This window comes from Rhinichthys klamathensis, unplaced genomic scaffold, assembly GCF_029890125.1.
Source record: "Rhinichthys klamathensis goyatoka isolate OS25496 unplaced genomic scaffold, OSU_Roscu_1.1 h1tg000907l_1, whole genome shotgun sequence".
Lineage (NCBI taxonomy): Eukaryota > Metazoa > Chordata > Actinopteri > Cypriniformes > Leuciscidae > Rhinichthys > Rhinichthys klamathensis.
This window is the reverse complement of record NW_026607253.1, coordinates 33,845-178,023: the sequence shown is the minus strand read 5'-3', so window position 1 is coordinate 178,023 and position 144,179 is coordinate 33,845. Positions and strand designations below refer to the sequence as shown.

General features: G+C 41.8%; 1 protein-coding gene across 3 annotated transcripts; it reads left to right on the top strand.

Moving 5' to 3' along the window:
• Positions 1-39,211: 39,211 nt before the first annotated feature.
• draxina (dorsal inhibitory axon guidance protein a) lies at positions 39,212-101,728 on the top strand. 3 transcript variants are annotated; one of them, XM_056244082.1, is made up of 7 exons: positions 39,212-39,353; positions 67,562-68,054; positions 71,361-71,596; positions 94,547-94,667; positions 94,933-95,025; positions 96,363-96,452; positions 101,534-101,728. In XM_056244082.1, the coding sequence occupies exons 2-7, from the start codon at positions 67,580-67,582 to the stop codon at positions 101,644-101,646; spliced, it is 1,128 nt and encodes a 375-aa protein (XP_056100057.1). In that variant the 5' UTR covers positions 39,212-39,353; positions 67,562-67,579; the 3' UTR covers positions 101,647-101,728. The 3 variants fall into 3 exon arrangements, with proteins under 3 accessions (XP_056100057.1, XP_056100058.1, XP_056100059.1); XM_056244083.1 differs by having other exon boundaries at positions 67,559-68,054; XM_056244084.1 differs by having other exon boundaries at positions 39,213-39,353; positions 71,361-71,560.
• The last annotated feature ends 42,451 nt before the right edge of the window (positions 101,729-144,179 follow it).

Here is a 144,179-nt window from a genome sequence, read left to right as displayed (position 1 = left end):
TTGTTTAATGAGACACTGAAGTAACGCACTACCACACACTGCTGCTTTACCGAAGCGACAGCTGTGCTCTCGTCGATTACCAGTGAATACGGAGCCTCTCCAATATCTTTTAGCAAGTCTTTAAACATGCAGGGGGCTATGACATTGCTGATAAGTGCTGTACATTTTGTACGATGGATGCTCACGTCCTTTTCAAAGGCTGAATTTACCAATTCACCCTAGTGATCAACTGAACTAACTGCTGTGTGGCAAGCTATATAGCTTGCTAGCTGAAGCTCAGCCATTTGATTTGTAGTCGAAGGTTTTGACACTGATGTCTGTTAGACGTGTTGAGGAAAATGGTTTGGCATTCCGCTTGTGTTTTTCTGTGCTTACATGTTGTAGGAGGTCTCCATGGTGAGCACAAATCTCCGTTTTACAGTACCTGCACATCGCTTTACTCTGATCACCAACCACTTGACCTATACAGTCTTTAAGTTGTTTATCCTTTTCCCAGTCTTTGTTGTACTTTTTGCCATACTTGGACCACTTCGTTGGAGGCATTGTTTGTAGAAATTTAAATATGTGTATTTACGTCTATCATAGCTTGGATTACAGCGTCGTTCGCGCCTGCCTGCACGTTGAACGGGATTTTTCTTCAATGAGGGGGAAAAGGGGGAGGATTCAGCGGACTGTTGTGATGAATTACGCCACAGCACTTACAGGTCCTTCTCAAAAAATTAGCATATTGTGATAAAGTTAATTATTTTCCATAATGTAATGATAAAAATTTAACTTTCATATATTTTAGATTCATTGCACACCAACTGAAATATTTCAGGTCTTTTATTGTTTTAATACTGATGATTTTGGCATACAGCTCATGAAAACCCAAAATTCCTGTCTCAAAAAATTAGCATATTTCATCCGACCAATAAAAGAAGTGTTTTTAATACAAAAAAAAAAACGTCAACCTTCAAATAATTATGTTCAGTTATGCACTCAATAGTCAGTACTTGGTCGGGAATCCTTTTGCAGAAATGACTGCTTCAATGCGGCGTGGCATGGAGGCAATCAGCCTGTGGCACTGCTGAGGTGTTATGGAGGCCCAGGATGCTTCGATAGCGGCCTTAAGCTCATCCAGAGTGTTGGGTCTTGCGTCTCTCAACTTTCTCTTCACAATATCCCACAGATTCTCTATGGGGTTCAGGTCAGGAGAGCTGGCAGGCCAATTGAGCACAGTAACACCATGGTCAGTAAACCATTTACCAGTGGTTTTGGCACTGTGAGCAGGTGCCAGGTCGTGCTGAAAAATGAAATCTTCATCTCCATAAAGCTTTTCAGCAGATGGAAGCATGAAGTGCTACAAAATCTCCTGATAGCTAGCTGCATTGACCCTGCCCTTGATAAAACACAGTGCACCAACACCAGCAGCTGACATGGCAGCCCAGACCATCACTGACTGTGGGTACTTGACACTGGACTTCAGGCATTTTGGCATTTCCTTCTCCCCAGTCTTCCTCCAGACTCTGGCACCTTGATTTCCGAATGACATGCAAAACTGAGCAACAGTCCAGTGCTGCTTCTCTGTAGCCCAGGTCAGGCGCTTCTGCCGCTGTTTCTGGTTCAAAAGTGGCTTGACCTGGGGAATGCGGCACCTGTAGCCCATTTCCTGCACACGCCTGTGCACGGTGGCTCTGGATGTTTCTACTCCAGACTCAGTCCACTGCTTCCGCAGGTCCCCCAAGGTCTGGAATCGGTCCTTCTCCACAATCTTCCTCAGGGTACGGTCACCTCTTCTCGTTGTGCAGCGTTTTTTGCCACACTTTTTCCTTCCCACAGACTTCCCACTGAGGTGCCTTGATACAGCACTCTGGGAACAGCCTATTTGTTCAGAAATTTCTTTCTGTCTTACCCTCTTGCTTGAGGGTGTCAGCAGTCAGGTCGGCAGTCTTACCCATGATTGCGGTTTTGAGTAATGAAACAGGCTGGGAGTTTTTAAAAGCCTCAGGAATCTTTTGCAGGTGTTTAGAGTTAATTAGTTGATTCAGATGATTAGGTTAATAGCTCGTTTAGAGACCCTTTTCATGATATGCTAATTTTTTGAGACAGGAATTTTGGGTTTTCATGAGCTGTATGCCAAAATCATCAGTATTAAAACAATAAAAGACCTGAAATATTTCAGTTGGTGTGCAATGAATCTAAAATATATGAAAGTTTAATTTTTATCATTGCATTATGGAAAATAATGAACTTTATCACAATATGCTAATTTTTTGAGAAGGACCTGTATATGATTGCACTGATTGGCTATAGCTGTGAGCAGACAGTGTCAATCAATGTATTGGAGATTGAGAAAACGGCAACCGTGAGATGTAAAAAAACAAAGTTGCTTGTCAGATTTTACTAACAAGCAACCATATTTTTTTCAATAAGCCCAAAAAAACGCAACCCGCAACCCGTGCTGTTTTAACGTGACTTACTAAAAAAAAAGCCTAAAGTTGCGTATTATAAGCGGACGTGGCAAATATGGCCACATCCCTCATGAAATACTGAATTGGACTTGATGAGCTTGAGGAACTCTGTTCTTGAATGTAGGGTGTCGTTATCTTTTTACTGAATTCCTGCTGCATTCTCTGTAACTCTTATTTAGTTTAGATGGATGCAGTCTCTGATAGGCATAGGATAAAGGGAAAAAAGCTCAAATTAGACAGAAAAAAACATTTTAAATGACATACTTTTAAATTATATTATGCAAGACAGAAATATATAAGCCTACTATTATAATACAACTGCAATACAACATAAAGGAATGTTTCAAAGTATATTTATTTTCACTTTATACTAAGGTAGTTAAATGTAAATACTTGTCTTAATTTCTTCACTTGAAAGGATTAAACACTTGAGCTTTTATTTTGGCGGAAAACTGTGACGAGACCTTTACGTTTCTATGACATTAAAAACGCTTTCATATTACAAATCGAGTGAAATGCTGTAATTATCTGGCTGCCTACACAAATGTTGGAAGTTATGTGAACATTAAACAGCATAACGGGCATTTGATTTAAGCCCAAATGCCAGGCAGCGCTCGTGCCCATAAGCGGAATCAATCCGTCTACTGCACCCAGAAATACACGGGCGAGACATCTTTAAAAAGACGTGCCTTGTGCAGCTCTTTTAGAGAGGAAAAAGCTCAACAGCAGTGCTGAAGCACCCAGGGAGAAAACACACACTGTTGGCAGATAACTGCACAGACCAGCAGCAGGAATGAGATCTCGCTGGAACACGCCGTAACACCAACACCACTGAAGAGTCCCTCGTCTCATCTTTCTAACTCGTAGACAGCTTTGCAGTGGAAAGAAGTGAAACAACACTCGGCTTCGAAGCAGAAACACAATGAGTGATTGCACGCGCAGCTTCTTTTATACCCACGAGGTGGGGCGGAGTTGCGCTATGCAAATACTGCAGACCTAAGGGATTGTTGTGCCATTGGCTCGTTTTGTAGAACTCGAAGGTGATAGGCTTCTAAGTGAAACCCCCATTTCGTCAGTCACTGACGTAACTCGTAGTAACTGACTGAAAGGGAACTGTAGCCGGTAGATATACGCCCCAGGCAGTTTTACGCCCCTGTTGTTCCTGATGCGTCCAGTAGAGGGAGAAGGATATACGGCGAAATAACATCATTAAATCGACGCTCGAAACTTACACATTAATAACCGTCCCGTCCATAGACTATGACTAATTTAATGTTTTTTGCTCATTTAAATATAAACATTACAGTGTATACAGTATAACGATAGACCGTGGAATGATCTGCACTACGGATTAAAATATCTGTAGATATTCAGATATTCAAATAAAAATACATCATCATCATGGCTTGGCTTGGCGAACGAAGATTTAGGAAGGACATCCACGTTTTCTACAGGCACGCTTGGTGGCTGACAAGGTTCTTCCTTCTTCTCCTTTTGTCCTCCATACTGGCCCTGCGGGTATCTTCAAAGAGGGAGGTGGCCTGATGGACTGTGCGCCACCAGGAGTCGCGATCAGCTGCTTGTGTTGCCCAATGACGGTGATCGATGCAGCAAGCAGTGAGGGACTTCTTCATGGAGTCTTTGTACCGCTTTCGTTGCAGTAGCCAGAGGACAATTCCCCGTACAGTACGATCTTAGGTAGGCGATGGTTCTCCATCCTGGAGACGTGCCCTGCCCAGCGAAGTTGTACCTTGAGGACCATAGCCTCGATGCTAGTGACCTCCGCTGACTCGAGGACTTCAGTGTTGGCGACGATGTCACTCCAACGAATGTTGAGGATTGTTCGGAGGCAGCGCTGATGGAAGCGCTCGAGGAGTCTCAGGTGATGGCGGTACGTGACCCAGGACGCCATACAGGAGAGTGGTCAGCACAACAGCTTTGTATACACTGACCTTCGTGTCTTTTTTGAGGTTGTTGTTGTTCCATATACATCCGTATAGTCTGCTGAATGCTCTGTTTGCCTTGGCCAGCCTGTTGTCAACTTCTTTGTCGATCTTGGCGTCAGACGAGATCACGCACCCCAAGTAGCTGAAATGGTGGACAGCCTTCAGTTCTGTTTGTTCGATGGAGATGCTTGGTGGATTCAGTGCCGCTGCTAGCCATTTTGGTGCCCTAAGCATAATTCCTTTATGATGCACCCCCCCCCCCCCCCCCCCCTAAAAAAAAACATTTTCATTTAGTATTTTCATTTAGGGGGGGCTAAGCCCCATGAGGGTATGATTTATAAAAAAATTAAAAAGCTAAAAAGTAACACTTTAGATTAGGGTCTAATGCTTACTATTAACTAGTTTCATTACCATGCAATGGCATGGTTTTATAATCACTGGGATCCCGAATTTGAGGCAGGTTAGTTAGGGGTGTTCGGGGGAAATTTTGGATTTTTCTGAACTACAGATGTGCATTTTAAGATGTTGTGAAGGCAAAAAAAAAAAAAAAAAAAAAATTCGATAACAACAGCTTTAAAACCATGTCAGTGGGCAGCTGATTATTTTTCTCTCCTCATCAGCATCACACTCTTTTTCTCTTTGTTTTTCTCTTGCCCTGTCTCTTCCCCTCCTAAAGTTGGCTTTTTTAATTTACTAAAGGTTACAATTTGTATTTTATTCTCAATATGTACACATTCATTATAAATCCTGTGCCTAACATGATGAAAACGGCTTTGTTCATGTTTCTTGTCCCCTCACAATGACAGTAGCCTAAACTATTACACTAGGCTACATGTTACATAGGCCTATTTTCAGTTAAAAATGGCGAAATTAGACAAAACTATATTAGTTTGCCTAATTATTTTTTGTCATTCGTTTAACATTTATGACCTAAAAAAAACTGTCAAATAAAGTTGTTTAGCTACTTACATCTTATCTCGCACTTGACCGTACACTGAAGCGTAGAGTTGCACTGTTAAAATTCGCGCTCAGCGTCTGTGAACATAAAGCCCGCCTACTTTGATTTGATTGGTCATCTCAAATATTCTGACATTGACGAGCAGTGACAGACCAATGAGGCTCAGAAGAACACACACATGAACACACACACACACCCTGTCCTGTGTTTCTGACGTGCTCTCTGTCTCTGCTCGGCGCCGCTGCGGAATGAAGAGGAAGAACGCGCTGAATCTGATTATAACAAAAAGTTTGATGATTGGTTTTTCATTAGGCTATTTTTGGTGCCCCCTCAGCACTTGGTGCCCTACGCACAGCGCGTGATGCGCGTGGTGGGAGCGGCGGCGCTGGGTGGATTGTACTCTTTTTGTGGTGTGGGCTGATGCAGAACTTCAGGCTTCTTCAAGCTGACTTCAAGACCGAAGATCTGAGCAGTTTTTGCGAATCAGGACTTGATTCGCTGCATAACTCCTGCAGCTTTTTCACTCTTCAGCTGTTAAATGGCTTCCTCAGTCTCTTGTAGTCTTGGTGCCACATCCAATTCAGTTTTCACTGGTTGTTGTGGGATGCGGTCAATCGTTGGTTCTTGGACTAGCATTGAAAAGGTTGTAAAAGTGTTCAGACTAGCGCTTCAGGATAGAGTCCTTTTCTGTGAGCAGTTTTTTTTCGTCTACACTCCGCAGGGGGCTCAGGATTTGGTACGAGGGACCATATACCACTTTTAGAGCTTCTTAGAAACCCCTGTAGTCATTAGTATCAGTGCAAAGCTGAGTTCTTAATGCGAGGTTGGTCCAAAAAAGTCCGTTGGTGCTTCAGTGACTACTTCGCACAGAGAACATGTCAATCACAACTGTCAATCATGATGTCACAGCGCCGTTTTTATAGCATCAAATAACTAACTAAAAACAATCTTATTTTAAAAACTAACACTTGAAATTACATCAACGTGATAAAAACTACAGTTAATGACAGAAACTATCTTTGGAAAAACCATATGTGAAGTGTAATTTAATTGTTTAGTTGGTGTCACGTCCCGTTGAATAACATGGGGAGGCGGGGTTTATACCTATACACGTTTTGGCTTCACTTTTGAGGGCTTGTGCGGCACGCTTGGTCTCTGTAAGTCGTTTATTTACTAGACAAGCTATTGGTTTGGAATGCAGTTAAAAAAAGAGATGGGTGTTTATAGTTTATACAAGTTTAGAGAGAGAGAGATTTTTTTATTACCTTAACCCTCTGGGGACGGCAAACGCGCCGACGCGTTTTGCTGTTTTTTTTCACATAGCAGCAACATAGACTTAAAATACTCCATCATTTATGGTCATATAAATAAAATCAATACATGATTATAAACTATAGAGGGTCTTCTTTTTTTGTGTACACTCACATTAAAGGCCATGGTGCAGGTTTTTTTTTTTTTTGCCAGTTTTCTAGTTGGTAATAAACATTTAAACAGTTATCCATGGTATTTTATGTTGTAGGGGATTACAAAAAAGAAATATAATACGGAAAAGTCGGTGATGTGTTAGCATTTACCAATAGCCTAGCGAGGATTCTAATTTCTCCCACAATGCATTGCATGACGTCACATGAGGTACTCGCTGTTGGACAACAGACGAAAGCCCGCGAGTAACGTTAGTAGCTAACGGTAGCTAGTGAAAGAGTGACAGTGTCAGATAAGTAAATATATCGAGATAGATAGATAGATATCATAAGCATAACATAGATAGATAGTGAGAGATAGCATAGCATAACAGCTTAGAGATAGAGAAGAGTAAGCTAGATAATAAGTAGACAAAATGGTTTATTACTGTGTTTGTGGCGGGTGCAAAACTTTATCAAAACTGGACATAGGGTCCATTGTTTCCCCAAGGTCAAAGGGATCTTCCGAAACTGGGTGCAATTTGTCAAGATTAGGCGAGCAGATTTTTCAGCTAAGTTAGCTCTGTCGCCGCCTACTCGAGAATATGCAGCGCGCATTTTTTAAAGAGGAGGATTAATTTACCACGCAGGGGATGCCAAGATGGTCTCACTTAGTTTAAAGAGTGAGAGGATGGCTAAGTTACTTCCTACCGCCGTGCCGTCTCTGAATGCAAACCTCTCTGCCTGCCCTGTCCCGAGGTCGAGAGACACCGTCTGCCGCAAGCGAGATATTGCCACGGTAAGTTCATGCTAACGTTAATGTTTACAAGCTGCGTGTTAGCTAGCTCTGTGTGTATTTTGTATAGCTACCGTGTTCCCTTTGACACAGCCTCCACTACAAGGACGATCACTCTGACATTAGAAGAGCATTTTTCGTGATTCACGAATTTGAGCCAAAACAAAATTGCCCTGAAGTAAAAGTCCATATCGTCATGAAAGCTTCATGGCTAGTGTTTGGATCAGTGGTGATGATCATCAAGCGGCTTTCGCAATCGTGTGTTTGCTTTTTGTGTTAGACTGCTACGGTTCTCTTTCACATTTGACCGTGACCGTGTCGTCAGGGCTGTAGTGGAGGCTAAACGCAGTTTACCCACCGCTGAAATTATGTCAGAAACAGTTTATCCACTTCTCACTTCAGAGTTTAGCTACCTCTCAGTAAATTCACTACCTCGTAGAGTTTATGTAACTTTACCACATGTATTACCACTAGTATTGGTGTAAACATTTAATAGTAACATTCAAATCATCAAATATGTTCTGAATTTCTTTTATGTATTTTTTAAAACATTTAGTAGCGCATATCAGGGTCCACTGTACTGTAATCTCCCTGGCAATCTCGTAACATTCTGTTTACTGTTTATGTTTGCTATAATTCATATGCAGGACAATTTCATGTGTTTCCATTAGTGGCAATGATCTTTATAAAGTATTATTATTATGTCTGCAGGTTATGCAACATCATTAATGAAGGCCCTTCGGGAAAGCTACACCAATCCACCTGCAGCTCTTCGAGAGGTTAGCGCCAGTTTGTCCTGATGCACTCGCCCCCATCGCCACATCCTTCAAACAGGTTCCTGAGGAGGCCGTCAGCCTCTACCTAGCCCGGCAGTCACACTACAAGAACCTAATTTCACATTATTTTCTTTCCACAGACAAGTCCAATGATTTAGTTGTAAGTATTCATTTAGTGGTGGTTTCCTGCATTCTGCATGTTTTTTTTTTCTTTGTGTGCTGTTGCTTTGGTTTTACTTTGCACAAAATCATTACTTTTTTTCTTAGGCTATTGATTCCCGTGATCTTGCTTATAAATTCCGATTCCGCCATTAGCCTACCTTCGTGATCACGCAAAGAGGTCTGGAGAGGCGGTCCGTTCAGAATTACAACCAACATAAAATATAAGTGCATGTACAAATTTGCAGTAATGTTCGGTAAATATAAACTCTATATATATATATATATACACACATACACAATTCATTTATTTAAATGGGTTAGGGTTATGTGTGTATATATGCATAGGCGTACAAACATACATACATGCATATATATTATAAATAATATAATATATACTTCAGGTTACCAGAAGTTAGCTAACTTTAATGAAGAGTTGGTCATGTGAGCTATAGCTAGCTGCAAGTAACCCATTATCTTCCAAATAAGCATTAACTAAAACTGGCTACATAAAATATACTGACTAGATTCACGATAGGTCGGCTAATGTGTGTAAAAGTAAAAAAAAACCCCAGTAATTTCATTAATTTACCAGCGAGCGTACTTCGGAAGCACTGAAAATGAATGGGGTTCAATGCTGGAACTATCAGTGTTTGGAACTATCGGCTGCTCCACGACACGCGTTACTTGCGCATTTTTAAGTTCCTATGGCGGTCTATGGGAGTGTCGCAACTCTCTCTCTCTATGGCTCTGGACCACACTATTGCAGGCAAAAGAAACAATGTGCAAACGTTTCAGGTCTAGCCCTTCATCAGTGGGCTTTTTTTTATATAGATTTGTTTACTTGCAACCTGTGTCTTTGTTCAGTAATCTTTGTCCTTGTTCAGTAAATGTTTAGTAACCATTACAAGCAATGCCAATAAACAGTTTTTTTTTCTTATAGAAATTCATGTGTTCTGTGTACTTTATAACATTTTGAGGGCAAATTGGGCGATCACAACAGAATAAGCAATTATTATTTTTATACATTTTCATCCAAACGAGGCGATTGAAAGCCCTGATAGGTCTGGTCACGACTTTGGAATTGTTGTCTGATGGTTGAAACCACACGAGAGGCTTCTTATACTCCTGCCTAAAACTCCATAAGCCCAGGCCAGCGTATAGCCTGCCTGTACGCAGTGTACCGGTATTGCCTAGGGATAAGTAGGAAAGATTCTTAAGTTTTAAACTCTGTAAGTAGGTTGGAAACGTCTCTGATGCATGTTTATTGTGTATGCAACACATCTCCTGTCACCTATAGCTGTTGTTCAAAGGACTCGGTGTAAAAAATAAAAAGGTAAAGTAAACATAAACCATGAACATACTCGTGCGTGCTGGCTTGAAGGGGACCAGTATCCTGCATGAAGTGTGAGTATGCTATGTGTAGCACAAACGGATTCAGGCATTATGCCTCATATCCAGGATGCTGCGTTAGGCACGTTACAACTGCTGGCCGCGGGGTGAGGTCCTCGACCAGCAACCAAAACGCGCTCACCTCCCTACAACACAAGCTCTCCACCACAGTTTCCATGGGACGACACCGCCCGCAACTCACTCCCTCTCCCGGTAAGCCTGACGGTGTCAATGACAGTCACGAGGAAAACTAGTTAGCACTATCAACAATAATCACACTGACTGAAGACATGACCAGCCTACTCGTCGTCAGCTACGTTTGCAAACAACATTTTCACTGGAGATAGAGGTGAAAGCAGGACACTCGGCCTGGCAAACAGATACTCAAATTATACTCGAAATTTACTCAATGATGCCTTATTAATTTCAGTATATTTAAAGTAGCCTATGCCTCCTCTGTAGAAAATGGTTATATTACAAGACACAAATTCATATAGCCTTCTCAGAGCCTGTTTTATTAAAGGTTTGAATGAATGAAATGTCTCTTCTGTATTAGAAAAATAAATATATAATTATTACAGGTTTGAATGAATGAAATAATGTCTCTTCTGTATTAGAAAAATAAATATATAAATAAGAAATAACTAAAAGAAATAACTCCAAATTTAACAAAAATAGCTCTCACAAGCTTACAAAAACAAACTAACAAAATGTCTCTTCAGTCTTCCTCTTTATCCTGTTTTTCTTCCTCATCCTCCTTGTTTGCCCATCTATGTTTTGCTTTAGAGCTGATCTTTCCCAGAAGTTTTGAAAACCAGGAAATTTTCATAATTTAAAAAAAAAAAAACAGCCAGGACAGGACGTGAAAACAGGACTGTTGGTCACCCTAACCTAGTCTAAAGTCTAGGTCTAGCGCGTACATTCAGATGCTATTTTAAGCGCGCATGCTTGGCCATACAGAATGAACAACGCGCATACACTGTAGATGATTCTCTCATCTACACAGATGGATTTTACTTTTTGCAAATGATACATTATTATAAGGAAAACTATTTAAACACGAGTGAAATCATTGTTGTGTTCATGACGATAGGAAAAATAGGCATAAAGCGTACAGATTTACCCAAATTATTATGTGCATGTTTAACCGAAGCTAATTTGGGTGGGTTTGTCCCATCCCCGGCCCAATGTCACTTCTCTTTATTTTACGGCCCTGACGAGAACATCGATCTCCTCGGCTGTGAACCATCAGAACTGTAACTAAACCAAGCGCGCCGCTGCCTGCGTCTACCTCATGTGACGTCATCGCCGAGTCGCGTAAAAAAATAACCGTTACTAACCAAAAACGTCAAAAACTGGACTTTAACACCATTTTGGAGACATTTCTAACTTTATATACATATCTTAACTGCTTTATGTACCCATTAATCGACAGTGGTGTTTAACCTGCACCATGGCCTTTAACATCAAAACCTTGTGTTTTTTTTTAAATAAATAAAAATAAACAGGGTGCGCTTTCAGCTCACTCTGTCTCCGCAAAAATCTTTCTGAAACATGTCTGGAAAATGAACTGAAACTCAGCTAATACTTATCACACAAACATGAAACATACGTCTAAAGAACGCTTTAAATTTCTACTTTTAAATAAAACAATTCACATTTAAAACAAATATTCTCCTGCAATGTAATTGTATGAAACTAAAGAGAAGTGCAGTTTCTCCTGTCTCAGCTCATTATCGTTAATTTGTTCACACCCACTCGCAGAGTGCGCTATTCATAAGATAATGTGTTGAGGCCATATGCAAAATAGATAAACGCCCCCAGGCAAATGCTGTAAACTCTGTAAACACACTATATTTTTTAGTCAGATTAAGATTCGTCTTGCGCGGCTATGATGAGGAATAATCCTGGGACATTTACCACAGAACAAGTGCTGATTTATTTTCACTTCGAGGAGGAGCAACAGATTCAGCTGAGAAGTGTAAGTGTTTTATGCTTGTGCTTTGTTCTAATCGCGATATAGAATAACGTTAGTGTCTGTAAACGGAAAAATAGCATACTGTTTAAATGTGAATCATGTTTCTGTGTGTGTGTGTGTGTGTGAATGAATGAATGAATGAACGAACGCACAGATACGCACTGTTACAGACGAAATAATTTGGATAAAGTTTTTCAAATCAAATAAGCATCAAATAAGCTTCAAATAAGCTTCAAATAAGCTTCAAAATAAAGACATCAAATAAGCTTTTGTTAGGAGTTTCTGCTCATATGTTAAATATATAGTATGTTTTGTCAATAAACTAATCAACTAAGATGTTTGTTCCAATGCAAGCTATATCAAAATAATGAATCCTCAACTTTGAAATATGTATGATCAAACTAAGACATTTATGGAAAAAGACAATTTTCTTTTCAAGATGTTTCCAACTCTAACTTTGAACTTTGAACTGAAATAAAACCATGTCTATATGGTGAAAGGTGTGTGATAGAAGTGTCCAGACGTATGCACCCTGTATTTTAAAGAAGAACATTTAATTATTTGCGATACATTATTCATTCACAAAGAATTCAGGGACATTATTCATGTCCCTAAAGGTTGGAGTTTTCCTCATTTTTTAAATTAAGGCATTAAGATTTTTTATTCCTCTTTTTAGTCAACTTTAGCATGGGTGTGTTCACTTATTCTAAGCAGTGTGTGTGTGTGTGTGTGTATACATAATTAAAAAGCAATTTTAACCAGAAACCAGTCCTTTGTTGTGTATCTTTGGATTATGTTGTGTTGTAAATAAATCCAAACAATCTAAAAGCCATTCTTTTTTAAATCTCCTCATTCTTTGTGCAAGGCTCCTCATAATGATATGGCCTGATAGCACCTAATAGGGCCATTATGGGAGGGTCTTTGTCTTTCTCAGGTGTGAAATGCATACATATTAATGAGAGATCACGCCTCCTCGCATAAAGCTTTCTCAAACAAAACACTTCATACACATTCTAAAAGACTTTATTGACTTATCTGAATGAGTAGTCAGGATGATTCTCACATAGTTTTGGAGCAAATATTCTAGACTATGTGATACAATTTTCAAAAGTCTTGTGAAGAAATAATCAATATGTGTTTTGTGGCCTTATTTCAGAAACTTTTATTTTTAAGTTTTTCAATAACCATGCATAAATAATATTCTCTCAAAAATACAAACATGTACATACATGTTGCTCACATATTATGGTAGCCGCGTTTGTGCTATATAGAGGGAATTTACACCTTTGCCATTAACATGTTTATAAATAACTGAAAAAAGCACAAATGTCAGAGCATGTCAAAACTTCCCAAGGGCCCCAAAAAACCCTTGGTCCCCAGAGGGTTAAGTACTGTAGCTAAAGCAAACACACACCTTTATGAGAGGTGTGCGATCAGAGCGATAAAACAAACATTAAGTGCACATAAATTTGAGTCCAGATCAGTAAGCTATTTTAAGAAAATTGTATAGATATAAATTAGATAATAAGATCATCTCATTTATAAGAAACAACTCAAATCAAAATCTACAGTACATTCAAACCATACGGGAGCAAAGTTTTTAATGTGGGTTTTATCATGACGTCGGAAATAATAAAAATATGTGAGTGAGTGTGCAGTTCAACTCTTTACTTAGAGAGAGAGAGAGAGAGAGAGAGACAAACATATTGTACATACATATATGCGTATTATTATAAAAGTGTCTTTTGTGTGTTCACACCAAAAAAACAAGTTCCAATATCTACTATAATGTTGCTCCAGAAACCATGTGGAGTATGTTTTAATGCAAGGAACAAACAGGGTCTTACCAGAAGAGGCAATCTCACGCAAGCTAAAGACAGACAACAAAATAAAATTAAAAATATAATTAATTTTGAGAGTGAGACAGAGCAGGTAAAGAGAAGACTAGGGGCAGCTAAACCTACACGGTTTGAGCCAGACAGAACATCAAGCTGACCATCATGTATTTTTATTGTCTTTCGAAATAAATAATAGAACCATCTATTGACATATAGAAATGAATTGATATCTACCCTTAGCTAATCGTTTATAAATAATAAATGTTGCATCATTGCTAAACAACAAGTTAATTATTTAACATACCTCAATTCGTGTCGTTTGTACTGCCTCCCCCTACTGGACGCATCAGGAACAACAGGGGCGCAAAACTGCCTGGGGCGTAAAACTGCCTGGGGTGTATATCTACCGGCTCCAGGTCTGCAGCCTCCAATATAGGATGGGTGTGTCGAACTTGAATTATCAACCCACTTCTGTACGTCAGTGAACCGTAAGCCGCAAGATGCGTGATTAAACAACAGGTGGCGGTAATGCACAAATTTAGCTTGTAATCTAATCGAGCTCCGGACGTCAGGTGACCCGTTTATATCGCCAGATTGGCAGACAGGGGACAGCAGAGAGCGAATATGTAATTAATGACGGCAGCACGAGTTTCAAGGCAACAGAGTTCACTGTGCACTTTAATTCAAAAGACATAGACCTGTACATAGCAAAAATTAATAGATTAAACATAACAGATCCCTATAATGCCACAAACTGTTGAATGGGTTACTGCTGAAGCTGATGACTTTGCTACTTGCTCTATTCTTTGGAGTTTGCTCTTCTGTCTTCTGTTAAACACATCTAACTTCCACCTTCTTCCTATCTTCTCCAGGGATGGAACATGGTTGAAGATAGATGGGATGTAGTCGGGTGAAAGAGGGTTGTCACTCTTTTTCCCTAAACATTAGTAAACGGAAAATAGCAACAATTTAAGCATCTTTTAGGCTAGCTACATTAACATATATTCATTTATCTGACACTTTAATCCATAGCGACTTACTACTAACTAAGTACTAACATTGGTGACTAAGTACTAACATTGAAGTTACACAGCAATGAACTTTAGTTAACAGAAAAGAATACCAACTAGAGATCACTATCAGTTAAAGAAATCAGCTTGACTGAGAGATAAAAGCGCTCAAGCGCTCAGTCAGAGTATTCAGCGAGTGAAAATATATCTAAACTTATACGTTACTTAGCCTCTAACACACACACACACACACACACACACACACACACACACACACACACACACACACACACACACACACACACACACACGGGCGTGTAAAATCTAAGAATTTATTAGCCAATGGCTAATGATAGACATTATCTAGTTGCCCAGAGTTAAGATTTAGTCGCATATGCAAGTGATTCACTCGCATTGTAGAGGGTTGGAAACTTAAACTTAATGGCATTACAATCGTCAGAAACCATTTTAAACATGTTAGCTAGCCAAATTATATTAGAAAGAACATACCTGATATGAAGTGATCACTGCACAAGTGAAATACACTGCACAGCAGCTGTCCACCATGTTGAAATTATAAGGTTTAAACAGTCTGGTTTTAAATTATCATTCGACCACTATCGATCATGCTATTGATACCAATGCTACAGCCGCTCTGGCGCTCTCCTGATTGCCTGCCAAAATGCCGGAGTTTAGATTGTGTGACGTCAGCCTCCGGAGCTCTATAATAAGAAGCTGCGCTGCTTCAATGCATCGCAGGCTCGACAAAACGCAATGTAGCTTTTGCTCGCGCTACCCTGCTACTTGCTGCAAAACGTAGTTAGCTACTGGAAAAGCTACACTGTTTAAAAAGCAACTGAGCTACTGCCAAGCTACTGAAAATGTAGTTAAGTTAGTAGCGTTGCTACTTGTAGTTAACTACTCCCCAACACAGTAAAGCATGGTGGTGGTAGCATTATGCTTTGGGGCTGCTTTTCTTCCACAAGTAAGGGTGAAGAGAATCATGAATAGCTTAGAGTTAAGCAGCTATCACCCTGTAGACCAAGACCGGTTGCCCTCTAAAGCTAAGCAGAGTTGAGCCTGGTCAGTACCTTGATGTGAGACCTCCTAGGTTGCTGCTGGAAGAGGTGTTAGTGAGGCCAGCAGGGGGCGCTCACCCTGTGGTCTGTGTGGGTCCTGACGCCCCAGCAGGGCCGGAGTGGGGCCACTTTTCAGCCCGGGAGTTTCAGGCCCAAGACCGGCCCACTTTTTCCATGATGGTGGAAATTGGATAAATGAAGCAACAGTTCAGCTCTTACTATTGTGTAGTTTTTATTAATACCATGGTTCAACAATAATGTAAAGGTTAAATAATAACTCACTTAAACTGAGAAGTTAACAAAAAATATCATGGTCATTATCATTTTTCTGCATGGGTATCAAATTGTGGTAATTTACTCCTTTACACTTTACTACACCCACTTCTGAACAAACAATACATTTTGGTTTATCATGTACCGGCATATACTGCTCTTTCTTAAAATTACAGAGGGATTTATGGATATCTACTGTTATCCTGTAAATCAGAATATACTGTCAATAGCCTTAAAAAAATGATTTTCACCTTGTTTTTTTGGAATAAAATGTTATATAAATCAGACTACGAATAATACATTTACAAATCCCTCGGTAAATGTCTTCATAATATAACTAGGAAAATTTGGTGTATATAGGTGCTACTGAAGTGGAGATTTCAGACTTGGAGTATGAGAGAAAGGTCATTTTGAGAAAATGGGCTTTAAAGATTTAGCAGCAGCCAATGAGATTGCGCATTCAGAGTTAAATCCCCCCCTTTTACTTTCACGATTGGTTGCTGATAAAAAGGAAATGACCATATTTGGATCCGCAATTGTACAGGAGAGAGAGAGAGCTTTCTAACGGTGTGTGTGATGACAGGGTGCAGACAGCGATCGCGGAGCAGCGGGATGATTTAGATCGCCAACTTTTGATGAATTTATGAGAAATCTACAGACGCAAACAGACAAAGTGTAGTAAGATAAAGACCTAAATGTGTATTTCTGAATTTTTTTCACCACAAGTCTGAAAGAAGACAAATATCCCAAAATCTCAAAATTGACCAGAAAAAAAACGATATTTTTGCCTGCCGTGTCTCGCCTTAATTACATTTAATATTTTGCTTGTGAATAGGTTGACAACGCTACAATGGTATTTGGCGAATAATTACGTTGCAGCGTTGCTAATGCTAATCATTACTAGGCCTATCTCTCTTTACCTGTTGCCACTTGTGTTTGTCCTCTTGAAAATAAATCTGTAAGCTTGGCACATTTGGCAGCATCCTCCTCCAATGCCTTTCTTTTTTTCAACCTGGCTTTTTCAGCCCCTCCTGGCCTCTTCCTCCCATCCATCCTCCCTGACGCGTACAGTTACGGTAGGGCCGGCCCAGCTATCGGTAGCCTACTACCCGAGAAAACGTTTTGAAAAAGACGGGCTATGGACCCAACCAACTCTATTTGGAAGAGGAGGGGAGAACTCCCTTACATGGTACAACCCATGCAGAGGCTGCGCGCTGCGGTGTTAGAATGCGGAACGTGTGTAGCCTTTAAGAGAAGATAGACAACGTGACAAATGTAAAAAAAAAAAAAAATCCTCGACCGTCCCAAAAGTGAAGCGGCCCACCGGGAATTCTCCCGATGCTCCCGATTACCCACCCCGGGCCTGCACCCCAGTATAATGATGGGGACACTATAGGCTACTGTCGAAAAAATCACTGTCCTTCGGATGAGACGTTAAAAAAGAGTCTCGAAAAAGAGTAGGGGTGTAACAGCATCCTGGCCAAATGTGCCCAATGGCCTCTGGCCTCATCCCTATATGAATACTGATTGACTTAACCACTCTGTCTGCTCTTCACCAATAACCTAGTGTGTGGCGTTCTCTGCGCAGTATTTCCCCTTCCATATGTAAAGCGCTTTGAGGGCTGATGTAACCGGTGGCTCGCGACACCAGTTATAAAAACACTTGTCTGCGTTGTGTAGCGTTGTGGAGACAGACACGGGACAACAGGCGGCGGTTTCACTGGATTTACTGATATAAAAAACAAACAAGAGCAGTCTCTGAGTAAATCGCCCTTATATTACTCTCTTCTGGGGTGGTGATGGCGCAGTGGATAAGACACATGCCTTTGGTGTGAGAGACCGGGTTCGAATCCACTGTGAGACACCAATGTGTCCCTGAGCAAGACACTTAACCCCTAGTTGCTCCAGAGGCGTGCGACCTCTGACATATATAGCAATTGTAAGTCGCTTTGGATAAAAGTGTCAGCTAAATGAATAAATGTAAATGTCTTCAGTGCATTAACAATGCCAAGAGGAAGGGGAGGACACAAAACAGGAAATTGTGTAGGCTCATGATGACATCACAGCAACTTCTACACATTTTGTAGCTATAACCAAAGTGCCCATTACACTTTGAAAAACTCAGACCAGGTACATAAACAGGATCAATATACACAATAAAATACAGAAAATTACACTCACTATTACCCGAGACTGTGCAATACAATACACAAACCTATACATGAATAACAGGAGATACAGAATCCACACCAAGTAAGGTTTCGAGTTGAACCATTGACTCAATCAGCATAGAGTTCTCAACGGGTCGGGTCGGCCCGACAAACCCGACGGGACCCGTGGGTTCGGGTCGAAAATATAAGCAAATGACTAGGGTCGGGTCGGACCTCGGGCTTAATCTTTTCCGCTCAGTGAAAAAAAAACATTGCTGCTGTTCACCGTAAAGAAAGTCTGGCTGCTGCGTGCAACGTGCATCGTGGGTGGCTGGCCGTACCATTGAAGAGAGGAGAGCACACCTCAGTCCATCCACTGTGCACGCACTACTGTTCCTCCACGATGCCTTATAAGCATACGATTATGTTTGTAGGCTAGGCCTATTTTGTTTCAAAACTGTTAAAAGACGTGAACATTAAAGGTTGATTTGAATTCCCGTCTGCTGGTCATGATAATACGTGTATGAGAAAAAAAAAGAGAACGCAGTGGCGTCGGGCGTCGGGCCGGGTTCGGGCAGATAATTCATGTTGATGTGTCGGGTTACATCGGGTCCGGGCTTTAAAAGCCACGGGCCGGGTCGGGTCGGGTTGTAATTTTCAGGCCCGTTGAGAACTCTAAATCAGCCTAGGAACAGGTTAAGTACTCTACCAAACCTGGTAGTGTAACGATTGTTATTGTCAAACATAGGGTCAGGTGAACTGTTAGGAACAGGAACAGTAGGGGAAGAAGCACTAGCTACAGTGTCATGGTCAACAGGTAAGTCATCTTGTGCTTCAGAAACATCTTGAGAAGAATGGGATGAAACCCAAGAAGCAGTACGATCATCATCACAAACAGCTATGTGAGAAATGACAGACAGAGACTGCATGTGACAAATCATCATTGAGAGGTAATGTTGACTCAGCTACATCACATACAGATTGAGATGGTGTGGAACAAGGACCACCACACTTTCACCAAGAAAAATCCATTGAGGGCAAAGGGAGAAAGTTAACTGGCAACAATAGATTCCGATGTACCACTTTCTCATGACCAGTTTTGTCACAGATCTTATAAATGTGCAGGGAAGGTTTGGAGGCAACAACGGAATACATGGTGGGTTCCCATTTATCGGCAAGCTTCCGTTTACCTCTACAGCCTTGGCAACGAGAACATGATCACCAACTGACAGAGGCAATCCTTTGACTCTCTTACCTACTGATCAGACTTATGTTTTTGTTCTGCAGTAGAGTTCTTTTGAGCCACCGCCATAGAAGACTGTAGATCACTAACAAGAGATTGAACAGTCAACAAAGTGTGAGCATCCTTGATCTTCTTTGCATTAAGCCAGCAAAAGTCAGTACAAACTCTGAGAGATCCATTCTTCTTTCATACCATTACCAAAGGAGATGCATACTCGCTGACGGATTTGTTAATGATGCCCTTCTCTTCCATTTCAGAAAGTACCTCTCTCAACTTTTGGTAGTGGGCGGGAGGGGTTCGGCGATAGGGCAGGTGAAACGGACGCTCATCCGGGTCACGGTACCACGTGTAACTGGTGGCTCGTGACACCAGTTATAAAAACACTTGTCTGCGTTGTGTAGCGTTGTGGGACACGGGACAACAGGCGGTGGTTTCACTGGATTTACTGATATACAAAACAAACAAGAGCAGCCTCTGAGTAAATCGCCCTTATATTGCTCTCTTCAGTTCATTAACAATGCCAAGAGGAAAAGGAGGAGACAAAACAGGAAATTGTGTAGGCTCATGATGACATCACAGCAATTAAAGGGGAAAAATGCTCATTCTTCAGGCAAGTATACCAGATATATGAAATAAACCATTTTGTGTAAATTATAATAAACAATACATACGTTTTAACAGTACACTTTCTGTACCTGTTACACTGAGAAAAGCACTATATAAATGTAACAAATTATTATTATTAGGAGTTCAAGTGTGTAGTGTCACCAAGGCCCGCCCTGATCGGCCTGACGGGGGCGCTACAGCTGTGAAAAGTGTGAAATCGCTAATAAATCCTAAACCGTTAGGCGTAGGCTCAATTGTCTTATATCGTTGGAATCCTTGGCTCAAAATGGCCACAATGGATGCCTTAGATTTTGGCCCGATCGGAACCAAAACAGTGCAGCAATAATGATAATAAAAAAAAGTTGAAATTTCGATTCATGGTCTCTAAGTTCTAAGAGGGAGGAGCGACTTTTACTAAAATGGCTATAACTCGTGAACGGATAGGTGAATGGAACAGATATTTTCACCAAACTCTGCGCACCTATATAAGAGTTCATTCTGTGGTAGTGTGAAAAATGTTGAACTTTGGCCTTTGGATAGCTATAGCTGGGTCATTTAGAAAATATCATTCCTAAACGAAAACTCGAAACTTCACGAAAATAGGTTAGAAGTGAGAACATGATGATGCGACATATGATTCTAAACATGCATGCAAACTTTTATGGAGATCGGCCCATAGATGGGTCTATGGCAAATCCCATGAAATGGCTGAAAATGGCCCTCTTCATGCCTGATTTGCATAGAACTGCACAAAATTGTCTGTGCACATGCACCACATGATTCTAAAGAAGCATGGAATCTTTTATGGACATCAGGCCATAGGTGGCACTTTAAATGTTATAAAGGTGAGAAAAAACGCCATATTTGTTACGTGGATGAAAGGAGATGAACCCAAAACAGACAGAGTGCAACGAACAGGGGGTTTATTGGAACAAAACAGGAAAACAAAGCCCACGAGGGGGCAAAACACGACAAGGAATGGATGGCAGACTAGACTAGACAATGACTGTACAATAAACTGACAATACTTCAAATAAACGTTCACAAAGACAAGACTCTACACTAAGTACTCACGGTAAGAAATGGCAAGGTATCGCAACATAGACAGATTCGACAACATTCAGCATACGTTAGGCAATGAACCGACACAAGACAGCAAACACAAGGGGATTAAATACCAAGAAACTAACGAGGGGAACAGGTGACGCTGACAAGGCAATAATGACTAAACACGGATAACAAGGGGGCGGGGTTACAAGACAACACAAGCACATGGCCAAACAATTGGCCATGCGCTTGTACACAAAACATTGGTTCTGTCATGATCCAGCCACAAGCCTAAGAATAATCAATAACATGATGGCAGAATCATGACAGAACCCCCACTTTAAGGAGCGGCTACCAGACGCTCCTCAAAGAGACACTAAGCACAAGACAAGACGGAACGAGACATTGACAAAAACCAACAAAACATGGAAAACACTAATAACGGCATACAAGAATAAACAATAACAGGGTTGGGATGGAACAATAAAAACATCAAGCATGGCAGGGGAGGTGGAGGAATAACAGAGTTCATGGGGGGTGGTCCAGGGAGGATGGGTGTGCTGGGGTTCTTAGGTCCATGGGGTAATGGCAAGGAACGAGGAATCCGGGCAGGCTTGGAGGAAGACAAACGAGGATGGGACTTGGGCGAAACAGTCCGGGGTTTAGTGGTGACAAGGGGAACAGTCCGGGGACCAGTGGCGACAGAGGGAACAGTACGGGAACAAATGGCGACAGGGACGAACGGGGAAACAGTCCGGGGATGAGACGTGACAGAGGAGACAGGGGAAACAAACGGATGACCGGAGACAGCGGGGACTGCAGCAGCAGGAAGTGGAACGGAGACAAGGGGATTATCAGGTGGTAGGGGGGTGGGAACAGGAACAGAGCTCCCAGAGGTAGACCCAGAATCAACGCTCCAGAACTCTGATTCAGTGACCGCCATAGGCTCTGAAACTGTACCCTCAGCGGCAGGCTCGGGTGCAGCGCTCTCGGCGGCAGGCTCGGGTGCAGCGCTCTCGGCGGCAGGCTCGGGTGCAGCGCTCTCGGCGGCAGGTGCGGGGACTGAGGGCGAGACAGGACGGACAGGGACTTCGAGGATCTTGGCTAGACACGACAAATACTCAGACAGGGTCCTGGCAGCTATGATGACAGGCATCTCATGTTGAGACGAAACAGACTGTAAAACTGCACCAGCCGCTCGATCGGCCGCGGCTCTCACGGCAGGCTTCACTGGAGGCTTGGGCGGTTCGGACGCAGTCTTCACTGGAGGCTTGGGCTGTTCGCCGGCAGGCTTCACTGGAGGCTTGTGCTGTTCAGACGCTGGCTTCACTGGATCAGACCTCGCCCTCTCAACCGCGGGCTCAGGAATCACGCTTCCAGCAGCAGACACAGGACAAGCGCTCACAGATGCCACCTCAGAAACAGTGGTCACAGCTGCAGACTTCGGAACAGTGCCTAGAGCTGCAGCTTCCGGAACAGCGGTGGCGGCTGCAGATACAGGAACATTACCTACTGTTGCAGCTTCATTAAAAACACTCGCCGCGGCAGACTCAGGAGAAGACGGCGACGGGGAACAGGAAGCTCCCTTCTTTCTCCTCTTCTTCTTTGGCCGCGGGACAATGGTCACAGCAAGGCTCGCGACCGGCTGGCCGGGCTCAACAGAAGACGAAACGGGAACAGGGAAGACCACTTCTGGTTGGGTGAGCTCAGATGACGATGACTCCGAGGGGGAATCCCAAGAAACCCGTCTCCCTCGTTTACCACGGAGGTCAGCGGGTGTGGAAGACACCTCTGGAGTCGAAACGAGGTGAGCCTGGTTCTCCTTCGTGACCACCGCTAATATGCGACCCTCCGGGATTACTGGCAGCGCAGTAGAAGTAGGTCTCGTGGAAGGAGCCTGCACCTCTTCCCGAGAAAAACGATCCCAGAGTTGGGCGTAGTTCCTCAGGATCCACTCACCCTGGGGAGGCAAAGGAAGCTCGCCCCTCTCACTGTTGGTGGGAGCCGACAACCAGCATTGTCTTCGGAACTCCGACTGTCACTTGAGCAGGGAGGACGCACTGTCTGCTGGGTTCAGTTTTGGTCAGTTCATTCTGTTACGTGGATGAAAGGAGATGAACCCAAAACAGACAGAGTGCAACGAACAGGGGGTTTATTGGAACAAAACAGGAAAACAAAACCCACGAGGGGGCAAAACACGACTAGGACAAGGAATGGATGGCAGACTAGACTAGACAATGACTGTACAATAAACTGACAACACTCCAAATAAACGTTCACAAAGACAAGACTCTACACTAAGTACTCACGGGTAAGAAATGGCCAGGTATAGCAACATAGACAGATTCGACAACATTCAGCATTCGTTAGGCAATGAACCGACACAAGACAGCAAACACAAGGGGATTAAATACCAAGAAACTAACGAGGGGAACAGGTGACGCTGACAAGGCAATAATGACTAAACACGGATAACAAGGGGGCGGGGTTACAAGACGAGACAACACAAGCACATGGCCAAACAATTGGCCATGCGCTTGTACACAAAACATTGGTTCTGTCATGATCCAGCCACAAGACTAAGAATAATCAATAACATGATGGCAGAATCATGACAATATTTTCCTATGCGAAGTACTGAAAAATGCTCTACATAGAACTTCCCAAAATTATGTGAGCATATTCGCCATATGATTCTGAAGAAGCCTGCAAACTTTTACAGAGATCGGACCATAAGTAGAGCTATTAAACTTTAAATGGAAAAAATAAATAAAACATAAAACACTATACTTCAGTGATAAATGGTCTGATGTAGCCTATGTGTATTCAGGTGAATTCAGACAAAAACTAGACGAACATTAGGTAACCTCCCCCACCCATCAGGAGGATTAACAAGAAACTGCAGTATATATAATAATAATAATAATTATTGTAAGGATTCAGGGCGGATCTAATCCGTGGGGAATTTGCATATCATAATTAATAATTGGTAATTAATAATTATTCATACATGTTTGGATTAGATCAGTCTTACATTAAATTTAATCTCCCTCTAAGGGAGGATCTGTCATTTTACCTGCATGCATACGTGTGAATCCCGGAAATTAACCACAAGTTGATTGTAGTTAATTACACGGACCATGTTTCACAAACAGGTAAAATGAATTAGCTCAATTGTCAGGATAATATTTGTGGGATCCACAATATCATCTTACTTTATAGGATTTCAGGAAACGCAATTCTCTGGCCAGAAGAATTGGGTTTCCCGCCCTATAAACACAACACATTCTCTTTAAGGTATTTTTTAATTTTAGTAAGCATGTAGCATAAGACCTTTTGCACTTAAGGGACTTGAAATTGAGCAAAGAGACAGCACATCAATCAAAATGAATATATAATTAATTTAATAGAGGCATGACTACTTATGTATTTACTACGGTTACACGGGATATAGGTATTTACAAACACATAGACATCAATGAACAATACAGTAAGACATCAATGAACGAGAAATGCGTCAAGTTTGGACAATGGATAACTTAAACGCGTGAGCGAGTAAGAGAGAGAGAGGAAAGGGGATGGGGAGAGAGAGAACAGAGAAAATTGGGAGAATTTCATTGGCAGGAAGACATTCACCTCTCCGATAACAACACGGAACATCATCTTAAAACTTCTTAGAAGCTCTATAAAGAGATATACTTGCTCAAGTTTCTTGGTCTCTCTTTATCGCGGCAATCCTGCGCGGCCTTGTCTGGCCGTGTGCGTGAGAGGATTCCTTGGTGTGTGAGGAAGCATCACGTGGGCTGCTTGGCGCGCGTGTTGAACAGAGGTTTAAAATCTTGGAGGTAACATTACCAAAGAAAATGGATCGGCTAAGTTCGCCTCCTTTCCTGGGAGGTGAACTTGGTAGGACACTTAAGAAAAAGACGAAACTTTTAGACGAAACAAAAAAACAAAAAGGGATTTCCCGAGGGGAAATCGAGTCAACGACTACATTGTTCAGCAGACGAGGAGACCAGCGGAGTAAGAGAGCGAGCGAAGGGGAGAAGCGTCATTTATCACTTTTGGAGAAATCCAGCCTCTTCCTGTTGGCTTGGCCAATTAGAGGGTTGGAATTTTACAGGCGGGACTTTGGGTTTATGGCCCTTTGTCTCCAGAGAGAGACATCTGAAACCCTAATTTCGTCGGTTGTTTAAGAGAAGAATCTTCACAATTCTTATAATACTAATGTGTCACAAAGTTTAGCAAAATGTAATGTCAATTAACAAATGGGGAACGAAGATTGGAGTTTATCGAGACCAAACTTGCCACAAATGGATTTGGTTAAACATTAGTTGGCAAAGTTTGAAACATTATCCAATTAGAATTGTCGAGAAACATAGACCAAACCACAGAAAGGCAACTCATGAAATAGGGAACTTAGATGCATTGTTCATACAATTCTCAAGTGGATATATAATAGCATATATATATGAATACAGGATTCATTTCTCCTCCTTGGTTAGAATTCAGAGAGAGAGAGAGACATACTTCTCTGACATTCCTGGTGCGGTCGTAAATGCTGTTATCTAAGAACCCCAGGCTCTGACAGTATGTTAAGTTTTGGTTCTTACTGTCCCAAAAAGCTGGTGCACATAGAATCATAACTTTTACTGTAATTTCTTGTATCTGATTAATTCCGCTGGATCATGAGAATTAAAACAAGACCAAGAACGATGTATAACAATACTGGGAATAGACAGTTAAATGTAAAAATGCATAATGATAAAGTCACAGTTATTCCAATGTGACATGGGCAAATGGACACACATAAAAAACACATCAAATATATCTGGTTGAATGTCTTTTAAAGAAAAGAAGTTCCTTTGGGACATTCCAAAAATGTCATAAAATGTCTTAATGTCTTGTAAGCGGACACCACGCTCTGTCCTGAGTGTGGGTGTCAGCTGTGGGGGAGGTGTGTGTGTGTGTGTGTGTGTGTGTTTGTGTGTGTTTTTTCAAGTTCCAGGCCTTTTGGGGCTAAAGGCTTTGGGATTTTAGCACGAAGGTATTTAGTTATTCAGATTCACCCTGGCCCAGTCCTTACAGTCCCCCTTTTTGTCTGATGAAGTCCCTGTGTGGACTTAATCGGACAACAATCATCACAATGGACGGATGGCAGGTGAATCATGACTCATGCAGCAGGTGGTTATTAGGGCTGAGGATTCAGCTCTATGAGGTTCGAAGCTGCCTCTGGCCTGGTCTCTGACTTGGCACCCCCTTTTTGCGGGTTTCGTCCGAAACCTTTCGTGAGCTTGGCTGAAGATGTTTGTATCTCGTTGAGTCTCCTGTATAGGATGAAGGTCAAGCCCAGTGTCAGGGTGTGTCTGACTACCATAGAGGTACACCGTGCAGTGTCGGCTGCGGTCCAGGCTTGGACAACAGGTGAGGTAGTCAGAATGGGTAGTCGAGACAAAGCTTGGAGAGCTGGGTCGATAGGAGCAATGTCAATTAGCTGGGATCACCCCCCTTTCGCAAACCACAACTCCCGTTCTGGAGTTAGGGTGAAAGTGTGGTACCTGGAGAAGGATGGGATTTCCAGTTTTAATTTGTACTCTTTGCATGGAAGATGGTACCATGCCAGGTCGTCAAGGTGAAGGATGGCACTTTCCGGTGCTTGGATTCACAGGCTCTAGTGGAGCGAGGTGACACAGGTGTCGGTGTCATTCTGGTCGTAAGTGAGTGCAGCTGTGCGCACAGGAGTGTTAGCGAGCCGCCTGTCACTTACACTCTCTGCTTGGGTCTTGATGCCTTGAGTGCGTAGCTTGGCTTCGGCAGGGCAGCGGGTGTCGCTGATCTTCAGCCCGCAGATTCCGTCAGTGTTGTCTCTGAGGAGAGGCTTGTTAGGGCAGAGATAGTGAATTTCTTTGGTCAATGTGCACACGTACGGGTTCGGAGCTTAGGACGGCTTTGTGTTGCCGTCGTTGCAGTCAACCCCGTCCGGCGTGTGGATCTTGATGTGAATGTTACTTTTCAAAATCTGACCTTGACAATGTTCTTGAGCCGGTAGATTCGGCTTGACTCTATGATGGGCAAGTTCAAGAGAAAACCCCCCAACTTCTCTGCTTGTAGTCGACGCAGAGAGGGATGGCACTACCCAGAGAGTAGGAAAGGTGTATTTGTAAAGAGTCAGTTGGCGTGGTGATGGCGGACGCCAGCACGGTTTTCACGAGGCTTAAGGGTATCAGGTGCGGTGGAATTCTACCCCTGGCGAGGCTGTCGATGGAGGAGTTCACCCCCTGCAGCAGGTTTGTCATCAGGGCTGTTACCAGCTGAGTTTGAGCAAAGTCATTCACAGTTCCCTTCAGTGTCTTGTCGATGGTCTGCAGGGATGCACTCTGTTGTGAGTGCTCTTTTATCTGTGGAATCTCAGTCTGAATTTCGGCTACATGCCGTCCCACGTTGGCGAGGTTTGCTGCATTCATGCTGGACATACAAGTGTTAAACAGAGTTCTGACGGCAGTGCGGCGGTGGTTGTGGCCACCTGGCTCCGCTAGCGTGACAGTCATTTTCTCAAGTTGCTTGAGCATGTGTTCAACCATGGTCTCAGCGTGAGTGCGGGAGTCCTTTGTCCATCGGCACCTACCCAGCTGTATTGTGTTGTTACGCTGGGGTAGTGTGTTCTGTAGGCGTTGTGAGGATCAGGTGGCACATTCACTTTCTGAGTGCGGGTCCGGGTGCCAGACCTGGTGAGATGTCCGATTGCGGTTGCCCTCTGGTTGTCTGGAGGCACAGCGGCATCCTGGTAAAAGTGAAAGGGAGAGAGAAAGAGAGAAAGGGAGGAAAAATTTCAGCGAGTCTCGTCCTTTTGGCTAGGACAGTTTTTTTTCACTTTGAGAACGCCGGTATGCCACTTGCTTCGGTGTCTTGCAAGTGTCTCTGGTGCTGCGGCGTGCAGCGGCATACATTGGCATTACCCCCCTTTTGCACCGTGGCATCACAAGCTGTGGCGCGGTGATGGCATCAGGTGCAGAACGCTGAATGTTGTTTAGTGCACGCAGCATGTGCTTGTTGACGTAGGTTGTCTGGGGCACCGGTTGTCGGTTTGTGCAGACGGCGTCCGTGGGTGGTTGGAGGGGTTAGAGGTGGTTTCTCATAGTGTCCATTGTTTTGTCATAGTCTTTGGTAAGCTGAAAGGTTAAGGTCAGGTGAAGCAGGGGCTCTGTGACTTTTGTCACACTTGTGGGGAGAGACTAATCCATTACCCTAAAAGTTCAGAACCACGGTTTAACGGGTTCACTAGGTATGTAGCATAAAGCTAGGTGTTTCACGTGTGGCTAGCTAGTGAAGTGTGTCTTGTATCCTTATCTTAGCTGTGGATGTTAGGAGGCCAAGACTTTATGTGGTTCCGAGAGTATATCCTGAAAAGGGCATAGTCATGGTTCACTACGGCTTGACGAAGTGAATGATAGGGGGAAAAAGGACAGCTGTCCTATTTGAATAATGCTTATTATCAATTCTCTGGACTATAGTTGTGCCCTAGTAAAGTGCTGAAATACTTGTGTTTCAGGGTCACAAAAATGAGTGCGCTTGTTGAAAATAAACACAATCACAAGTATAGGTGTCTCTGTTTCCTTTCTGGGCCCTATGGGGACTGGAACCACATTTGAATAAGAGAGGAAATAAAAGTAAATCATATAGATGATCGAATAGCCAAGGGAATAGCTGAGTGCTATTATTTTTAAAGTCAAAGAAATTAAAGAATTAACGAAGAGCAAAAAAAAAAATTAAAAGCGAAAAGAAATAAAAGTGATCAAAACTACGGGAATGATCTTAAGGCGAGAATAATCAGTGGCCTTAGTGACTAAACTTTGGATTTACCTGGGTCACCACTTCATAGTGGGTTACGGCGATTGCGTGTTCCAGACCACACCGTGTGTGCCCCATCGAAGGGTTAGTCACCTGCCAATGAAAATCCCTATTGCTATATGAATTCTTCTCTAGCTACACAGTTTACATGTAGTTAAACTTAAGTTTAATTAACAGGTCATCTGCGAAGTTATCCTCCGACAGTTAGGAAGGACCATGCCTGAACTAGGGAAGATAAACTTTAGCTAAGAGGAATTGCAAACACGGAAAGTGAATAATTAGAAACCCTAACCGATGTTAAGGAAAGTATTTTAGAATACGTTACATTGTGTGAACACAAGCGGTGATTAAGGGTTCAAGTAAATGATGCTAACTGCTAACTGTAGAAGTTATTATTTAGCTTAGCATAAGCTGGATGGACGCCAGGTTAGGTTAGCGTAGCGTGAGCTAGCTGGATGCTAGGTTAGTTTAGCTTAGCGTAAGCTGGAGGGATGCTAGGTTAACGTAGCCACCTAGGCTGGTTTGTTTACAAAGTGACATCACAAGTTAGCACTTCCTGTGACAAGTCGGTGTCATGGGAACCATAGCATGTCAGACAATTCAACAGTCCCTAACGAATGTATGTACATTTTTCATGAATTATGCATGTTTAAACGGGTTAACAGGATGCACCTATATTTTAAGTCTTTCTAGGACTCGGTGTTACATTAAGTAAAATGCAGATGTGTTTTGGCATTAGCTAATTTTACTCATGGAACTCTTCTCTTTATCTTACGCAACTTATTCTATTTGTTTACAGAGTAAGGTAATAGATTTCCTGTAAGTCAAAGCTTGTCTAAGCAAATATAGTTACGTCCCTCTCGTGCACGAATGCTGACTTTTCAGCGAGTAAACAGTTTTGATCGCTAGGTAGCTCTCGGCTTGTAGATGCAGCTAAAATTTAGGTGAATTACATCAATCTAACAATAATTTGTAAGGCCTTTACAGTTGTAGACAGGGGAGCGTCACCCAGGTCTACCTAGATATAACTCTGTCCTGAGCTTTCTTTGTTAGACACAGGTTTAGTCATACTACAATTTGGATTTCTTTTAAGCAAAGCAGAATAGATATCGGTACAGTCTACAAGCTGCTGAGATGAGGTTTCTTTGTCAAACAGACTTACGCTTTACTGCTGAACATGCTACTTTTAGTTGGAAATCTAAGGCTTTTTACTTAAAGTAGAGATGTCAATTCCAGCTATCGTTTTATCTGCATGTGGACAAGCCAGCGATCAAAATGCGCATCGCACGTTGTGTTCTGGTTGGATCGCAACGACCAAAAGCACGCCTGTAGGTTAACAGTAATGTAAAACTGGGGTAGTTTTCCTACACTCTGGCGTTACAGGGGACGTATGCTCAATTTGGAGTTAGTGTTTCTCGTAACCCTTCATTGTCATGGAAACTAATGTTTAGCAGTGTCATTTCAACCAGCATGTCGCAAATGTTTGTTTAAAAAAAAAAAAAAAAAAAAAAATCGTGCATAGTCTTTTTGCAGGTGAGGCTCACACGTCTATTCGAGATTTTCTTTAAATCAATAAAGGTCTAATTTTTCCTATTGCAGAGTCTTGTGTCTCTTTGAGCACACATTTTCGTCTATTCATAAAAGTTCTATGTCCTTATGCTGATCAGGGACCCTTTAGAAGAGTCTTGCACTGTGTTTGTGCAGTTCAAAGTCAGTGGGGTTTTAGGAAGTCTTTGTGAGGAGGCCTTCTGCATTAGGTCACGCATCGTTGAGTGGGCATTGCGTGGTATTTGGCGAGCTGGAAGGTGCAGGGTCGCGAACTTGAACCTTGACTTGGTGCTGAGGCTGTGTATTCCTGGATGGCTGCTGGAGTTCCTGGGAACTCTGTGACCTTGGAGTCTGGCTTTGGTGACCTGTGTGACTGGAGGGGCGGGGTTCTTGAACTTGGGCCCAGACGGTCAGGTGTTTGAAGTCTAATCAAAGCTCAGAGCATTCTAGCAGGTCTTTGCCCATCGGAAAGGGGTACATGTCCATTTGTGAGATGTGCACCGGGTGGGTAGGCCTCAACGGACCAATTGTCAGGTAAGTGTGAGCTCTCTGTTCGAGCCGGAGGTCGTTCTGGCTGTACGACTGCACATTCAGCTCACATAGTTGGGGTATAAGAGTTCGATCTTCGCTCTTAGCTTTAGCACTGAGTTTTTTCAAAGAGTTGAGCTGACATTAGAGTGAGGTTTGAGCCGGTGTCTACCCGTGTTTCAAGGCTCACCTCATTGTCTAGAGTGATGGGTAGGCAGAGTTTCCGGGCCCACCCCCCCCTTTTGATCAGGTCTTTTGGGGTTTCGGACCCAGCTGTGGGAAACTGTGCTGTCTCGCTCAGGCTGTGCAGCTGTCAGCTGTGGTGGCTGTGTGCTGCTGTAGGTATGACGCTCAGCCATAGGATGTAAGGCTCGTACCTCTTGAATTTTTGGAAAGTCTTTTGTGAAGAAGCTTTTCAGCGACTCCAGTGTCTCGGCTGTCTGAGACGTGGCGGCACTGTGTTTGTCTGATGTGTGCTCAGACTTGTGCTTACCAGTGGCATGTTGAGAGGGGTACCGCTCCAGGCTGGAATGGTCTTGGCTCTCTGTAAACAGGGCGATGGTTTGGTGGGGCGCCCTCGAGAGGCAGCTCTGAGTAGTGTTCAGAGACAGAGTAGATTGTGTTTTTTTTTTTTTTTAAAGTCTTTTCGGATTCTGGATCAGAGAATTCTTTAATGAAGGCCTGCCGCAGCGGCTGGTGATGTTTTGAACAGTGGGCTTTCAACCCCTCTTTACAGCTCTGGGTTCTTGGCTGAAGGGTGCAGACCAGTCAGGGGAAACTTGTGGTGTGTGTTTCCCCTTTTCCGGTCATGCTGCAGTCTATAAGAGTGTTTCAACTCGGTGTGGACAAATGTTAAGTTTGTCTTTGAGATCGTGTCTCTATTGAGCAGGTTCATGGATTTCAGCTCGGCCCGTGCGTAAGTGTTTAAAGGCCTTGGCTTTAGTGTCTCTTTCTTTTAGTTCAGTCTCTGCTGAACGAGCTTGTGGGTTGTGGCCCGGGCCTCTTGCGAGTTTCTTTCGCAGGCTGTGGCTTACGAGTCTCTTTAAGTTCAGTCTCTGCTCTTTGCAAGGGGCGTCACTTTGTCGGAGTTTCTCGTTGATTTCCTCTCTGGTTCTTTTCTCTGACTGCTCTCTTCGGTCTGTGTGTCGACGAAGATCAGACAGGGCAGTTTGAAGTCTTTCCACTTCCTTCTTGTAGCTAGGGGTCGTTGTCATCCTCGGCTTGCATCCTTAGCGTTGCAACTTTGTGCTCCAGGGCGATGCGGCTCCTTTCGTGGAGACGTTCTTGTGTGATGAGCTGGCAAGTGAGGTTGACGTGTATGACCGGTCTTTGTCGTGGGAGCTTTGGCTTGGTTTGTGCGCCGTCAGCTTGTCCACGTCTGCGATGCTCTTGGCTCGAGGCTCTGAGTCACTAGCGTCCTCGGGCAGGAAGTTAGCCATCATGGCCGTCAGCCATGTGTCGAGGTTGTCCCAGCGGGTTGTGGGACTGTAGGACCGGAACAAACTGGCTTCACTGTGGGCGAGAGGAACACAACACACGCAGAGAGACCAGTGCAATTTCGTTCTACGTTTAACGAGCTATAATACGGGCTATGCCGTGTATGAAAATTTTGGTTAACTGATGCAGACAGTTAAATCATTCGGTGGGACAATTTAGGTAGGTCAATATGGGCCTGAATAAAATTTAACAGGGCGGTAGCTTAGTGGTCACCTGTTGATGCTAACGGCTTGGTTTGTCAAACTATTATTCAGCGTTCCTTGTTGTCTCAGATAGGCTCTGTCTTCTAGGTGAACTGAAAGGAACAGAGCACAACAGAAAAGAGCAGTGGCAAGATAGCAAAGTTTGAAGTAACATGCAACCATCAAAGATGGAAAGGTCTGTAATGAAATGGCGTCAATAGTACAAGTGTTACAAGGGAAGAGGAGGCCTAAGCCTGCGGTTTGTGGCTCGGAGAGGAGAAGGGAGCCACACGCTTCAATGACCGGGGGAATTCATAGATTCTGTGGCCAATACTAAGTGGATGGGTTTAATACCTTTTTCTAGTTTGCCTGGGGTGAAATGAGGTCATTCGGGTTGGAGTCAGCATTGTGGTTGGTCTTCCTGTCATCCCCAAACACTTGACAGCAGTGTCCCGGGCCCTTCCGTATATCTGTACCGATGTGCGCCCTCTCACGCAACCGGCAGTGCCAAATTGGTAATGTGTTGCGGGCCGCACCAACGGAGAGATACGGGAAAGTCCGAGACTCGCGCTCAGTCAGCGCTGGTGACGCAGGTCAGACGAACCCGCTTGCTGGACCCCAAGCAGAGATGACTGTCAAATCACCACAGCACGAGAGAAATTTCTACCTACAAACACAAAACAGGATGAAGGACAAGTGAACCTCAACGTGAATTAAAGCTCTCTTTATCTCAATCAAATTGAGTGTCTATTTATTGTAGAAAAAAAAAATCGAAGGCAGCGGCTTTACTAAAATTATGGTACAAACAAAAAGGAAATTATGACGATGTTAATTATCGGAACAACCTAGCCTCCATTCAGAGAAGAGATTAAGTGCAGCAGGAAGAGCACAGGAGGAAGCAAGCTGCAGTGGCGTGTTTGGGCCACTAAGGGTTTGGGCCACTTAGGGTTTGGGCCACTTCCTCCTAGTGGTCAATCTGGCTGACAGAGACCTTGATTTAAATTGCATTCAAACTGGTTTAACTACAATTCAAATCAAGCATATGCATAGATGTTAAGTAACTTCTAGAAAGTAAGGATACAGTTGTCATAACGTATCGAATCAAAATTACTAAAAATAATTTGAAAAAGGAAATATAGAAATAAAGCCATAAAACCATTCCCGACAGGAACGGAGACTTCCTTCAAATTAATTTGAAATTTGTTTGTTTCAAACCAAATTTGAATAAGTGTAGGAAATTGAAGGTTGGCATTATATTTGATTAGTCATCAGAAACTGCTAATACCTACTTTTGAATTTTAAATTCAAACGTGGTTTGAACTAAATTCAAAATAAATGTACACAGTCAGTAGTGAAATCATGTTATTAAAACTGGAACTTGCACATGCATTGAAAGTTAGAAACACAATTTCAGGAATTCACTGGAACAATCTGAAATGGTGCTGAGAGAAAATTATTTAGGAAAGGATGACCTTGTTACCATTGTCCACACGATGGCGACATCTCGCTCATGGAGGGTAAAGTCAGGACGTGGAGGCCGTCTGATACTGGGAAACTCAAGGGCGCGCCCTAGCGTTTGGCAGTAGCATTGCAACCCGCCTGCTTTCACATGTGACTGTCTCAGAGGACGTGCAAAGAATTACACGCCTCAATTGCTGCATCAATCCGAAATAGTGCGGAATTTAAATATCGACGGATTTCTTTCCGGTTCTATATTTCACAAAACGGCGTGGCAGGATTTTTCCTACACACACACATAGGGACAACAGGAATTACACGTCTGTCGTTCGGATACAAATACATTTATCAAATAGCATTTTATGATTTAAAATGTTTTTTAGGTTTTGGATTTTTTTCGATGCTATATTTCACACAAGTGTGTGGCAGGATTTCTTCGCTGCACTACACGTAAATTGTGGACAACAGGAATTAGGCATCTGTTTTTCGGATCCAAATAACATTTATCAAATAGCATATATGATGAAAAATGTTTTCAGTGTTGGATTTTTTTTTTTCTCGGTGCTATGTTTTACAAGCACATCTAGCAGGATTCGTCGCTGCGTTGTGCGAGAGAAAACAGAAATTATTCATCTGTTTTTCGACTCCCATAACATATATCAAATAGCACCTATGATTAAATATGCTTTAGGTTTTTACAATTGAGTAGCTACGTCAATGTTTTAACCAGGAGTTTATCGTTAATCTAGCGATTATAAAATAAGGCCTTTTTAAGAATAGTGAAAGAGCATCGATTCACTAAATCTTGTCTTCACCCTGACAGAAGAACATCGTTCGGACAGGGGAGTTTAACATTAAAAATGTCGTCGTTCAAAAGAGGTTTCTTCGTCTTTTGTGGGACAAATTTAATACTATGAACTGCAGTTTACTTTTAGTTATTAACAATGGCAAACGGAATGTCAGACATTATTTTGCAGTGGTGAGTTCGCATTGCGTTCGCTCACTCGAGGCGCACGTACAATATTAAATCACAATATAGACATAGATTGAAAACTGATTTTGCTCATAAAACAAGTTTAAAATGTGCTTAGCATTTTTCTCCACCATTTTTGTAAGGATTCAGGGCGGATCTAATCCGTGGGGAATTTGCATATCATAATTAATAATTGGTAATTAATAATTATTCATACATGTTTGGATTAGATCAGTCTTACATTAAATTTAATCTCCCTCTAAGGGAGGATCTGTCATTTTACCTGCATGCATACGTGTGAATCCCGGAAATTAACCACAAGTTGATTGTAGTTAATTACACGGACCATGTTTCACAAACAGGTAAAATAAATTAGCTCAATTGTCAGGATAATATTTGTGGGATCCACAATATCATCTTACTTTATAGGATTTCAGGAAACGCAATTCTCTGGCCAGAAGAATTGGGTTTCCCGCCCTATAAACACAACACATTCTCTTTAAGGTATTTTTAATTTTAGTAAGCATGTAGCATAAGACCTTTTGCACTTAAGGGACTTGAAATTGAGCAAAGAGACAGCACATCAATCAAAATGAATATATAATTAATTTAATAGAGGCATGACTACTTATGTATTTACTACGGTTACACGGGATATAGGTATTTACAAACACATAGACATCAATGAACAATACAGTAAGACATCAATGAACGAGAAATGCGTCAAGTTTGGACAATGGATAACTTACACGCGTGAGCGAGTAAGAGAGAGAGAGGAAAGGGGATGGGGAGAGAGAGAACAGAGAAAATTGGGAGAATTTCATTGGCAGGAAGACATTCACCTCTCCGATAACAACACGGAACATCATCTTAAAACTTCTTAGAAGCTCTATAAAGAGATATACTTGCTCAAGTTTCTTGGTCTCTCTGTATCGCGGCAATCCTGCGCGGCCTTGTCTGGCCGCGTGCGTGAGAGGATTCCTTGGTGTGTGAGGAAGCATCACGTGGGCTGCTTGGCGCGCGTGTTGAACAGAGGTTTAAAATCTTGGAGGTAACATTACCAAAGAAAATAGATCGGCTAAGTTCGCCTCCTTTCCTGGGAGGTGAACTTGGTAGGACACTTAAGAAAAAGACGAAACTTTTAGACGAAACAAAAAAACAAAAAGGGATTTCCCGAGGGGAAATCGAGTCAACGACTACATTGTTCAGCAGACGAGGAGACCAGCGGAGTAAGAGAGCGAGCGAAGGGGAGAAGCGTCATTTATCACTTTTGGAGAAATCCAGCCTCTTCCTGTTGGCTTGGCCAATTAGAGGGTTGGAATTTTACAGGCGGGACTTTGGGTTTATGGCCCTTTGTCTCCAGAGAGAGACATCTGAAACCCTAATTTCGTCGGTTGTTTAAGAGAAGAATCTTCACAATTCTTATAATACTAATGTGTCACAAAGTTTAGCAAAATGTAATGTCAATTAACAAATGGGGAACGAAGATTGGAGTTTATCGAGACCAAACTTGCCACAAATGGATTTGGTTAAACATTAGTTGGCAAAGTTTGAAACATTATCCAATTAGAATTGTCGATAAACATAGACCAAACCACAGAAAGGCAACTCATGAAATAGGGAACTTAGATACATCGTTCATACAATTCTCAAGTGGATATATAATAGCATATATATATGAATACAGGATTCATTTCTCCTCCTTGGTTAGAATTCAGAGAGAGAGAGAGAGAGACATACTTCTCTGACATTCCTGGTGCGGTCGTAAATGCTGTTATCTAAGAACCCCAGGCTCTGACAGTATGTTAAGTTTTGGTTCTTACTGTCCCAAAAAGCTGGTGCACATAGAATCATAACTTTTACTGTAATTTCTTGTATCTGATTAATTCCGCTGGATCATGAGAATTAAAACAAGACCAAGAACGATGTATAACAATACTGGGAATAGACAGTTAAATGTAAAAATGCATAATGATAAAGTCACAGTTATTCCAATGTGACATGGGCAAATGGACACACATAAAAAACACATCAAATATATCTGGTTGAATGTCTTTTAAAGAAAAGAAGTTCCTTTGGGACATTCCAAAAATGTCATAAAATGTCTTAATGTCTTGTAAGCGGACACCACGCTCTGTCCTGAGTGTGGGTGTCAGCTGTGGGGGAGGTGTGTGTGTGTGTGTGTTTGTGTGTGTTTTTTCAAGTTCCAGGCCTTTTGGGGCTAAAGGCTTTGGGATTTTAGCACGAAGGTATTTAGTTATTCAGATTCACCCTGGCCCAGTCCTTACATTATAATATATGAAATGTATAATAATCTATAAAATGTATATAATAATAATAGTCAAGTCAAGTCATCTTCATTTATATAGCGCTTTTAACAATACAGATTGTTCCAAAGCGGCTTTATAGTGATACTAATAAATTAAAGTAACCAGATTGTCATGTTTTAGCTCTAAGACTATGTGCCATATTACTAGAGAGAAGAGCAGCACCATCCCAGGAGGGATGAATACCATCTCTTTTCAACAGGTCAGGTCTGCCCCAAAAACTTTTCCAATTGTCTATGAATTCTATATTATTTTGCGGACACCACTTCGACAGCCAGCCATTGAGTGAGGACAGTCTACTAACTATCTCATCACTCCTGCGAACAGGAAGGGGGCCAGAGCAAATTATAGTGCCTGACATCGTACTTGCGAATTCACACACCTCTTTAACGTTAATTTTGGTGAACTCCGACTGCCGGAGTCGAACATCATTAGTGCCAACGTGAATAATAATCTTAGAGAATTAACGATTAGCATTAGCCAACACTTTTAAATTTGCTTTGATGTCAGGCGCTCTGGCTCCCGGCAAACATGTGACTATGGTGGCTGGTGTCTCTATTTTCACGCTCCACGTTTCACATTAATAATAAAAAAAGAAAGTGCATACATGCAAAACATATAAATATACATACATAAGTATACATACATGCATGCACACACAACCATAGTACTGTAAATGCAAACATGCTCACGCACTATACAAACTTAATCAGAATCTAGCGAGCAACATAACATAACATCAACAATAAGTGCTTTTGAAGTAAGGGATCGAATATTCAGCAACCCAAGCTTTATCATTTGCTCATTTGTATCATAACATAACATAACATAACATAACATAACATAACATAACATAACATAACATAACATAACATAACATAACATAACTTCTCCGTGAGAGATACGAGACCAGTGCAGCACAGGTGACGCTCATTATCAAACACGCCCTTGCCACAACCTGAATAAGCCTGTTGTATGTAAATTACATTAGGATATAAGGTCATTGAATGTAGAAAAATAATTATCAATTAAAAGAAAAACAAACAATGCCTTTATCACTCCATCTTTTAAAAGTGTGATCAATAAAAACAAGTATATTGTTGTATTCACAAAGAAAAGAATGTTATCGGTCACAATTAGACGTGAATTTGGAATTTTTTTCCCTGCAATCAAATATTGGGGCTTAAGACTGCATGTTCTTGTGATGGATAAACAAACCAGTCTTATCATGATGTATTTTTCCTACAGCACAACAGTAGCCAGATCATTAACAGCTGAGGTGATTGGCTGAAAACAACCTGGCATCAGAACTGAGCTGCCATGAGTAAGATGGCAGGTTTCAAATAGTGTACTAAAATTATTATTATTATTATTATTATTATTTTTTGCGCCAGTCAAATGCTTTTAAAGTGACGAATAAGAATGCTACCATATGAAGCTGTTTTAGCAGAATTTTTGGACAGGAAGGAGACAGTAGCTACTAGCCTATACCTAAATATTTTACTTTCTCGCCGTGTTATTCTTTTCTCTTTCATTTATGCCAAATTACATCATTTTACTTCCAGATATACATTTTAAAGCAGATACACTTATAACTATGCCTAATAAAAAAAAGAAAAAATGATAAATGCTTGCCGTGTTACCATATGAATGAGGGCTTTTCTGAGGAGACATGTGAGGAAGCCTGTTTGTGAGAAATTCTGCTTAATTTTCGTCCTTTTTCCTGAGGGATAAATATGTGGTGAACTTCGGTGATTTTCTCTCATCATCACTGACATCAGCCTTCCCAGCGGCGCGCATCAGGGAGCGCGCTCGACAATCAGTGCCCGAGACAGTTCATCTATGATCTGCTTCTTCACTCAGCTCCCTTTCAACGGATTAATACACGGTAAGAGTCCTGCTCTTATACTCATTCTTATGCTTTAAAGAATGTCATATCGTTTTGTTTGATTTTGTCAAATCTTTTGATTCGAACATGTGAAGCTTTTTAGTCGCTCGGGGGTTCATTTATTATTTACTATTAGAGCAAAAAAGACACAACTTTTGCCTCTTTTCTATTCTTATTATTCTCATTATCAGTATGGTTTTTCGCCCGTTTGTATTATTTTCAAAGCGCAAAATTAGGTTTGTCAGAAAGATGATATGGATAACAGTTTTGTTTTAAAACTAACCAAGATCAGCATTTCCACGTTTTTCTAATCAGGATACACCCTATACAATCGCCTTCTCTTCTTAATATAGACTACTTCATTGATTTATAAGAGCAAATATGTTTATTTTCAATTTATCAATTTAATTTGCGTACTATTTTATTTTCCATAGGCCTGTATATTTTATAGACCTCATTATTTTAAAGATAATGAATATAATATGTAAGAAAGTGCGTCTGTGTGCGCACAGAGACCCCAAGCTTGATAATATCTTTATGTTCATAATTGTAATAATAATAATAATAAGTTTAATTTATATAGCGCCTTTCCAGAGCTCAAAGTGCTTTAACTACAAATAAAAACATGAACGCAACGAAAAGAAGAAGTAATTGTGTGACTTGATTTGAGTGGGCAGCTGAGTTTGAAAGCATGCAATTACATGTGAATTTTAATTAGACTCCAAATAAGGATCTACCAAATAAGGATCTTTTGCACACATCATTATACAAACTTGATCCATCTTTGTGACTTTAATGATCGATGGAATACCTTTGGTCTGTCTGATGTAGAAATAATAATGTAGCAGATAATATAAATAAGTAATACAATTAAAACAAAAATGAAAAAGAATGTAAAATGATATAGTAAAAACCATGTAGTGTTAAACAGTAAATTGATAAAAAAAAAGTATTACGTAATTTTACTGTAAAAAAATAAAATTTGAAATAAGTTATTTTCAGAAAATTGAGGTTTAACAAGTCACTATTGATAAAGTTATGTTTTTATAATTATTAATTTATTTGCCTTCATGGCAACAGTTGCTGAACTAAATTTACAAACTAGGAACAGGTCTTCTACTGTGTTATTATTATCAACAGATTTGAATAGCTCAAATATTATATTAACATTATATAATTGAATGACATGTACATTTAGGAACTGCAACATTTAAAAAAATGATGTCCTTTAATACTTGTAACAACAACCTCAGCTGCCAGTTTTTATATCTTAAGTTTTACAACCACAAAAACTTGATTCTTTGACTTCTGGACATTGTTTTAGATGCATTGTTTTCTGGCATCAATAAATGCTGGAATTTCAGGTGTGCTGTATAGTCATATTTGCAGAGTTGCAAAGCTTAGAAATGGTGCCGAAAAGCGTGATTGTCTTGTTTCTTTGTGGTCATTCTCTTGCTGCCGTTGTTTGGAACTTTTTTTTTTTTTACTTAAATGGCTTCAATATTGCTTGGTAATTGTGTGCTCCAAATGTGCATTCTTCTTACAGAGCCACACTTCTAATCAATAAATGTTTTAAAAGATCACATCATGTCATGCCATGCAGTGGTATCAAGATATCGACTGTACAATGCTGACTGAATATCAAAGAACTCATCAATACTATGATCGAATGACCTTCTGCTGATTCTAGCTAGAGTGTGATTGTTAAGATAGAACAGATGCTCCAAATGTAGGCCACCCCTAAAACACTTCCAATCGCTTCAGCAATTAAGAGACCCCAAAGCAGATCAATAAAGACCTTTGTGTGATTTATTCTCCAGCGTCAATGTCCTGCTGGCTAACTGGGAATTAGTCTTTGTTGGACACTGGAGACAGCTGGTCTATTGCTTAACAAATGAGACACTGTCCCTCTCTCCCACTTATCTTATACAGAAGCTACTTTGATTCAACAGAGATGTTTCCATGTAGACTAGTTTTATGGTTGATCATATGGCGTGGATCTCCACGTTGCCTTCTTTTTGTTGTCTTCACGCCTCACAACGTGCCAATAATGACTGCAGAGTGTGTGTGGTTGTGCATCTGTCTGTTTTTTGGGACAGGATGAAGGAGGTTTCCCTGCTGTGAGGATGAGGAGCATTCTGCCAGGATGCTTAGCTAGAAGATAACGGGACACATTGCAGGGAGCCAGTTGTGATATCACTCTCTCACTTTTCCTGAGCTCTCTTGGCACCAGATGGATTCTCTTTATGGCAATTTTAACACTTAGCCTGTTGTTATGCGCTTTGTATCCTTGACACTTTTAGAGCTGCCAAAACGAACAATGTGAGGTGTGAAATTGCTGAAACTGTTTGTTAAGGGATGGCTGCTCTCATTTGTGTAGATGCGTTTATTTCCCTCTTTTGAAGCATTCTTTTGTTTGATTTTATTTTATTTTAGGAGGCTGTGTTTGAAATCTTAAGGTTTCTGTCAACCTTATCTCAGATTCTCGGAAGGATGAAATTTGCAAATTTGCAAAGCTAGTCACGTTTTTTTGTGTGTGTGTGTTTTTTTAAATTATCTTGATCTTAGTCACATATTATGTGCTTATACAGACCAGCAGCAAAATATCTGACAAGAATTTTAAATAAATTATGTGATAAAGCAATACTCTTTTCCTGCTTGAAGTATGAAATTGTACTTATGACATAATTGTTACAGGGATATTATTGGTTTTATTATAGACTGTGGCTTTGGGTTTTATTATAAAATTTTTGCTTTGGTACAATATCAGCCCCTGTCACCTCAGTATTGATACTAAATCAATACATCAATACAAAGAACAGTAGGTAGACCCTTGAATGTGTAATAGACCTAATAATCAATATTAATAAAATCATCACAAGGTGCATATATATACAGTATATACTGTATATATATATATATATATATATATATATATATATATATATATATATATATATATATATATATATATAACTTTGTAATCATATGGGCTTCTACTAGGTTATTATTATCAGTCCATTTTATGGTAAGACAGAATTGAATAGCTCAAATATTATATTAACATTATATAATTGAATGACATATACATTTAGGAACTGGACAATTCTGGACAATGTTTTAGATGCATATTTTTCTGGCATCAATAAATGTTGGAATTTCACGTGCACTGTAGTCATATTTGCAGAGTTGCAAAGCTTAGAAATGGTGCTGAAAAGTGTGATTTTCTTGTGTCTTTGTGGTCATTCACAGTGCTCCTCAGGCAAAGAACATATATATATATACACACACACATGTTCTCTGCCTGAGGAGCACTGTTTCTAAGACAGACATAGCTGGCTATTGCATTCCAAATCCGTCACTTGAGGCTCCATTTCACTGGGGATGCTATGTAGGCAGACAGCGAGAAAGCTTACTAGTTTTGTAGCAGAATATTATTGAGGCTCTTCAAAAGTGCCACCCTTTCTTGATGACTTCTCTTGTCTTCACGGTCTGGGAGATTTAGTGGGTGTGAAAACCTGTGGGTGTGAATCTGCCATGGGCAGCATCCCCTCATGTCATTTAGAGTCCAAGCAACTGCTTCTACACATCAAATATGACCCAATCCACACACAAACTCAAGCAAACCCTTACTGAGGTAGACCTACATATACTTCCCAGAATAGAAAACAATTAAAGTTAGCTAGTAACGACTAAGAAAATATTCTCTGTGTCCCGTATGTGGTCTATATCCGCCTCATTCAGTATCAGACAACTCTCAAAAAGTTGTAACTTTCTTAGATCTTCCAGTTGAGGAAGTATAGAGAAAAAGCTTCAACCTTTCATCTCTTTGAAAAGCTTTTTTTCTCCTGCTTTGGGTAGCAGGGGTGCAGCAGATGGCTTATGGAGCCCCAGATCTCAGCAGGAGGAGATGTTGAAGACCTCACAGTGGAAGCTCTCTCCCTCCTCTTGAAATGTCACTGAGTTCATTAGTGAGCTTCACATTCCTTTCAAACTTTTGCACAATATCATCCAAGTCGCTTGTGGAGGCTTTTATCAGTTATTCACACAGTGGTAGGATCTGAACACCATGTTGTGCTCACACATATTCTCTGTGGTTACTCCACCCCCCTTGCTGTTTTTCTTTCTGTTTTTCTTTCATTCTCTTTCTGGTTGTGGGTCTCGTTGTCTTTCACTGAATTTCCAGCACCATCCCAGGCTCCATGCTGTGACCCTTTGCTGAATATCTTATATAATCTAAACTTGTCTGCCGTTGCTCTACAGACTACTGAAGTACTACTGCATGAATCCACTGAGATCTCTGATTGTTGTGGCTATACTTCTATGTCTTGTATTTCATATGAATGTGTCTGACATTGAAGCATGTGTTTGTGATTTGTTTCTTGTGTTACTGCAGAGGACTAGGTTACTGGAATGCTTTTCCATAGGATATATATATACACTCACCGGCCACTTTATTAGGTACACCTGTCCAACTGCTCGTTAACACTTAATTTCTAAGCAGCCAATCACATGGCGGCAACTCAGTGCATTTAGGCATGTAGACATGGTCAAGACAATCTCCTGCAGTTCAAACCAAGCATCAGTATGGGGAAGAAAGTTGATTTGAGTGACTTTGAACGTGGCATGATTGTTGGTGCCAGAAGGGCTGGTCTGAGTATTTCAGAAACTGCTAATCTACTGGGATTTTCACGCACAACCATCTCTAGGGTTTATAGAGAATGGTCCGAAAAAGAAAAAACATCCAGTGAGCGGCAGTTCTGTGGGCGGAAATGCCTTGTTGATGCCAGAGGTCAGAGGAGAATGGCCAGACTGGTTCGAGCTGATAGAAGGGCAACAGTGACTGAAATAACCACTCGTTACAACCGAGGTATGCAGCAAAGCATCTGTGAAGCCACAACACGCACAACCTTGAGGCGGATGGGCTACAACAGCAGAAGACTCCACCGGGTACCACTCATCTCCACTACAAATAGGAAAAAGAGGCTACAATTTGCAAGAGCTCACCAAAATTGAACAGTTGAAGACTGGAAAAATGTTGCCTGGTCTGATGAGTCTCGATTTCTGTTGAGACATTCAGATGTTAGAGTCAGAATTTGGCGTAAACAGAATGAGAACATGGAACCATCATGCCTTGTTACCACTGTGCAGGCTGGTGGTGGTGGTGTAATGGTGTGGGGGATGTTTTCCTGGCACACTTTAGGCCCCTTAGTGCCAATTGGGCATCGTTTAAATGCCACGGCCTACCTGAGCATTGTTTCTGACCATGTCCATCCCTTTATGGCCACCATGTACCCATCCTCTGATGGCTACTTCCACCATGTCACAAAGCTCTAATCATTTCAAATTGGTTTCTTGAACATGACAATGAGTTCACTGTACTAAAATGGCCTCCACAGTCACCAGATCTCAACCCAATAGAGCATCTTTGGGATGTGGTGGAACGGGAGATTCGCATCATGGATGTGCAGCCGACAAATCTGCGGCAACTGTGTGATGCCATCATGTCAATATGGACCAAACTCCCTGAGGAATGCTTCCAGCACCTTGTTGAATCTATGCCACGAAGAATTGAGGCAGTTCTGAAGGCAAAAGGGGGTCCAACCCGTTACTAGCATGGGGTACCTAATAAAGTGGCCGGTGAGTGTATATATATATGATTATTTCAGTCAGATAGATTATTAAAAATATGAACATTTTCAAGATATACTAGAATAATTATTTTGGTTGATGACCAGTGCTATTTTAGCAAAATGCATACACTATTATAGTTACATGTAAACATTTTTTAATTAGTTTTTATTAGTAAAATGTTTTTTTATCCATTTTTAGATTTTTTAAACTAATTTTTGTTTTTTGTTAACTATAATAACCCTGCTGATGACAAATTTGACTATTGAATGTATTCTTGTTTCCCCAAGCCAGGGATTCCCAAACGTTTTTGTCAGCCGAATACCTTATATTGACCGCAATATTTATTTGTAGTAATTTAACAACATATTCACATGGTCAAGATTTTCTGATGTCAGTTGATGGTCACATGACATGCAGGTAAACAAGTAAAATATTTAATCTTTTTTAGTGTTTTATTTTAATAATAAGTTTTTATGATTAAATCATAAATCATTAATGAATTATTAGCTTTTCATCAACTCACACCATCACTATTATTATTAAACATCACTATTATCATTGGTCATACTAGGGTCAGTGAAGTATTATGCTCAGGTAATTACTAACTTGCTTACTTGGACAACATCTCAAATTCTGCAGCATTTTGAGAACAGGTGTGTTATTACACCCACACACCCACACACACCCACACACACACACACACACATATATATATATATACTGTATATATATATATATTTATATTTATAACCATATATTTCATTAATATATAATATTAATTTACCAATCTACTTGAAGCTTTGAAACTTAAAGTACCACTATTTTTTATATTGTACTGATGACCACCATAAGACTCAACACAGGTTCATAGGAAAAACATGCCTTTACCTACAGAATCAGAAAGAGCTTTATTGCTAAATGTGCTTGCACAAACAAGGAATTTACTTTGGTAGGCTATTGAAGCTTCCAGTATACAGTAAATATAACAAGACACATAATAACATTCAAGAATAACAAATATAAAAAAGTTTAGTCAGAATAAACATTTACACACTAAAAAATGCTGGGTTGTTTCAACCCAAATGTGGGTCAAATATGGACAAACCCAGCCGTTGGGTTAAATCTTTCAATTTAATTTTTTAACCCAACGCTTGGGTTCGTCCATATTTGACCCAAATTATAGAGATTATACAGATAATGAACATATTTACAGTATTGTGGATAATAATATGAATAAATGAATTTACAAGGATATTGAAAAAAAAAAAAAGAAAAAAGGGGGGTATTGCACTTGTAAGGCATTTAACTGTTCAAGAGGGAAATAGCCTCTGGGAAGAAACTGTTCCTGTGCCTAGATGTTCTAGTGCCTATGATCTGAGGTGCCTTCCGGACGGTAACAGTTCAAACAGGTGTCCAGGGTGTGTGGAGTCTGTGATTATTACAGAGTACAGGTCCTGAGTGTGGGCACCAATAATCAAATAATACCAATAATACAAAATACAAAATTGTACAAATTAAAATAACTGTTTTCTATTTGAATACATTTAAAAATTTTATTTGTTTCTGTGATGCAAAGCTACATTTTCACCAGTCATTACTCTAGTCTTCAGTGTAACGTGTTACGATGAGTGTTTCAGAAACGAGGAAGAGGATCCAAGTGCAGTATTAACAAAATAAGAGAAAATCCTGGCAATGGGTACCCCAGGCAAAAACAGAGGAAAATACAAAACATGGTAATCCAAATAGGGCAAACACAGAACTGGAAACCAACTCACACGATACATCCAAATTGGGCAACACCAGACAAAGAACAAGATAACTGGGGTATTTATACATAAGGGCTGATTGGCAAAGAAGACACACATGGGAACAATCAGGAACTAATCAACAAGAAAATCTATATAGGACTACAAAACATGGCGCAAAACAGGAAATAACATAAAAATGCACCTTTTAAGTTGGTTTGCCAACCGCCAATAAATCCTTGAAGAAGAAGAAGAAGAAGAAGAAGAAGAAGAAGAAGAAGAAGAAGAAGAAGAAGAAATAACATAAAAGTCCACACAAGACCAGCGGAAGACAAAACACGTCTCAAAACAGAACCATTTGGTGCTCAGGTAACATTTCAATGTTATCAATGTTAAAAGCGGTTGTGCTGCTAAACATTTTTGTGGAAATGGTGATACTTTTTTCAAGGTTCTTTGATGAATAGAAAGTTCATTGATCAGCATTTATTTGCTTTTTTAAAAATGTATTTATTACATTTGTTAAATCATTTATTAAATAGAAATCTTTTGTAACACTAGAAAGGTCTTCACTTTGATCAATTGAATGCATCCTTGATGAATAAAAGGATCAATTTATCTCTCTTTCCTTTTTTTTTTTTACCTCAAATGTTTGAATCGTATCATTGTTTCCACAAAAACTGTTTTCAACATTGATAATGATGATTATAATAATTATAATAATAATAATAATAAATGTTTCTTGAACAGAAAATCAGCATATCAGAATGATTTCTGAAGGATCATGTGAGTAATGATGCTGAAAATTCAGCTTTGTCATTACAGGAATAAAACAAAAAAAATAATTTATGAAAAAAAATAGAAAACAATTATTTTAAATTGTAATATTTCACAATATTACTGTTTTTACTGTATAATCACATTATGAAAGAAATGTTTTTCTCCAAAACACGTTGGCCACAATTATTGGTACCCCTAGAATTTTTTACGAGTAAAATATCTCTGAAGTATATTCCCATTAATGTTTACCTTTTTTAGCACACCAGGGTGACTAGGAACATGATATTGTCCAGCCATGACTTCTTGTTTCACAGGAGTTTAAATATGAGGAAACACAAAGGCCAAATTCCCTTAATCATCCATCACAATGAGTAAAACCAAAGAATATAGTTCTGATGTGCATCAAAAGATTGTTGAGCATCACAAAATAGAAAGTGGCACGTTCATAAATTTTACTTCAATTTAAGGTTAGATTTTTGGCAATTTTTTGAATGAAAGATCAAAAGGATAAACGATGCAGATTTATTTTTTACAGCCAGTTTTGATCATATTTACCAGGGGTACCATTAATTCTGAGCACGACTGTACAGTATATACCTGTCAGTACCTGCATATACAGTCATGGTCAGAATTATTGGCACCCTTGGTAAAAATGATCAAAGATGGCTGTAAAAATAAATCTGCATTGCTTATCCTTTTGATCTTTCATTAAAATGTTTTGCAAAAATCTAACCTTTCATTGAAGTAAAATAATTAAAAATGTGGGAACAGTCTCTTTATGAAATACATGTTTTTCTCCAAAACACGTTGGCCATAGTTGTTTGCACTCTTTTTTAAAAATAATTTGAGTCTGCGGAATTTGCATAGTGTAACTCCGCCCCACCTCGTGGGTGTATAAGGAACAGTGGCGATTTCTTTAAGACTGCAAGGGAAGCTCAGCCTCCCCTATAATGTCAAAAAATTTATGGTCAAATGTGTACTATTGTGTTAACATTTTATTGACTAAAAATGCGTTAGAACCCGGTCATCTCGAAGACGAGTTCGTTCAGAATCAGCTACATATGGCAGGTCGGCTGACTCGATCTCCTTCTCATACATTCCCGTAACGCGTCACAGTGCATTTCCCTATGGCATTTCCCCGTTGAAGCTCAGCGTCCATTGACCATTTTTTAGAGTGTGTAAATGTTTATTCTGACTAAACTTTTTTATATTTGTTATTCTTGAATGTTATTATGTGTCTTGTTATATTTACTCCATATGTGTGTACTGGAAGCTTCAATAGCCTACCAAAGTAAATTCCTTGTTTGTGCAAAAGTACATTTTTTCAGTGCTTCGAAACTAGACGGTCATTGGATAAATGCTGCGATTGTGTCCTGCTCACGGACGCTCGGCATCTCTGGGGTGAATAGGGAAGTGGGCTGGCCTGGAGTCTGGGCGTCTGCGTGATGATTGGAGGACTGCATCTCCTTTTGATTGACAGCGATTTCGCACAATAAAAAGTCGCTGATGCGGAAGCTATTCGAGATTTCGAGCTCAGTCTCATCGCGGATTTTGCAAGTGTACTCGAAAGACGAACTGCTGTAACATATTTTTTGGTATTTGCAATTTTCATCATACATTTCACAGTTTAACCTAATTCCCACATTTCCTCCGTCGATGTCAGGTGCCTTGTCACATGTGCGGGCGTGGTGTTTGAATCACGGCACATCTGTCTAGTTTGGTTTCGGTTTTGTGTCGGGATTCGGACATGCATGCTCTGCGTTTTTTTTCTTCTGTTGTGAGTGCACAGGATGAGCTTATGGTGGTTCTCGTGCATAATGTTCTGTCTTGTCGTGTTCGCGTGCGGTTTCGTGTTCGCTCTGTTCAGTGTGTTGTTTTTTGTGTAGCATGCGGTTCGTGTTTACATCGGCCGCGTGCTTTCATGTCATGTTTTGTCTTTTGCTGTGTAGCACACAGCTTGTGTTTTACACTAGCTGTGTGCTTTTATGTTGTCATGTTCTGTGGGAACACTTGGCTTATGAGTGTTCTCATTTTTCTTCATGTCTCATTTTGTGTGAGCACAATTGCTTGTAATTTGTTTTACTGGCCATGTGTTTGTGTTTTTGTCATGTTTGGTGTGAGCACATGGCTTGTCATGTGTTTTCCTTGTGCCATGTGCTCTCCTGTCGATTGTGTCGACTCCCATCTTGTTTCCTGATTATTAGTTATTTTGCCCCACCTGTCCTCCCTCGTTACCTGCCTTTTTTGCTCCCTATTTATTCTCCTTGTCCTGTGCTGGTTCGTAGTTTTTTGTTTGTATTTTTTATTTTATTATTAAAATAAAGCCCATCAACTCTGCACCTGAGTCCTCGCTCTTTTCACCATCCCCACACCTGACAGTCGAGTAAAAAAAAAAAAGAGCTTCCCCTCTTTGAAAGACCAGCAGTGATAATGAAGTACGCTGGCAACATGCAGATATGTTTTCGCTTCGGAGCCAAGTTGACACTTCACTACACAAGCCACTCTGAGATCTTCATTCTCTTCACTCTTCGAGACGAGAAGAGTGGTGTGACGGCGTTTATTCAGTGAGTTTCACATTCCTGTCTGCTGATTTGTGCAGTGGTCTACAAACAGCGTGTGTGTTTCTACCTGGGCGCTTCAGCACTGCTGTTGAGTTTTATCCTCTCTAAAAGAGCTGCACGCGGCGCGTCTTTTTGAAGATGGTTCGCCCGTGTATTTCTGGGTGCGGTAGACAGATTACTTCTGCGCCCCGGCAGATGAAATCATGTCTATCACTGCATCACAAGGTGGGCTTGAGTCATCTGGAAATGAAGACTCGACTGTGCTGCCTGTACCGCCAGCATTGCCCGAGTCTGATCCAGAACTGACTGCCATGCTTTCCCGCGATGATTGGTTTTTGGAGGCGGTGTGCACCCGCCCTTTTTTCCCGGACGTGCATGAAGAGGTCATGAGATCGTGTAAGTCTCCTTTGACTTTTCGCGACTGCTCAGTGGCCTCTTTTGCCTTCTCTGCCCTCGCTGAGGCTGCGGCCAAGGGTACACTGGGGTTCCCCCCGTGGAGTGTTCTGTGGCAACACTACTGTGTCCCCACAGCGCCTCCACCTGGTGTGGGGACACACCTAAGCACCCCTTGCTTCGACCGCTCCTACGGTTTGCTTTCGAGGGGCGGGCATACCAGTACGCGGTTTCGTAGTGCATACCAGTACGCGGGCGGGCATACTAGTATGCGGTTTCGTAGTGACTACAGAAGGGAACGTCTCGGTTACGTATGTAACCCTCGAGTAGGGAACGGAGACATTACATCTCTCTGGCACTTCCGCTGTACCGCTGAAAACGCCTGAGTTCAGTCTCGGCTCCTCAGCGAAGACATATCTGCAAGTTGCCAGCGTCCTTCCGTATATACCCACGAGGTGGGGCGGAGTTACGCTATGCAAATTCCGCAGACCCATTGCATTTCTTTGTCATTGGCTCATTTTATTTCTCGAAGGTGAGAGGCATTCTAAGCGAAACCCCATTCGTCGTCACGACGTAACGTCTCCGTTCCCTACTCAGGGAATGAGGGTTACATACGTATGAAGGTAAATCAGTAGCTAAACTCGAGAGCACGTAGATGTGAATTTGAGACTTTGTACAATAAATATTCGTACGTGTACGCGAACATTTACACTCACAGCTCCGATGTGAAAACCTGTAAAATAAAAAACTGAACTTGAACGCTGAGATTTGCACTCGCAGACTATAGTCACAAACCTGTATTCTGAATTTGAAGCTGCAGACAAGTAGTCACAAATGTGTAAAATGCCATTTACAGAAATACAATGACAGTCACTAACATGTAAAATATATTTGCACTTCTTCTAACATTCAAATTCGCAGTACAACCTCAAATTGGCACTTGCAACTTCTCAAATCTGTCACTGCAAGTTCAAATTTCGCGCCTTGACTTTTGCTACTCTTTTCGCGATATATGAGGTGCAAAACTGATTTGTGCACTTGTAACTCAGTGGCGGTGAGAGCGGAAGGGGGGCGGGAGCGGGGGTGTTCGAAGGAGCCGTTTTATTGGTTGGCGCCTAGCCAATGAAATGGGACTTCTATTGTACGCGATGATGTCACGAAACCCGCCTCCTCGTGGATGTTCTGAAACGCTAACATGTCTTAATCGTCTTAATGCATTAGACTAATTTAAAAGACATAAATGATATTATCAAACTTAGTAAACACAATAATGCATACTACAGAAAAGCAGATGAGCACAAAATATGAACGCAACACGTTAACTTAAGACAGTGGTATTAAAAGACCAAACTCAGGAAACACCATAAATAAAGCATACAGAAAAGCAATTGAGCAGAAAATGAACGGAACTCGTTTAATTGTACGTTAAGCATTTTCCTCTTATAGAAAACAAAGAAAACGCTTAATGAGGCTTAATGGACCAACAGTTATATATAAAAAAAAAAAAAAAAAAAATTCCTTATACATTATTAATAAAACACAGGCAGCTGGTTTATTTGCACTGAACACAAATTTGCTTTCTTTCGTCATATTCTGTGCTCATCTGCTTTTCTGTAGTGTGCATTATTAGTATGGTGTTAATATCACTAAGTTTGATAATATCATTTATGTCTTTTAAATTAGTCTAATGCATTAAGCCATGTTAGCGTTTCAGAACATCCACGAGGAGGCGGGTTTCGTGACATCATCACGTACAATAGAAGTCCCATTTCATTGGCTAGGCGCCAACCAATAAAACGGCTCCTTCGAACACCCCCGCTCCCGCCCCCCTTCCGCTCTCACCGCCACTGAGTTACAAGTGCACAAATCAGTTTTGCACCTCATATATCGCGAAAAGAGTAGCAAAAGTCAAGGCGCGAAATTTGAACTTGCAGTGACAGATTTGAGAAGTTGCAAGTGCCAATTTGAGGTTGTACTGCGAATTTGAATGTTAGAAGAAGTGCAAATATATTTTACATGTTTGTGACTGTCATTGTATTTCTGTGAATGGCATTTTACACATTTGTGACTGCTTGTCTGGAGCTTCAGATTCAGAATACAGGTTTGTAACTATTGTCTGCGAGTGCAAATCTCAACATTCAACTTCAGATTTTTATTTTACAGGTTTTCACATTGGAGCTGTGAGTGTAAATGTTCACATACAAGTACGAATATTTATTGTACAAGTTCTCAAATTCACATCTACGTGCTCTCGAGTTTAGCTACTGATTTACCTTCATACATACGAGATATTCCCTGAAGGAGGGAACGGAGACGTTACATCAGCGACTGACAAATTGGGATCTCGCCTGGGAGCCCAATGACCTTTGAGTGTAAACAAAATAAGCCAATGGACATTGGCAATTGAGATTTGCAGCACAAACCACGCCCCGCGGAGCGGGTATATAAGGAGGCGCGCTGCACTTGCTCATTTAAGTTTTAAGTCTAGGATTTTTTTTTTTGAGACAGTGTGTTCCGGCCGTTGAGCGGTGAAACAGCAATTTTAGCGACGGGAAATAACGTCTCCATTCTCTCCTTTAGGGAACGGGGGTTACATAAGTAACCTCGACATTATGTCCCGTTGCTAAAATTGCTGTTTCACATAACGTCTCCATTCCCTCCTTTAGGAAATGGGGGTTACATAAGTAACCTCGATGTTATGTCAGTGACTGACAATTTGGCATCCCTAATAAAACGCCACAATTGCTGCCCGTTCCAGTGCCCCCTTGTAAACAGCATAATCCCCCCGCACCTGCTGGGTCGGAGAAAGGACAGGGCTTCAATGCAGAGAGTTGATCACTGCTGTTCCTTCTTACCCACACAGTGAGACTATTTGGATAACACTGGGAAAGTATGCCTATTCTAAAAGGACGTTACGGAGACCACATCCTGCCCGTAGGGAGGTAACATGTGGAAGTGCTACATATGGAAGGTATCTGTGGTAGATCAAGCCTAGCTAGGGTGAAATCAATACCAAGCAGAGATGGCAGGGCGGGCTCTGCCATGGGAAAGACACGGGCTCGCCGTCAGGTAAGCCCTACCGTGGAAGAATACACGAGTGGGATCACCCGTAGGCGAATCACAACACATGTGGTAACTATAGTAATAACTATAAATTATGCATAATTACATGCACCTAACCCTTGACCAAATTACAGGTCTTTAGAGTAGCATGTTTACAGTATTTTTCAACAAAAAAGACAAATATTTACTTTTCTAAGTGATCAGACATACTCTTATGCCTAGCAGACTATAAAATGCGTGGGCAAAAAAATCCTAGACTTAAATAGAGGGAGGGACCCCAGCCCAGTTTTAGGACTCAGAATATTATAGAGATTTCTGGGTTGACCAGTTAGTAATGTCCTAGCAACCACCATGAACAACCACAACAACATGCTAAGAAACTATCATAATACCTTTAGTAACTACAAAACAGCATGGTATAAGCTACTAACATCTTAGCAACAACATAGAAACAGCACTCAAGGGTAACATACAATGAGGCATCTGGCATTTTCTTCAGAAAATTTGTAAATCTGCAGTAATTATTAGTACCGAATAACCGTTTATTACTGTCAAAGTCCAATTCAGCATTGAGAACTGGTATACGAATTGTATATTGTTTTGATCAAGTTCTTTTTAGAAATCTAGAAATCACATAGCAATTGTATGTAGAACAAATAGGCAACATTTTTACAGCCAATGGCCGTATTATTGATTTTGCACAGCCCAGCATCTTTATAAATCATGCATTGGATACATAAGATTCCCCACCCCCTCAACATCTCTCCTCTCTTGTCATCTCATAGTCAGCATCTTACCTTAAGGCTGAGCACTGGGCCTTTGCCATATCAGATGTTGTGTATGTTTACCATGGCTCCTATTTAATTGATGTGTGGTCTTTGTGAGTGAGGTCCTACAAAGCCCCGCAGGGTGCACGAGTCACGACCCCCACATCTCAAGACTTAATTTCATCCTTCAGCCCCCTCAGAGGTCCACCTGTTAGTCACATGACAGTGGGCAGTTTTTGTATTGGATCAGCATGAACTCACATCACCCAGACTATAAATTTGTGAGGCCCTTTCAGGAATCTGAGCAGCTTCCTGACATTTTTTTTCTTCTTTTTTTTAATGTTCGATTTCTGTTCATTTCTTTACTTATCTTTAATGTTGTTTTTGTGTGGTGGATGAGAGACTAATGAACTACTAACGAACACATTTGTCATACTAAAAAGTCTACGGGGGAGCGCTTATACTGAATAGAGACTAGCAATTGTGTGAAAACTAAAGCTCAGCAGTCGTTCCAAACCCTCTCCGGCTGTGAAAAGCACACAGTGTGTACAACTGACTAACAAAGTCCAATGCAGTCCATATGTATTCCCAAATGAAGCGCCTGCAACTCCTTTTTCTGGCTGGAGATTTGCTACCCAGCCTCATATGCAATTTCCTTCACTTAGCCTTTGTAGACGAGTTCTTAAATAGCCCACAATAAAGTCCCCTGGCTAGCAACCCTACACAACTATCTCTGCAGGGTGTGAGGTGCATTTGTGCATCTCTGGCTGATAAGGCTGGTCCAACTATCGACCCACAAAAGATCAATACCCCATCCTTATTGATTTATCATATGCCGCTGTCTTAGCAGAGCAGAATGGCTGTCTGAGCGGGGTGCCAGGTTGATGAACTACCCCTTTCCCACATTGAAGAAAGAGACACGTCTCAGAGTCTCTAAATATACTAATGCTGACATCAACACAATGTAAACACACCCCTAATCCCATTAAAGCATGCCATAAACTCAATACAAACACTAATTCATACTAATGCTAATGGTAGCACTAACACAATGCTAAAACCGATATGTACACTGCCATTAGCAACTCAAAATGAACACTACTTCTATGATTATGTCCTCTGACTTTCATTCATTCAAATAAATTCAATCTAATTGTAAACTTTAAAGTCATTTTTACATGCATCCAAAGTTTCTGCACATGTAAAGAGCATTGAAATGTTTTCAGGTCCTGTTAATGAATACGTTTACATGCACATCAAATTCTATCGGGTTGCCGCCATAATTCAAATACAACAATGTTTATGCATAAAGCCATTGGAACATTCTTGTGTAGGGTACAACGGGGCCAAAGGCGCAATTGATTTTATTCTCTTATAAAACCACTAGATGGCACAAAAATTCAGCTCAGCACTTTTCTTAACAACTGATTTTTGATGATGCACGTGGAAATTTGGCTTTTTTTAGAAAAGTTTTTTAGAAAAGCTTTTTCAGAAAGTTTATTCTGTGATATTTGATCTAATATTTGAAGTTTTTAAAAATGTTGTAGATTTATGTTGCAAATGATAATCGATAAGATTATTGACTATACTTATGATGGTGGCTGTTTCAGAGGAACGAGAGTGGGATCCAGATGCAGCAAACATTTATTCAAACAAACATAATAAAAGTAAATCCAGGCAAAACTGCTAAATGCAGACACGGGCAAGGAAGACAAATAAAACTGACAACAAGCGCACACATAACATCCATAGAAGGACAACACTAGACAAAGAACATGAGAAACACTTGGGTATATCTACACTCAAGGGGAGATTGGTTAACAAGACACACCTGGGAACAATCATGAACAAATCAAAAAGAAAAACTACAAATGACTACAAAACATGGCACAGAACAGGAAATAACATAAAAGTCCACACAAGACAAGGGGAACACAAGACAGGAATCATGACAATATTATTGATTATATCTTGTTAATGTTTTTCAGTTTTGTTTAAGGTAATTAAAGAAAAAGTTTTCCAATAATTTGGGGTAAAAGGCGCCCCTGCTGTTGGGGCGAAAGGCACAATAATTAACAAGATAATAAATGGCCTAGCTTTTCTATTTGTTGACATGATATGGTCAGATTCAGATGGTAAATATCATATTAAGTTGGTTGTCTACCTTACAGATAATCATCATATTTATAATGAAACCATCATATTATGTCACCGTCCCACAGGTGGGACGTTTGCCATTATATTTTTAAAACAATAATATCTTAGTAAAAACCTTAAGTAATATTGACAAACTATATATCATTTGAAAGCTTACAATCTCTAGTTTCCATATTTGGTGACTGATTTTCAAAATAAATTACAGAGGAGCCGTAATTTATCAATTTGCAACAAGAATATTTTCATACTCCCAAGGCGTGTTCAGACCTTTATTTTGAAATAACAATGAACATGAAAAATCATGAAAAAATGGTAGAAACCTCAGTTTGTTTTCATGCCAAGAGTTCAAAAGATAGCATCCATTCAATTATTTTAGAAAAAAAGGTCTGAAAATGTTTTAAATATAAAGAAAAAAATAATAAATTCACCATTTGTGATGTGTCAGGAAGCTATAACGCACATGCGTGTTCTTTGTGTTTCTTAGAGGTTGAATTCATATCAAAATCTGCCAAACTTCCTATACTACTTCTGAATAGGATCTCTACTTCATAAATTGTATGAAAATTGTGGAAATAATGGTTCAGATCACTCAAAACACATATGGAAATGGAGGCGCCCTTATATGGGCAGTAATGGAGTCTGGTTGTGACCTAGTGAAAAAGTTTGGTACTGCGCCCAAACAAAATCTTACCGAAAGTTAATTTTTTGAGATATCATCCTAAAATTTTAAACACAACTTGTTCAGATTTTTGGCTTTGATTTTTCTGCAGTTTTAGAGTAGCCCAGGTTTTGAAAATATATATTTTATATAAAATATAAATAATAATTTTTTTTACATTGTACATTTCCATGAACTCAAACTTCTATAACTTTGTTTCTGTTTCACTTTCTTAATTTATTTGACTTCTACAAAAATCTGCCAAATGTCTTCTTTCAAACAAGACCAATCTTACATCTATATTCCAAAGCATTCTTGAATTACAACCATTTAAGTTCGAAATGTGCATTTTCATGTCTATTCAAAAAAAGGGTGACACTTAAAGGGTTAGTTCACCCAAAAATGAAAATTCTGTCAGTAATTACTCACCCTCATGTTGTTCCAACCCCGTAAGACTTTCGTTCATCTTCGGAACACAAATTAAGATATTTTTGATGAAATCTGAGAGCTGGATCACTCCTCCATAGGCTTCTTAAGGGATCGAAACTGGCCGGCCCAAAAGTTATGAAAGACATCGTTAAAATAGTCCGAGTGACTACAGTGGCTCAATCTTAAGTTTATCAAGCGACGAGAATACTTTTTGTGCGCAAAAAACAAACAAAACGAACGACTTTATTCAACTACTCTGTAAGGCCGTGATATTTCACGTAGTGAAACTACGCAAAGCTTCTAGGTTGTACGTCACGCATCACACACATGACCAGCGTCGGCCAATAGTGAGCCTACGTGTGACGTGCAACCTAGAAGCTTTGCGTAGTTTCACTACGTGAAATATCACGGCCTTACAGAGTAGTTGAATAAAGTCGTTCGTTTTGTTTGTTTTTTGCGCACAAAAAGTATTCTCGTCGCTTGATAAACTTAAGATTGAGCCACTGTAGTCACTCGGACTATTTTAACGATGTCTTTCATAACTTTTGGGCCGGCCAGTTTCGATCCCTTAAGAAGCCTATGGAGGAGTGATCCAGCTCTCAGATTTCATCAAAAATATCTTAATTTGTGTTCCGAAGATGAACGAAAGTCTTACGGGGTTGGAACAACATGAGGGTGAGTAATTACTGACAGAATTTTCATTTTTGGGTGAACTAACCCTTTAACAGGTTAAAGACATGATATTAATCATGTCATATAATCAATTAACAAACACCATCGCACACCTGCAGGTGATAGGTGCGTAGAAAAAGAAGACCAAATAGGTAGGTCGACAAATCTGCAAATAAGGAACTATAATTAATATAATATAATTTAGAAATAAAATTTTCTTTTTTTAGCAACGTTTCGGTCTCACAACCTTCATCAGGCAGTGCCTCTCCTTCACTGCCTGATGAAGGTCATGAGAGCGAAACGTTGCTAATACATTTTTTTTATATTACTTGCAAGTACTGATAGTGTGCAGGAGTTTCATATCATATAATAAAATGTCATATTTATTGTTACTACTATAAAGCTATATTCAATTATAATAGGATCTCTTTCAGTGCTTTCAGAATCTTTACTTTTTTAAAATAATTTTGTTTCTGTATTTTTAAAAATGAACACATTTTTAATGACTGTATGTTTATTTAGCAAACATGAATTATTTTATTTATCAGAATAAACCGAAAATAGCACAACATTTGCTAAAGTGACAGTTTCTGAACAAGTATTATTCAAAAAATATTACTTTAGCTAAAGTATTTGTATAAATACTTTGTGCCTTTTGCCCCATGCTGGTGAGCCTTTTACCCACCTTGCCACCTCGTACATTTATACAATTTTTAAACAAACAAACCACTTTTATGATTTATTTTTTTACACAAAATCTGTTGCTCCATCAATGTTCAATACAAACATATGTTTTCTGCAATCATACACTGTGGGAGTAGTGAAAAGCAAATTTTTCTTAAGGTGTGCCCTTATCCCTGTTGTACGCTACATGTTGTTGTATGTAAGAATACTGAACTACATGTGCGCTGTTATTTCCCGGGAGATTCAAGAAAGCAACTGGTTATAATAATAATAATAATAATAATAATCTTTATTTTCTATAGCGCCTTTAAAAGTTAAATCTAAAAGCGCTTCACAAAAATAAGAAAAAAATAAAAGAGAAATACAACAATATAAAAGAAAAGCAATCATAAAAGAGAAGTACATTCAAAATATACAATACAAATATAAAATGTTATCAAAAGAGTTTCATAAGTAAATGGTATAGAAAAAAAAAGTTAAAGTAATTAAATAAATCAAATAAAAGCTACCCTAAAAAGTAAGTTTTGAGGGAAGCTTTAAAAACACTCAGAGATTCCGCTTGCCTAATCTCAGAGGGCAGAGAGTTCCATAGCAGAGAGTTCCATAGCCTAAGAGAAGGCCCTATCACCCATAGATCTTAAACGAGTTGGCGGGACAGTTAAAAGACCAGCTTCGGACCAGCTGCTTTGCAGCTTCACGCGCTGGGATGTACGGGATTAAAAGATCTGACAAATATTGAGGAGCCAGGCCATGCAAAGCCTTATAAGTAAGCATGAGAATTTTAAAATCAACACGTAACCTGACAGGGAGCCAGTGTAAGGACTCCAAAATAGGAGTGATGTGATACCTATTCCTGGTCCTAGTCAGGATTCTGGCAGCAGAATTTTGAACAAACTGTAATTTGTTTAGAGTAGCTTTTGAAACCCCGGCAAGTAGAGCGTACATTATGCATTCATTATACACTATGCTCAGTTCATAGTGAATAAACTTTTTACGATCGTCAAAGTCTGGTTCTGACCACATTGCCTTGGTCAAAACAGATTTCTATTGCTTGATAGGGGTATCAAAACTATTTCCAAAGAATGAAGGGTCCACCACTCAAACACAAATTTAAAAAGAAATCCAAGAGCATGACATATAATATTCCAGAAGGTCACCAAGCACCCCAGGGTGACAGTAAGAATATATAATGTTTTTATGCAACATAGGCTCATTGGAAAGACATGCCATTACCTATATTTTTTTGCAAAATACCAAATGCATACCAATACACAGTGCCGCTGCTAGCCATTTTGCTGCCCTAAGCATAATTCCTTTATGATGCCCCCCGCCCCCCCTAAAAAAAAAAAACATTTTTATTTAGGATTTTCATTTAGGGGGGCTAAGCCCCCAATGAGGGTATGATTTATAAAAAAATTAAAAAGCTAAAAAGTAACACTTTAGATTAGGGTCTAATGCTTACTATTAACTAGTTTCATTACCATGCACTGGCATGGTTTTATAATCACTGGGATCCCGAATTTGAGGCAGGTTAGTTAGGGGTGTTCGGGGGAAATTTGGGATTTTTCTGAACTACAGATGTGCATTTTAAAGATGTTGTGAAGGCAAAAAAAAAAAAAAATCGATAACAACAGCTTTAAAATCATGTCAGTGGGCAGCTGATTATTTTTCTCTCCTCATCAGCATCACACTCTTTTTCTCTTTGTTTTTATCTTGCCCTGTCTCTTCCCCTCCTAAAGTTGGCTTTTTTAATTTACTAAAGGTTAAAATTTGTATTTTATTCTCAATATGTACACATTCATTATAAATCCTGTGCCTAACATGATGAAAACGGCTTTGTTCATGTTTCTTGTCCCCTCACAATGACAGTAGCCTAAACTATTACACTAGGCTACATGTTACATAGGCCTATTTTCAGTTCAAAATGGCGAAATTAGACAAAACTATATTAGTTTGACTAATTATTTTTTGTCATTCGTTTAACATTTATGACCTAAAAAAAACTGTCAAATAAAGTTAAGTTTAGCTACTTACATCTTATCTCGCACTTGACCGTACACTGAAGCGTCGAGTCACACTGTTAAAATTCGCGCTCAGCTTCTGTGAACGTAAAGCCCGCCTACTTTGATTTGATTGGTCATCTCAAATATTCTGACATTGACGAGCAGTGACAGACCAATGAGGCTCAGATGAACACACACATGAACACATCACACACACGTCACACACACACACCCTGTCGTGTGTTTCTGACGTGCTCTCTGTCTCGGCTCGGCGCCGCTGTGGAATGAAGAGGAAGAACGCGCTGAATCTGATTATAACAAGAAGTTTGATGATTGGTTTTTCATTAGGCTATGTTTGGTGCCCCCTCAGCACTTGGTGCCCTACGCACAGCGCGTGATGCGCGTGGTGGGAGCGGCGGCGCTGCCAATACATAAAGTACAATTCACCGCAGCGGCAGTAAAACATCAACATATTTTCAGCTCCATATGGCATTTCTGACATAGTAAACATGTTCAGAAGCTCACCTAGTACAACATTGCACTTGCAATGTGGAGCACTCAAGTATTGTGAAACACAAGTCTGATAAAAGAGCTCAAAGACCTGTGGAAGCAAGCGAAAATGGCATGGTTGCTTCAGTAAATTAATTTTTATCTTACATTTGCTTTTGTTAACACTATCGGTTAAGGTTAGGGAAGGGTTTAGTGTAGTTGGTATTTCCTAACACAGTCGAGTGCTGCAGCTGTGACGTCAAAACCCGGAGGGCTAATTTGTCAGCGGTTCCTCAAGATTTTCCTATGGGATTTTATAGTGGGGGTATTTTTCAATTTATGAGTAAAATTAGGTTTGTGGTATACATAACTTGATGATACTTGGGACGTTTCGTACTTAAACATAAACTGCACACACTTACACCCCAAACATTCTTATCTATTTATTTATTAGAAACATTTTTTAAAATAAACATAGCTTATTGGATAAAATTCGGAAAAAAATTCGATATGTGTGTCATTTACAGTATGTTGTAGAGCAAAATGTCCAAGTATCATCAAGTTATGTTTACCACAGTCCTTACTTTACTTATAAATTGAAAAACTCATAATAAAAACCCTTACTGGCAAATTAGTCTTCAGGGTTTTGACGTCACGGCTGCAGTACTCTATAGAACCTTTTAGTGCCACTCTTTAAATGTCGTGACAGGCACATTTTTCCAATGAGCCTGTGTTGTTTTTATGCTGTTTTATAGTTATATTACTTAAATAAATGTCTAATCAATATATAGGCCAAATATGTGGAGCAATACAGGGTTCTAGTGCCACTGACTGTAGCTCCTAAAATAATTATCTATGGATGAGAGTACATGGCAAAGATTGGTGGGAGAAAGTTGTCCTAAACCCTGCTGTGTGTGCAAGACATATAGGGCAATATATAGTGCAATATAGTGCAAAACTCAGCTGCTAGACTCCTCACTGGGACTCGTACGTTTGAGCCAGTAACTCCTATTTTATCTGCACTGCACTGGCTACCTGTCAAATAAAGAATTGATTTTAAAATTCTACAATGTTTATAAAGCACTTAATAATTTGGCCCCTCAGTACCTAACTGATCGCTCCGTCTGTACACTCATTCTAGAACTCTGAGATCCAGTGATCTCTGCTTACTCATCGTGTATAGATCCAGGCTTTAATAACGAGGCCATCGCGCTTTTGTTTTCTCTTGATATTTATTTTCTCTTGCTTTCAATACTCCTTGACCATAGGTTGGATTATTGTTTTACTATTGTTGTGTGCTTTTTAAAAAACACATCTCTTTAACCTAGCATACACATAATACATTATAGACTTCGATAATTCAATGTTAGGCTGCATAGATTAGGTCAGCCGGAACTGGGAACACTTCCCTTAAATCCAGATGTACTCGTTACATCATAAGAAGAATGGCATCTACGCTAACTTTAGTGTCTTTGTTTATCCCGAGGCTTTCCTGCAGCCTGCCGGATCCAGGCCGTATCCAGATCTGACGAAGGAGATTCGCCTGGACCCGATGACAATGCAGTGCTGAAGTGTCAACTATCCTCTCCCTATGGAGGATCCCTTTCCCACTCTACAGATAAAGCGTTCTTGAAAATCCGGTTCGCGTACCGCGAAGTGATAAAATAAAATTCTGTATCAAATTTATAGGCAAGACAAGTAGTTTGTTTAGGCATGGTTTGTTGGGAAATTACAAACCTGCGCACACATATTCAAACGAATTTAACTATAGAATCAATTTTTAATGCGCATGTGAACGCCATCAGGTCACAGGTTCGCATTTAAAGTCTGTTTAGAGAGAACGCCGTTGTCTTAGTGGCCCCTAATGTAATAACAAATGATAATTTTGCTGGAAGTGAATCAATCAAAACCAACTTTAGCTGGAAATAACATTATTCAAAAAACGCTATAAAGCCAAAACAATCTCTGTTACCGTAAATTCTGTAAAAATGAAATATATAAATTCTATAAATTCTGTAAATTCCGTAAAAATGTTTATCTCTGTAAAGCTGCTTTGAAACAATCTCCATTGTTAAAAGCGCTATATAAATGAAGATGACTTGACTTGACTTGACTTTAATTTTGGTAGTTTTATTTTTCTATTTTCTTAGTTTTATTCTTTTCTGTAGAGCACTTTGGTCAGCCTCGGTTGTTTTTAAATGTGTTTTATAAACAAATATTGTATTGCATATTGTTATATAAACCATGGCATACTAAACTCTTCTCATTACCGCCAGTTGTACCAGACTCTCATTAAATTCTGCTTTATTTCATTGAGCTTGATTCATTACCTAAATCATAGCACTGAGATACCAATTAAAAGGCAATAATGGTGTGAGATGGAGCTGCAATCTAAGTCTTCTTAATGTGCTCTCCAGTCACCAAGGCAATGAAGAGTAATGTCCTCCTATGATAGTTTTACATGCATCTTAAGCGGCAAAACATTTGTGGAGCTTTTTTCTTTAATATGTACTATATGGAATGTTGTACATATTGGGATTTTCATATATTCAGCCAGCCCAAATGAATAATGGGTGAACTTTAATTTTCTCAAAACTTTCACATATAAATAAATGAATAGAGTGATAGGGTAAGTGTCATTTGTGCATGTTCCCTCCACAAAAAAAACCTGGTGTTATGTTTAGTTTCAGTTTGTGTTCCATGGACTTTTAGCTTGTATATTCTTGTTTCCTGTGTTTCCTTTTGGTTTCCTTTGTTCTAATCACTAATTTGTTTCCATAGTAACTGATTATGCTGTACACCTGTTTCTAGTTTAGTGGCTTGTTATTTCCTGTATATTTAAGACCTGCGTTTGGTTCAGCCATTTATTCAGTATTGTTTTCATGCAGATTCCAAACTACATTACAAGTACAAGTTACATCTTTTCTACTCCTGTGATTTAGATTACCTTCTTTGTTTATAAATAGTTAAATGGCTGCTGTTTGATCCACCTCTCTGCCACCAAAATCTCCAATCCGTCGTTTAATTATCCATATAATTTTATTCATTAATGTACCACAAAAAAAACCCCATTTGTGCCAGGTAAAATGGATCTGGTGACTAAACTGTAAAATGGCTGCCTAATGAGGATATCTTAATATGTACACCTTAACAAATGAGGATTTCACTTGCATATTTCTACATGTGTAGCTACCTTTTCAGTGCAGCCCTTAGGAAATCAGCATGCAGTGTATTTGGTTGTGATTGCATTCTATTAAAAAATTCTATTATTATTTACAATGCGTTGGAGCCATTAACCGTGCCTTTCAAATAAGGGCTTTGGGCACATTTCTAAATTTCTTCTCAATTTTTACATTGAATGTGAAATTGAATTGACCTAAATAGTCTTACTAGTGGAATATTTAGCATCAAGTGATTTTAGTTTAGAATAAAATTGTCTTTTTGGGCAATTTCATATTTCTTGCTCTCTTTTCACTTGCTAATAAAGGCAGGAAGTTTGTTATCACTAGAAAAAAAGTGGTTTGATCACACAAGCCTGATACCACATAACCGGTTGAATGAATGGTATTTTCTGGTAAGCTTCATTGCTATTCCTCATCAATAATACACAAAATGTATACACACTTTACTTCCAGAGTTTCCCACAAGTAATTATTGGTGACATTCCTAAATCATTCCAACATGACTTGAATCCATCATAATAATAACCTTACTCTATCATTACAAATATGACAAATAATCAGAAATCTAAAGACATCTTAGATGTAAAGTTAGCATGTTTGTAATCAGTACCTCTGGTGCCAGTCTTAGATGCAGGAATAGATGCCTGGTGTTTGAGGCAACGTGAACAGCTCTCAGGGACAAAATACAGAGTGAAGGGGCCAGATTTAGAAGGGGAAAATCTGAGGATGAGAGGAGACCTCATATGATCAAAGTAAGACCCATGTCACTGATTTGCATGGTGAGATGCATGGTAAGAACCTCCTCATAAGCTTGACTTTGATATGCCACCTGAGGAAAGATTCTTCCTTTGGATCCTCTTATTCTTGGCCTAGTGGGAATCCAAACATGATATTTAGTCTGGCAAGTTTTCTCAACACATTTAGGTTGCCTTTGAGCTCTTGTTTATTTCATGTCAAAGCAAGGCTATTATTTAAATATGTGAGTAAGTTTGTGGGTGTACTATGATGCTCTGGTTTGAGATGTCCTGATTTAAACTTCTAGCCAATGTGTTAGTCGAATTTTTTTTCCTTAAAAATGTGTCTTTTTTCCGGTTTTGATTAATTTAAGCTTAGCTAACTAAGATAAGTTATAATAAGCATTATTATTATGGGGATATTGGCCATAATATCCAAAATTTTTGTCAGGGCTGGATTCTTGTACACAAACATTGAGATGTGCAGTTAGATGTTATGAGTGGTCTGTCAGTCTAATTGGATATTATGAGTAGTCTGTAAGTGTGTTAACAACATGATGATTAATCTATTCATTTATTCAAAAATACATAAAAAAATGTAATTTATACATACAGTGACTTTAATAAATTAATCATCATGTTAACAACATGATGATTAATCTATTCATTTATTCAAAAATACATAAAAAAATGTAATTTATACATACAGTGACTTTAATAACACCTTTTCCATGATGAGCATGTTTTTAGGTTTTTAAATTATAATGATATTTTTTGTGGCGAAAACAAACTACAACAAATATAAATATTTCTTTGCGTACTCATTTTCCCCAATAGTAAACTCTACGATAACGTTTCTATGACTTTCTAAAAGATTAAAAATATTGAGAGATTGATACAATTTTTCAGAAGAGAGAAAGATGTCAAATTTGCTGTCTCTCCCTCAAATGTTATATTAGATACATTCACTCAGCAGCGTTAAAGGGATAGTTCACTTTGAAATAAATTTTTGGTATGTTTTAGCTTACCTCAAGGGCATCCAAGATGTAGGTGTCTTTGTTTCCGCAGTAGTTTCAATTTTGATATTTTTAGGTCAAACCGTTCTTGTCTGTCAGTCATATAATGCAGGTCTATGGTCACCACCTCAAAGAGCATGCACAGAGAAGTCCAAATTAAACATGATTTAATAACTCGTAAATGTTAGTACACATCGATGGCCTAAGACACGAAACGAGCGGTTTGTGTGAGAAAACGAACAGTATTTATATCGTTTTTACCTCTTGTAACCAGACCGAAGCGCCCGCGCCCTCAGATCACTTGGATGTGGCTGTGTTTACAAGAGGTAAAAACGATATAAATACTGTTCGTTTTCTCACACAAACCGCTCGTTTCGTGTCTTAGGCCATCGATGTGTACTAACATTTACGAGTCATTAAATCATGTATAATTTGGACTTCTCTGTGCATGCTCTTTGAGGAAGTGACCATAGACCTGCATTATATGACTGACAGACAAGAACGGTTTGACCTAAAAATATCAAAATTGAAACTACTGCGGAAACAAAGACACCTACATCTTGGATGCCCTTGAGGTAAGCTAAAACATACCAAAAATGTATTTCAAAGTGAACTATCCCTTTAAGGTGCTTGCATACTGAGTACGAAATTCTCGTCTGAAAATTTTTCTCACGTTAAAAAATTAATATGACCTCGTGTTTTGTCAATCACCTTTGCACAATGCCTCAGAAACTTTTCGATTTTCTGCGTTTTTTTGCATCCGTAGCAAGCATTTTGAGAGGTGTTTTGACAATTCAGAGCCACCGAATGACGAATACGGAAAAACGCATATGAAATTTAGGACTCAGTGTGCAATAACTTTTTACCAGTTTTCTGTGATTTTATGCAAAGCTAATAAAGCACAAATTATAGAGTTATAAATGAATATTCAACTTTTTAAAAATGAAAATATAAAAATTGTTGATCGATTTATGATCTCCAGCTTAACTGCGGAAACGTGTCATGACAGCAGTTGAAAAGGGTCCATTAGTCTCTTACAATATCAGATAATTTGATGACTTTATGACAAGTCAGTGTTAGTTCTAAACGTCATGTGGTGTAACCTCCCCTCATAGTTAATGATATTTAGGAATGAATGATCCCTTATATGTAATAAATAAGATGTGTACGCTCAAATGTATTTAAAGTGAAAATATACTCTATCCCTCTGTCTTGAGCTGACCTGATTTTCCCCTAACCAGCAGGTGGCGCTGTGTTTGAAGATGGCAGCTCCGGGCTTGTGTCATCTCTTTGCCCTGCTCCTTATCACACTGTCCCACACCTCGCACAGCTCTGAGATCCCATCTGAAAATGCCAAACAGAGTCTGACCAGGTCTTCCACCTCCACCACTGACTCCAAGCCAGACCCTGACATGGGTCTTCTGGGCGACAGCCAGCGAAGAAGACACCTGTCACGCAAAGAGAGTGATAATGCTGGGCTGCTCTCTCGAAGGCCTGTGGACCGACTGGAGGATGATGGGACAAGTCTAGAGGGTCTGAGCCCTGTAAGGCTGGAGATGGGGCCTGGAGACAGTATGAGGGTGGAGGTTCACGATGAAGTCAGGGGTCCTGCTCATATGCGGCGGGGAAATCATTCACCAGAGGGAGAGTTCAATCGTAAAGGCAGGAGATGTGGCCATGGGCATCTGGCTGAGCACAGAAAGCAGGGAGGCAAAAGAGACAAAGGTCGCGCTAAAGGTAATAAAGATTTTCTGAACATTCTGAAAGAATGTAAAATCTTATCTGGCTAACTAAGTATAGTTAGCCAGAAAAGATTTTACATTCTACAAAGAAAGGTTAAAGGCATTGTTCACAGAAAAATGAGGTTCCACTTTATTCCGATAGTCCACTTTAGACATTCTACTAACCAGTGGCGGCTCCTGCAAAATCTCTCAGGGGGGGCAAATGTTTGGCAAATGCAAACCAGTTTGGATTATTGATAAGGATAAGGTCCACCCATGCAATGGATAAATTAACAGCTTAAGCATGTAAAGGCAACTTGTAACAGTTTTGGACATACAAGGCTTCCGTCCGACAGCGCTGATGATGTGTGTGTGTGTGTGTGTTATTACGTTAATTAACATTTTACCAAAATTCAAGCTCAAATGGAGTTTGACAAGGGTTTTTGACCAGTAAATGTATTTTCAATCCACTCAGATAGTTTAAGTTATTTTATTAAAGATTCCACTAGGTGGCGACAAATAATATTGTTGACTGAATCGTTGACATGTAGGATAAAGATTGTGTTGGTGTTCGAATGGAAATGTACAAATTTCAAAGTACAATGCTAGGAGTAAAAAAGACTGCTACCATCCTTTCCTAAACTGATTGTAAAAACAAAGTGAGATTTTCCAACACTCGAGTATTAAAATGTTCAGCAATAAATACCTCTTTAGACAGCCTCTGCTTGTCTTCTTCTCCCAAGGCCCTCCTAGATCTTGTTGTTCCTGTTGCTACTTGCTCCTGCTCAATGTATGCTGATTACTACGACGGGCTGAATGGTATTTATTTTAATGACACGATAAATGACTGTGTTATGACTGCGTTCGCCATGACGTTGTTCAAGTTCAACTGGTCCCAACAGTCTCTCTCGCTCTCGTTCTTTTTTATTTTTATTTTTTTAATCACATTTGATAAAGATATTATAGTAGTGTTTCATTTTTTCTTGTTATTCAAATTCAAAATTGTTTTCAAATATTATTTGTCACTTAATCTTAAAGATTTTTAATAGTGTGTGTTTGTTCCCACCAATCGCTGCACAAGTTAAGGATACGTATGATGACGTAAGCACGTTAGTGCGAGCCCTCCCGGAACCCATAGAGAATGCATTGCAGTGCCTGCAGTTAGAAAAAAACCATCTTTGAATGCAAGTCTATGGGAACACTCTGGGCGATTCTCAGCCATAGTGAAATCGCCCAAAAAGAGGCGGTACTCTACAGAACGTGACATGACGCTGATTGGACTATAGTGACGGCTAGCGTAACTCTGTGGTTGAATGAGATTGTGAATGTGATTGAAAAAGTCACTTTTACACTTTGGTGGTGCGTCGCCCAATCGCCCTAATGAAGAAACCGCCCCTGCTACTAACTATAAGTAACTTTGCAACTACATGTCAACAAACTCTCAGAGTATTAGTAGACTGTTAGTAGACTATTTGCTTAATATCTGCTAACATTTTATTCTGATGGTCCCCCGACAGACTATAAGTAACTTGGCAACTGCAAATCAACTTATTCTACTAACCTGAACCCTAACACCTAATCATAACCTAACAGTCTACTAAAAGTCTACTAATACTCTAATGAGAGTTAGTTGACATGTAGTTGCAAAATTACTTATAGTTAGTAGAATTATCGAAACAAAGACTATCGAAATAAAGTGGAACCTCATTTTTCTGTGAACAATGCCTTTAACCTTTCTTTGTAGAATGTAAAATATTTTCTGGCTAACTATACTCAGTTAGCCAGATAAGATTTTACAATTGTTACCAAAAAGGACAATTCTGTTGACATTTGCTCAGTCACATATTGCTTCAGACTTGTATGATTTTCTTTTCTCCTTGGCAGGGATTCCCAAACGTTTTTTTATCAGCCAATCCTCTTTGACATAAAACAGATTTTCTTAAAAAAAAAAACCTGAGATTTTAAATGAAAATGTATATAATAATTTAAGAACGTACTCGCATGTTCATGGTTCTGATGTTGTATCTTTCTTGTTGTAACATCCAGGCAAAAGAACAAAGAAACCATTCTCAATGGCAATAGTTGCATTGGGTTTTCACAATTGGCTTCAATCTTTACAAGAACCAAGACTTCTTTTAGTGATCAGATTGAACAGAGAGAAAAAAAAGGAGAGGACTCTTTTTTAGTTGTGATAGTGTCTGTGTTCACATTTGTATTCAGTTTTTTTATTTATTTGAATAATATATATTTTTTAAATCATTATTATTATTTAAAACGAAATACAAAAAATTAAGACAGAAACTTTTATTTTACCTTACAAGTTACAATACTAACATGTCTTAAAGGGATAGTTCACCAAAATGAAAATTCTGGCATCATTTACTCACCCTCAAGTTGTTCCAAACCTGTATGAATTTATTTCTTCTGCTGAACACAACAGAAGATATTTTGAAGAATATGGGTAACCAAACAATTGATGGTAACCCATCACCATTACCCATGGGTTTTGCACTGGAGGAACCTTTAGAACTAATAGTGGAAGTACCCGCTTTTTGGCGTGTTCGTACCGCAGGAACTAGCACGATTTTAGTTCTAGAAATGCCTTTTGGGGTAACTAAATTAGCTCATACTTCGGAGTAGGGTCTAACCCAGCACAATAGTGGACGGAAGTGTAAGCTGATTGGCCGAACATATGCGAAACGCCTAGATATATTTACTCCAGAAACTAACTCTACGAACATGGAAAACAGTGATAGATGGACCTCTCAACATTTACACTAAGGAGAAAATCCAATGCAACTGTGAGGGGTTGCATTAACAAAAACTGTTTTCAGCAATGATAATAATAAGGAATGTTTCTTGAGCACCAACTCAGCATATTAGAATGATTTCTGAAGGATCATGTGACACTGAAGACTGGAGTAATGATGCTGAAAATTCAGCTTTGACATCATCACAGAAATAAATGTTTAAAATGCTCTCTCGATGACAGAGTTTTTATTTATTTTTTATATATATATATTAAAATAGACAACAGTTATTTTAAGTTGTAAAATATTCCATCAATATTACTGTTAAAATTAATGCAGCCTTGCTGAGCATAAGAGACTTCTTTCAAAAACATTTTTCAAAATCATAATTATTCTAAACTTTTGACCGGCAGTGTTTGTAAATTAAATATTTTAAACAATAAAGTCCTGAGGTGTCCAAATGGCCCTAAATGGAGTAGTGTAAGTAGTGATTTCAGAAAATTGCCAGGTCTGGACTTTAAATGCTAATTTGATTAAAAACCAACCATAGTTTCTCTCTCTTTTTCTCTTAGGGGATCTCTATGACCCTGAACCAGAATTAGACTCCTTGTTGAAGGACATGAATGCATTTGATGATGGTCTTTATACCTCCTCTCCCAATTACGACAATACTCCACTCACTGAAGCTCCCTCCCGTCTCTCCCCCATTTTGGTAACCACGGAAATCGACGAGCATCCCCCAACACTGCCCCCAGCCTCCACCAAACCCCAGGTACCCTGGCGAGCAGAAGCGTCCTTGAATACGAAGGTCTGTTGTGCTGTTCAGAGTGTTTAGTTTTCTAAGATGCTGTTATTCCTCTCATATACTCTTGAGGATTGCCAACAAAATCTGCTGAAGCGTTTTTGCATTGTTTGGGGGAAAAAGACAGAGATTTTTTTTTCAAGATCTTGGTTAAACACCTCACCAGCATCCTTATTGTATTGTAAAAAATTTAGCTGCTTGGACATTTTGAGTCTTTTTCCACTCTGTCATTTTGTTGTTAGATCCCAAAATGAACATCTTCATATGAACTGCGCACCATGGCAGATATACAGTAGATACTGAAATGCTGTTTGGAGCCAGTAGTGGAGGTACTTGTCATCCTTGTGGTGTATGGTGCTTCATCACACAGATTTATTTACCTGTGCTTCTGTGCCATGCTTATTACAGAGTGCCGCCTGGGGCTTGGTTGTACACAAGTAAAATTACCCAGCTCGCTTTGCACTAGGGAGGAGATGGAGGATGGGAGCTGTCAAGAGAGCGAGTGAGGGGTGAGATGTCGCTCGCCCATCCTCCTGCTCCTCTTTCTCACAGCCATCTGTTCTGCTCCATTCTTCTCCCTAGATATCTTTTTACCACTCCCTGTATTTATTTAAATTCCCTTGAGAGGCATCACTAGGCCTGGATACTGATATTATTAAAAACTAGATTTGCATTTCCTCATGGAAATACAAATGCTTACAAAGCAGTAAAAACATCATGTTTTTAATAAAATAATCAAGAAAATAAAATGAAAGCTGGCGAATGTGATACAAATAGATCAGGGCTTAGCTGACATTAGCATCTGCGGGTGGGCCATTATGATGGCCAATTTCAGCATAAGCTGATTCTGGTGAACATTCTGGGCCCTCTCATACACCTGGCACAATGCAGCGGCAGGTGCGACACAAGTGTTTTTTTTGCTAGTTTCAGCCCGACGCCGTTATCATTTTCATTATCATTTCCTGCGCCACGTTGTTTAAATAGCAAATGCATTTGCGCCCATCTGTGCGCCGCATTGTTGGCATGTTGCTATTTTGAGGCAACTGAAATAGACTGCACCATTGACCAACAAAAACCTGGTCTAATGTCAATGGTGCAGTTTTTTTTTTTGTAATATAAAGGACGCATTATTAATGTGCGCCTATAGCCGGGTGCACAATGCGCTTGCACTCTGCTTATTACACACACAGGGTCGCGCAGCAGCACACAAACATGCCAAATATTAAAAATTAAAGGATTACAATGTAAAAGATTATTATTGTGTACATATGGTAGATATGGTGTAATCCGGCTTGTCCTGTACTGTAGATGGTCTGCTTGTGCGCTTTAACCTCGTGCACGAGCAGATCCGTTTCCTCTCTGCAGAAGCATTCAGTCTTTCTGCTTGCAAATTCCGCCATGTAAGTAGCGAATCCGCCATGACGCGAGCACAACTGGCTTTTAAATGTAATGGGAGATGAGACTTTGATTTTTTTTTTTTTTTGCACGTTATGCCCAATACACACCCATTACTCATTAAGAATAGGGACAACCCTTTTAGACCATGTGCCGGGTGCACCGACCATTTTTCCCGCCGTTAAACTAGCAAAAGTGGATTCAGACACGCCCTAAGTGCACTTGCGCTGTGTGCTTTAGACCATACACTTATGTTGTTAAAATAGGGCCCATTACGTCAACAGAAGTCGCTAGTTTTCAAACTTTACTCTTAAATAGATCATATCTTGAGGAGACAGGTTATTCTTAAGATCTTTTAAGATAAGAGTTCAATGTATTTTTTTTTTTTTAAAGTCACGGTAAAGAAATAGAGGTAAGATGGATACTTTTGGATGGATTTACTTTTATAAACACCAGGGCCCGTATTCCTAAAGAATCTTAATGTAAAAAGTAGCTCCTAGTGACAAAATTCTAAGAAAATTCTTAGAAATGTGGGCGTTTACTCTTAAAATTAAAGAAAAAATCCTAGTAAAGAAAAAAGTAATTCAGAAAGCATCTTAACCCTTAAAAGAGGTCTTAAGGTCAAAATTGTTAGGAGTATGGATGAGGACTTTTAAGAGGCTTAAGAGTTTCTTTAGCAGAGGAGAAAATGACAGAACGATGAAGAGGGAGAAGAAATGTGATGCAGACAATAGATGACGACAGTGTGTGATGTAGTTAATGTAGTGATCATGTTTGTGACTGATCTTATTAGAGACACGCTAATATCTCCGACACAGCGCAGGAATGCCATAACGCCAGAAATGATCACTACATTAAGATATTTGGCAAATGGGAAAATGCAATAAAGCAATAGTAATTTGGGTCTGTGACAACCTTCTGTAAGCAGTGATCACACAAACATTACAGCACTTTCAGAACCTCTTATTGTGTCGCAGTTCATTTAGTTTCCACTGGACATTCCCACCTTGCAGGCTCAAAAAACTGTATTTATGAATATAGCAGGCTTCCCTGGTGCGCACAAGCAGGGGAATGAACCGTTAATAATGTGCGCTATAAGCTCCCACGTCCGCTTCTCGCTCCATGCTGTGACACCCTGCCCGAATTTTCCTTTAAGGACGGCCTAGTGTTCATCCACTAACTCGGCTAACAGTAAACACGGTTCTTCTGACCAGTCAGGCTTTCTCGTCTTTCTTGTTTTTTAATCCATGTTTTCAAAACAAACATTCAAACCACCACTTAAATAGACAGCAATCAGTGTAATTGGAAAGAGTGGAACAATTTTTATCATTCTAAGCCAATCAAATTAACAGCAAGGTAAAAAAAAGGATTTATATACATAAAAATAATGTGCGTGTGTGTGTGTGTGTGTGAGTAAACTCTATACTTAAAATGGCTCTTTTTTTTCCTTCTTGGACAACCAACCAATCACAGTCTTCAAAAGATTGTGTCATACATAGCAACGGGGTCAGCCCCGCCTCCTCACTAAGATGAGAGTTTTTGTCTTTTCCTTACTCAGAGTTGCTCTCAGATCGGTCCCGAATCACTCTTAAGCTAAGACTCCTACGTAAAAGTTTTTAAGCTAAATTAAGAGTTTTCTAAAAGGATTCTTAGATTCTTTAGGAATACGGGCCCAGAAGATCAAAATATGTTAAAGTCAAACCTTCGGTTGTTTCTGTGAGTAGCACCAACCCGTTCTCATAAAATGCCTCTCTATGGCATGCATTGTATTTATTGTTCTATGTATTTATCATATCCACATAAAAACAAATTTTTGAGTATAAATTGCACGATAAATACATTGTAGAGACGCATTTCATGAGATCAGGCTGGTAGCACCTACTGCTCTGTACATTATTTCAAAAGATCCCAACCAGGATTTTACCACCTGGCAACAATCAGATGAAGGCAATGGCATGTAATTTTGCTCATCTAAGTGACTGTATGAGACTTGTGAGACATCTCAGAAATCTGACAAGAAATGCTATTGTTTAGATGCAAGCAACAGACACACTTGAAAAAAAAAACACATTTTATTGTATCTTGATGAACAGACAGAACAAGACCTGCCGATGTGCATGTATGAGAAGCTGTTTGTGCAGATTTTCAGCAGCACACTGCCACTCATGTACATTGCGCAAGAGCATTTCAGAGAAAAAAAAGCCCTGAAAATCATGCAAGTGTATGTGAAACCTCCAAAATAACCATGTCAGGAGGTCTTCTTGAGTTTAGTTCACTTTGAAACTATGGCATGGTTTGATAAATGGTCACATGCATTAAACACAAAACCCTGCAGATTCACTTTATCTTCACATTGTCTAACTCCAAATACTGGCTCTAATATTGTATTTAACTAGCCTAGAAATCTAGACGCACTCTAGCGGCAGCAAAAATTATTTTGCAGCAAAGTGTGGTCTAGCAACTCTCCATAGACTTTTGAGCTGGAAAAACCAAAAACTGGTCCGGCCAATCAGATCGTGTATAGAGTTGGTGGGCGGGCTTAACATAATGACGGCAGAGTTATGACGGTTCCGCGTGATTTCCATAGGTGATTTCCCTATGCTTGAAAACAAAGAAGATGCTGCTGGCGAACAGCGGTCTTTCGAATCGGATTTGGCCGCGACTCTGGAGGACTTGGAGTTAAGAGAACGCCACTTAAAGCTGCAGTAGGGAGTTTTGAGAAAACGTTGACTTAGCCTGAAAATTTGAACAAGCACAACTTACAGGTCCCACCCCCTTGCTCTCTGCTGCGCTACAGCCCTCCCTCCACAGCTCGTCCTCCACAGCGGAGCCTGTCGTGAACGCGCAGGCTAGTAAACAGGGCCACAGATAACAGCGGATAAAAAGTTATATGGCACATTCACTATAGGGACTAAACGTCAACAATATGCTTTACATTGACTATGACCTGCCCATACTTTGACTACAAACTTGGTCCTCAAATCATTATGTATTTTGCAATAGCCTACATGTAACTTTATAACGTTGCACTCTTTCTATAAGTTATAAATAGCTAGTAAGATAACGTTAATATAACGGTACTAACGTTACAGTATGCAAGTAATTATTCTAGCGATATATAATGCTAGATAAGGTGTGCTAGTACATTATTTCAGCAACATGACAAGCCAGTGAATTAGCAGGTTTCAATTGTTGCTTAGCAGAGTGCGTGACATTTTATCTACATGTTATGCGGCTAGAGTTTTGACACCGAGTCAATGGGCTCTGTGTAATTCTTTCTTTTTCGCTTGTTTATCGTCATCAGTCTTTTTCCTTTTACCTCTTTGTTTTATGAGCAGGTGTCACTCGAGAATTGGCAGTTTAGGTTGTTTCTCCGTCATGAGCACAGCTGCAGCACGCCGGCAATCTTGAGTTTGAACGACGGCTCGCACTGTGCAAGAGAGGGATGTGATCAGCGAGTACACGAGCGTGATTGACACTGCTAAGACATTCCTCCTGGCTCTGATTGGTTGTTTCTGACCGGGAGCGTGTATTTCTTGCAAATGGCAATAGGACCACTGGGAGGAGCCAGAGGAGCTTGATTTTTACACAGATTATCTGTCTCATATTCTACTGTCAGGACATAATGACAGTTTTAGCAAATACATTTTTTCAAAAGTTACCTACAGCAGCTTTAAGTCATTCCTAAAAAAGGAAGATGTGTTCAGAGTTTTGACAACCGGATACGGCAAAAGTTTAATATACCAACTAGCTGGTTCACTGGTGGAAAAACGCATGGGACTCACTCAGCCACAGCCGTTCGTTGCTCTGGTTGGTTGTAGCGCTATCCTATTGCGTGCCGAGGGATATTGAAAGACAACCGTTTATCCCGCCCCTCGGATTGAGGTATGCCAACTGTGAGTTCCCAGACCTAACATCTTGATGTAGGTCTGGCTTGCCAGGCTAGTATTTAACATAAACTGGGCTATAATGGGTTACAAATGGCAGGTAAACCTGGGCATTCACCAGTTGGTTGGTGGGATTTTTTTTTTTTTTTTTTTTACCCTGATCCCAACATTGATCTGCTTAATAAACTTCAGCCACCAACTTAGAGAGTCAGACTTAATTAATTGCAGAAGATGGAGAAGAAGAAAAAGAAATTAAACAAGTATTGCATTGTAAGCTATATAATAATAAAGGGAACTGTGCCAATTGTAGGCAATATGAACATGCTGAGCTGTCTATGGCTACACAGACAAGCTTGTGTCCTTTAAGAGTTGAGACTGTAACACACAAACCTCCGGCTGGTACTCAAATGTTGTTGTAGATCTCAGTTCAATGATTTAAAGTACCATAGACGGTTTTAATTAGCCTTCGATTAGTAACAGCCCCAGATAAAGAAATACAAAGACAGATCTTCAGTATGCACTTAATCTAACTGCCATTCTTTGAGTAAATCAATCTATATTTATCCATTTGTCTATATGACTCCATATTGTTTAATTATAAGGTATTTTATAAAGGAATACAGTTTGCACTCAGATGAAAACTGAGAGAATGTGGTATCTTGATGGAATTTCATAAATGATCCAGTTTCCAGATGTGATCAAAAATAAATAAAACATTTTAGCACACACACAAACACAGTCTGAGGCTCTGAGCAGAAGTCAGTAATTACTCTGGTTCTCTCTGTCCTTCTCTCCAGTCATTCGCCTCTCAGAGGAGCACTATCTTCAATGCTGTTCACTTTACTGCGTCAGTGCCACCGCTGCTCCACCCGCTGGCAAAGACACAGACTCTACAGGAGTTCACACACACACACACACACACACACACACACACACACACACACACACACACACACACACACACACACACACACACACACACACACACACACACACACACACACACACACACACAGAGTCTGGTTCGCTATCTTTGTGGGGAATTTCCATAGACGGAATGGTTTTTATACTGTCCAAACTGTATATTCTGTCCCCTTACACAGACCCTACCCCTAAACCTACCCATCACACAAAACTTTCTTCATTTTTACATAAAAAAAAAAAAACTCATTATGTAAGATTTATAAGCGTGTGTACCCATTGGACCTCAATTTAGGTCCCCACAGTGACACGAGTCCCGATGAGTCTGTGTGCATTCAGGTTTAAGTCCCCATCGGAATAGAAACACACACACACACACACACACACACACACACACACACACACACACACACAATGTTTTAATAACAATCTGAAAGGTCCCCAAACTCCGGAAAAAATATCATATTTATCCTTTAAATCTTTCAAGGTTATCATAGTTATCTTTTCCATTGACATATTTGTTATCATTTCTTTCAACCAACATCCTATATTTGGTGCACAAATACTTTTCCAAGTTTAATTTTTGAACTAATGTAGCATCTGGACCAATCAGACACACACAAATTATTATTTATATTTAATGAAAAATCTGGCAAAACCAATATCCCAACAAACTGTGTTGGGACCATGTGTGTGAACCATTTTCTGAAAACTGCAACTATAGCATCCCAAATAAAGCTAACACACAGGCAGAACCAGGTGTCTGTAAATTCCAGTCTTATCAGTATTCCGGTGTCCTGTAACCAGATGTTGTGACTCTCACTTAAAGGATTAGTTCACCTCAAAATGAAAATTTCCTAATAATTTACTCACCCCAATGCCATCCAAGATATCCATGTGTTTCTTTCCTCAGTGGAAGAGAAAATAAGTTTTTTGAGGAAAACATTTCTGGATTTTTCTTCGAATGGACTTCAATGGACACCAACGTTTTGAAGTCCAAATCAATGCAGTTTCAAAGGTCTTTGAAGTGCTTCAACTGGCTGTGCATGATCACAGCTGAGGAAGAGGGTCTTATCTAGCGAAACGATAGGTCAATTTCCAAAAAAAATAAATATATATATATATACTTTTTAACTACAATTGTTCGGATTGAGCTGATCTGCAACGCCCCGGGAACTACGTCATCATGTTGAAAGGTCACCCTCGATGAGATTTAAACACCAAGGATACGCACACGTAAGGACCATTTTAAACAATAATATGACACAAAGACATAAATATGTCATTCAACATACAATACAATTTGAACTATCCTCCTTTGAACGGTCGCTTTGTAAACAGTGGGGCAGAACTTCCGTCGGCGCCGGCGACATCGAGCGTGACCTTTCAACGTGATGACGTAGTTCCCGGCGCGTTGCAGATCAGCTCAATCCGAACAATTGTAGTTAAAAAGTATATATAAATTAGTGCTGGGCCGTTATCGGCGTTAACGTGCTGCGTTAACGTGAGACTCTTATCGGGCGATAAAAAAAATATCGCCATTAATCAAAGTTGGGTTGGGATCATAAATAGCTTTTTCGAATATCGTTATATTTTCGCACAATTCTAATGTGTAGTATGACGCCGTGCCTACTGTCACAGATCGCGCAGTAGGGTATTTTCCTGTCAGGGACACAAGGTGTACTTTTACTTTGTTACGTTGGGCGACGTTCCTCTCGTTACTTTATTTTAATGCAATACGTTGTTAAATGAGTTTATTCCAAGCGCGCTGTGTCCTTTGTATGGGCATGAGCGATGCTCATTTACAATGAATCACTCTTTTGAGTCGATTCTGTTCAAAGACTTCATCAAACAAGTTGTCAGATGATCTGTCTAAATCGGTTCGCGAATCAGTTGATCTGTTCAGTTCCTCGCGCACTGAATCGTCTGAAGCGCTTTCAATTCACACTCGGAGTCGAAACAGGAAGATTTAAGAGCATCAAGAGCGTTGGATGAAGTGGCCGATCTACAGTCTAGTCTAGTGAATGCAAATCTGCAAATGCATCATATTTTTGCCAGCGATGAAGATCTTTTTTAGTTGAACATCTTCGTAAGCTGTCTGTGAATGAATGATTCCACAGGACGATACATTCGATTTCATTTCATTCAGGTAATACATTGTGTGTGTATTGCGCGTGTATTGCGCAGTGGCATAATCACACGAATAGTTTACATTGATTGAAACTAATTTGTTTAAAAATGAGGCTATTGCAGTAACAAGGCAGGTTCACATAAAATTCTTATGACATATGATGACATTATTTTTTGATCTAACGAGCATTGGCGATGCAAAAACGGACTGTCATGCGTATTGTTTTTTTTCTTCTTCCAATTAGCCTACTATGTTAAAAAAAAGGACGAAAACATGTTACTTGTTCAATTAATAAACAGTTTGTTTGATGACAAATCGCTAAAGATGAAATTGGCCTCCCTTTCTGTCATTGCGTTTTTTTTGTTGTTTTTTTAACGATATTCGACTTTTGCTCCTCGATTGTCGAATGGCATTTTTGGCAGAAATGCACATCCCTACGCGAGGCAAACTATTCTCAAAGACTTACTTTTAGTCATTATTTGGGTAGCACACATATTCTGAATGCCTTCGGGAGAATTCAAATGAGCCATTTTAATCTAGATTAATCTAGATTAATTTCAATATTAATCTAGATTAATCTAGATTAAAAAAATTAATCTATGCCCACCTCTAATATAAATATATATTTTTTTGGTTGAAGATCGGAGTCACGCCGGTATGGAGATGGGTTTTTTCAGGATCAGTACCAATGGCTGTCGTGTCGATGAGGCCTTCACAGGGGAGGTCTAGTTGTGGTCGTGTCTAGGTGCAGGTCCTCCATCTGGTCTGGATACGGCCCGGATCCGGCTGACTACATTATGCGTTGTGGTCGTGTCTAGGTGCAGGTCCACCATCTGATCTGGATACGACCTGGATCCAGCTGATTACAGTAAACCTCGGAATAAGCAGAAAGACTAACAATAGCGTAGCCATTCTTCTTATGTTGTAACGAGTACATCGGGTGTTATAGGAAGTGTTCCCGGTTCCGGCTGACCTAATTTATGCAGCCTAATAATCATTTAACTGTTTTGAATAATAGGAATGTATAATTTTCTATGTGTATGCCAGGTTAAAGAGATGTGTTTTTAGTCTAGATTTAAACTGACAGAGTGTGTCTGCTTCAATGTTAGGAAGACTGTTCCTGTAACGCTGTCAGTCCGATGATGAAGATGAAAGGCAGAGAAGATCAGATATAAGTCCTTTTATTTAAAATCAAAGTAGACTCAGATTATGTAGGAACAAGGTGTAGGAAGAGCAACTAGACAGAGTGTCGCACGCAATACATCAACAATACCGGACAACTGAAGTGGGCACACAGAGTAACTTAAATACACAGTGATAATGAGACAATGACAAACAGCTGTGATAATTAATGAGTGTCCATGGAAACTGATGAGTGGCGGGAAATTGAACAAAGGAAACAGGCAACAGATGAATACAAACTAAAAGTCCATGAAAACTAATCTAACTAGACATAATTGTGACAGTTACAGAGTTTAGGTCCTAAATAGTAAAAGGATCTAGCGCCTGCAGTTGATTTTGATATTCTAGGTATTATCAACTGCACAGAGTTTTGAGATTGCAATAGACGTGAAGGACTATAATGTGTTTAGAGCTCACTCAAGTACTGGAGAGCTAAACCATTTAGCACTTTGTAAGTAATCAGCAATATTTTAAAATGTATACAATGTTTAATAGGGAGCCAATGCAGTGTTGTCAGAACCGGGCTAATGTGGTCATACTTCCTGGTTCTAGTAAGAACTCTAGCTGCTGCGTTTTGGACCAGCTGTCGTTTGTTTATTATGTGTGCAGGGCAACCACCCATAAGAGCATTACAATAATCTAGCCTTGAGGTCATGAACGCATGAACTAACTGTTCCGCATTTTTCATTGAAAGCATATGTCATAATTTAGATATATTTTTAAGATGGAAGAATGCGGTTTTACAGATGCTAGAAACATGGCTTTCAAATGAAAGATTGGTATCAAAGAGCACACCCAGGTTCCTAACCGACGATGAAGACTTGACAGAGCAGTCATCAATTATTAGACAGTATTCTAGGTTAGTACGTGCGGAGGTTTTTGGTCCAATCATTAGAAACAAATTTTTTTTTTCAGAATTAAGTAATAGGAAATTACTAGTCATCCAAATTTTTATATCATATATGCATTCCGTTAGTTTCTTGAATTGACAAGTTTTGTCGGGGCGCGAAGAGATATAGAGCTGAGTATAATCGGCATAACAGTGAAAACTAATCCCATGCTTCCTAATGATATCTCCCAAGGGTAGCATGTACAGAGTGAACAGCAACGGTCCAAGTACTGAGCTTTGTGGTACTACATACTAGGGCTGTGCTCAGAATATCGATACAACGATACATCGTCATGAACTCCTGGCGATGCGCGTATCGATACAGCAGCTGCCGTATCGATACTGTTGTGCTTTTGAATGTAGCCAATTCAGGGCTCGAATTTCGGCACAGGTATTGCGCATAATTTTAATCATTCCCGCAGCTCTCCCACTTATAATGCGGGAAATTCCTGCAAACATTGATTGATTTAGCATGTAGGTTGTATTAGTAAATGAATCCACACAGATTATAAAATCAAATCAGTAGTTTTAAAACGTTCTGCGAGACGCAATTTCACAAACAGCGTGAGTTCAATGGTGCTGCGTCTTCTCTCTCTCGTCTCTCAAAACGGGCTGCTCAAGGCAAGCGTCAAGCGCTGGAGCCGGTGCAACTACACGCTCGCATTTAGGAGTCGGGACATGACGGAATATTCATTTGCATAATCGGGCCAGCATTAAAGTTTACCATTTGCGCGTCTTTAAGTCTTACCAGTTTAAACATTCAAACGATTTTAAACTACAGTTGGGTATGTCAATTCGCGGTTGTGATGAAGTTAAGCGAGATATTCTGCTCTCACTCTCTTAACCCTGAGCATGTCAATCAATTGTTGTTTCGGCATAAAAATCTGAAAATGTAATCATTTAAAATGATTTCAACATAGAAGAAATGACTTTGTTTGGTGCACATTTCAACACTTAAGACCCAATTGTTAAATACTAGGTGTTATAAAGAGTTTGAGAAAACTAAGTTAAATTTAAGTTGTTACCGTTTTTGCTTTTATGGAATGTTTTAAGTTTTGTTTAGTCATTGAGCAGTGTAGACATGCTTCAGTGTCACTATAACTGTCATTTCAGTTATTGAGGCAGACTTTAAAAGCAGAAGGAAAAGCCATTCTAAACATTTTTATTTATTGTTTTTATTTATTTTATTTATTGTTTTTTTATGACAAAAACTAAATTGTTTTTCAGTTATCACAACTGTTATAACACTGTTACTAAACTCAGCTCAAAAGAAATTTAAATTCCAAATTGATCCATATCGTGATACGTATCGTATCGTGGCTTTAGTATCGTGATGCGTATCGTATCGTGACATTGTTGGTGATACACAGCCCTACTACATACTGAACTTGTGATCGATAAGACATTTCTTCATTTACTGCTACAAACTGATAACAGTCAGATAAGTATGATTTAAACCAGAGTTTCTCAACCTTTTGCCTACTGCGACCCACTTTTCTTTTGTATGCCAGTCATATGACCCACTAAATAAATCAATAACTGAAATGCCTCTTTAGATCTAGGCTATCACCGTAGGCCTATATGCTTATTATAATTAATGATAATCACGAAAACACACAAACATTTTCAATAATTAGGCAGACTGGCAAACTGATTTTTTTACTCACGTTAATGTGATAGCCTACTTGAGACTGCCGCTCTGAAATGATCATATGCAGACGCGGTGGAATTTGGAAAAGTGTGACTCGTAGTGTCGCACACAAATAATAGTTGTCAGCCTATTCCTGCTTTTTGTTTTCGTTGCAGTCACTGTTGAAAATCCCGACTCACAAAGATAGTAGTGCTAAATGGGAAGAGAAACTTCGTTGCACAATCTGCGAGTTGTGGATATTCATTTCTGGTTTGAATCCAAGGAATGAAAATAGCCTACGATTCGTTGGAGGATCGGCTACGTTTACATGCACAACTTTTGTTTCAATCGGACTGAATTCATTCCGATTGATGAATCTGAATGTAGTGTTTACATGAACGCTAAACGTGATCGGGTTAATGTGCGCGTTTATATGTCACAAGATTCAAATCGAATTATATTTTTTTGACATGCGCACACTGCACGAATATACAGAGTTTCCCGCTGTTTGCGCATACTAACTATTCTCTTACATTGGTTCTTTATTTGTTTTAAACAGCAGACTTAATATTTATCCATTGCTGGTCATAATTTGGAGACAGTGAGCATATGAACCGTTGTGCCGTGCTGCTTATTTATCACGCAGTAAAAATGCCCAGCACCCAAAACCAGTCGTCTGTGAATGAGAGTCTGAAACAAGGACTGGTGGGACGTTGTCCTGCTCCACTTCACAGACGCTGAGTGAAAGGAGAATTTTAGAATGATGGTACGCTCATTTATACGACACTTTATTTAAAAGGAAGAACAGCTCGTTCAGCGCGTCATCATTATGCTATGCGCAGTCCTTTAGTTTCGGTTTTCAATCCGATCAAGTGTTTATGTCCTCCCAGTTGGATTAGAAAAGGAATAAACCTTTCAATCGAATTGAAATTTTATTCGAATCGAGCTCAATCGGATCGATTAAGGTGTTTACATGAAGGCTTTTTAGTCCGATTGAACCGTCAATGCGTTTACTAACGGATTATTTGGATTTGGTTGCATGTAACGTAGCCTGTTGCAATGAGCCTTTTGTGAAGCCCACTTATTGGCTGTGCCGGTTAACACAGAGAAAGTCTCGCGACCCCCTATAGGACGAACAACGACCCACTAGTGGGTCGCGACCCACTGGTTGAGAAACACTGATTTAAACCATGCTAATGCAATTCCACTAATGCCAACATAATTTTCGAGTCTATTTAAAAGGTGTGGTCAATGGTATCAAATGCTAATAATTCTTCCTCTCCTATTGCAACAAATGAATGGAATTTGGAAATTGTAGTGTTCCTCAGGGACACTACAATGCATTGCCTAATGTGGTACTGTAGTAGATGGTTGCATAGTTCTCTCTAATATTATCAATCTTGTAAGTAAAGACGTTCATAAAATCATTACTGCTATGCTCTTTGGAAACTTCAGAAGTAGAAGCTTTATTTCTTGTTAATTTAGCCACTGTGTCAAATAAATACCTAGGGTTTTCTTTTAAGAGATTCGAAAAATAAGCAGATCTAGCAGTTTCTGTACGCAATCGTGCTCTCTCTCCACGAAATTCGAAAAACGTCTAGTTTTGTTTTCTTCCAGTTGTGCTCCATTTTTCTGGCTGCTCTCTTTAGGGCCTGAGTGTGCTCATTGTACCACAGTGTTAGACTATTTTCTTTAATCTTATTTAAGCGCAAAGGAGCAGCTGTGTCTAAAGACTCTAGAGTCAAAAGTTTCTGTCGCAATATCGAGTTCTTCTAAGCTATCTGGGATGCTGAGGAGATGAAACTGATGAGGAATATTATTAATAAAGCAATCTTTAGTGGCAGAAGTGATAGTTCTAACATATTTGTAACACAGAGTCGGCTTTGCAACCTTGGCTAAATGGAGTATACACAAGACTAGATAATGATCTGAGATGTCATCGCTCTGCTGCAGAATTTCAACGGCATTAACATTAATTCCATGTGACAATATTAGATCTAAAGTATGATTATGACAATGAGTGGGTCCTGACACGTGTTTTCGAACTCTAATAGAGTTCAGAATGTCTCTAAATGCCAATCCCAATGCGTCTTTTTCGTTATCTACATGCATATTAAAATCACCAACAATTAGGACTTTATCTGCCGCCAGTACTAACTCAAACAGCAAATTCTTTGAAAAAGTCTGTATGATGCCCTGGTGGCCTGTATACAGTAGCTAGCACAAATGTGAAGCGTGATTTATCATTTACACTAGATAGTGTTACATTAAGCACCAACACTTCAAAAGAATTATATTTGAAACTAGACTTCTCGGTAATTCTGAAGATATTACTATAGATTACAGCAACACCACCCCCTTTTCCTTTCAGACGTGGCTCGATTTTATAACTGTAATCTTGGGGGGTAGACTCATTCAAAGTAATGTAATTGTCTGGTTTTGCCAGGTTTCTGTCAGACACAACACGTCTAGGTTATAATCTGTATTCATATCATTAACAATAAGTGCTTTTGAAGTAAGGGATCGAATTTTCAGCAACCCGAGCTTTATCATTTGTTCATCTGTATTATATCTATTTTTTATGTGTTGAACATCGATTCAATTTTTACCCTTAAATGGGATTGGGAGTTTTTTGTATTTCCTAATTCGGGAAAAAGACAGTCTCTATATGATGATATCTAGGTGAAAGAGTCTCTATGTGATGGGATTTATCTGTCCTCAGTGACGTAAGACAGCTAGCAGATGGTTGGATTAGCCAGTCTTGGAACGTGTTGGGTGTAACCCAGCCCACAGCTCTACATATATCTGTCAGCGAGCAGGAGCGCCCAGGAGGAAGCAACACTTCAAGTTGAGTGTGCTCGCAACCCGAACGGGCAAGTCACGTCTTGGGAATGGTACGCCAAGACAATAGCATCCATTATCCAGTAGGCTAACCTCTACTTGGAGACAGCCTTTCCCTTTTGCTGGCCTCTGTAACAGATGAAGAGCTGGTCTGAGGCCCTAAAGCTTTTTGTTCTGTCCACATAAAACCCCAAGGAGCGGATGGGACAGAGAAAAGCCAGGGCTGGGTCTGCCTCCTCCGAAGGCAGCACTTGCAGGTTCAACACCTGGTCCCTGAAGGGAGTGTTAGGAACCTTGGGCACGTATCCAGGCCGGGGTCTCAGGACAACTTGAGTCCATTGGGAGAGTCCAACCCATCTTGCAGGAAGGAGAGCACAACTCTGATCGGACATCTTCGGGGGTCTTCCCGGTGGGAAGAACACCACTCAACGAACCGGTTCCACTTCAGTGCATAGAGGCGCCTCGTTGAGGGGAGAGGCAGACATACCTACCTGTGCGGCTCCGAAGAAGTCTCATATCAGCTGGACCGCCTGCGGATGGACGCCACTCTCCCGGAAGCGTAGGCTGTCGTGAGAGCTTGTCAGCTGCACGATTGAGCATGACAGGGTTGTGAATGGCACGAAGTGACCTCAGATGCTTCTGACTCCATAGGAGGAGATGACGGGCGAGTTGCGACATATGACTGGAGTGTAGACCACCTTGTCGACCATATAGCGGCCCCTTGAGGCTATATGGCAAGCATGTACTGCAACTCGATGTACTGCAAGCAACTCGAGGCAATTGATGTGCCAATGCAGTTGAGGCCCCGTCCACAGACCCGAGACTGCATGGATGTTGTACGTGACCCCCCCCCAGCCGGTGGCAGAGGCATCCGTGAATTGTTCTAGGGGAACTCCTGCCCGTAGAAATGAAAGGTCCGACCAGGGGCTGAATGTTTGACAGCAGTGCGGGGTGACGGGCACCCGGTACATGCCGTCCTGCCACCCCATCTTGGGACTCAGCCGTGGACCCAGTGCTGAAGCGGTCTCATATGAAGCAACCCGAGCTGCGTTACTGCGGCTGCCATATGCCCCAGGAGCCTCTGAAAAAGTTTCAGTGGAACCGCTGTCCTGCTCTTGAACGAATTCAGGCAGTTCAACACCGGCCGGACGCGCTCTTCTGTGAGTCGTGCTGTCTGGTTGACCGAGTCCAACTCCATTCCGAGAAAAGAGATCCTCTGCACAGGGGAGAGTTTGCTCTTTTCCCAGTTGACCCGAAGTCCCAACAAGCTGAGGTGACTGAGCACCATGTCCCTGTGTTCGCAGAACTGATCCCGAGACTGAGCCAGAATCAGCTAGTCATCGAGATAGTTGAGAATGCGAACTACGCGTTCACTGAGCGGAACAATGGCTGCCTCCACGACAGGTACAGCCCCAAGGGTAGGACTTTTTATACTGATACGCCTGTAGCTCGAAGGCAAAGTGCAGAAACGGTCTGTGTCAAGGGAGAATCGAGACATGAAAGTACGCGTCCTTCAGGTCGATCGCTGCAAACCAATATCGGGGACGGATGCATTAAAAAATGTGTTTATGCATTAACATCTTGAAGGGGTGCTTGTGCAGGGCCCGATTCAAGATTCGCAAGTCCAAGATTGACCGTACCCACACGTCCCCACCACCTTTGTTGGGTACAATGAAGTAGGGGCTGTAGAACCCTGTCTTCATATCGGCTGGAGGTACCGGCTCGACCACATCCTTCGCCAATAGGACATCGATCTCTGCCCGCAAGACAGGGGCATCGCAGCTCAGCACAGAGGTGAAGTAGATGCCCCCCGAACTTGGGTGGGTGCCGGGCGAACTGAATCGCATAGCCAAGTCTGATGGCGGGATGGGCTGGGGAGCGCTAGCCAGGCTCCCAAACAAAGTGCAAGCGGGACCAACGGGACCACAGACGTACCCGGGGTGGGGCAGCGAGGTGAAACACAGGGACTCGGGAGGCACTGAGGCGGCCCGAAGCGTTAAAAAAGTTTTTTGATCAGTTGAATTTAAACATACTTTCAAAGGAGGAAGCTGACAGCCTTGACTCTGAAATTACCTTAGAAGAACTAAGCAGTTGTTACGGAACAGAGGACCCGGAGATAGAAGAACAAGTGATAGAGTTTATTTAGCAGCAATGGGGAGACAAACAGGTAAATGGCCGACACAAGGGAGAGGAGAGCACAGGACACAGACGCTGGAGATGATCGCTGGAGAAGAACATAGGAGATGATCGCTGGAGGTGCTCTGGAAGGGTGCTCTCGAAAGGACGAGACTCTGGAAGGGTGCTCTCGATGGGACGAGACTCTGGAAGGGTTCTCTTGGCAGGACAAGACTCTGGAAGGGTGTTCTCGACGGGACGAGACTCTGGAAGGTAGCTTTCGATGGGACCAGACTCTGGAAGGATGCCCTCCATGGGACGAGACTCTGGAAGGATGCTCTCGACGGGACGAGACTCTGGAAGGGTGCTCTCGATAGGACGAGACTCTGGAAGGGTGCTCTCGGCAGGACGAGACTCTGGAAGGGTGCTCTCGACGGGACAAGACTCTGGAAGGGTGCTCTCTGCGGGACGAGACTTTGGAAGGGAGGTCTTGGCGGGATGAGACTCTGGAAGGGTGGCAGCCATGAGGGGTCAAGATTTTGGAAGGACAGCGGAGACGGAAAGAGAATCCGAGACTTCTTCTATCATATAGGACGATCCACTCACCCATAGGATGTTGTCAATGTATTCCCTCAAGGAACACGTGGTGGCAGTAGCTGGGAATTGCCTAAAGAGTGGATCGTCCTGACCTATCCAGAAGAACACCTGGTGGGCGAGGTGGAGGAATTCCTCGATGTAGGTCTCGATCGGGCGGTGATCCTGGGTGATGTTGAAGAGTAGGTCGGTGGGATCTTGAGGGTCGAGGAGGATGCCCATTGTGCTGCAATCTGTCTTGGTCCAGTCTTCTGTTATGGAACAGAGGACCCGGAGACAGAAGAACAAGTGATAGAGTTTATTTTGCAGCAATGGGCAGACTAACAGGTAAATGGCCAACACAAGGGAGAGGAAAGCACAGGACACAGATGCTGGAGAGGATCGCTGGAGAAGAACGTAGGAGATGATCGCTGGAGGTACATAGAAGATGACACGGGAGATAAAGGTCCTACAAGTTTCACACACTTTGGTAAAACGAGACTAGACGATGAGGGAACACAAGGTGAGTAGTTTCATGGTGAAGTTAATGAGGGAGATCGCTGACAGATGCAGGTGATTGTGAAGGAGGTGCAGGTGAGGGCCAATGAGGATGCAGGTAAATGTAGCGAAGGAGGTGGTGACTGTGACAGCAGTGTTGTGTTCAAATAAAGCAAAGTCCCCGGGAATTGATAGCCTTTAGATTTATACTTGGCGCTGTGGGATCTACTAGACCACAATTGGTTACACACTATAAATCATATTCAAGGGCTGTTTTCTCAAAGACCTCAATACAGCTCTCATTACGGTTTTACCTAAACCCAGCAAAGATCATTCGGACTGTTCTAATTACAGGCCCATCTCCTTGATTAACGACGATGTAAAAATGTATGCTGAAGTTATTGACAGACGTCTACAGTCAGTGATACATAAATTAATTGACCCAGATCAATCGGGATTTATTACGGGACGTTTAGCTTTAGATAATGTCCGTCGAGTGTTACATATCATTGCTGAATCCGGGAAATTAGAAACACCCAGCAGCCTCCTATTTATTGATGCTGAAAAAGCCTTTGATCGGCTGGAATGGAGCTATTTATGGTATACGTTGAAAAAGTTCAATTTTGGTGACCAGTTTATTAGAATGATACAAAATCTATACACTAATCCCATGGCCAGGGTATGTACTGGTAGATTCATCTCTGACACTTTCGATATTTGCAGAGGCAGGAGACAGTGCTTGCTTTCCTGGTGCCTGCTTTCCACTCTCATGTTCGACTTATCAATAGAACCTCTGGCTCAGTACGTTAGACAGTGTAAACTTATTACCCCGATTTCTTCATCAATCCATTCTATCTATATATACTGTATGCAGTTGATACTTTATTATTTTTATCTGATCTACAACGCTCTCTTCCTAATGCCCTCCAAATCATAGATGAATTTGGCACACTATCTGGATTTAAAATGAATCTTTTTAAATCTATTTTGATGCCTCTCAATTCAGATGGTTTAAAATTCTCTATTCCAAGTATTGTTCAGATATAAACACAAGTCAAATACTTAGGGATTGAGCTGAGGTCCACTTTAGCCCTCATTTCAAAAGTTAATTTATGGAAAAGTTAAAGGTGGGTTTGTCTGCCTTCGTTACCATCTGCCCAAATGTCACCAACAAAAATTTATATTCCGCCCTGCATCCATTTTATTAGCTCTATGCTTCCTCTCCCCCCAGCAGTAAATTATTGGAAAAGCTAGATTCTTTACTGATAAAATATATTTGGAATGGAAAGCATCCCCGCATTAAGTGGTCTACACTTCAAAGAAGTCAAATAAAAGGTGGATTGGGCTGCCCTAATTTTAAATGGTACCATTGGTCCTTTATCCTGCTCTCAGTCATGAAATGGTTTGATCCTTGTTCACAGTCTTCATGGAAACAAATAGAAAACGAGAACATTTCAACAATTCGTTTGCAAGATTTTTTTATTTTCAGGCCTTTCAGACAGGAAGTGCTCATTATATTATGGTCCTATACTTTTTCTACACTCTCCAAATATTTAAAAAGATAGGAGCCTGTAATTTGAACTTACTTTCTGATCGGCAACCTTTTATGTAGCCATCCTGGGCTATAACAGGTATTGCAATGTAAAATTACATAAAAGGAGAGGAATCAATCCTGGGTTTTCGAGACTTAATTGAAAGATTCAATATTTCTCATAACATTTTATTTTTTATATTTTAAATTGTGTGCTGTGTTAAATGCCCATAAGGTATCTTGGGGCACAAATCTCCCTCGGTGGTGAATTGGATTTCCAATGCAACAAGCACAAGAACTGTTTCTTATTTTTATCTTTGCTTTTTTATATATATATATAATTATGTTTATTGAATTTTCTTAAAATACAAATATAACAAGACATCAACCAAAAAAAACAAAAAAAAAAACAGGATAGCTCAGATTTATATATAAAATGTTTTATATATAAAACAGGACCATACCATAATAAGGCAGATATACAAAAAGGAAAAAACAACAACACTTATATAACGTATAAAATAACATTTCCAAAAGATGAAGCGAATGACACAAAAAAAAAAAGAAAAAAAAAAAAGGTTAAATGTCCAGAAAGTTACAGTTACAATGTTCCTTGTAAAATAATAGGGCGAAGACAAGGTTCCAAAGCGTCCAGATATGGGGTCCAGACTTTGTGAAACTGGCCTGTTTTCCCATGTAATACATAGGTAAGGCGCTCCAGGGGAATCAACTCAAAAATGATCTTGTTCCATCCTTTAAGCAAAGGGATGGAGATTTATCACTGATCCAATTAAGTAAAATATTTTTCCTGGCAGCAAAGGATAGAATATTATACAATTTCTTATTAGCAGATGAAGTAATGCATCTATTAGGTATATCCAACAAAAGTGAGACTGGGTCAAAATCTAATTGAATATTAAATATCCTTTCCATCTCCCCTAGCACCAGAGACCAATACCATTGCAGTCTGCTACATGACTATCTTTGCTTTTTAAATCTTAATACAGATAATTTCCCTAAAGCTAGAGCTTGGTTATTGGATTTGAATACTTCTAACAGAATCATCGAATGGGATCCAGTGTGGGATAATTCATTACATGCATCCACGAACCCTAACCACCAATTCATCCATTTTAAAGTTATTCAAAGGGCATATCTAACCACACGTGAACGATATGCTATGGGTCCATCACCCCATTCGTAGTTGTAATTTTTGTGGACCTGGATGCGTGGACACTTTGATACATATGCTTTGTGACTTTCCAGATGTGCAATAATTGTGGAATATGGTGCTTAATGTTTTGTAAAAGGCTTCTACTATTCGATTTCCCAAAGATCCTGCCATTTTATTGTGGAATGACAATTCTCAATTTCCTCTAAGTAAGAAGGTACAGGAATTTTGGCTAGCTGCCATGACTGCTGCAAAGAAGCTACTTGTTCAACGCTGGAAACCTCCTCATGACCTTTCTACAAAGCATTGGCAACACTCTTTTTTTTGGAGATATTATATCTGGAACTGTCGTCTGCGCGGACTAATGACGCTAAACCTGTGACCTTGTCTATGTGGAAAAATTGGGTATTTACAGTCAAGGAAATTTTGGATATTTAATCTGCAGCTACTGCTTAGGTTGTTGTTATTATTGTTACTATTTTATTTGTTTTTCTCTGTATTCATTTTATTTTATCCCATTTTATTTATGTATCTGTCCAAGTCCTGTAGTGCAATGGGGTGGGTGAGGGAAGGGAGGTTATGGGGGTAATAGTGGTCGAATAAGTTTTCTTTCTTTACTGCAAAATGTTCTGTATGCTTTCTCAAAAAAAAAAAACTAAAAGAAAGTAATTTCCCATACCCCGGAGATTAACATTTCTTAGAATTTATAAACAATTAACACTGAGTGTTCGCAGGTTAATTGATCATAATATTAATTCTGATACATTAAGTTAATTCTATTAGCTGATCAAAATATGTATAATTAATTATAATGAGTTATAATTAATAATTCATATTTCCCTTGAGCTAATTTGCTACTCTAAAGTATTTAAGTAAAACATTTATTTGTATAGTGCTTTCATAATACATATGGTTTCAAAGCAGCTTTATGGAAAATGCATGTTTCAATGTTACAATGTCTTTGGGTTCAAATAAATAGGGAATCTAGCATTACATTTCCTTTAATCTCTTTAACCCCACATAAGCAGCCATTCATTGGGGTATTGCATGAGGCACAAGTCATTTATAATGTAGGTTTTTCTATTTATTTATAATTATGCAGGGAAAAGTGTCACAGGCTTCTCTTGTTGCAGCAACTTTTCTTTATTTATTAATGATTCTTTTCACCAGTTTCCCAGCTAGTGAAGGTTTTATTCTCTTGAACACATATGATGGAAAGGGTGCTTTATTAGCATATGTGATATTCCAAATTTTAAGTTTAATTCGCCACTTTGGATGGAAACGTGTCAAGCTTGTGTAAAGAAAAAAAAAACTCCACTGGTGGAGAGGTATTGGAGAAAAATGTTAAATGGAACCTGACTCATGATATGACAATAATATACAGCTCTTAGAAAATACAAGTCATGTATTTAGTTAAACAGAAAGAATGGTGCTCACCTTCAGTGTATTAAGGTGATGATTTCAGCTTGTGAATTGTGATGATTATGATATAATTTGCCAGTCTTGTAAGTCATCCATATTTGACGTCATCAAGTTTTCGCAAGTAAGGCGGAACCCAAAATGGAACTTGTGCAGTCTCTATTAACCCCACTAAAGAGGTTCTCAGACCATCCTCAGACTATGCCAGAATTTAGGAGCCAAATGCAAATAAGCTCTACCTTCTTGAGTGGACTTTGATATTGTATTGTAGTGTGATGGAAGATTGGTTAAATTCAAATGAGCTAAGCCATTTAATTTAACAGTTAGCCAGTCTAGAGTCTCGAGCTTGTTTATGGAGGATTCAGGGCCGCCAGCTTGTAGTGCATTACAATAATCTAGTCTTGAGGTCAAAAATGCATGAACTAGCTTTTCTGCATCAAAAACAGATAACACTTTCCATAGTTTGGCATAAGGTGGAAGAAGAAGTTTTGGTAAAATGGAAAGAATTATTTTCAAAAAACAATTTGCTGCCTAATGTAACACCTAGATATTTAATTATAGAAGATGAAGTAACATAACATCCTTCTACTATGCAGGGTTTTGGTCCAATGAATAATATATGCCTAGTTTTTTTCATAGTTGTCCTGTAATGCAAATTAATGCAAAGTTGTCATATCACAGGTTTTGAATTAGCACCTTGCTAGAAAGTGATGTCAAGTTGATCACCCAGAATAAACCTGTTTAAAACCATGTTTTAAATCTGTCTTATTCAGAAGTCTGGTCGAGGGAAGGTTCAAGGGGAGGTGATGCCCACTCTGGACATGACGCTCTTTGACTGGACTGATTATGAGGATATGAAGCCTGCAGACACTTGGCCATCCAACAAAAGAAAAGGTATGAAAGCACATTCTCAAGGTCTAAACAATAACAGTTATTTTATTGTCCATCAGATTTGTTTCCAGCAGTAGTTTTTGTTTTAATTCTTGGAGTGTTAAGACCAAGATATATTCAACGATCAGGATAAATATTTGATTATAAGATTGGTTGAAGTTCTCCCAGATATTTAAACCTCTGTGCCTAAATAATTAGCAAATTCACAGCTGTTTCTGAATAAAGGATTTCATAGGAGGCCTGTGTCTGTCTATTTCCATCTATAAAGATAAACGCCGCAGCAAAAACAAGAGCAATGGGAACACAACGCTTGATTCCGAAGTCATTGAACCATGTGACCATCATCTTGACTGCCTTCCAGGTCAGTGCACCCCTATAATTGTTTAATATTACCATTATCAAAGACAGTGCTTCTCAAACCAGTTCTGAGGACGACCCCACCCTCCACTGCACATTTGAATGTCTTTGACGTCAGACACACCCAATTTAAGTCTCGCAGTCTCTACTGATGAGCTGGTGAGTTGAATAAGATGTTAGATGAGGGAGATATCCAAAATGTTCCATGGTGGGGGGTCCTCAAAATTGGTTTGACAAGCACTGATCAAAGGAAAAGCTCACTCAAACATGACAAATGCCATTATTTACTTGTCATCATGTTGTTACAAACCAGTGTTTACCCCCCCCCCCCTGTGGAACACAAAAGGTAGTCTTTTTTTTCAGAGGTGTAAAGTGTACCTGAAAACCATACTTGAGTCAAAGTACAGATACCTTACAGCGAAAATGATTCCATTATAAGTTACAAGTCACGAATTCCAATGCGACTTAAAAGTCAGAGTATCTGATTTTAACAATACTTAAGTATTTTACTCATTCGTCAAAGCCTACCGGATGCACTGGTTTCTGCCTCATCCCCAGCTGCAGCCATGTCCTCATCTCATATATGAAACTCCTGTGATTCAGCAACTACCTGCTTATGCTTTCGCGTAAAGTAGCCTTGTTGACAAGTTTGGGTGAGTAAAGGCAAAATGCAAACGATATAGTACCTGCCCTGTAGATGGCGATATCACTTCTTTTGTAGCAGAAATAAACTGCTGTAGAAATATTTTTATGCAATGTTTCCCTCTTATGTCATACTTGATAATGTCATACATACATAATTGATATCTGGCTACAGTACACACATACATACACACACACACACACATATATATATATATATATATTTATTTTGCTTGGGCGAGCAAATTAAGTATGGCTTTTCTAGCACATGAGATGTGCATGAATGTGGAGTGAAATATATAGAATCTGCTGCTTGTTAGCTTGCTTATTTTGCTCATGAGCATTATATATTTAAGGCCACATGTTATGAAACTATGCTATTAAACACAGGTTATGAGTTGTAGTTTTAATCACACAACTTTGCAATGTTGTTCGCAAATGTTCGTTGAACTATGGTTTTGGGATACGCCAAATTTATGAACAAAAGACTATAATGACCCTCTGTTAAAAAGTTTGTTTTCCTCAAAAATTCACCTTCTGTGTTCCACAGTATCATTTAAAATTATATGAGGGTGAGTAGATTACACAATTTTTATATTTGCAGCAAATTATTTAAGTAATATGATATTCATTAGCAAAACATTAGAAAATACTTGCCAGTGTTTACTTTTGTGGTTTATCTCATTGTGCTACAATCAGGTTCTTGTTGTGACCTCAGAGAACATGAGTGCAAACCTCACAACCATGGTCTAAACAACAAGTGTTATGATGACTGCATGTGTGAGGAAGGTGGGTATGACTTTTCTGGTTTTCTTAGAGGCAAAATTAACATTCTAGAGAGATACTAAAAAGTATAAAAAGGGATCTCACAAAACCCATCAGGAATATGTCCAAGTCATATTTCACCAATAAATCAAAACATAGAAATAATAAATTGTAAAATGAACTATTTTATACATTACATTGTCAAGTCAAGTCACTTTTATTCATGTAGCTCTTTAGACAATACAATACAATACAATACTATACAATACTGAACTGAATTCAGTTTAGTTCAACAACTGTGAAAAGTTAATCAATTATGGAATTAGTTAAGTTCATCTATAAAACAGCTCTGTAGAAAACGTCTCGGGTTATGAATATAACTTTGCTTACCTGAGAAGGGGAACGAGATACTGTATCCTAGGACGCTAATGTGAAATGCCTCTGACATGGCCGGTGTCTGAAGCACGTGTCAAAGCACGACAATAACATTGGCCGGCGACAGCCTATTATGTCACTACTAGTGTGACCAGAGTTTAAAAGGGCGCCTGTAGTACACGTCATCCACGTTTTTTCTGAAGGAGACGTGGGCAGACATGCCTGAAGCATGGCAATGAGACGCAGTGTCTCATTACCCTTCTCATGGAACCAAGGTTACATTCGTAACCCAATACTTTTCCTTTCGAATGGGAACTCACTGCGTCCTAGGACGCTAATTGGAAACAAATACCTACTCCGCCATGCTGAAAGAATGAGTGCCATATGGCTGACATTAGTCAATGACTTCAATGGCACTGATCCGGAGTCACAGTTCCCTGTCATAGGGGTACGCACCTGCAGTCGTTGTGACTCTATTCCCCAAGGCCAGAAACCCTGACTACATTGGGCAGCTTAGCTCAGGGCCTGGTATTCAAAGAATACCATAAGCGAAATATGACCAAGGATATAAAATATATCCTGCCTGTCACCACAAGGAACACACCCCTGATGAGTGGAGGTGTCACAAGAGGAGACCTAGCAACCCTTAGGGGAAAAGAAGGAAGGAGGCAGATGTTGGCCCCTGCATCCTGAGGATGCTGGGTGTGTTTGCTCTGGATTACTTCCCTCAAATCCTGTTTTCTTTTTTCTTACATCTTGCCTTCTCTGCATTTTACTCCTGTGAGGTGGAGGAGCACAATTGGCGACGCTTACCTCAGACCTCAGACAAAGACAGGCCAGGCCTCTTTAGAAGCTTGGGGCGTGGACCTGGACCGGCGTGGTATAGAGGTCTTGTATATAGGTGTTATATATAGATATATTGGCCTCTTTGAAATTCCTGACCACCGCCTCAACAGATGTGTCGAAGAGCTCAGAGGGCGAAACTGCCTCATCAAGGAGAAAGTTTCTCTTTTTCTCCTCAATGTCTGCCAGGTTCGCCCAGAGAAGCCTCTCCATGGTGTTGTGATTTCTACTCAAGTCACAGATGACATAGTGATTTTTAAGTCCAGCAGTAGAGACATCTTCCACTGGTAATGCGGGTAGCGTGCAGTGGGAAGGGCGCAGATTTGTGATCCAGTACTCGTTGCCATGCTGGGCTGGAGGATGCTGAACTTCAGTTGTGCCAAGAGGGACCTTAAAGAGTGGACTGGGCAGCTGGGTCAGTTGAATTTTCACAGGGTCCTTTGCAGGCTGGCTGCACCACTGAGGTGTAGGGCTGGGTACCGAGTTCGGTACTTTTTAGGTACCGACCGAATTGCCTCGATACTACCGAGTATCGAAACATGTCTTGTTTTTCGGTACCACATTTCGGTACCTAAGTGGTTAATCTCGTCAACGTCAGTGAAACAATAAGCATGCAGCATGATTGGCTGTGGCAGAAAAACACTAGTTTACGCGGCTGCCCAGAGACGCGGCTCGTCGCACGTGAGGCTGCAGTGTGTGTGTGTGTGTGTGTGTGTAAGCGTGCGTCCCAACCCAGATAGATAGAAAATATGTGGAAATGATCCAAAGTGTACCTATGTCATGTGCCAGACTCGATGCCAGATGCACGCGATGCAATATTTTCGACAAGATCATTGCTGTCAAGACCGGCAACACGGTAAATCTAGGCACTGAAGCGCACAAAATACACTTGAGAGTAATGGTGTTCACATCGAACGCGAATAGAGCGTCAAATACGCGTCTATCGCGTCTAGTTCGACGCTTGAATCTTCAGCTCGAGTTCAAATTTTTCAACTTGCGCGGAAGACGTTCGCGGCAAACGCGTCGCCCAAATCGCGTCATTCGCGACGCCCGGCGCGAATGATGCGTCTATTCGCGTCTTTGCATTGACTATGTATGTAATCTACTCGCACAAATAATTAAATTCGCGTTCGGTGTGAACACACCATTAGTAAACACTTGTTCATTAATAAACAATTAAAACCTAAACAATCTCCTTGCTATTGTTTCCACATCCATAATCATTAGGCTACTTTTGCCAGTGCTTTGCTGCAAGCTTCACGTGCAGGTATATATCCCGCCCCCCAGTAGCCTATATTTAATTTAATTCACATTTATTTGTTTAGCATTTTTCACAATACATATCGTTTCAAAGCAGCTTTACAGAAAATGCATGTCTAAATTACAATTTAGAGTGATCTGTTATCAGAGGTGACAGTGTAATGCATTTCAATTAATTTTCATTCAGTTTCATCGTTAATTAATGCATTAAGTTAAAGCAGAAACAATGAGCTCATTGAAGTAAAGAATACATGTTGTTAAATGATTAGGAAACATAGAAAACTTTAGCATTGGTGCTTTTTTACATACTCAAAATATGAGTGTAAAAAAGTCAACAAACTGAAAAAAAAATGAGGTAATGTTATATTGTTAAACCTGGTTACATAAAATTGGTATCGAAAAAAGTATCGTTCAGGAACCGGTATCGAAGTCAAGGTATCGGTATCGTTATCGGTATCGGTATCGGTACCGAACATTTTGTTACGATACCCAGCCCTACTGAGGTGTGTGGGAAAGGCAATGTCTGCTGATGCAAAGGTCCTTTGTTGACTGGCCTGCGCTGCTGGAGGAACCATAAGGGTTAGATGAGGTCCCTCAATGCTGGGGCCCTTTTGCAGCTAGAGTGCAGCCGAAAGCTATATAAAAGAAACTCAAGACATGGTGTGTGTGTTAGTGTCTCCTTTCCCATCGAGTTGGAAATGCAGAACAAGGGTGTGTCTACCAAGGGGACATATTTATCCCATTCCCATTATCCCAGGAGGAGATTGAAATCTGGTGCCTTTCCAATCCTGGATTGTGATTGGCCAATGGTGTCTGAAGTAGCCATGGTGTTGCCCACCCTAGTGTGGAACTCATTTGCATATTATAAAGTACAGTGTTAAAACAGTGTCTTATATTTTAAATTGTATATATTTATTTTTTTATATTTTAAATCATTAAAGGCATTGAATGGAACAGATAGAGACCAAACACGTTGGGAAATGGTTAAGTCATCGTCCATGCATTTGGTTATCTGTTAATAGATCTGTCCCGTGAACTGTTGTATTAACAGTCAATAACCATTAACATAAACTGTGCTTTGGATGAAGATAAAGTGGATGTGTTGCTGTTTATATCAATTTGTGGCCTCCAAACATAGGTATGAATGGATTTAGATAGATCTCTGTGGCCTTTCTTTGTTTCAGCCACTGTTGCTGCATCCGAGAGGTCCTGAAATAATTTTTATAGTTCTTGCTTAAACCTTAGGAATGAGTTTGGTGGTTAGAGTCAACCTGTAGTCTAATGAGAAGCCCTCTCCTTGGTAGTGGTGGGTGCAGAAGGTCCCCCTTCCTACCCTGTATGAGGTGTCTGGCAGTTGTCTTAGCATTTTATCTGATGTTGTTAAACATTTGTTTATGCTCATTCACCAAGGATCAAATCACAGTGTGGCACATCTTCATCCACACCTGCAGTTAGAGAGGGGCCCTGCCATAAACTGGTCCCTGGAATGCCACCTTAACTGTTGTTCACCACAGTGGCCACCATTGATGCTATTGATAGGCCAATTGCGGCAGCAGTTTGCTTGGTGGCACGGAGAGAAAGATCTGTGGTGCGGCACAGTTCTGCTATCTCCTCAGAGAGCAACTGACCCTGGTCCTGGTCTTTCAGCAGATAGGCCTGGTAAGCCTGCAACACAACCATTGTTTGCAGGGCCTGACCCGCTGTCACGTATGCTCTGCCATTCAAATGTGATGTCACAGGCAGCAGTTTGGTCGGCAGAGTGGGAGCCTTCAATGTCGATGCCCCAGCGAGAGATAGCTGGCCAGCATCTCTTCAACTGGTGGCATCGATTCATATCCAAGCTCATGCATCCCCTCTCGCATAATTTACATGCTGGAATGGATGAATGCAGTCCGAATATGGTTTCTTTTACAATCTTTCCACCTCAGCGTGCAGATCGGGAAGAAACAAGGCTTACGAGAGCTGGGCGATTATGGACGAATAGATATCGCTCGTCTAACCGGCTGAGAGCAAGCTCGCATTTCTCACGCCGCTATGGTAGATCTAATCTGTCTGTGGCGTGAGACATAGCCTCCACCAACTCGTCGTACGTGGGGCGGGCAGGCTATGAGGATTCAAAAACATCATCGTCCTCAACAGCCACATCCTGCTCTTCTTGGCTTGAAACCAGGAGCGCACTCACTGCCGGATCAGAAGATGTGAGCATAACATATCCTCATCCAGCAGCTCGCCGTCATCAGCTACAGAAGAAGGAGAAAAAGCCATACCTTTCTTGAATTTCTCTGCGAGCTCCATCTGAGAGCCCCATGATCTCAATTTTCTCCTCGCCTCAGCTGCCGCAGGGTTCTTCATAGAAAACCTCTTGTAATACTCACATTCAGCCCCCTTGAGAACTGAGTGAGCATGCTCCTCACCCAAGCAAATCAGGTGTCAGATAGCGCCAGATATCAGGTGATAGATAGGTAGTGATAGTGAAATGTGACCTGGAAATGATTTCTCATGATTAAAAAAAAAACTTCTTGACTTCATTATTCAGTCAAAGAATACATTTATTTGTTAGTAATTTTGGATGAAAAAGTCTGCTAAATGAATAGATCTAAATCTAATGTAAATATAAAATTCTTTAGGTCTGCGTTGTTATGCCAAGTTCCACCGCAAGAGGCGGGTGACCCGAAGACGTGGCCGCTGCGTGGAGCCAGAATCAGCCAACAGCAACCAAGGGGCCTTCATCACCATCTGACATATAAAGAGATGCATCCTCATACCCCATGACTGATAAGGGACTGAGCCTTAAGAATGTGGGCCAAAGTTAAACATCCATCAAAGCCATTAAATGACACTGACAGTAAAAAAAGCAAGAAAAAAATTCTAGATGTAATTCCTCATCTAATGGAGCTCAAATAAAAACAAGGAACTAGGAATTGTTTACATGCGCTGTCATTTATTTTTTAACACCAATATGATATTTTCTCACACACATACATATGCTTATCTCTCAGCATTAAAAAAAGTTGGTTTCCAATCTTTTAATTTAAACCAGACCTGTTCGCAGCACAGCACAAGTTTGCCTAAATTCCATTCAAAAGTATCACTCAATGAACATACAGTACCATACCGGAAACAGAAATTAGTTACTTTTGCTGAAATACATCATACATGGAACAATTTTAACAGTATATGTAATTTTGCGCCTCATGTGATTATTTTTCTGTACAGCACTTTGGTCAACTTTGGTTGTTTAAAAGTGCTTAACAAATAAAGTTGGATTGGGATTGGATTGGTATATTGATTGATTGATATTGTTTACGTTGCTAAGGGTGGTTGCTAAGAGTGTTGCGCAGCGAAACACCAATCTGTTCAATGAAGCGTCATAGCCATGCTTTATCGTATATAAAACACGGCTAATGACCAATAAGCATCATGAACCGGAGCTATCCATTTTTTAAATGTACCTATGCTGTACTAACCTTTCAGGGTTGTGCCCCATTCAGAATTAAATTTAGAATGGCTTATAAGGAGGAATTGAGAAATCAGGATACAGAATTGGAATTTGAGACAGGAAGTAGAATTTCGCCCATATTTTTTTAGAAACACTAGAAGATATTAATAAGGCAATTTTGAAATGCCGCCTATTGAAATTTGTCTGCAATTGGTCATTTCATCAAATGTCATCAAATTAATTTTTTGGACTATGGAATTAATCAAAGCCAACTAATGGACAATTGAATTGTCTGCACGTTTATCACTTATTAACGCAGAGTTCTCAAACTCTGGAGCTAATCAAGGTATTCAGGATTACTATAAACTTCCAAGCAGTTGAGTTGGAGCTAAACTCTGCAGGGCTATGGGTCTCCAGAAACTGAGTTTGAGACCACTTTATTAACATGTGTGTAGTTACAGCTCAATACAGTAGGTTACAGAATTAATAGATTCAAATTTGGCCAGTATTTATTTTTGAATTTTTGTGATGCTGGGTGGCAAAATTAAAATTTGTTTTACAGAAGTGAACGGCCTTAGAAATATGTGCCTCCACCTACAAAACTCCAACATACCTATACATACAATTTACTTTAGTTTCCAGCTGAAATGAACACTAGAAACAGTAAAATAGTTTACAGTAATAAACAGTATTATACATTTCAAAACGCTTTTACCATAGTGTATAATTTAAAAACAAATACATTATGACATCTACATCATATAACCAGCTTCATAGTACAACACAGGTCACAATAAAAAGAGCAAACTAAAATGACATGGTTGCTTCAGCAAATGCATTTTTTAAACACTCTAGGTGACTAGAGTATATAGTGACTCTAGTGTATAATGTAGACCGTAAGTTATTTCATTTTGCAGAAATGCCAACACAGGCACTTACAGTGAGCCTGGGTTGGAGGGGAAACAATGTAATTTAGTTTAGAGAAATATGTCTAATTAGAGAATGTATTATGCACATCAAATATTAAATTAGCATAAGAATATAGTGGAAGAATAGTGATTAAATTGATGATGCTGTAATTTATCTCGTAAAACTTTGAATTTCTTTGATTTGCTATTCAATCAGTTTCTCTTTCTGTCATTCAAAATCCAATTCAATATCCATGACTGTATCCACTTTAATTTCAGAACTTACACTAATGACTTGAAAAGACGCCAATTCTTAAATTATGAATTTTGCCCAAACCCTGCTCTTTGTCAAAAGTTACTTTTTAAGTTTGTACAGATTAATTTGTGTCTGAATGAAAGGCTTTTTCTACTGCTTTCTAATGTGATACTATACTATAAATAACTACTGCTACTCTTGTATTCAAATAAATGTGGATTTGTTTGGTTTATTTATAATGTATACTTTATTTATTCCTATACCAAGCAGCTTTCTTTAGAGATGTTATCGTGGACAGGATATGTGCTATAATGACTGTGTGTTCTGACAGAAAGTTAGAATGTTGAATGAGTGATTGTTAACTATATGGGTTAGAGGGATAGAGATGGACAGAGGGGAGAGATGGATAGGTTGTCATTTTAAATCACTGAGCTTCTTTATGGTCTGAAACACCTCTGCCTCCCATCACTGTCTTGATTTAACTGATTAATAGACATTTATGTTAATGAGGCTTTAGATGCTTTAGTCTTTGTAAAGTCTTATTGGTTATCTTGTTATCATCTTGAGATTTCTCAAGCTCCACAAATTGTCAATTTTTTGTAACTTAAATGTCATAAATAAACTTCACTAAGGACACAAGGATCCTAACAGTATTTTTGTTTCATCACAGATGTTTATTGACAATAGCCGACTGTGATATATTGTATATGTTATTGCAAATATTTAGGTCACCACAGCAATCTGTTCTTACAACCTTTTCTATAAGTTTCCTTACAACCTTTCTATACTGTGTGATTTGAAAGGGTGATTTGCAAAGACAACATCTATGGTTGGAATAGTACACTACAATGCTACTTACTTGCTAATATATGCAGTGTACAAGAGCGCATACTATTCTGGGTACTGTATACCACAATGCAACAATTAATGAATCGGATGTAATATAGGTTATGCATTTTTTTTTTCTTGACTCATTAGCTATGTTTGAAATAGCATACACTGCCACCAAAACACTCACCGCGTTCTCCCAACTAATAAGGTGCAGAGACCTTTATATCAATACAAAAATGCAAAAAAAGGTCTGCACTCTAAGAATACTTTATTTGTGACAAACAGGAGATAAAGAATATACAAATGTTTCGGCTCTTTTCCTTCGTCAGTGACACTGGATTGGATTACCATTAATTTAACTTTGCTTTGCTGATGTTTGCATGGACATCATAATTGCAACCATTATCAAATATCGTCGGCTTCATCTTCAGCTAGTTTTTACCATTCTCTTTTCTTGTCCAGATTACCAGATTACTTCACATTTCTTGATTATTTTGATGAATTCATTTAATATTTTGTACTTTGTTTATTTTTTTTTGTGCAATGTATATGTTTTTGATGATTGTGTTGTTGAATATAATAGATGTACAATTCACTGCAAATTTTGGGTCTGTTACTTTATGTACATTGTTGGGTAAATCAAAGGACAATTGAAATTAATCTTTTAATAATAACTGAGATACCTAATACCTAAGCTTTAAAGGGATAGTTCACCCAAAAATGAAAATTCTGTCAGTAATTACTCACCCTCATGTTGTTCACCTACCTACATGACGTTGTGATGTGAGTGCACCTAGTGTAACAGCGCAGCGCTTCTGGGTTGTACGTCAACCCAGAAGCGTTGCGCTGTTACACTAGGTGAACTCACGTCAGAGGCCCACACAGAAGAAAATGAATAGTTGAATAAAGTCGTTATTTTAGTTTTTTTGGCGCACAAAAAGTATTTTCGTCACTTGATAAACTTATGGTTGAGCCACTGTAGTCACTTGGACTATTTTAACGATGTCTTTAATAACTTTCTGGGCCGGCAAGTTTCAATTACAATAGAAGCCTATGGAGGAGTGAGACAGCTCTCAGATTTAATAAAAAATATCTTCATTTGTGTTCCGAAGATGAACTAAAGTCTTACGGGGTTGGAACAACATGAGGGTGAGTAATTACTGACAGAATTTTCATTTTTGGGTGAACTAACCCTTTAAGCCTTTCCGTCCTTACTCTGATATATAACTTAAGCCTAAAAACAGGGTAGTGGTTATATAAATGGTGCCCGAACAGGGACCGTGAAGGCTTTGAGGTATTTGTTTGTTATCAAATGGTCCCAATTAAATCATGTCTAGTTCACAGGCTTTTGAAGGGGATGTTCACATAAGTTCTGAGTGTATTTATTTGCCACACCTGACCCTGTTATAGCCATCCAAATGCAAAAATGCTACTTCTACTTCAAACGTTTTGGCGCCCCTTAGCAACCGTGAATCAAAACTTCAACTTTTTTTGATAATTATTGATAATCTCTCAATAATAATATACTAAAGACTTCAGAGAAATTTTCTGCACTAGTTTGGTTCCGATAGGCCGAAAACCCAAGGACTAGTTCCCAAAAGTAGGTTTTTGACAAAATTCATGTACCCGACCCAGACTTCTCAAAAGTATAATTTAGAGCACAGCGAGAGCCACTGAAAGAGCTGCTCAATACCTTCAGTGGCAGATCCTAAACCAACCATAATCAACGAACTTACTGTCTTGATGCTCTGGGGAAAAAAAACGTCAACAGGTGACAGAACAAATATCTGTAAGGGATTGTGAGGCACTGTGTAAATCCGTTGAAGAGAAAGTGTCATATCATATTGATCATGAATGTGGAAGAGTAAAAATAAATATATATATATATATATATATATATATATATATATATATATATATATAGAGAGAGAGAGAGAGAGAGAGAGAGAGAGATTAACAAGAAAGATTTTGCATAGGAATGAGCCAAGGTATTTTAAAGATTATTTTAAGTTTATTAGGAACTCTCATAGCTACTCAACTAGAAGCAGTGCCACAGACATAGTACCTTGTAGATTTAAGAGTTGTTCTGGGCAAAACACCTTTTTGTACATGGCAGCAATTGAATGGAACAAACTCCCAGTTGAGATTAAGTTAAGCCAGTCAGATCGCTGCTTTAAGCAAGCATGTGGTGAATGGTTGCTAAAAGCTAATCAGATTTAGTTTTTATGTAGTCTTAAGGAATATTTATTACGGATGTGTATGTATTTGTGTGTTTGAGTGTACAAGGTGCTCTATTGTCATCTGTGGCTTGCTTGCCATCTTTATCGGACTACAACGAGGACCACAATGGAAATAAGTTTTGTAACTTTCTTGTGTTATCCTCGACAGTTCTGATAAATGTGTAGTGTCATTGTAATGGCATCTTGTTAAGCATTTATTGTTATTTTCTACTGTCTAATAAATCAAATCAAATCAAATCAAATCAAATCAAAAAAGAGATGCTCGTGCAAGATCTGGGTCAGTCTATGGTGGATTGTCTAAAAAGGCGAGACAGGCAGACAGACCGTAAACTACAGACATACAACCCAACAATTTCTACTCCCCATCCAACAACAAGTAGACCTGTTATCCACAAATTTGCTAAAGACATTCATTCTAATACCTACTGTACTACTGACAGTATGTCAGGATGCCAGTATAACCCACCTGTCAAGCTTGAATTTCCAAAATTCTGTTAGCTGTCCACCCATTAACAGATGAGGAAACTATAGCTTCCCTTACTACTGAGACTGGTGGACTGCTGAAAAGAAAAGGATACATAATTGGCAGCAGTTCGAAGAATCCTTCCTCCAAGCCTTCGTAATGAAAGATTATGAAGTAGTGGCCATGAGAAAGCTCATGGAAAGGAGGCAAGGGGTAAATGAAAGTTTCAGGGACCTCGCTTTCCATTACCGTGTCCTGTGTTTAAGGTGGAAAAAGGGAATGACTGAAAGATGATTCAAGCTATCTTGAGAAACTGCAACCCTCGGCTTGCCAGACTGTTAAAGGAGTAGTTCACTTTTAAAAATTTTTTTGCTGATAATTTACTCACCCCCATGTCACACCAAGATGTCCATGTCTTTCTTTCTTCAGTCGAAAAGAAATTAAGGTTTTTGATGAAAACATTCCAGGATTTTTCTCCATATAATGGACTTCCATGGGAACCAGACGGTTCAAGGTCCAAAAGACAGTTTCAGTGCAGCTTCAAAGGGCTTTAAACGATACCAGACGATGAATAAGGGTCTTATCTAGCGAAACGATCGGCCATTTCAAAAATAAATAGAAAAGTTGAAGTTTAAAAAGCACAAATGATACACGTTCGTGACTCTCCTGCTCGAACTCGTTCATCAAAATGAACGAATCTTTTTTCGAGTCATTTCGTTCATTTCGTTAGTTGAATGAACGAAATGACTCGAAAAAAGATTTGTTTTTAAAGATTTGTGACATGGGGGTGAGTAAATTATCAGCAGAAGTTTTTTTAAAAGTGAACTAATCCTTTAAGAGGGAACCTGCAGTCAGTCCACGAACTGGTCCAGGTTGGAACACAAGTTGAAAGAGACATTACCGAATTAAAGAAGTACTGGAACATGATGAATGCTGATGAGCAGCGGAAGAAGAATGTCATCAGTCAAGAGTCACAAAGAAAAAACACTCCATCCTATACCATAGTAGTACAAAACATTAAAGGGAATTCGCAACTTAATCTCAGAAACCTCACCATACCTCTTAACATTCAAGGTAAACAGGTAGCTGCACTCATCGACACCGTTAGTACTTTGTCTTTCATGCAAGAATCCCTTTGGAAACAGTTGTGTAAGGTAGAAATCTTGTCAAGCGTAGGACAAACGTTTCTTCTTGTCAAGTCAAGTCACATTTATTTATATAGAGCTTTTACAATGCAGATTGTTTCAAAACACAAAACCGTGATGTCATCGTCCAGCTCAGTTCAGTTCTTATATAATGGTGTCAATTCAGGCAGATCAATAATATTGTTGGGTAACACTTTAGAATACGGTTCCTTCGTTAATGAATAACTACACAGGAACAAATGAGTAACACAATATTAACAATCTAGTAACTACTATTAACTAACAAGAAATTCTGAATAATGAAATAGTAAGTAACAGCGCACAGATGAAAGTGGTAGTTCACTATTAACTAATTGATAACTACTATTTTTTTAATGCTTCCCAGAGAACTACTGAAGAAGATTAATAGTTCATGCAAAACTAATCAATAACTAATGCAGGACAAATGACTAGCACTACATTAACATTAATAACTGCTGTAAACAAATACACAAGGTTTATCAATATGTAATAGCATAGCAGACTTATGATTTGGGAAATAATTAGCCTATGCTCTCTCCTAGAGAACTATTTATCAACTGAATAATTTTAAAGAAATGGCTTTTTAAATGCAGTTGTCGGGACCTTACTTGTCCTGTAGTGATTCAATGCCAGTCCAGAGGAATGCCAGAAAATTGGCCAGAGTCACGGTGACGGCTGGAACATATTGAGTTATCGGCCATCCAAATACCATATACAGTGATTTTATTATTTAACCTATACCTCGCAAAAAAAAAAAAGATTTTATTAATGTCTCCTACCTCATACGTGCGTGCAAATATTCCTTTAGAAGTATGTAGTAACACTTGAGTAATTACTAGTTAGTTACCGTGATCTTCACTTTAGAATACGGATCCAAATAATTAGTCATTCCTTTAGAAGTATGTAGTAACACTTGAGTCATTACTACTTAGTTACCATGATTCTTACAGTAGTTCTCTGGGAAGCATTAAAAAAAAGTAGTTATTGATTAGTTAATAGTGAACCACCACTTTCATCTGTGCGCTGTTACTTACTAATTTGTTAATCAGAATTTCTTGTTAGTTAATAGTAGTTACTAGATTGTTAATATTGTGTTACTCATTTGTTCCTGTGTAGTTATTCATTAACGAAGGAACCGTATTCTAAAGTGTTACCTATTGTTGAATATGAAGTGTTAAAGGGCATATTGCAGGTTAGAGGACCCAACGAGTCAATGTATAGAAAAACAATGTAGTAATTAAATTTTCTTTAAAATATACTTATAAATACCTTACATTGGCTTCTGGAGTCGTTTTTGTGAGAGAATTTTACTTCCGCATCTGAAAATGGGCGTGACGGGCGTGACGTAACGGGCGGGAGAGCGGTCGATTCAAACCATTCAAACAACAGGAAAACAATGGATCGCAATGACATTTCGGACTTACACGTATGACAGACCACGGACGACAGCCTTACAATTATGAGCCTGCTATGCTGCCGAGAGAGCAGGGACAGGCCAGGATTAATGTTAGACAGAACAACGGTCAGAGGAGACACACATTATTGCAAAAGTTTTATTATAAAAAAACTTGTGTGGAGTGAGTGTGCGCAGCCGCAGTTTATTGCATCACTTAATCACGCATATTTTTGATTAGCCTAGCTGTCAGATACTGAGTAAACATTAAAAGAACAGGCCTATTCAATCTTCCCTGGATGTTTTTTTAACGAAGAAATTAAATAATAGCAATCAGGAGAATGGAAGCAGCAATAAAAAAATGAGGACTGTAGTGCTGTCGGCAAAACATTATACCACTGCAATAAAAACTGCACTGCAACAAAAAGGTAAGGCATATGTGTTTTTATATTTAATGCTGTTCACTGTGAGTTTTAATTAATAGTGTAATAGAGTTAATAGTGCATCGTTCATTCTGTTTGGTAAAATGTGAGGTGTATATCGTTCGGTAATGTCGTTGTTCTACATGCACAGAGGGGAATGCCATAGGTAGGCCTATTTGAAACGCCGCCACGGCAGGTGTCGTGGTTAGAGACCACTGCTAACTTATAGATATAGCCTATACACGTTCGCTAACGATATACATTGTGCTCACTGTTCACAATGTTGTACAGATTATTACCATCGTATATCAGTTAATAGCAAAGCTATTATTGGTCATCTAGGAGTATTGGAATTTACCAATAACAGAATAAACCATAAGCTTTGATCAGGCGCATATGTCATGCTCATTAATATCCGTCCAGACTAACGTTACGTGATATAACGCTCGGTTTCTCATCGAGAGACAGATAGATATGTTTATTCCTGATGATATACACGTTTTTGTTCCTCCGATCTGGTGTACGCTACACGATCGCGTTTTTCGAAGCCGATGCGGAAGAGTAATCCTGTCTCTACATCTGCACAAACCGCACACAGGCACGATAGACAGCACCGTCCCTTTTCTTGTTAGGAAACCTGTGGACGATGTCCTGACAGGCCGGAGTTTTTGCAACCTCCACAAACACAATAATTTACCATGACGGTGATAAATTAAAATACAAAAACTACCGAAAACACGGATTCACGACCGCTCTTACTGACTTTTTTTTAAATTCGATGCCACAAGAACAAGAGGTTCTCTTACGAGAGGTTCTCTCGTATTGCGTAAGCTAGCTTACGCTGCGTGAAAGATTCATCTTTGCTGAGAGTTTGAAGCCAAAAAATTATTTCATAATTTGTATCCATTGACAACGCAGTTCCTCTGCGGCAGACCTAGAGCAGGCTAGCTAGCAGCTCATTGGTTCGCTCAGAGAGAACTGCTTAAGCCTATGGGAGAGCGGGGCTGAACCCGCTTCCAATGAGAGGCGCCCGCGCGCTCATTGCATCATGGCCCGCCAGAATGGGCGTGGCTATGGTGTATATAACAGTCTCTACCAGGCTTATATGTTGATTCATTTCATCTTCAGCAAGCTGCACGCTTCTGCTGTCCTGAGAAAAGCCGTCGCCGTCGAGAAGGCATCACTCTAGCGAGCTCCCGGACCCTGAAGAAGCCGGCCGTCTTCGCCACCTTCAGCCGCCCTGCAAGCTAGCGCCATCCGACGACTGTATCCTTCTTCTTTTCTCTATATCTAAAAGAGCCGAGCGTCTTTTTAAAGATGTCTCGTTTTTCCTGCGGCTCTTGCCGCGCTCCTCTCGAGGACGGAGACCGCCATGTCATCTGCGCTCTCTGCCTGGGACTCGAGCACGCAGAACTCGCCCTCGCGAATGGAGGATGCGACTTCTGTGAGAGCCTGCCGTTGTCGTCCCTGCGGGCACGACTTCTGGCAGCAAAATCCGCTCCCGCGCCGCCTCCCTCTTCGCCGCGTAAGAAGAAACGCTGCTCCCAGAGGCCGCCGGAGCCCCCTGCGGAACCATGCGGGCCGCCGCCGCCGCTTCCCGCTTCCCGCTCTCCCTCCCCGCCCCTGCCGGACATACAGTTGCCGCCGAGTGGCCGCTCTGTCGCTTCCGATGACGCCGCGGAGGAGAAGGATTCCTGTTCACTGCTCGCGTCAGACAGTGAGGAATGGTCATCTCTCGGATCCACGAGAGAGTCGGCGGGGATCCGCGCCGGGATAGAGGAGGAACTAATGCGCCTCCTCTCACAGGCCGTCGAACGCCTCGGTCTCGAGTGGTCTCCTCCACCCGAGCAGGCCCCGAACCGGATGGACGGCAGCTTTTTTCATCGGCGCTCGACCCCCGCGTGCAACCGGGCCGCCCCATTCCTGCCTGAACTTCACACAGAGCTGACGAAGTCCTGGAATGCCCCGCTCTCGGCTAGAAACCGCTCCGATATATCCGCCTCGCTGCGCTCGGTGGACGGAGCCGCCGAAAAAGGTTACTCAGCCATGCCGCCCGTTGAGGACTTGGTCGCCGCACACCTCTGCCCGCCCTCTGCTAGATGGCGCTCTTCCCCCACGCTTCCTTCGAAAGCTTGCAGAGCGACCTCGAGCTTTCATGCTCGCGCCTACGCCGCCGCCGGTCAGGCCGCCGCAGCGCTGCATTCTATGTCTGTCCTCCAAGTGCTACAGAGCGATATTCTCCGTGAGTGGGCCGAAAGCGGTAGAAACCCCTCCCCCGCTGTCACGGATCTGAGAAGTGCTACGGACCTCGCCCTTCGCGCCACTAAAGCCGCCGCACAAGCTCTGGGGAGATGCATGGCCAGCCTTTGTGTAGCCGAGAGACACTTATGGCTCACGCTCGCCGACATGGGAGATTCTGAGCGCGCCGCGTTTCTTAACGCGCCCCTCTCCCCGACGGGCCTTTTTGGATCTGCTGTCACGGGAATCGTCGATCGCTTTTCCGAGGTCCAGAAAGCCACTCAGGCCATGAATTTGTTTCTGCCCCGCCGCGCTAGCTCTTCCGCAGGCCGCTCTCGCGAGCCTCCTGCCAGAGCTCCACCACAGCGCCCCCCTCCGCAGACTCAAACAGCCCAGCGCAGACAGGGCGGCCGCCCTCGCTCTCGCTCTGACAGCCGCCGCAGACCGCCGCCCCCACGGGGCCCGCGACCCAAGATCACGCTGAAGCCTGATCATCAGAAGTCTGCCTAGCAAAGTTAAGAAAACGACGGTGCTCTCCCGCTGCGGCCGGACCGCCGTCAAAGCTTCGCCCTCTGCCAGTCCCCGTTGTTTCGCCGACTGCTGTAGTGTTGACCGCCACAAACAAGCCGGTGTCCCAGCCCGCTTGCGAGCGACAAAAAGCCGTTTTCACGGCTACCCAGAGAAATCTCAAAAAGAGAAAATTTGCCAGTTGTGTAGAAAATGTGCCCACAATCATGTGCTCACCCATACACACAAGCATAACATATCCCGTGTCTCTCTCAGAGCCCCATCACATGAAACGGGCACAGCCCGCTCTAATATCAGAGAACATAAACACGCCCATGAGCTCATGCGCGTGTCCCCTCTCTGCTCGCTCTGTTTCACGGCCCATAGACTCCTCTCTGAGTGCAAATCCCGTTGCCACACACATTCAAAGCGCGCCCACACACTGTGTCCAGCCCGCTATGTGCAGCAATCAGGGCGATATAGCCATTCGGCCACTAGCCGCATGCTCCAAAGCGTGGGAAGCCATTCCAGGCATTTCCCCGTGGGTGCTAAGCATTATAAAGAACGGCTATCTGCTACAGTTTCGCCGCCGTCCGCCTCGTGCGCGCGCGCGGCTCGAATCTACTGTCAGCCCGCTGGCCGCCGGCACGCTCCGCTCAGAAATTGCGACGCTGTTGCAAACGGGCGCCATAGAGAGAGTCCCACCATCTATGACCGAGTCGGGGTTTTACGGCCGTTATTTTCTGGTTCCCAAGAAAGACGGCGGCCTCAGACCGATTTTAGATCTCAGGTTTTTGAACAAAGTGCTCATGAAGAGACCGTTCAAGATGCTCACTACCAGGAAACTCCTCGCGCAGGTGCGCCAGGGGGACTGGTTCATCTCTCTAGACCTGAAAGACGCCTATTTTCAGATCCAGATAAATCCCCGTCACAGGCCATTCTTACGTTTCGCCTTTGAGGGTCATGTTTATCAATACGCCGTTCTCCCGTTCGGCTTATCCCTGGCGCCCCGTACATTCACGAAGTGCATGGATACGGCGCTCGCCCCCCTGCGGAGCCAGGGGCTGCGCATATTGAATTATCTGGACGACTGGCTGATTTTGGCCCAATCACAGACGGAGCTTCTGTCGCACCGCGCAGTTCTCCTCGACCATCTGAAAACGCTGGGCCTCTCTGTCAACTGGACAAAGAGCTCCCTTCAACCCAGTCAATCGATTTCCTTTCTGGGAATAGATTTGAACTCGGTCACGATGACGGCTCGCCTGTCTACACAGCGCGCGCGCAGTGTACAGCGACTGGCCGCCTCGTTTCAGATGGGCACCCGCACACCTCTGAAAACTTTTCAGAGGATGCTGGGTTACATGGCCTCAGCCTCCGCTGTGCTTCAGCTGGGCCTTCTGCACATGCGCCCGCTTCAGCTTTGGTTAAACAGCCGTGTACCCCACCGCGCGTGGAACACGGGCCGCCAGCTGATCAGAGTTACGCAGACATGTCTCACGGCGCTGCAGCCATGGACAGTAGCAGAATGGTTTCGGCAGGGCGTCACGATGGGGACCTTTTCCCGCCGAAAAGTCATCTCGACAGATGCATCCAACACGGGTTGGGGTGCAGTCTGCGAGGGCTCACCGGCCTTCGGCCATTGGTCGACACAGGAAAGCCCCTTACACATAAACTGTCTGGAAATGCTTGCGGTCGAGAACGCGCTCTCGCGCTTCCTCCCGCTCATTCGGGGACACCACGTCCTGATCCGTTCGGACAACATGGCCGAGGAGGTCTCCTATCTCAACCGTCAGGGCGGTGTCAGATCCAGGAATCTCTTCCTACTGACACACCGCATTTTAGTTTGGTCTCAGAGCCGCCTGCTCTCGCTCAGAGCGACGCATGTGCCGGGCCATCTGAACGACGGTCCAGACATACTGTCCAGGAACCTCATCTCCTCAGGAGAATGGTCCCTGAACACACAAACGGTCCAAATACTGTGGCGGCTATTCGGCAGAGCAGAAGTGGACCTCTTCGCGTCAGAAGAGAACGCTCACTGCCCAATATTTTTCTCAAGGAGCGAGGACGCGCTAGCCCAGGAATGGCCTCGCCGCCCGCTCTATGCATTCCCTCCGATCGCTCTGCTACCACAGGTAATTCAGAGGATCAGGGACACACGCCACTCGGTGCTCCTCATAGCCCCGCATTGGGAGAGTCAGAATTGGGTTCCGGAGCTCACTCAGCTGTCACAGACAGCCCCATGGCCCATCCCAGTCAGAGCAGATCTCCTCTCTCAAGCTCGCGGCACGATCTGGCACCCCCATCCACGGCGCTGGGCGCTACATGCATGGGTGATCAACGACTATTCGTCGATTTGCCAGAGGGAGTAAGAAACACTATCATACAGGCTAGAGCACCTTCCACGAGAAGGCTCTATGCGTCTAAATGGTCTGTGTTCTCAAAATGGTGCACCGACAAACATCTGGACCCACGGTCATGCGAGGTGCCGTCTTTGCTTGTTTTCCTTCAAGAGATGCTGGACAAGGGCAGGTCCCCCTCCACTCTCAAGGTTTACGTGGCAGCCGTCGCGGCGTTCTCTGAACCCCGACGCGCTCAGTCCCTGGGCAAAGACGAGTTAGTCATCCGCTTCCTCAGGGGAGCTAAGAGGATGAACCCTCCGCGCCCCCCTTCGGTTCCTATCTGGGATCTTTCTATAGTTCTCGAAGCTATGAAAGCACCCCCGTTCGAACCGCTCGAGTCTGTGGACCTAAAATACCTCTCGCTCAAAACCGTTTTTCTGACGGCTCTGTCCTCAGTAAAACGCGTGGGGGATCTTCACGCGCTCTCATCCAGCGCCGCGTGTCTTGAGTTTGGACCGAATGATTCTGTTGTCATTCTCAAACCTAGACATGGCTATGTCCCGAAGGCGATTGGTACCCCGTTCAGGGCTCAGATTATTTCCCTATCGGCTCTGCCTTCATCCGATAGTGAGCGCGACGCCAATCTCCTCTGCCCGGTGCGGGCTCTGAGATTGTACACTACGCGCGCTGCCGCGTTCAGACGCGCTGAGCAGCTTTTCGTGTCGTTTGGGGGGCGCACCAAAGGTATGGCCGCCTCTAAACAGACACTGTCTAGATGGATAGTAGACGCTATCGCCTCTGCTTACGCATCTAAATGCCTGCCCTGCCCTCTGGGCATCAGGGCGCACTCCACTAGAGGCATGGCCTCATCGTGGGCATGGTCCTGTGGAATTTCCATTCATGACATTTGTGTGGCCGCGGGATGGGCCTCCCCGTCCACTTTTGTCAGATTTTACAACTTGGAAGTTCCCGCCTTGCAGGCAAAATTACTAGCTGTCTAACGACCAGCTCCCTAAGAAGCTGCATTACTGGGAGTCCCTCACACAACCGGTTCGCCCCTTGTGCTCTCCTTAAAAGCTTATGTATACACTTCATGTGCCCGCTCTGCCGGCCTCATACTACATTCACTCCACGTTAAAAATCCCCCGGTATCACCCTGGGATTCATGAGTGGATTCATAGCGCGCACGGCGTTGACCAGGTGTTCCCGCAGCGTAAGCTAGCTTACGCAATACGAGAGAACCTCTCGTAAGAGAACGAATCGGTTACCTAACGTAACCTCGGTTCTCTCTAGAAGAGGGAACGAGTATTGCGTTCCCGGCCGTGCTTGCGCTACTAGCGTTTCGCTTCACGCTGAAATAAATCAACATATAAGCCTGGGAGAGACTGTTATATACACCATAGCCACGCCCATTCTGGCGGGCCATGATGCAATGAGCGCGCGGGCGCCTCTCATTGGAAGCGGGTTCAGCCCCGCTCTCCCATAGGCTTAAGCAGTTCTCTCTGAGCGAACCAATGAGCTGCTAGCTAGCCTGCTCTAGGTCTGCCGCAGAGGAACTGCGTTGTCAATGAATACAAATTATGAAATAATTTTTTGGCTTCAAACTCTCAGCAAAGATGAATCTTTCCCGCAGCGTAAGCTAGCTTACGCAATACTCGTTCCCTCTTCTAGAGAGAACCGAGGTTACGTTAGGTAACCGATTCGTTTTACATATTCACAATATCACATTAACATTAGCTGCCAGGAAATAAAAAATACAAAAAAAGTTTTACATAAAATCCAGTGCTTTCAAAGCATTACATGTTTTCATTGCTTTTTTGTTTTTAGTTTGTTCCAAAAGATGTACATATAATGTGAAGTCATTTATAAAATGTGAAAAAAGCCCAATTCTTTTTATGTATATGGTATTTTCCTAAAAAAACAAATAACTGTATAATATGTTGTTCTTTACATTCCAAATTGTCATTCTGAGTATAAAAAAGCAAATTTACCCGCTCGTACTGAATACAAACCTATCTGCGCTGCTGAGGCTCCCTCCCTCTGGTGACGTAAAATGACGCGATGTTGAAAAAAAACGTTTTTTACGAGCAGTCAAAGAAACGCTCACTTTATCTACTAAATTTGTGCCCTTATGTCGTTTTAAAACATTTTAAATCCTGCATTACCTTTTCATATGGTATTTTCATACAAGGTTATATATTAATTTAGATTTTTTTTTTAACCTGCAATATGCTCTTTAAGTTCAAGTTCAAGTTCATTTTATTTATATAGCACATTTTTACAACAGCCACTGGCTGGCCAAAGTGCTTTACAGAACAGCAGAACATAAAACAAAATAGTACCTACATAACAACACAACACAAATGAGAGCAACGTTAAAACATGAGTAGCAAAGCAGTATTTATACTCAAATATAAAATAGTAAAACAGAAGTGACAAAACAATATCAGACTCAAATTTAAAATGGAAAGAATCATGAGTGGCAAAAACAGTATCAGACTCAATGGAAAATAGTAAAACCAAGCAACCTTAAATATATGGCCATGGAAAACATCTCGGTTACGGATGTAACCCTCGTTCCCTGAGTAGGGAACGGAGACGTTCCGTCGGATGACGACGAATGGGGGTTTCGCTTAAAAGCCTATCAACTTCGAGTAATACAAAACGAGCCAATGGCAAAGAAATGCCATGGGTCTGCGGAATTTGCATAGCGTAACTCCGCCTCACCTCGTGGGTATTTAAGGAGGACGCTGGCAGCAATTCAGACGTGTTTCTTCGCTGAGGAGCCAAGACTGAGCTCAGGCGATCCCCGCGGTACAGCGGAAAGTGGCAGGAAGATGGAACGTCTCCGTTCCCTACTCAGGGAACGAGGGTTACATCCATAACCGAGACGTTCCCTTTCGTTGTCACTCCGAGTTCCGTCGGATGACGACGAATGGGGATCCAGTCTAATCACGCCACCTTCTCGGCTGTCTTCCAGTGCCCTGCGTAAATCTGAGATCCCTGTCGTGAGACTAGCACGGACGAAGAACTCCTATTTAGCACAGGAATACCAAGGTACACTGGGGAGCATATCCCATAGCTTAGAGGAATATGCAATTACTGCCAACCCAGAGGGGGGGGGGACTTAGAGAATACACATATGACCCAGAGGGATGCATATGGAGAACACTGGGGTGTCCAGCCGCAGGTGGAATATTTCAACCCCAGGGGTGGCAAGGTGGCTTGCCAAAGGAAAGACACATGCTCAGAGAGGCTTACAGTGGAAATACACATGTGGGGGTAGCTCAGAGGAGGTACCATGCACACGGAAGGCACCTAGCCGACGCGCAGGCAATAGACACTGGCGCCGACGTCAGGAGTGCTGGAGGAACTCAGGGCTTTCGGGAAGCTCACCTGAGGAGAATATCGCACGTATCCAGTCCGTGGAGTGGAATGGCGAGCAAACAAAGACACCTGAGCGGGTCTGGTACTAGCTGGTTGAAGCGAGTACGTGAGAGGACACTGGCTCCACTCGGAGATTGTAGAATCTGGCGAATGTGTTGGGTGTCGCCCAGCCTGCAGCTCTGCAGATGTCTGTTAGCGAGGCGCCATGCGCTAGAGCCCAAGAGGACGCCACACTCCGGGTGGAGTGGGCGGTCACACCAAGGGGGCACGGTCGACCTTGCTGCTGGTATGCCAAAGCAATGGCGTCCACTATCCAGTGAGACAACCTTTGCTTGGAGAGAGCCTTTCCCTTCAGCTTCCCACCATAACAGACAAAGAGCTGGTCTGAGGTCCTGAAACACTGCGTTCTGTCTACATAGATGCGGAGAGCACGTACTGGACAGAGCAGTGCCAAGGCTGGGTCTGCCTCCTCCGGGGGTAGCGCTTGCAGGTTCACCACCTGGTCCCGGAAGGGAGTGGTAGGAACCTTGGGCACATATCCAGGCCGGGGTCTCAGGATCACGTGAGAGTAAGCCGGCCCGAATTCCAGGCACGCTTCGTCAACGGAGAATGCGTGCAGGTCCCCTACCCTCTTGATGGAGGCCAATGCAATCAGAAGCGCTGTCTTCATTGACAGGAAGTTAAGCTCGACGATTGCAAAGGCTCAAAGGGAGCACTGCGCAGGGCAGTTAAGACCACTGCGAGGTCCCAAGAGGGTACGAGGAGAATTCAGTCTCCTCGCTCCTCTCAGGAACCTGATGATCAGGTCGTGTTTCCCCACAGACTTACCTTCTATTGTGTCATGATGTGCGGCAATGGCGGCGACATAGACCTTGAGGGTGGAGGGAGACAGCCTTCGCTCCAACCCTTCTTGAAGAAAGGAAAGCACGACACTGATCGAACATCTCCGGGGGTCTTCTCGGTGAGAAGAGCACCAGTTGACGAAGAGGTTCCACTTCAACGCATAGACGTGTCTCGTGGACGACGCTCTAGCGGAAGTGATGGTAGCCACCACCGCTGGTGGTAGGGTACTCAAACCTACCTCGTCCCGTCCAGGAGCCACACGTGGAGGTTCCAAAGATCGGGACGAGGGTGCCATAAGGTGCCCCGTCCCTGAGAAAGGAGGTCCTTCCTCAGAGGAATCGGCCAAGGAGGTGCTGTCGCGAGGATTACAAGTTCGGAGAACCAGGTCCGGGTGGGCCAGTACGGCGCGACCAGAGTGACCTGCTCCTCGTCCTCCCTGACCTTGCGCAGGAATTGCGCAAGAAGGCTCACTGGGGGAAACGCATATTTGCGGCCCCGCGGCCAGCTGTGCGCCAGTGCATCCGTGCCGAGCGTGCCCTCGGTCAGGGAATAATACAGGGCGCAATGGGTCGAGTCGTGAGAGGCAAACAGATCTATCTGTGCGTCCCCGAACTGGTCCCAAATCAGCTGAACCGACTGGGGATGGAGTCGCCAATCTCCCGGGAGGGGCTGAAGCCGTGAGAGCTTGTCGGCTGCACAGTTCAGGGCTCCGGGGATATAAATGGCACGAAGCAACCTCAGATGCTTCTGACTCCATATGAGGAGGTGGCGGGCGAGTTGCGACATACGGCGGGAGCGTAGACCACCTTGATGGTTGATGTACGCTACAGTGGCGGTATTGTCTGATCGGACTAGTACGTGTTGAATCTTGAGCATGGCCCGGAAGCGGCGCAGAGCAAGACGTACAGCCAGCAACTCGAGGCAATTGACGTGCCATAGGCGGTGGGGTCCTGTCCAGGAGCCCGCGGCAGCACGTCCATTGCACACGGCACCCCAGCCCGTGGCAGAGGCATCTGTCGTTACAACAACATGCCGGGAAGCTTGTTCCAGGGGCACACCGGCCCGTAGAAAACTGAGGTTCGACCACGGGGTGAAGGTCTGACGGCAAGTCGGAGTAACTGGTACTCGGAGAGTGCCGTGTTGCCATGCCCACCTCGGGACTCGGTCGCGAAGCCAAAGCTGAAGCAGTCTCATATGAAGCAATCCGAGCGGCGTTGCCGCGGCTGCAGATGCCATATGCCCCAGGAGCCTCTGAAAAAGTTTCAGTGGAACCGCACTCTTGCCCTCGAACTGTCTCAGGCAAGTCAGCAGTGACTGCGCGCGCTCGCTCGTAAGCTGCGCGGACATGGCGACCGAGTCGATCTCCATACCGAGAAAAGAGATCCTCTGCACGGGGCAAAGTTTGCTCTTCTCCCAGTTGACCCGAAGGCCCAGACGGGCTACGTGGCGGAGCACCAAGTCCCTGTGTTCGCAAAGCTGATCTCGAGAGTGAGCTAGAATCAGCCAGTCATCGAGATAGTTCAGGATGCGAACCCCGTGTTCCCGGAGAGGAACAAGGGCTGCCTCGACGACCTTCGTGAAGACGCGAGGAGACAGGGCTAGCCCGAAAGGGAGAACTGCGTACTGATATGCCTGCCCCTCGAAAGCAAACCGCAGGAACGATCTGTGTCGAGGGAGGATGGAGACATGAAAGTAGGCGTCCTTCAGGTCGATCGCTGCAAACCAATCGTGGTGCCGCACACATTCGAAAATGCGTTTGGCGGTGAGCATCTTGAACGGCAGCCTGTGAAGGGAGCGGTTCAGAACGCGCAGGTCCAGGATTGGCCGTAACCCACCGGTTTTCTTCGGGACAATGAAGCACGGGCTGTAGAAGCCGGTCCTCATTTCGGCTGGAGGGACAGTCTCGATCGCACCCTTCGCCAGCAGGGTAGCAACCTCCGCTCTCATGATAGGGGCATTGCCACCGACCATAGTGGAGCGGACTCCCCTGAAGCGGGGAGGAGACCGCGCAAACTGAATCGCGTAGCCGAGCCTGATCGTTCGCGCGACCCAGCGGGACAGGTTGGGAAGCTCTAGCCAGGCTCCCAAGGACTGTACCAGCGGGGTCATGCGAACCACAGACTTCCCGTCGGTGGAGCAGCGAGGCGGTATGGCTGACCCAGACGTGGACGGCATAGCGGCCCGGTGTGGGGGTACAGTCATAGACCGCGTCCTGACAGAGGAGACCAGGGAAGGACGAACGTTCCATGGGGGTCTGCTCTGCCAGGGGGCTGGCGACAGAGGAGGATGAGAGTGGCACGGTCCGGGGACGGCGCGCACTGTCATCCGGCTCTGGGACAGAGGAGGACGAGGGGTGCACTGCCCGTCGGCGGCGCACCGTGTCGTCCGAGAACTCTGTGTGCTCAGGGATGGATATGTCACTTCTTTCTTTAACCAAATTAGGGTGCTGCCCACCCGGGGGTGAGCAGCGGGGAGTGGAGAACAAAAGATTCTCCCCCGGCCCTCCACCGGGGGAAGGAGTGGTCCTGCTACCACCTCCTGCGAAGTAACCATCGACATCCCTGAGCAGCCCGTCTCAGGAGCGCCGCTTGGCCCGGCGTTTAGCTGGGGGCGGGGCTGGAGAGGGCTGGGGCGCCTTCCTGCGGCTTCCTCCACGGCCGGGCCCGGGTGAAGGCTGCTGCTTGGGCCGGGCGGGAGGGGCGGGAGCCGCAGGAGGGCACCCTCGGCGGCGAACAGACTGAGGCGCCTGCCCGGTCGACTGGGTGGAGGCAGCAGCGGGTCGGCGGGGCAGGATATGCTTAATGGTCTTAGTCTGTTTCTGAGCAGTCGAGAACTGTTGGGCGAAGTCCTCAACTGCGCCACCGAAGAGGCCGTCCTGGGACATGGGGGTGTCGAGCAGCCGGGACCGCTCGGCATCCTTCATGTTAGCCAGGTTCAGCCACAGATGTCTCTCCTGGACCACAGCTGTGGACATCACCAAACCCAGGGAGCGTGCGTTCACCTTCGTCGCCCGGAGAGCGAGGTCGGTGGCGGCGTGCAGCTCATCAAAGAGCCCTGGGTCTGTCCTACCCTCGTGCATGTCCCTGAGCATCTGGGCCTGGTAGACCTGCAGAGTGGCCATGGCATGCAGAGAAGCAGCCGCCTGTCCCGCCGCTCTGTAGGACTTCGCCACAAGTGTAGACGAAAACCTACAGGCTTTGGATAGGTGCTTAGGCTCGCCACGAGAAGAAGCACTCTGAGGACACAGTTGCATCGCAACAGAGCGTTCAACCGAGGGGAGCCCAGTGTACCCACGGGCAGCTGCTCCATCGAGGGGAGGAAAGGCGGATGAAATCAGCGAGCGGTCACGAGAAGACATGGGAGTCTTCCAGGACTTCGAGATTTCATCATGCACGTCTGGGAAGAAAGGTATTGGGGCAGGCTGCGGACGGGAACCAGCAGCTGCACCCAAAAACCAATCGTCCAGCCGCGAGCACTCGGGACAGGGCGGAGGAGTCCACTCTAACCCGATGCACGCGGCCGCCCGGGAAAGCATGGCCGTCATCTCCGGATCAGACTGAGTCACAGCCGTATTCACACCCGAAGGTGGCAGCTGTGACGAGTCGTCACTTCCAGAAGACTCAGACCCACCTTGTGATGCCGCGATCGACATAGCATCTTCATCTGGAGCGCCAAAGGAAACCCGCGGGGCACCCGAAGATGGTCCCGCGGCAATCCTCTGAGCACTCGCGGGTTGCAACACTGGAGAAGGTGCTGTGGGGCACGGACAGATAGTCGGCGCTTTGTTCCACACAGTCACCCTCAGATCACCCTGGCCACCAGCCGAAGTAGAGCCTCTCGTGGAGGCGCTAGATCGGGGTGTGGATGAGGGGGCTCTCTCTCTTGCGAGGTCACTGAGTCTCGATCTAAGTGTTGCGATGGTCATGTTCCCACAGAGAGAACACGAGTCATCCACGAGCGCTGCTCTAGCGTGATCAATGCCCAAACACACTAGACAGCGCTCGTGCCCATCAGAGTCAGATACAAACCGACCGCAACCAGAAGTGCACGGGCGAGGCATCTTTAAAAAGACGTGCCGCGTGCAAGCTAGGGTGACCAGATTTGTCGGAGTTGAATACGGGACCGACACAGAACGGGGGGGGGGGGGGGTATAAGACGCATGCGTATTAATGCGTACTATAGCACACACACGCAAGGTCTCTCGCTCTCTCCGTCTCTATCGTTCGCGCGCTACACGGGCACACACACGGGCACACACACGCAAGGTCTCTCGCTCTCTCCCTCTCTGTCATGCGCGCGCTACACGGTTTTAAACATAACATACATACATATTCACGTAGCCTTTCGAAAACGAAACCTATAATATATAAAAATATATATTAACGATGAAATACGGGACAAAACATGATTTTTTCATAATAAGTCGGGACACTAAAATTAGAGTTGAAATACGGGACTGTCCCGGGAAAAACGGGACGTCTGGTCACCCTAGTGCAAGCTCTTTTAGAAAAAAAAGGAAAACTCAAGTGTTGAAGTGCCCGCGGAGAAACACACCAACTGGCAAACCACGCACAGATTAGCAGGAAGTGTGTCCTCACCGGGAGATCGCTGTCACACCAACACTAGAGAGTTCGCTCGTTTCGTAAAAGCTGACGAAATCAGAGAAGGCTACAGGAACGAAGGGTAAACTTGGCTCCTCAGCGAAAACATGTCTGAATTGCTGCCAGCGTCCTCCTTAAATACCCACGAGGTGAGGCGGAGTTACGCTATGCAAATTCCGCAGACCCATGGCATTTCTTTGCCATTGGCTCATTTTGTATTACTCGAAGTTGATAGGCTTCTAAGCGAAACCCCCATTCGTCGTCATCCGACGGAACTCGGAGTGACAACGAAAGGGAACAAGTGCGTCTTTAGAAGTGACTTAAAAGTGGTCACAGAAGAGGCTATCCTAATTTCTAACGGCAAATTGTTCCACAACCGTAGCCCGACCACAGAAAAAGCTTGGTCCCCTCTGTGTTTAAGTCTGGAATGTGGAACTTATAACAAGGTTTTTGTCGCCTTTGATCTCAGACTTCTCGAAGGAGTATATGGTTGCAGCAGTTCAGATAGATAGCTGGGGGCTTTGTTATGCAGAGATTTATGAACAAATTCAATTCTGAAATGAATGGGCAGCCAACGTAGGGACCTCAGAATAGGGGTGATATGGGTGCTTTTATGGCTATTAAAAAACTAATAATGCAGCAGCATTTTGCACTAATTGAAGACGAGCAATTTGAGACTTTGAAATCCCGCAGTAAAGTGAATTGCAGTAGTCTAAACGTGATGTGATAAATGCATGAACAGCCATTTCTAGACTTTTATGATGAAGGAAAGGTTTGACTTTAGACAGCAGACGAAGTTGATAAAAACTAGAGCCTATTACAGATGAAATTTGATTGTCAAAGTTTAAAGACTCATCTAATGAAACACCCAGGTTCCGTACACGTGACGATCTAAAAGCAGATAGTCTGCCTAGATCGAAGGAGGAGGCAGCCTAAGATTTTACAGTGGGCCCAAAAACGATCACCTCGGTTTTGTTTTCATTTAAAGACAAAAAAATTTGGGCCAGCCAAGATTTAACTTCCTCTAGGCAACTCAGTAATGATGAAAGGGCAGAGGGATCTTTCCCCTTGATTGGTAATATATTTGGGTATCGTCCGCGTAACAGTAAAAAGATACCCCATGTCTTCTTAGAATGGTGCCCAATGGTAACATGTACAGAGAAAAGAGAGAGGGTGCCAAGATAGATCCTTGTTGAGCTGAATCTCAGGAGTGATTATGAAAGAACTACACTTCCCAGAGTGCACCAGCAGCAGCAAACCGGCTGCTTGTCACCTGATTATCATTGTCACTGATTTGGAGCACCTGCAAAAGCATGGAGGTTCTCAGTCAGTCAGAAAAAACAAACTTCAGAGAGAAGAGGCTCCAAGTTCACTCGTAGGTTTAGTCCAAAGACGCCAATGGTCTGTAAAATGTTTATTTACTTTCATGGTGTTTGTGCTTAATATGTTTGAGCTATGTTTAACTGCTGTGTAGATGGTAAGTAACACAATGCAGCATTTCCTTCATTTATTTTGTGTTTGTGCTAAAAATAATATTACATTTTGAGTTTGAAAAAATTAAGAGTATAAGATAAAAAAGGATGGTATAATGTTAAAAGTGGTAAAATGTTAACTTTACAAACATATTTGGAAGATTAATGAAATTATTTTTCTTTATTCCATCTAAAAGGCTTAAGTGGTTAATTAATTTAAAATGCATTAATGTTTAATTAAAATGTTTGAATAAAATTGTAACTTTTGTTCTCTGTCTTTAAAGGTTTACAACCTAATTTGCTGAACAGAACAATCAACTGACAAACCAAAAGGAAAAATAAAAGAGATTGAGTCGGAAATTTGAGTTGTCCTTGTGTCCTTTGGAAGTTGAAAAAGAGTAGGACTTGACAATCCTTGAGGAAGACCGCAGGTCAAATGCGCAACAGAAGAGGAAAAATTGCCTAACTTGACTAGGAAATTCCGATCAGAGAGATAGGACTGGAACCACTGGAGGACGGTACTTTTTATCCCCACATAAAACTCTAGTCTGGATATCAGGGTAGCGTGGTCAACCGTGTCAAAAGCTGCTGATAGATCTAAGAGTTCAAGAACCATGGAGTCACCAGTGTCCGTGGATAGATAAATGTAATTTAAGACTCTCAAGAGGGCAGATTCAGTGCTGTGGGCAGACTTAAAACCAGATTGAAATTTTTCAGAGATATCATTGCACTTTAGAAAAAACTGGAGTTGGTCGGAAATATTTTTTTCCAACAGTACAGAAATAGGATGAAAATTGTTTAAAACAGCAGGATCTAGTAAAGGCTTCTTGAGTAACGGGGTGACAGTGGCAACCTTAAGGGCAGTATGGATCGAGCCAGTGGAGAGACACTGGCTGCGTTCCAAACCGCATACTCAATGAGTAGGTACTTAATTTCAATAAGTACTTACTTAACAAGCGCTAAAAGAGTAGGTACTTTATAGCCAAATCTCGTTGAGTATGAATGCGATCCGGACATCATCGCCATGTTGACGTTATCATGTGACCTACGACGCGTTATCACAAGCGCAACAACTTAAAATATATGAACGACACGTTTAATTCATCTATCTGTAAATATCTTGATATTGATGAAAGTTGTTCATTTTGTGGTATTGTTGAAGAAACAGCTGCCCATTTATTTTGTGGATACATTTAGGGTTGATTTAAGCAGTTTTATCCTTCTAACGATATAATTTTTTTATTAAGAATAAGAAACCCCAAAATCGTCATCTCTTAAATATGTCGTTAATTTCTTTATTTTCCTCTTTTTTTTATTATGAAGAACTATTTAAAGATATTTAGCCTTGTTATTGTTCTTTTTTTCCTGTGTATTATCATATTATGATGTACACAAACCAATGATCTTTATGTTTTCTGTTTTGTCATTATGATTGTTCATTGTTAGATACAACTATGGTATACAACTATGATCTTGTATGTAATAAGTTTAAATGATATGAACGACAGGTGCACTAACACTTCATAACATCAGTAACTCGACAGCACAACCTAGAACAGTTTTCTTCTGCGTTTGTAATGTCTGCACAAGGAGACGTGCAGCTGCTCGAAGATCTCCTTTGGAGAAAACTGTTGATTTTATACTTTATATAAGTATCGCTCCTTAAATTAATATATTACCTCAGAATGAATTGCATTGCAAATGCTGACCAATACTTAATTATATTACTTTTTTATATACTAAAAATGATATAATTTAATAAAACAAGCTAAATGTAATTTGTGTTGTCATGATTGTTATACATGAATAGCTACACACTATAAATGCAGTGAAACATCTCAATTGTCAGTCAAGCAATGAATTAATGCATACATTAGGCTAAATAATTATATTTTATTTACTGACAACAATAAGAAACATGAATAAATGAGTAAAAGAACAAATAAAAGTAACCATCACAATAAACAAATGCATATACAAGACAACAACGCATGAAACAAAGCTTTAATCAAACTACAGGCATGTATTTACAGGCGCTGAACCGCACATACTGCCATCTCAACACAGCGGTTCCCATTCTGGGCTTTATCCTGATGAAGTCACCAGAGCTGAGCCGTGCCTTCGTGCCGGGGTTGTGCTGAATTTTGACCCCCTGCTAAATTATTACCCCTCTCGTTGAAGTCAGTACCTGATTACCTAATCCTAACCCCACCCCTAATCCTAACCTTTCCCCGACAACTAATCCTAAACCTACCAATGCTAGGGGGGTAATAATTTGGCGGGGGTCGAAATTCGGCACAACACCGGAGCTTGTTGCTGCACTTCACAATCTGCAGTAAGGGCAGATGGAGTGATACATGAGGGCAGGTGGAGTGATAGAGGGTCTCATAAGGGCAGATGGAGTGATGGAGGGACTCATAAGGGGCAGATGGAGTGATGGAGGGACTCATAAGGGGCAGATGGAGTGATGGAGGGACTCATAAGGGCAGATGGAGTGATGGAGGGACTCATAAGGGCAGATGGAGTGATGGAGGGACTCATAAGGGGCAGAGGGTCTCATAAGGGCAGATGGAGTGATGGAGGGACTCATAAGGGGCAGATGGAGTGATGGAGGGACTCATAAGGGCAGATGGAGTGATGGAGGGACTCATAAGGGCAGATGGAGTGATGGAGGGACTCATAAGGGCAGATGGAGTGATGGAGGGACTCATAAGGGGCAGATGGAGTGATGGAGGGTCTCATAAGGGCAGATGGAGTGATGGAGGGACTCATAAGGGCAGATGGAGGGATGGAGAGACTCATCCATGGGAACGTTTCCAGGATTCAGCTCTGGGCTCCTCATCCTCAGTGCTCATGTAATACCCCTGAAAAGAAGTATAAAAAGATAAATAAAACGAGCGCTTCAGTGATGGCTTCCTGGTCGTCGTTTTTACTCTTGAACGAAGCACATCACGGGCGGCCGCTACTAAGCTACTGGTATGCTTTATTAATAATTTAATAAATGGACATAACACTCTTCTTTTTAAACAGAGCACAAATAAGCATTTAAGCAATATCAACAATATTAGAAAAATAACATTTACAAATTCTACAATGCATTTGAAAAAAACAACAACAATAAAGATAAAATCCACTAGGCCTATATCACACCCACACCAGTCTGCAGACATTTCAGATCCTACAAAAATGCACAAACATTATACAAAATTATTTACAGCACATTTGTCTAATGTAAACAGTGTTGACAACAGTGAATTATCCTGCATAGCACACATTCATCACTCAGATGTCTTTTTCATGTTGTGATTTGCTCATCTGCAATACTTATACAATATTTTCCTTACAGATGTAAATATACATTTTAAATAAGCGTGTTTAAGATGTATATGGTTAGGTAAATCCCCTTTAGACACGTAACGTTACGTGTGCTTACTGGAGCTCCCCTGTTAGTTATAAGTTACATAATAAAACATGTTTTTACAGCAAAATCACAACTATACTATACTGTCTAACTCCTTTACACCTTGAACAGTTAAAAGTTTAGTTTAACACATACGATTTAAACACAAGGAACCGTGTTTATTAACCTTTGAAACCCCCCGCACCGCTGATCTCCGTGATTTTTGATAATGACGTATGCTCTCGCGTGGCCTCCTGGGATAGATGAGTATCATGAGAACCCATCGGACGAGCACTCAAAAATCTGTGCGGAAGCAGTAAGCCATCCGGGAACTTCTCGCCTACTCTTTTATGAATACTGACGTTTCGAACGTACTGCTTCTTTCACGTACTGTTTTCGCCTACTATATAGTAGGAAAGTAGGCATATTCGAACGCACTTTAGGTATACGTACGCCCGAATCTCACGATAATTAGTACGTCACCCAGGTAATTCTTGCCTACTCTTTTGGATTCATACGTACTTTTTCGCTCGCCTACTCTTTTTCCCATACTAAATAGTAGGGAAGTATGCGGTTTGGAACGCAGCAACTTATTTACAAAGGACACCAATCCAGGCCCAACCGAATCAACAACTAATTTAAGAAACTTATGAGGAATGATGTCGAGAACAGGATGATTTATTTTTATTTTATTGATTTATTTATTCGGGACAGTTCACATTAATGGACAATCTAACATTTCTGTAAAGACTGCAAACAATCCAGGTTATAGCATAAATGCTATTTTTCACCTGTAGTCCCCAGGCAGGAAGACAACAACATATAAAATAATGCAACAGTAGAATATGACAATATACAATATCAAGCAAGAAACACATTAGCACACATTCAGGCAGTATACATTGTATCAATAAAATTATTCAAGATGAGGACATAACTGGGAACTTTTTAGAAGCTGTTTAAGGTGCTTTTTAAATGTGCAGTAAGTGGGACATTCTCTAATGTTTGTTGGGATGCTGTTCCAAAAATGACCTCCTCTGAGAGACAGAACAGTTTGTCCAAAGGTAGTTTTTCTATGCGGGATCTCTATATCACCTCTGAATGAAGCTCTGGTACAACAACCTCTGTCAGACCTTGGTTTAATGTATGTAGAAAGTGCAGGTGGGGCCAGTCCATGCAAAACTTTATAAATTAAACAGCTATTTTTAAAATGAATAAAATTTTCAAAATTGAGCATATTGTATTTTCCTAAAATATTACAGTGATGGTATGACAAAGGTTTTTGATCAAGTATTTTTATAGATTTTTTGAATAACATTTCTATGGGTTTTAAAATTGTATTTCCAGTGAGTGACCAAGTTGTGATGCAGTAATCTATATGTGAAAATATCATTGAGTGTAGGAACATTTTAGCAGAAGTAATTGTCATTGATGGTCTGATTTGTTTAAAGTTATGTAAATTGAAATTAATTCTGTTCGCTGTAAGTTTAATGTGTTTTTTAAAAGAAAGTGTTGGGTCCAGTGTGACCCCGAGGTACTTGAACTCCTCTACAATGTCAAGTTCCACTTCCCCCAGGAACACATTGGACCGCTCCAGTTTTATGTTTTTTTTTTGTTGTGAAAATCATAGCAACAGTTTTCTTTTTGTTCAGTAGTAGGCAAGATTTAAGCAGCCAATGCTGTATATTCTCCAGTGCTGATGTAAGGATGGATGATGCTTCCTGTGTGCTTTTAGCAGGTGTAAAAATAACCACATCATCAGCATACATTTGAAAATGGACTTTTTGACAAACATTTGCCAGATCATTTATACAAACAGAGAACAGTACTGGTCCCAAAGTAGAACCTTGTGGAACCCCTGCTGAACATTCAAGGTAAGACGACTTAGCGTCACCAACACTCACAGATTGTCTTCTGTTGGACAAGTAAGATTGAAACCAAACTAGCGCATCTTCTGCAAAGTTGAAGTAAGTTAGTTTAGACAGAAGGGCTCGATGATCTACTGTATCGAACGCCGCCTTTAAATCCAAAAAGACTGCACCAACACAGGTGGTTTTATCAAGCAAGGATTTCACTGTTTCCACAAAGACACAGTTTGCCGTCTCTGTGGAATGGTACTGGCGGAACCCAAATTGCATAGGATGCAGATGAGAATGGCCGTGGCTGAGGTGTTTATTCAGCAGCTTGGCGATCCACTTTTCTGCAACCTTAGATACAACAGGGAGGATGCTGATGGGGCGATAATTTGAAATGTTTGTTTTGTCTCCTGATTTAAAAATTGGTGAGACTATAGCCACCTTCCATCCTGATGGAACAACTGCCATTTTAATTGATAAATTTATCAAATGTGTTATCGGGCATACCAGCGCGTCTTTGTGTAGTTTTAAAAAATGTGTGTCAAGGCCGTATGCATCTTTGCCCTTTGAGGGTTTCATAGAGTTAATTATGTTAGCCACTTCCAGATCCGTTATTTGCTCTAACCTGAAAACCGGCTGTCCAGGATTTATAGGCTTACGAGATATCTCTGAGGAACTAAACATTTGTGTTATTTCATTGACAGAATTAATAAAGAAATTATTGAATTCAGTTGCTAATTCTTTTGGATTATTTATCAGCTCGTTGTTAACTATTATTTACAATCTATCATTGTCCATTTTTTTTGTGCTTTCCAATCAGTTTATTAATATTTTGCCATATTAGTTTGGCATTTCCATTTGCACTTGTAATGACATCCAAAAAAAAATCTGCCTTGGCCTTACATAAGGTATGAGTTGTTTTATTTCTCACGTAAGTAAATCTTTGCCTATCAATGGTAAGACCAGATTTTAAAAACACTTTGAGTAAGATGTCTCTTTCCTTCATAAGTATTTTGCATTGATTATTCAGCCAGGGTAGATGATTTCCCCTTTTTTTACCTTTTCTTTTTTTTTTATAAAAGGTTCCATAACAACTGTAATTTTAGTGTTAAGTATCTTGGAATTGGTTTCAATATCATTATCAGAAAACAATTCAGACCAATTTACTTCATTTAGAATAATATCAAGATTTTGATGTATGTTTTGGAATAAAATTGTAATGGTTATTAGATGAATTAAATCGCTTTTTACTTAATTTTCGGGAGACAAATACAATATTATGATCAGAAAGCCCTGTAATGAGATTGTATGTTTTACCAATCCTCTCAGCATGATTTGTGAATAACAGATCTATTAAAGTTTCCGAGTGGTTTGTTATTCTGGTTGGTGTTTTTATCATTTGTGTTAAATTAAAATAGTCAGTAATGTGTTTAAGAGTTGTTCGTTCCTTCTTCACATTCCAGTTAATATTAAAATCACCCATTAAAATAATTTCCTTATAATATATAATAATCACAGTGATTAAGAAGAAGTTTAAGTTGTTCATAAAAATCATTTTTTGCAGTGGGCTTTCTATATACACACTATAACCAAAAGACATTGTTGCAGAAAGTGATATGTCAACACCTACATATTCCAACACAATTTCACTTGGCCATTCAATCATTGTGCACTTTAGAGTATTTCTAACATACATTATTACTCCCCCACCCCTCCCATTATTTCTATCCTTTCTAAATACATTATACCCAGGCATATTTACAACCGCCTCAGGGGAAGAATGGGTTAACCACGTCTCTGAAAGTCCTAAAAAGTCAATATTGGAACTGCACAGCAGATGTTCTAGTTGTTCACGTTTTGGTTTCATGCTGCTTATATTTAAGTGTCCGCCAAATAGTCCCTTTACTTTTGATAACGGATCCCAAACTACCCTTGCCTGATTTAATGTGCGAAATATTTTGTTGGTTCTGTGCCGTTTGAAGACTGGATTCCTATGTTTTGTTGGAAGAGTCTGTTGATTAGCATTGCAAAAATCAGCAGCGGTTGTTTGTGTTAGCGGAGTCACACGCTCACCAGTGTACGCTCCCGCGTCCTTCCTGCAGTGCTGCCCCTCCGGTGAGTGCGCCCCCACCGAGCCCACGGAGAGTCCCAGCCCAACAAAGCCAGCAATGCACTCCACACACGGCGAAACAGCCCCTCCAAGGCCGCCCACGTCCCCACATGTCGCACCACCAGCCAACGACACACCTGCGCTGAACCAGGAAGAAGCGCCGGCAGGGCCAAGAGCACAGCCCAAGACGCGGAAGCCCCACAGGCCACAGCCCAGAACGCGGCAACTCCACAGGGCCCACAGCCCCCAGAGGTGGGTCAAACAGGCGATTTGACAGATTGTTTCATATTGACTATAATTTCTTTAAGCAGTTTCAGGGAGATGGGTTCAGAAGCATCCCAGGAAACAGAATGCAACCACTGACTAGAGGGTTCAGTATGACAAGGGCTTGCTTTGAGTCTCAGATTAGAAATTTTGTCAGTGAAAAGTCTCGAGAGGCTTTCACATAACTCAACAGAAGCACCAGATGGATTTACAAAAGAGTTTACAACAGAGAATAAAACCTTTGGTCTAGAGTGATTTGCCATAATCATGTCACAGAAATATGAGGTTTTAGCCAACTTTACAGCATTCTGATAAGCCGATAAACTGTCTTTAAACAACTGGAGTGAAACGTGTAGCTTGTCCTTTTTCCATTTGCGCTCGGCTTTTCTACTTTTCTTTCTATATCCAAGTGGAGCCATGGTTCGGATTTAGGTTTGGGTTTATAAGGCTTAAGCGAAGCAGTTTCATTTAGGGCATTCAGCCTAGCAGTGTTTAATAGACCGAGGTGTTTGTCGACATCTAAGTCCAATAGCAGTGAATCCAAAAACGAATGTGCGCAGGATTTCATGAAGTGCTCGTTAAAATTTGAGCTGAACTGAGGGGAATAGGCCCGAGACAATGTTACATCTGCAGTAGTGGAATGAGAAAGGCAGGGAAGAGACATAGAAAATAATATTGGCTTATGGTCCGAAAGCATAAAATCAGATATAAAAATATCACTAATTGCCACCCCATAGGAAAGTACAAGGTCCAGAATGTGACCCTGAATGTGAGGAGAGTCAACTATCCACTGGACCAGGTGAAAAGACTCTATGAGGCTGAGGCACTCCTTTGATAGAGTGTTCGATTGACAGCAAACGTGAATATTAAAAATCACCCACCAATAAAAACCAGTCATAGTTTGTGGTGATATTACCAATAAATTCGGTAAATTGCTGTACAAAGTCCTGGACTGAGTGTGGAGGATGGTAAATCACCCCTAATAAAACAGGGCCATTCCAGTCCAAATGTAGTAGCTGAGCTTCAAAGCTAGTAAATGCACTGACAGGTACAGACCGGCATCGCGCAGAGAACGAGTTTTTTAAAATAGTCACTACTATACTATTTCCTCCGTGAAGTGATGAGAGGCCACTGGCCAATACTCTCCGGAAATCTTTAGTGAAGCTTCTGTGCGTTTGATTAAAAACACGCGTTACATCCTGTAATTTAGTATATGTCCATATAAGAGCGAATGACCAAGAGAGACTGTCGGTCATAGACAAGACGTGTACAGCGATTAGAAGCGCAGACAAACATCCATAAAAATATCCATATACCGTATTTTCCGCACTATAAGGCGCACCGGATTATAAGGCGCACCTTCAATGAATGACCTATTTTAGAACATTTTTCATATATAGGGCGCACCGGATTATAAGGCGCATAAGATACTGCAGTCAAACATTTGACTGGGTTTGCGTTATGCATCCACTAGATGTGCTAAAGGGAATGTCAAGAAAACAGTCAGATAAAGTCAAACTTTATTAAGCGTTCTGACAACTCCGTTCACTCCAATGGTAACGTTGTTCAAACGTTAAAGGAAAACTCCGCTCGATTTTAACATTGAGCTAATTTTTTTGTAAATTTGGAGTGCTGTCAGTACAGATAACAACGACAAAAACCGGTGTTGCCTACACCGTGTTATCCTCTTTTTGATGTTTTATTAACAAGGTTCGGGAGGAACACGTTCTAATGATCAAACAATCAAGTCATTCCAGCCAGCTGTCAGCAATCAGTAATCAACAGGTCCACTCAATCAGCACGAGTAAAGCCTATAAATATACTCAGTCGACTCACCCATATTCCTCGACAGTTTTCAGCATTTGGTTTACCGCTTTGCTACGATGTCCCAAATGCAGTTTTCACCATCCGATGACGAGCTTAACCATGCTCCGGTTCCTCCGCCGCCATCAGCTGGCCCCAGGACATTCTCTCCACCGGATACCGCCTCCAAGCCCCACGTTTCATCTCGCAGGCGCCGGTCTGCGCAAGCAACCCCTCGCACGCCAAGACGCCGAGGTTTACCCTCACCTCCACCGGCGAGGATTCCAGCTTCCTCCCCGGCATCCTCCTATCGTTCGGCCGTACCAACGATTCCGCCTATTGGGAAGTGGACAGTCTTGAGTCTGAGACAAGCGCTGATAAACTCTGATATTCAGCCCTCGCGCAGGATGACTAAAGCGCAACTATACAACTTATACGTTACCTTGCAATCATCAAATCTCTCTCCTAAATCCACCCCAGGTTCCAAGGCGGCCAGCAGGCCGGGAAAATCTCGTGAGGCCCCGAATTCGCCTCGCCCGACTCCGCCACCTTCCCGTGCAAGATTCGGTTTGCCGCACGCTTCAGCCCGCGGCGCCAGGATTTCTGCGAGCCTGGGTCGCGCTCCAGATTCCACCGCCACGAGACCTCACTCGCCTCCCGCTTCAGCTGAGCTTTTCAGCACGGCGCTTCCCGCCGCAGTGCCATACACAGCTGGGCCCGCCGGGTCACCCTCTGCCTCCCAGTGTTTTCCTCCTGCTGTTTCTAACTCTTTTCCTCTGCAGTGGCCTCCGGCTCCCATAGCAGACGCTAGCGTGAGGCTGCCTCCGCTAGCGGTGCAGGCTCAAACTTTCCACCACCTTCCCGCGACTACTGCTAACCCCTCCCATTTTCAGTGGCCTGCAGCTCAAGCAAGTGCGAGACCGCCTCCGCCTGCAACACAGGCTCAGGCATCTCATTTATTTCCTCCTTTTCCCCCTTATGCTTTTCTCAATTTTCCTTCTCAAGCCCCACAGGGGGACTTAAGCGTGAGGCTGCCTCCGCCGATAGTCGCAGCCCAGGCTTCTCTCCCTTACAGCTCTCTCTTAAATGCCAAATCACAATATTCTCTTTTCACAGCTACCCCGATGCCAGTCCCACCAAACGCTGTCGCTCTGGAGCCTCCCCCAGTGACTCAAAACATCCGAGCACAGATTCTGGCAGGTGCGGATGTAGACCTTTCACATTTACTTTCTCTGCTTCCCGTATCCGATTCTAACCGTCAGTTAGACTGCGGGGATTTTTCAGTCACTTTAAAAAACCAGAATACACATTCATCACGTTTACTTTCTTTTTCGGAGTTTTCAATCGCTTTCAGCCACTTCACAGAAATCATTTGCTCAGCCTTCCCTCATAGGCGACGCGAACTGAACGACTATTTAGCGCTGATAGCCGAGCTCGCGTTGTCCTACGGGGGAGGGCACTTTTACACATATCACAAACTCTTCTCAGCAAAATGCGCTGTTAGGGTTTCACAGTGGAACCAATGCCCATACTGGGGAGCACTAGACACTGACCTGCACAGCAGAGTTTTCCTTGGCTGCAGGAATATTTCTTGCGCGGTCTGCAGGTCAGTGGCACATTCCACAATATCGTGCCCTCAAGTTAACCCCTCCGTTCCTCCATGCCCGGAAACGGGACCAGTCAAATCCACCAGCTACACACCAAGACCGGCGACTAGCAACCCATATCCACACGAGGCTAATTTCCGCTCCAGAGCACTTACGGACAGCAAACAGCCTTGCAACAATTTTAATATCGGCAAGTGCACCAGGCAGCGTTGTCGGTACTTGCACATATGCAGCTTCTGTGGCGGTGCTCATGCCCGTCCTGTATGCCCTGTCTTTAAAGATGTCAATAAAAAATCTAAAAATTATTTATCGACTCCCGTGAATATTTCTCGCCTTTCTATCGAACTAGCTCATCACCCGGACTCTGACTTCACTGAATATCTGCTGTCTGGCCTACAACACGGTTTTAAACCGGGAGTGGTTTGTCCGCTCTCCCAAAACATAATCTGCGATAATCTCCAATCGGCTCTCGCCGAGCCCAACGTGGTAGACAACCTGATTAAAAAAGAAGTCGAGTCAGGCTTCATGATTGGCCCTTTTGACGAGCCTCCTTTCAAAGTTTTTCGCATTAGCCCCATTGGAGTGGCTACGAGAAAGTTTTCAGGTAAGAAACGCCTCATAGTCGATCTGTCAGCTCCACATAAATCCCTGTTCCCAAGCATTAACAGCCTGATCCCACTCGACGAATTTTCTCTCAAATATCACGACGTAGATCACGCAGTCGACCTCATAAAAATCGTGGGTCGGGGTGCCTGGCTCGCAAAAATTGACATCACTTCGGCTTTTAAAGTGATGCCCATCCACCCGGATTCATGGCACTTATTCGGAGTGCGCTGGCATGGGAAATTCTATTTCGCCGTACGCTTAACTTTTGGATGCAAAAGCAGCCCCAAAATTTTTGACATGCTATCTGAAGCCATTTGCTGGATCTTGTCAAACAATTACGCAATTCCTCACCTCATTCACCTGCTGGACGATTTTCTAATAATTTCGCCTCCCGGCGCCATTCCAGCAGCCCAGATCCTCACAGTTCAAAGAGTATTTGCCGAGCTCGGAATTCCCATCGCCCAGGAAAAAAACATGGGTCCCGCCACATCCATCGAGTTCCTTGGCATTAAGCTAGATTCAGTTAAATACCAGGCCTCCCTGCCCAAGGAAAAAATCGATAGAATAATCCTCATCTCATCTACCCTCGTAGACAGTTCAAAGTGTTCCAAACGCGAACTCCTATCCATGCTCGGCCACTTAAACTCGCCATGCGCATTATTCCACAAGGCCGCCCTTTCATTTCTCATCTCCTCTCTCTCGCGTCTTCAGTTCACGCACTAGAGGATCTCATTTCCCTAACTCCAGCATGCCACGACGAACTCAGGCTATGGATAACTTTTCTTAAACAGTGGAACGGCCTATCATTTTTCTATAAGGATCTAATTTCCTCCCCCATCGACATCCAGCTGTTCACAGATGCAGCCCCCTCAGTCGGCTTTGGGGGGTTCTGCCAAGGACGCTGGTTCGCGTCTACGTGGCCCCCCCAAATACAGGACACGCTACAGTCCTCCGCATTATTCGAGCTCTACCCTCTCGTAGTAGAAGCCTTCCTGTGGGGGAAAGAATGGACTGCTAGCAGTATCGTAGTGCATTGTGACAATGAAGCTACAGTCCAGTGCATTAATAAAGGCCGTTCCCATTCACCCGCACTGATGCCACTTCTAAGACGTCTAATCTGGATTTCAGCATGTGATCAATTTATCTTAATTACTAAACACATCCCCGGGTCAAAAAACCAAATTGCTGACTCTCTGTCTCGCTTTATGTTTCAGAAATTCAGGATGCTGGCTCCAGAGGCAGACAAGCTACCAACTCCAGTACCTCATTATTCGGAATTAATATTCCCATAACCCACCCGCAAAAATCCCTCCTCAACATATCGCTCGACACCATTCTCCAGGCAGTTTCCCCCAGAACTCTCCAATCCTATGTGACCGCATGGAGATGTTTTAAAGCCTTCCACCTTTCTTACAACACGCCATTCCCTGATTTTTCCCTCCTTACAATTACCTCCTTCATCTCTTACCTTAACAGCGTTAAGAGCCTCCAAGTCGGGTCCATCAAAAGTTACTTAAGCGGCATCCAATTTTTTCACAAATTGATTCACGGCGCCCCCTCACCGGAGATAAATAATTCACAAACCTCCCTCTTAATTAAAGGCATCCAACGATCCCAGCCCACCCGCCCGGACACCAGACAACCCATAACGTTAGATATTCTTACTAAATGCATTCATACCCTCCGCTCAGGCTACCGATCCCTTAATACCTCTCGCACACTCAACGCCATGTTTATTCTAGCTTTTTTTGGTTTCCTAAGATGCTCTGAACTGGCTATCACTTCCAGATTCGACCCAAAAATCCACCCAAACATCTCAGATCTTTCAGTACTTGACAGCGAAACTATCTCTTTTCTGATCAAACAAAGCAAAACAGACCAAACCAAAAAAGGCCACTTCATATATATTTTCAACCTCTCGTCACCAATTCAACCTTTCCAAACTATACTAGCATACCTCCAACTGAGAAACTCTCATGCTAAATCCCATCTCGAACCCCTGTTCATAGACGACTCTAACAAACCCGTGACACGCTTTTGGTTCCAAAAACACCTAAAATCTGTTCTCCAACTATCAGGCATCCCAGCAGAGAATTTCTCCAGCAATTCCTTCCGCATCGGGGCAGCAACCTCAGCAGCCCAAAAAGGCCTCTCCCAACAGCAGATCCAAGCGCTTGGAAGATGGTCCTCAGACGCGTTCCAAACCTACATCAGAACTAATCGTTTCCATATCAAAAAAGCCCACCAAATCCTCATCGGTTAAAAAAAAAAAAAAAAAAAAAAAAAAAAAAAAATTCAGAGTATCCATGTCTTCTCTTTCTCCATCCAGCGAGTATTGATCTCCCAGCGGACACAGCGAGAGCCTTCCAGGTCAAGCGTCCATGTCTTCTCTTTTCTCCGTCCAGCGAGTATTGATCTCCCAGCGGACACAGCGAGAGCCTTCCCGGTCGAGCATCCATGTCTTCTCTTTCTCCGTCCAGCGAGTATTGATCTCCCAGCGGACACAGCGAGAGCCTTCCAGGTCAAGCGTCCATGTCTTCTCTTTTCTCCGTCCAGCGAGTATTGATCTCCCAGCGGACACAGCGAGAGCCTTCCCGGTCGAGCATCCATGTCTTCTCTTTCTCCGTCCAGCGAGTATTGATCTCCCAGCGGACACAGCGAGAGCCTTCCCGGTCGAGCATCCATGTCTTCTCTTTCTCCGTCCAGCGAGTATTGATCTCCCAGCGGACACAGCGAGAGCCTTCCCGGTCGAGTATTTATTTCTTCTCTTTTTCTGTCCAGCGAGTATTGATCTCCCAGCGGACCCAGAGACAGCCTTCCCGGTCGAGTATTTATATCTTCTCTTTCTCCGTCCAGCGAGTATTGATCTCCCAGCGGACACAGCGAAAGTTCCCCAGGTCAAGCATCTTCATCTCCTCCTCCTCCGTCTAGCGAGTATTGATCTCCCAGAGGACGTAGCCAAACCCTCCCAGTCAAGCATCTACGTTTTTCTCTTTCCTGACTGGTGAGGCTTACCCTTTCCGATGCCGTGACCATTGCCACAAGAACCCTCCCGTTCGAACATCCATACTTACCCGTCCGACACCGTAAGCATTGAACTCCCGTCGGACGCCGCGAGAGCTCTCCCAGCCAAACAACCAGGCTCTCCTTGAAATGCCAGCCCGCCAATCTCTGCGCTGTTTTCGGGGGGTCTTTAAGCAGGCGGCTGTCCTTTATTTACTTTGCTTTATGGGGAGTACTCTGGGTTCGGGCCCAATTTCCGAGCTCGGAGCCCTCCCCCCGGACAGCACGCCAAATACGCATAACCATCTATTCTCTGATCATTTGTAAGTGTGAACTCGTGAATTGATGTTTTATTAACAAGGTTCGGGAGGAACACGTTCTAATGATCAAACAATCAAGTCATTCCAGCCAGCTGTCAGCAATCAGTAATCAACAGGTCCACTCAATCAGCACGAGTAAAGCCCATAAATATACTCAGTCGACTCACCCATATTCCTCGACAGTTTTCAGCATCCCTCCACCACCCCATCTCCTCACACTTGCCTAGTTATCTTCCTAAACAGAGATACGGGGGGAGTACTCTGGGTTCGGGCCCAATTTCCGAGCTCGGAGCCCTCCCCCCGGACAGCACGCCAAATACGCATAACCATCTATTCTCTGATCATTTGTAAGTGTGAACTCGTGAATTAAAATTTGCACCCTGTTGACTTAAAAGGGGCAAGTTTTAAACCTGCTTTTAGCCTCTTAACAACCTTAATGTGTCATTACAAGTGCACAGCCATGTGAGTGAACACGGTGAATCTGACTGCAGTAAATGTGAAAGATATGAATAAAAATTATGTTTATTCAGCCAGTTCACATACCCGTATTTTCTTCCTGTTTTCGGTCGAAGTCCACAGTAGGCGATTGTCGACTGCGCGCGCGCGATCATTGGTAACTAAGCAACAGTGGAGACTCAGACTGTCAGCCGATGACGGTGCTGTGTGGTGTTCTGAGAATATCAGCTCAAATGGATAGTTCATCCGAATCAGATGTTGAACACACGGAGGAGGTTTGATCGTGTGCGCGCGAACTCGACAATCGACTACTGTGGACTTCGGCCGAAAACAGGAAGTAAATACGGGTATGTGAGCTGGCTGAATAAAGAGATTATTCTTCCTGCCTTCGTGAAAGCTCGGATCACAGTTGAGACTGATATATCAGCCCAGGCATCCACGATCCATTGGCAAGTCGCCCGGCGCTGTCTCCCCGTCTTGGTGAATGTGTGTTCACTATCCATATATAAGGCGCTCCGGATTATAAGGTGCACTGTCGTTTTTTTGAGAAAATTAAAGGCTTTTAAAGGCACATTATGCAGAAATTGTGTTTTAGTCAAACAGTGACCCCTATAGTCGCTGTGGAACACTTACACTGTCGTAAATAGCTATCTAGACATATGTGGATATTTTTGGACTGGTCTAATATCAACAATGGATGAATGAACAGCATCGTAAAAAAATGGCAAACTACAAGCATGCGCAACAACATAGAACGCAATCAAGTTTAGAAATAAGAGATTTAGGCTACTTAATCCATCAACAAGATCGCCAGGTCAGCATCGCGGTTGAATCCAGTGCTGCTTTTTAGCTCGCGCCAACTAGTGAAAGCCCGACCGAGTGGGACTGTCACAAGGAAATAGTCAAAGGATTCAGTTGCGAGTAAACAGTAATTTATTGAGCACAATAGTAGATATCCGTGTGGGTCAAAATGGAAGCAGACAGAAGAAGACTCAGGCTCGGCAACGCAGGGACGCAGTGGGCAGACACAGATGCAGGAACAGGTAGAAATTCCTCCGGGAAAATCTCAGGAAACCACTGCATGGGTACAGGACTGGAATGCAGGAGAACACGGCGAGTAGAACCCTGCAAGCCTCAACAACCAACTGACAAAGACAGGACGAGGTAACAAACAATATATCGGACATCCTCATTCAAAACAGCTGGCGCTGATCAGCTCATCAGTCGCGCTGATCAGCCGCGCTCACTCACACAACACGCACACACATAGCGAGGGCGAATCAGGGACTCTTTTCCGGTTCCTCACGCGGTCAGATTCTCTTTTCCTTTTCCAAGTCTCTTCCGACTGTGTTTTCTTTGCTTTTTCCATCGTCAAGTATCACGTCTGAAATGCGCGCAAGTGTCTTCGTGCTTCATATGTGGTTGTTGATGTGTGTGTCGTCGTTGCCGTCGTGATTCTCGCGAGATTTGTCGGGGGCGCTCCTCTCAAACTTGCATTGCTGGTTTTTCCAGCGGCGACCCCGCCAAGCTTTATTACCAGGATGATTCACCCTACTATGAGTTTGTTTACCACCGAAATGACTTTGAAGCTGTTATATCAAGGTACAATTCTTGCATAGTGTGCCTTTAAGTGCGCCTTATAGTGCGGAAAATACGGTAAATATACACGAGAGAAACCGACGGCCAGCCAAACACACAGGCGCCACCTTGGTTTCCACACAAGTGGATTAGTGTCCCCAACTAAGCAAGCCAAAAGCCAAAGGCGACAAAGGCGACAGTGGCAAGGAACCAAAACTCCATCAGGTGACAGAATAGAGAAAAAAACCTTGGGAGAAACTAGGCTCAGTCGGGGGGCTCCTCTGGCCAACGAACGAACAGTGTATGATTATGATTCAGGCAGCATTACAGGTCAGAAGTCAGATCGGATCAGAACATTCAGAATATTTATCCAGTTCTATCTGGTTGAAGATCGGAGTCATCACGCCTGTATGGAGACGGGTTTGTTGAGGATCAGATGACTGTCGTGTCGATGAGGCCTTCACAGGGGAGAGTAGTTGACACAATTTTTGCTGACACTTCAGGTCGATGAGTAGGCGCAGGTCCATCATCTGATCTGGATACGGCCCGGATCCGGCTGACTACATAATGCGTTGTGGTTGTGTCTAGGTGCAGGTCCTCCATCTGATCTGGATACGGCCCGGATCCGGCTGACTACATAATGCGTTGTGGTCGTGTCTAGGTGCAGGTCCTCCATCTGATCTGGATAAGGCCCGGATCCGGCTGACTACATCATGCGTTGGGGTCGTGTCTAGGCGTTGGTCCACCATCTGATCTGGATACGGCCCGGATCCAGCTGACTACAGTAAACCTTGGAATGAACAGAAAGACTAACATTAGCGTAGATGCCGTTCTTCTTATGATGCAATGAGTACATCAGGTGTTATAGGAAGTGTTCCCAGTTCCGGCTGACCTGGATAATGCAGCATAACAATCGTTTAACTGATTTGAATAACAGAAATGTATAATGTTCTATGTGCATGCCAGGTTAAAGAGATGTGTTTTTAGTCTAGATTTAAACTGACAGATTGTGTCTGCTTCTTGAACAATGCTAGGAAGATTATTCCAAAGTTTAGGTGCTAGGACTGCAGTTGATTTTGATATTCTAGGCCAGAATTTTTAGATCGCAATGGACGTGAATGACTATAATATGTTAAGAGCTAATTCAAATACTGGGAAAGCTAAACCATTTAGTGCTTTGTAAGTAATCAGCAATATTTTAACGTTGCTGGGTTTTGGACCAACTGAAATTTTTTTATTAAGCGTGCAGGGCAACCACCCTAATTACATTACATTAATCTACATTACATTAATGCATTAGAATAATCTAGCCTTGAGGTCATGAACACATGAACTAACTGTTCCGCATTTTTCATTGAAAGCATATGTTGTAGTATAGATATATTTTTAAGATGGAAGAATGCGGTTCAGAATTAAGTAATAGGAAATTACTAGTCATCTGAATTTTTATATCAGCTATGCATTCCGTTAATTTCTTGAATTGGCAAGTTTCGTTGGGGCACGAAGAGATATAGAGCTGAGTATCATCGGCATAACAGTGAAAACTAATCCCATGCTTCCTAATGATATCTCCCAAGGGTAGCATGTATAGAGTGAACAGCAATGGTCTTAATACTGAGCCTTGTGGTACTCCATACTGAACTTGTGATCGATAAGACATTTATTTATTTACTGCAACAAACTGATAACGGTCAGATAAGTATGATTTAAAATCATATGGAATATCATTAAGGAAATCCTCGCAGATACCATTTCTTTCTACTAT

Coding starts and splice junctions, on each gene's coding strand:
- draxina (XM_056244082.1), top strand. CDS start 67,580: ATGGCAGCTCCGGGCTTGTGTCATCTCTTTGCCCTGCTCCTTATCACA. Junction 94,668..94,932: donor GCCATCCAACAAAAGAAAAG/GTATGAAAGCAC, acceptor CCATCTATAAAG/ATAAACGCCGCAGCAAAAAC. Junction 96,453..101,533: donor TGACTGCATGTGTGAGGAAG/GTGGGTATGACT, acceptor AAAATTCTTTAG/GTCTGCGTTGTTATGCCAAG.